The following is a 119716-nucleotide window of genomic DNA, read 5'->3' as shown; positions in this document are numbered from 1 at the left end:
GTGCACTTACCCCAACAATTCTCAAAACTTTAGACCATTGACCCAGCTTGGAGGATCCTCCTGAGCAATGCTAGGGGAGAGAATGACCCTTTGAAGTCTGTCTCCTTGAGGAGCCCTCCCAGATTTAGCCTCCTTTGCCCCCGTGCAGGAGCCCCCAGTCTCTGGGTGGGGGTGCGAAGGAGTGTGCGGCACTTGGCTCTTCTCCCTCCTTCTGCGGGAATTCCCTGGAGGGCGGGGGTGGTGTCTTGGACGTAGCCCCCAGCGGCGCCCTGGAGGCTAGATCCTTGGTGGTGGGTACGGCACCCTCAGGGCTTGGGCAGCCTGGCTCAGAAATACCTTGAAGGGCAAGTTTTCAGGGATGCAGAGAGGGAGTAGGCCCCTGAAATGTCATGGCGCTGTCACTTCTCTGATGGGGGGAGGGAGATAGGGCCCAGATTTAAGGGGAAGGAAGGTGTCTCCTGGGAAGGGGTCACGTAGGTTCTTTGAAACAGTTAGTACAGGTGACCTATGGGTTCCTGCCCTCCGGGGAGCTGGAGCGGAGCCAGGAGGGAGAGCATAGGGAGGGTCGGTGTGTGGCTGGGGAAACGGGAGCCCCCAGCAGTTCTGGGAGCAGAGCGACAGCTGCCGGTGCCCAGGAAATGCTCTCCCAAAGGAAGGCACTCACTCCAGGGACAGTCCCGGTTTCTACCAAGGCAGCTAGATGGGAGGCTCCATCGCTTGGTAGTTCTCCGAAAGGCAGACAGACCCCAGCAGGGGAGGAAGGGAAAGGGACGCTCCTATGAGGTCTCCGGGGCTATTTTAAGAGGAGTTCCTCCTAAGTAGCAGGAGCCTGGCAGGGAGCCTCCCCCCCTCCTGCACCCCCCGCCGCCCCCCCCCCCGCTGGCTCCCCCATGCCCTTGCCCCAAGGCCCCTCTCCCCCTCCTCCCCTACAACCTCCCTGGCCCTGGCCCTGGCCTGGCCTTGCAGAAAACTGAGCCCACTGTCAGACTCAGACCCAGCCCGGCTCTGAGAGATAGAGACCACGGGGCTCTGCGGGGAGCCCCCCTCCCAGCCTGGGATCTACCCCCTCAGAGGTTGCTTCTATCACCACCTTTTCAGAGCCGCTGCCACCCTCCCCCCCTCCCCGGCTTTGCTTATAAACAGAGCCCCAATCTCAGGACAGCAGAACCGCAGGGGCCTGAGATTCTCAGCCTGCATTAATTTAAAGTTAAATGCCCTCAAACCGTTCTGCCTCTCCGGTGGGGGCTGGGTGGATGCCATCCGCACAAACTTTTGGGAGCCTCCTTCCTCGTGCACCTAGATCTGCTCCCTGCCCATCCATCCTCGCCATTCCCTCCCTCCCTCCAGCTCGGAGCGCCCGCTCAGCCACCCCCAGCCACAGTGTCCGCACCCGCTGAAGTTTGGCAGGTGCCGAGAGGGTTAACAGGACAGCATGCACCACACCAGCCCGCAGGCACGTGGTCTCAAAGCCCCACCGGGAGCCGGTACTGGCCACCACCGGGCGCGGGCGCCGTGGCTCCCCAGCCCACCTCGCATTTACGGACGTGGAGTAAAGATCAGCTCTTCCTGAACCCTCCCCAGCCACCTCCACTTTCCACGGGCTCTGGGCACAGGCAGCCTGGCAGCCGGCGCCTCCATCCCACCCATCACCCTCTTTCTGTTTTCTTCCACGTTCTCTCCAAACATCCTTTCGGGCAAAGGGGGTGGGGAGCCCCAGACAGATGAGCTCACTGGGAGGAGGAGGGCAGAGGGAGGAGGGAGCTGAACCGTCCTGACCAGAGAGGTGCTCACCGGGCAGTCCCAAGCTGGAGAGGGGCATGTGTGGCCACTTCCAGGAGCGGGCATCAGCTTCCTGCAGCAGCTCAGACGTGGGGTGAGTCCTGGGCATCTCTTTTTTCTGGGCCACGCGAGGGTGGGGTGTGAAGCCCCAGGGCAGGGTCTCAGAACCCCACCCAGCACCCCAGAGGTTGTTTACTCACTGCTTCCTGGGTTGCCATGACCCCTGCCCTCTGGGCAAGGGAGCGCAGGGACTCAGGAGGGCTGGGGGCTGGAGGTATTGGGAAGGCTCGTCATTCACTGTAGCCTGGCTGCCCGTGGGACTACCTTGTCAGCTGGACGGCCACATGTCCTCCTGGCCCCTAGACCCGGTTCCACCCTGAACGGGGCGCTGAGATAGACTGACCAAAACAGAAGTGTAAAGTGGCGTGGAGCCCCAGGCGGACTCCCTGAGTGTTCTGATGCGGCCCCCTTTGAATACTGTAGTGCTTTCTCAAGGGGAGGGCTTCGCAAGGGGTGGGCCAGGAGCATGTGGGTGGAGGGGAGATACGGGTGGGAGAGATGGAGAGGCGGCTCCTTGGAGTGAAGGGTAACTTGGAGAAGTTGGAGTGTGACACAGGCCCAGGAGGAGGGGTAGGAACCGGGAGCCAGCTGCCTCGAGAGCAAGAGCGAAGAAGAGGTTTTACATGTTTCCAGAAGCCTGGAGAGGAGAAGGCGGCCAGAGACCAGAGGCCAGAGCTGTTGGCACAGAGCTGTGGGGTCAAGGGCCAGGCCACGGCGGGGGTGGGATGTTAGGAGAAGGCTTTGCCTCCGCTTCCAGACATTTTTGCCCTTACCTAGTCCGTGTCATTTTGAGGCTGGCTCCGAGGCTCCCTTCCCCCACTCGCTCCTAGGTCTCTGGGCTACGGGAGGCCAGTCCTCTAACCCCTTTCTGTCCTTCCTTGCAGTGTGATGTGATGCCTTTGGCATCTCTCTACCCTGGGTTTGAGACCTCTGCTATTTTCTAGCCATGTCACCTTGTGTGTAGATGTACTAAGTATAGCAGAACCTTGGCCTCCCCATCTGCAAAAGTGAGAAAAGAATGCATATTTGGGAATTGTCCCTAAGAGTCGTCAGCCGGGATCCATCGAATGCTTAGCTCAGGGCCAGGCACAGGGGAGGTATTCAGGAAATGGGGCTGTTCTTTCTTTTTTTTTTAAATTTTTTTTAATGTTTTTTATTTATTTTTAGGAGAGAGAGAGAGACAGCGTGAGCAGGGGAGGGTCAGAGAGAGAGGGAGTCACAGGCTGAAACAGGCTCCAGGCTCTGAGCTGGCAGTCAGCACAGAGCCCAACGCGGGGCTCGAACCCACGAACCGCGAGATCATGACCTAAGTGAAAGTCGGACGCTTAACCGACTAAGCCACCCAGGCGCCCCGGTGGCTGTTCTTTCTAGTCTAGCCAGCTCTCTCTCATCCACCCCCAGCTCTCTCAGGAGGGACTCAAACCCAGCCCCACGGCCCTTCCCACTGCAGCGGGGAGTCCACGCGGTATGAGTGGACTACAGGGCAGGGATGGGCGGCTGAAGACTTTGGCAAAGCTGGGAGGGCCCTCGGAGGAGAAGGCTGTGAAGACTGGCACCTTCTATCTAACAGTCATGGCTGGAAGGACTGGGGAAGCTTTGCCCTGGCCGGAGGGCCAAGGACACAATTTACACTTGGCCTGATCTTTGGAACGAAGTCCCCGAGGATGCTTGGCTCCAAATTTCCACCTTCTCACAGCCTATTTCTCACTGCGAATAGGCGCTCGCCACCTCCCTGCTCCCCACTGTGGATAAATCAAGTAAAGATGAATAGGGTAAGGAGATATGAGGGTACAGTGGCAGACTGGGGAAGGCTGAGGCTAAGTAAGAGGTAGAGGGACGAGAGCTGGCCCATGCATACATCATATTTATCTTCAGGCAAGCAAGAGTTAATCCCCCTTCTAGTATTTGAATCCAAAAATGAGGGCAGAAGATGGTCCTTGTACTTAGAAGGCATCCAGAAGTATGCCCTGATCTATGAATCTTTGGACAACACCCTCAAGCTATGCTTGAATACCTTCTGGGATGAGGATCTCATTACCTCAGAGAAACTCAACCCTCTGCAGAGCTCTGACTTCCACTGGATCAATATCTGTCTCTGCCCACCAACCCTAATATGTCGCCTTGGGGCACAATGGCACAAGTCTAATCCCTCTCCCAGTGGCCACAGACCTGGCCACTGTATCGGCCAACAGCTGTGACACACGCTTCGCCTCCTGGTGGGACGAACCCTCTTCGTCTGCCCACGTGCCCACAGGAGGGGCCCGCAGTCTGTTGAGGCAAACAGCTCCTAGACCCCATGCCACCTGTTTCACGGGGCAGTTGTCCCCGTTGAGAAGCGGAAGCAGCTGTGGTTGGGATAAAGGTGACTCTCTCAGGGCTGTGAAGGAAACCTCCTCCCGTGGAAACCCAAGTAGCCCAGCTGAGCACCTGGGTGCCCACATGCCCCCTTTCCTAGCACTTCTTGGACTCTCAAAGGTCATTATCGCCAGAGAAAAGAAGTTACTTTCCCAGTTTTTCTCCCTTTTCTAGCCTGAGGCCTCGTCAGCCCTGCAGGGGAGGGGACTCCTGGGCGATGGCAACCAGGCTTAGGATCAAACCTAAGTCATAATGCCAGGATCTAGCTCGCAGATGGGCTTCGCTCCCCAAGGCCCCCTGGAGTGCTCGTCCCCTGGATGGCCAGATCCTGGCCCGAAAGGTGGCCAGCACCCTGGACAACGGCACTGGTAGGGGGCAGCCAGTAATGACCATAACCTGGTGGGCTGCAGGGTGAGAGGTCTGGGGTGGGGCAATGCCACCCGGGCATCCGAGAGGAGTTGCTGCAGTGCTCTGCCAGCGCGGACCCTCTGAGCCCTCCAGACGCCACAGAGGAGGGCCACCTGGTGGGGCTAGTGCCCCTGTGCATCAAGCTGCCCAGCCCCCAGCCCACTGGGCGCTGCCCAGCCCCCTCTCACTCATGGCTTTAAGATACCACCCCACCCCCTGCAACATGAGAAGGAGAAAAGTGACCTAAGAAGGGCCCATCTACAAACCGACGTGGGGCCAGTCACACGATGGGGGTGAGGAACAAGACTCTGGGAACCGAGCCAGGGACATGAGTCTTCATGTCTGGTGATGGGTGTCGGGTCATCCTGGGGGAGGCCTTACCTGCGGAAGAGAGATGGGTTTCCCGCCCAGGTTCTGTCGTTAGCCAGCCGTGTGACTCTGGGCGGAGCGCTTTCCCTCTCTGAATCTCAGCTTTGTAAACAGCCCTTACAGAAAGTGTGGGGGTCTCTTCTAGATCGCCCGGGCCCAGCGGGGAGGGGCAGCAGGCTCCTGGTCCCGTGTGGGCAGCTGTGCCCAGCTGTGCCCAGACTGTGGGAAGAAGGGCCAACCTCGGCCTGGAGCCTGATAGGAGATCCCGTCTTGTCCTTGACTCGTCCGGTGGCCTTCAGCCAATCACCGCCTTGTGGTCCTCAGCTTCCACTTCAGGATAGTTAAGAGGCTTGGCCAGATGGTTCCCAAGGTCCTCCTGCCTCTGATGTGGTAAAGAACTACTCTCTCACCCAGCTTTTGGGCTTCGGGACTTGTCCGAGGGACTCTAAAAGCCCTCCTACCACAGTGTAGACGCCTACTCCAGGGCAGGGCAGGCAGATGGGGTGCCTAGGCCCCGCAGGGGGCACCAGCAGGAAGTGAAGGAGCCGTGGGAATTGAGAGACTCTTATGGGCACCTCTATCTCAGTGGGGGGTTGGGGGGGAGAGCACAGGAAGCTGATGACCAATTCTGAGCACCAGAGCGGGAGCCAGACCTTCCCCCATGAGGCAGCTTATTCTGCAAAATCACAGCTACCTGCCCCCAGGCCCCAAGCCGCCTGGGCTAAAGAACATCAGTTTAAGGGAGAGGCCTGAGCCAAATCCACCCTCCCAGGAAGCAGGCCCAGCTCCAAGGTGCTCTGGGAGAAGAGCCCCCAAAATGAGGAAGATACTGACTCCACCTCAGAACCATCCAGAATGCCTAGTGCCTTCCGCTGCCCAGTCCACATCCCCTGCCTCAGTTTCCCCATTTGTTAACTAGAGAAGCACCCTCTCTAACATCCCATCCCCCTCTCTGATGCCCCATCCTTAGAAGGACCCAGGCACTCTGCAAGACAGACATCCTTTTAGAGCAAAGTGTCTTTGGTTCTGTTGAACATCAGCCACCTCCCTTCTGGCTTCTCTCTCAGGTAGCAGCTGTACTCCTTGCCAGTGTTACAACTACCAATATCAGGAGGCTTCTGGAATATTCTCAAATGCACCTGGCCACTAACCACTGGCAAAGGCCTCGGGGGGGCGGGGGGGAGGGTTACCAGGGAATAGACGGAAATGACAAAGAAACTAGAAGAAAAGTAGAAACCAACCCCCTCAGCATTTCCTGGCCATTTAGAAAGTTGAGGCTTTTCTCATCTGGTAAGACCCTGGGCAAGGGTGTGTGTGGGGGTGTGGGGGTGGGGGTGGGGGTGTGGGTGTCAGAGAAAGATGCAGAGACACAAGAACAGGAAGCCAGAGAGAGAAAGACCAAGTGCATCTGGAAGACGGCTCCCTAGCCAGTGGCTTGTTTTTGGTTCCAAGCTTAGGGGATTCAGCTGCGCGCACATGGGACAGGGCAGTGCTCAAATGGGACACAGACAGCCTGACTCTTCCCCCCAACCCTCCTCATCCGTGAAGGTGCATCAGGGCAGACTCTGACCAGCTGTCATCTATTTTTCCCAAACCCAAGCAGACAAAAGAAATGTCTGCCTATTCAGACACAGCTTAGAAAAAGGGGGCACGAAGGACGGCCCCTCCATCCACGGAAAAAATAACACCAGTGTAACAGTGATGGGGGCTTAAATGGTTCTCATGATCCCAGAAATAACCGGGCGCCCCCCCCCAAGAAGTGGGTGTTCAGCCACCCTGTCCTCAGGGTGCTTCCAAGGATGGAGTCCCCCAGGTTTCTGAGACAAGGCAAACGGGGAAACATGAGGCATTTGTCAACATGGCAGAACAGAAGGACCTCGTCCTCACTGGGGACCCGGCAATGTCAGTGGCGCTATCAGGAAAGGAGCATCTGGGACCCTGTCAGGATCCTGGCAAAGCCTCCACTTACCCCGCTCTGCACCCCTGAAAAAAGCCACACTCGAGGGATGTTTGGGGGAGACGATCTGTTTATTGTAGCCAATAGATCCAAGCAATTAGACGGACTGCAAAAGAAACGCAGCAGCTGGGTCACGAGGACCGGTGACATTTTTCTCCCCACCACCCCTTCCAGCCAGCCTGTAGCACACAAAACCTAGAAAGTGCCTAAGTAGTTGGGTTTTCTCCTCCAAGTGCACAAAAAGCAATAAGAACATTCTGTAGTTTGCCTTTGGTGAATCAACTCAAAGCATTGAGAGATGATTGCTCTCTTCCTCCCCACACACACCCAGTTTAACTTTTGGGGTGGACATAGTGAGATGTTTTATATTTGTATATATAATATATCTATACCTATATATAGACTATGTACAAATGCATCAGCAAGCTTCAATAAAGGAAGACGTCAGCAAGAGACACAGGCTGTCTTTCCTTAAGACAAGCAGCGAGGGAAATCTCTAGCCTCGTCCCTCCATCTAACTGCACTGCGCCATTCCCATGGCCTGGGACTGTCTTTCGGGACCCGGCCAGTATTTTCAATTGTCCATCTGCTTAACCTGACCTTGTAAATACCTACCAGCCCAGCTTCCTTCCCCAAAGGGACTCACAGGGAGAAACCTGGATCCAATCAGCTTTTCCTTTTTTATAAACTGGGAATCACTGTGATTAGTCCATAGCTAAGGGGCGGATAGCTATTTTCAAAGCCAGTTTCAAGGCACCTCAAGGCATTTCAGTCCTGAAAAAAAATTGTACTTTGTTCTTATGAGCAAAATCCCATGGGTCAGCCGGCCCAGCTCTTTACAGTGGCCCTTAATTCGGAGTAAGAGACAGACAGGGAGCTCCGAGACAACGGGAGAGGCAGGGGCGGTTGAGAAAAACAGCAGACTGGACCCAGCCGAGCGCAGGGACGGAAACACGTGCAGCCAGAAGTGGGCTTTGCAGGGAGAGGACCAGCTTGCTGGTAGAAACTAGAGAGCAGGGGAGAGAAATGGCAGCCGTGGACACATGTCACCGGTTCCCCACCTCTACTCGCAGAAGCCCTGTTTTCTTCCCACCCTCATTTCCCTGGGGGAGGCATCTTGAGGAGCCTCTGGAAGAGATTCTGAGCCGCTGCAGGGGAAAGGGAGCCTGGGGGCGGGCACCTGGGGCAGAGATGGCTCCTGGCCCACCCCCATCCGCTCGGGCCTCTGAGGCCCCACTAGGTCCGGGCATTGCATGGAAGGAACCCGGAGGTCTGGGGCTTCTTTATGGAGAGTGAGGACTGCTTAGGGAATGGTGCAAAACTTCCCCTCAACGTTAGGAGTCCTGGGAAAAGAAAGCTGCCCCACTTCTCTGGTCCTCAGCACAGACCTTCACTGGTCCCAGGAGAGGAGAGCGCTTGAGGGGTTGCCCAAGAGTGAACTCCACAAGCTGCAGAAGTATATTGCAACCCTGGTCTCAGCTGGCATGAGGTGCCCACCACCCATCGCTCCCCTCTTAGCTAGTTGGCTCCAAGGACGGGCCATGTCCGCCTGCCCCAGGCATCCTGGTGGCTTAGCCCACCCCCATTGGCAGTGTGTTGATTGGCAGTTAGGTGCTGAGCTGGACTCACCCCACCCAGGGGCTGCCTCCCAGGCCGTCCGTCTCCCACGCTGTGCCCGCCCCCCTTTCCATCCTTCCTTCCCTTCCCAGGGCCCAGATTCAGGACTCTCTTCCTTCTTCTCCAACTTCAGCCCTACAAGCCGCGGCTGCAGAAGTGGAATCAGATGCACTAAAAACAAAACAAAACAAAACAAAAAACAAAAAAAAACCACCACCACCACCACCACCACCTAGTCCTGGTCCCCGCAGAGCTGACCTGCTGTTCCCAGCTCGGCTGTGGCTTTGCGTGCCTCCCTGGCCCCCGGCACAGTGCCCGGCACATGGGAGATGCTCAATAAATGGATGCTGAATTGAAGTGAATTAAACGGAACCTCCTCCCACAGGGTTCTCTCTCCAAACTGGCTATCAGATGGGCAGAGGCAGAGAATGGTCCCCAAACCCGGCACAGTCCTGTCCTCACCCCCTTTCCTCAGACTCATTCCTGCCCTGGGCACGGACTCCTGAGCCTGGGCAGCCTCTGAGCTCCTGGAAAGGCTGGGAAGTGCTGAAGAAAGTCGGCCCAGGGGGCAGAGGTGGGGCCCTACCTGCAGCTCTGCTCTCCCACTCCATCCCTCCTTCTCTCCATCCCTCCACCCTTCCACCTGGCCTAAGTCACAGCCTGGGACAGCCCATCTGCCTCACCTCACCTCCCTTAATGTGCCAGCCCGCAGAGGCTCTTCCCACTGGGAAAACTATGGCTCTATTGTTTCAAATTGGAGACTGAGGGGCCAGAGGAGGAGAGGGCGGGACCTTCGGTCTCTTGTCAGTTTGGACCTCAGCTTCCCCATTTGTAGTGAGTGACTAGCCTAGTTGGTCTCTGAGGGTCTTCCAAGGTAGTGTTCACATCGGCAGCTTCTCTCTGTCTCTTTCCCTCTCTTGAGGCTTAAATAATCAACCCCCTCTTCCTGTGACGATAATGGCAGTGAAAGTTGGCTCTCCGTAAATGCTACTTTCTTCCCCACAGAGGGAGTCCCTGGGACAGGAAGGGTGGGAGTGGCCAGAGGATCTCAGAGGCTCCAGGACTTTCCCTCAGCCATTGCCTTCCCTGCCTGCTCTCTACCAAAAGCCCACCCCCAAACCCTGCTACCTGGGAAAGTCTGAACAGAAGGCCTGAAGGAAGCCCCGGCTCTGCACATCAGCTCCTCCACCGTGGCCCCCGCCCCTCCTGAGCCCCCCACTTTGGCTGCTCCCAGGCCTGAGCTGAGGGAGGGTGGTCAGCCTGTTGGAGGGGGCAGTCTGTGGCGAACTCCATTTAACAATGGAGCCCCCGCCCCTTCAGAGCTTAGCTGGCTTTGAAACGGGCCTCCTGTTAGTGGGTAACTATGGTGGAAAATGACTACCACCTGGGCTGATACAACCCACCCGTGGCCCCAGCTCAGTGACTCTCCGTACAAGTCCCACCAAACTCCCAAGGGGTGAGCAGCCGCCAGAAAACCCCCAAGGCTTCCCTGGCAGCAGCTCTGGATGGAGAGGGGGTAAAAACAGAGTCTCCTGGCCGAGGCTTGTCCCCACCTGCCCCCAGCCCCGGCTTGCCTTCAGTGCCCAGGAAATGCACCGCCCTCCCTTCAACACGGCTTCCACCCAAGTGATGGGCACCCATCAGCACCCCAGCCCGAGCCGACTGGAGCAGCCTGGGGAGCAGGGTGACGCCACGGCCCAGGCTCTCTTGAGGCAGCACAGGAAAGCCCCTCTACCACCCGCAGATCCTCCCCGAGGCCCCGCCGACCAGTCCACAGACTGGGAAGGCTGGACAGCTGGGCCCCCTGTCCGCCACTGCCCACCCTTCCCCCCTGCCCTCCCAGGACCCTCACACAGGCCTCCCGCCTCCTCTCTGGGACCCGCGGTTGGGAGCCCACATCCCCCTCCCCCAGGGCCCAGGCGTCCCACACCCCATGGAAGGTTTCCCCGAATGAAAGAGAGGTGGGTCACTCTTGGTGCGGGGTGGGGGACACAGAGTGAGGAGTTCAGGAGCCCCCAGCTCGGCACCGGGGGCCTGGTTCAAGAGAAGCACACCAAGAGAGGGCAGACAGGGCACACTGTGCGGGGCAGAGGGAGGAAGGCAGGATGCGAGGGAGGGGCGGCCGGGCCGCCATGTTACTTGGTGCCATCGTCCGCATTGCCCTCTCCGTCTGTCTTGCCCTCCTCCTCCGTCTTCAGGTCATCCGTGCTCAGCTTCTGCTCTTTTTTCCTCCTCACGCACTTGACTACCATCAGCACCAAGATGACCACCGCCAGGAAGCCGCCCACGGAGGCGCCCACGATCACCGCCACCGTGGAGTCCCGCTCAGGGGGCTCTGGAGGAGGAGAAGGAACAGACCCACTGAGCCCTAGTGCTGGAAAAGGGGGCCCCCACGGCCACCCCTGCTCCCCAAAGTATGCGCGGGGTGGTCCTGACGGGACGAGCCTTACGGAAAGGACTCTGGTCAAAGCCAAAATCAACCCTGGCGTTGACCTCTACATGCCCCGCTCCCAAATCTCGGGGCACCTAACAGCCCCAGGGGATGACAGCAAGATGCAGAAGTTAAGAGCAAGGACTTTGAGATTGGATAGACCCAAATCTGAGTCCTAACTGCACTTTATGGTGTGACCTTAGGTACTAACTGATCTTCTCTAAGCCTGTTTCCTCACCTGTAAAATGGGGACCATGATACTACTGCCTCCCTCACTGAGGGACCTTTGCGGACGACATGATAGTGCCTACGTAGAGCTTAGCCGTCTAACGGAGACCTGGCACGCGCCCCACAAACGAAAGCCGCTGTCGTGACTTCTTCGAGTGATGACCATGACCGAGGTCATCGTAAGGACTCTCTGAGCCACGGCCCCAGTCCTCAGGGACCGGAGAAGTAAAGCGGAAGCGGCCCGGCCAGCACAGGCCACTGCTCCCACCCTCGGGAGGGCCGGGCTCCCCGCTCCGCCCACTGGCCCCTCACCTTCCATGAGGACCTGCAGGTGGATCTTGCCGTGGCCGCGGTGGCGGTCGGGCGGGTTCATGATGTAGCAGTTGTAGATGCCCTCGTCCTCCAGCTGCACGCTCCTCAGGGTCACCGACACGTCGTACTTGCTGGGGTTCCCCGAGAACTCCACGCGGTCTCGGAACCGCTCCAGCCTCAGGTTGATGATCTTCATGCGGAACTGGAGGAACTAGGGTGGGGGACAGGAAGGGAGCTGGATGCGCAAGGAGGTGCGAGGAGAGCTGGGGGGTGGGGTGGGGGGGAACCCTCCCCCATGCACCTGTCTTCCTGGGAGAGAGGCAGTTACTGCTAGGTCTCTGTCACCCTCCCAGCCCCGCCCCCGGTGGCACATGACTTTTGCCAAAGCCCTCTGGAGCAGATGGGCCCGGGACCCCCAGGATCCCTGTCCCATGCAGGGGGGGTGCAGGTGGTGGGAAGTGAGGGCTCCAGCCTCCGCCTTCAGCCCCGCCCCCTCTCAGGACTCACCATCTCCTCGGAGCAGTTACTGCACTCCTGGTAAGTCCAGTTCAGGGAGAATTGTTTGTGGTTCACCGTGTAGCAGGAGTTGAAGGTGCAGGGCAGGCGGGCGTCCGAGCCATTGAGCACGTTGAGGGTGGTAGGTACTGTGATTTCCATGCTCCGCCCCGGTGGCACTGCAGATGAAGCCGCAAGCTGGTGAGGAGTCTGGCTGAGGGGGCGGGGGTGGGGGGCAGGGGCCAAGCCTTCTGCACCAGGTGGGCGTGGAGCAGAGTTCTGGAAGCGGGCGGGGGCCCTTCTGGCTGAGACTAGGGAGCCAGATTGGGTGGGCCAAGCTCATAAGGGGTACCCGATGTGGCCCGTGGGGTCAAATTGTGGCTCGTAGCCCGTGGGGTAGGGCAAGGCTGGGGTGGAGAGAAACCAAATTGTCTGTTGAGCCAGGGGCAAACAGGTGGTCCTAAGACTTTCCCAGGACCACTGTCATGCAGCCCCAGTCCGACCACTGCCACCTGCTAGCTGAAGACCTTGGACAAGGGGCTCTGCTTGCTGGCCAGGTTTTCCCCTCCTTCCCCGCCACTTCCAGCCATCTCTGAGGAGCCAAAGCCCCTCCAGTGTCCCCACGGGGCGGAAAGCCTTGAGGATGGATGGAGACTCAGAACGCCTTGCTCTCTGTACCCCAAGGTCAGAGGAAAGCAGTGTGCCAGCCCAGGCCAGCCACACCCCACCCCCTTCTCTTCTCCCCAGGTCTCCAAGGACAGGGGTCCCTTTTGGAGATGTCAGGCCCGGAAACGCCACAGCAGGGAGCTGACGCAGGCTGAAGGGGTGGCAGGCTGGGAAAAGCAGGCTGCTGTCACAGCCGATAAGCAGCATCAGACCTGATGGGGGAGCTGGGTGTCGGGGGCCGAGAAAGTTCTGTCCCGCTCAGACATCTTAAGCAGAACAGAGTCTGGGGGGAGGGGAGCAAACCCAGGCCTTTCCAGCTGAAGCCGCAGAGACCCCCTAGAGGGCAGAAAGCCTGGCACACAAAATTTAAGGGGGCACCCGCCCTCAGGGTCAGGTAAAGACCTCTTTAAACCATACAGCGGGGGCACCTCTGTAGCCTCACCCTAGACCTGACCTCAAGGCTTGGGTTTTCTGCCAATATTGTCAAAACGCCATCCCAAAAGATTCATTTCTTTATAGGGGATAAACAGTAACATTCAGCATCAGCCATTCATTTACCCAGTATTTACCAGCCCCCCACCACTCCCGGCCCCTGCACTTAGCCTTGGCCCTGGGGGTGATTGCCGTAAACCAGACAGGCAGAGTGGCTGCTGCAATATGAAGCTATGAAGCTTGTGTTCTGATGGGGGGGAGGGGAGGGGAGGGGAGGGGAGGTAGGGCAGACATTAACAAGGAAAAAAATAATAATGTAACTTTAAGTAGTGCCACACCCAAAGGATTGTAAGAACCAAAGCAAACTGAAGGGGTGTTGTTTAATAAGGGTGGTCCCAGGAAAGTGAGGGAGTGAGCCATCTGAATTTCTGAAGGAATCAAGTTCCAAGCTGCAGAAGAACATCAAGAGCAAACTTCTGGTGGCTGGAATGAGCTTCCTGTGTCTGAATCACAACAAGCAGTGATCAAGGGGCCAATGGCCAGGGCTAGGCAGGGGTGAGGCCCCAGGGGCCTTGGGGGCCAGAACTCAGAGTTAGGATTTTCTTTTCTGAGTGAGATAGAAAGCCACCAGGGGCCTGGGGGCCGGGGGCGGTGGGCAGAGGGGTGGCTAGGGGGCTGCTGACACAGGAGTAGCATAGGCCAGGACACCCTTTGAGGCACGTGTCCCTTTGCTACCTGCAATCAGCTCGCAGAATGTGGACAAGTTCCTTCACCTTCCAAGCCTCGGTGTCCGGCTCTTAAAACTCGCTGCCGACACCCACGTCCTGGGGTGGCCATGATCATTTAAAAACAATAACTAACAGTGCGCAGTCTGGCAGCTCCTGTCATCCATTCTCCTCAAGTCCTGCCCCCTAAGCAGGAAGGCCTTCGGGGGGAGGGGGGGTCTCCCCGCAGAGGGCAGCCCCCTGGAGGTCCCCCAGGCCTGGCACACACCCAGCCCCAGCAGTGGCCGGCCCTGCGGGGCTCTTGTTTTTCAGACCGCTGAGTAGCACAGAGCTGCGGCGGCCGCGCAGCCTGGAAGCTGGGAGGTCGATGTCAGCTCCTCCCAGCGCGCTCACTCTCCTGCCCAGCCCATCCTTTAGGGCGCAGGGGCCAGGGCTAGTGGGCGGGGCTGAAGAACGGGAGATGCAATAAAATGCTGGCTGTAGAGGTCACGACCGAGCCTTTGGCAGAGGGAGGGATCTCGCATGCGGACCCACCTGTGAGGCCAAGGCTTCTGGGTGGGGGCTGAATACTCACTAGGGGAACAGCGCTGGGGATGCTGAGTGGGCCGGCTGAGAAGAACAAAGCCCAGTTCCCAGATCCCCACTTTCATCACCATTATGAAAGCACCTCGCGCGACGCCAGGCAAGGAGGAGGGGTGCAGAAAATGCCTCCGCCGCCCCCGCCTGCAGAGGCAGAGAGATCCGCAGGGAAGCAACCTGGCAGCGCCTTGTCCTGAGCTAACCTCTTAACCGGAGGACGGCCCTGCTTCTCTAGGCCCTTCCAAGTTCTGCCGCCTTCCCACGGCCTCTACGCAAAAGAGCCCCCAGGCGACCTCAGAAAGCAGGTGCTGTGAAAGGGGCTCACCTCTCCCGGGCCTCCTTCCCACCCCAGCCAGCATCACTCCGATTAAAACTTGAACCCCACAGGGCAGCCCCCTCTATGGTGAAGGAGCCAACACCCTGCCAGGTGGATGGGCAGGGCTGTGGGGAGGCCTTTTCTGGCTGGCAGGTGGGGAGCAGAGGTGCAATGCAGGGTCTCTTTCCCGCACCCCTGCAGCAGACACCGGGAGGAACACGTGCGCCCTCTAGTGGTCAGAGAAATCCAGCAAGTCCCATCCGCAGATAGAGGGATGGGATCACCAAATCAGTGTCAGCCAGGGACCAGCTGGGGCCAGACGGTGGTTCCTGACTCCAAGGCGCCCAGCTCAGCCTGAGTCCCCACCGGGGCTTTAGGCCTTTTACGGATCCAGGCCTCCATTAAAGACAGGGAACCATCACGCAGCAAGGTCAGAGCTGTGAGCAAAATCCTGATAAACTCTGCTGCTTCCGGAAAGTAGCCCAGGCCACAGCTAGTGCCGCAGAAAGGATTTCACAAAAACAAAGTGCTTATTTACTGTAGGCCAGAAGATTGTTTACGCATTTCACAAATATGATCTCATTAGATACGTACAATCACCCTATTACCACCCCACTTTCCAGAATATGCAGTTGAGCAGAGAGAAGCTACATGCATAGCCCAAGTTCACAGCTAAGTAAGTGGCAAAGCTCAGTTTGAACCCAGGCTGCCAAGGCTCCAGACAGGGGTGAGGGGTTGCAGCTGGGTGAGGGTGTGACTGTCATTCCAAAGCACGCTAGGGACCAGCGTGTCTCCAAGGCAGATCCAATCCCAAACTACCAGCCCCCAGCTCGGGCCAGGCTGGCTGGAAGGGAACGGTCCTATTTTTTTTTTTTAATGTTTTTTATTTATTTCTGAGAGAGAGACAGCATAAACAGGGGAGGGTCAGAGACAGAGGGAGACACAGAATCCGAAACAGCCTCCAGGCTCTGAGCTAGCTGTCAGCACAGAGCCCGATGTGGGGTTCAAACCCACAAGTCGCGAGATCATGACCTGAACAGAAGTCGGATGCTTAACTGACTGAGCCACCCAGGCCCCCCGGGAATGGTCCTATTTAAAGAAACCTCCATACAAGGAAGTGCAGGCTTCCAAGTTGCTTCACTTGGGACTGGGTCTGGGGCTCCTGATTCCCAACTCCAGAAAGGAAATGGGGATCAACAGTCAGGATGTGGCTTCTGGCCTTAGTTCCAAAATATCACAGCGCCCAGGCCTCCCCGTTTTCTCTTGGGCACCTCTGGGCACCCCAAGCCCCATGTTATCCACTGTTCTAACGGACCCATCTTTCAGAGATCACAAAAATGTGCTCACCTCCGGCTGAGCTCTATCTCTTGCAAAGACAGAAGTGAATTCTCTCCACTCCTCTTCCCAACCCTACAGCAACCTATGAGGTAGGTTTATTTTCTTCTTGTTTAAAAGAGAAAGAATGCATCTAAGTAGAGAAATTGTCCCCCCACCTTCTGAGCACACTGTCCCCTGGGGCAGCCCCTACATCCCAGGGGAGTGTGACACCCAGATCCTGCCTCCTGCATTCAGACCCTCCCCCACGCCAGGTTCTCCCCCTCCAAGCCCAGTCTTCCCCAGCGCAGCATGAAAGCAAGCTGTCCTCACCACCCCTCCACTGGCTCCCTGTTGTTTTCAGGATCAAGTGCAGGCTCCTGGGCTCAGCTTCCGAGCCCTTTGCCATCTGGGGCCAACCCAGGCCTGGCCGCCTCTCCGGCCAGCTCCCAAGTGCATGCTTCCTCCACTCCAGTAATCCCTGATTTGTACTTTTCCCAAAGACTCTACCTTCTTTCACCCCTCCATGCCTCCTGCACACATTTTTAATTCCGTCTGGGAAGCTCGCTCACCCTTCTAAACCTGGGGCTCTTTTATATATCCTACACTTCCCCGCTTATAAGGCATACCTCAGTGACAGCAGCCTCAGAGCCTGGGCCCTCTCCCCAGCCTCGTTCCTGCCCCTTCTCCTGCTACATGACGGGGAGGCAGAACGAAATAGTGGCCAAGTGGTCTGATCTTAGGCGAGGTAGTTAACCTTCCAGACCTCAGTTTTCTCATCTGTAAGATGGGGGGGGGGGGGCAATAATAGAGCCCACTCCTAGGGCTGCTCTGAGGAGTAAATGGCTTGCTAACACGAAAAGCTTGCAGCTGCCTGGGACATAGCTCTTAACAAAGTTTAGCAGCTGTTATCATTATCATCGTTATGACTGTCATTATTATGACAGCTCCTATGATGTTGCATTGTTATTATTTGTGTACGTGCCCGTGTCCCTCAGGAGGCGCCGGGGCTGATTTTTAGTCATCTTGGTATCCCCAGACCCAGAACGGGTATGTGACACACAGATGGGCACTCCATAAAAGGCTTGTCCCCTCTGTGTCTGGAACCCTGCCCCCAGCAGCAGACATGGGCAGTGGGCGTGAGTGAGGGCCAGACTCCACTTTCTAGGCCTCACCTAGCATAACCCAGACTTTGGTAACTAGGCTGGTAACTGCAGTCGTTAAGAAAAACTCTGGGAAGTCTGGTCATTTGGATTGTTTCTAGCTAAAAACTAGTCCCACCTGCAACATTGTGTGTACAGCAGGTTGCCCGGCCGGTCCCCTTCCCCGTGACCAGCTGTGTGTAGTCATTCTCACAAACGCTGCCCCTGATGCAGCCCCTCCCTTGTCATCTGTTACTCCATCTTGGAGACCGACGCCATTACAACTGCCATAATTCCATCTTCCGGCTGAGCCCCTTAACCTTGGAATACCAGAGCATGCCCCATCTTAGCATCAGTCAAGTTCAAGTTCAAGATCCCCATTTCTGCATCCTCTACCACGCAGGTCTGCCGAGGCTCTGGCTTCCTCCCACTACCACCTCACAACCCCCACTCTCTGACTTCTTCACTCCAAGCCCCATCTTCCCCTAAGACACAGCCTGATTCTGGTTACGGAGCCCCCTTCCTTTCTTCACTTAGATCAGACTCTCACAAGACTGTCCCCCTCCTGCAGGAAGCTCTCCTTACCTCCCAAAGGAGTCACCTGTCCTCCATCCCTGGCTCTTTATACACAGGCCATCCACCCAACTCCCCACCTTTTTGCCTGCGCTGGAGTTTCTTTGACCAACTACTGTTAATATAGCAGTACCGTTTCTCGAACATTGGGGGCAGTAGGTCTCAGCTCACCTTATACTAGTTGTGTGACTTCAAGTTACTTAATTTCAGTAACTTAGTTAATTTCTGTGCCTGTTCCTCGTCTGTAACAGGAGGATCAGAACAGTGTCTACCTCATATGATTACTGGTTATCACAAGGGCTAAACAAGATATACAGCGCGCGGGCGCGTGAAAAGTGTTCACAAAGTTCAGCTATTATTGAGTACCAGACCCACAAAACACCGAGGCACTCTCCAGTTTACCCATGAAAGAACCGAAGCTCAGGAGGGTCAAGTAACTTGCCTATAGTCATGAAGTAAATGACAGATTTTTAAACCCAGATCTGATTCCACGCTCACCCTCTGTGTACAGCCTGAGCTTCCATAACATTCCTGCTCTGTTGTTAAAATGTCCAGTAACTCAACAAAGCTAATGGGCCTTATCATACAAGCTGCCACGGGCTCTATGTCATCTCTGTGTAGTACTCCTGCCCAGTATCCAACACAACAAACCAGAAAAAGAGAGAAAGAAAGAGAGAGGAAGGGAGGGAGGAAAGGTAGGAGGCAGAGAGAGAAGAAGAGGGATTTTGTGATCGGGAATATCCGCACTGACAATCCTTGGACTTGACCAACTGCTATACCAGCAATGAGTAAGTTTAGGAGAAAGAATGAAACTACCTGTAAAGCAGGCTTGCAAATAACTTTCTAGCCCCCTCCTCACCAGGAAGTCTTGAGTGGTCAAATATGAAATTAACGTTTGGGTCACTTGACATGGCAGTCTCCGATGCTGGGCTGGTCTTAAAGGGCTACCGCCACACTGGGCCCATGAGTTCCTTTTTTTTTTTTTTCCTGATTCCTTCACCTGACCCCTCCTCCACTCCATCTGGCCCAAGCCAGAGGCTTCCATCAGCTTCAGCAGGTGTCTACCCCAAACCTACTTCCCACCTGCTCCCCCAACACATTTCAACAAATCAGTGGTACAGATTTCCAGGAAACAAGACCCAGACTCAACTTTCTACCCCCGGCTCCCCCAAACATTCTTTCCTAATATCCTAAATCCACCAGCTTCCAAAGATCGAGGTCCACAGAAGAAGCCCCTGTAGGGAGCATTAAGACCCAGGACCCCATATTTGCAGCAGCTGAAAAAAATCCATGAGGAGCCTTGGCAGATCAACCCATCGCCTGCCCCCACCACCACATAAGTCCGTTTTAGGGAAACCCACTGAAAAACCACCTCCTATGATAACTGTCACCCCCGAGGGGCATTCAGATCCCCCGACCCAACATTACTGTGGCCAAACAGTCCCAGCGTTATGCAGTGTTCAGCAATGTCTTCCCCGGTCCCCTGGTCCTCCGGTCCCTCCCTTCCCAAGGACAAGGAGGGAGGCTCAAGCAATGTCTTCTTTCCTGTCCCCAGCCCCCACCCGCTTCCAAGCTGCAGCTACACTTCTGGACCCTCAGGAGCATGCAGATGTACCGTCTAACTTACCCAAAGAGAAAAAGAGACTGAGCCCCGTGAGACTGAAGGCAGGGCGAGGTAGCCAGGCATCTCTGTGCATTTTCAGAGACTGAGATGTTAGTCGGGTGGGGATATGGGAGAGGGTGATTTGAGGGGCCGAGGGCTACAAGGAAGGAATGGTTAGATGCTAAAAAAAAAAAAAATGCACAGATGTACTTCAGAGACACATACAACATTAAGGAGGCTTTATTTCCATCTCTCTAATATGGCCGGCTTATATGTTGCTGCTAAAAAGAGAGAGGGAGTGTGTAAGGGAGAGAGAAAAAGGGGGATGGAGTAAATTTTGTGGTTGGTGGATTTTGAAAAGCAGGTGGGAGGGCATAAAAAAAAGTCTTGCTGAAAGGAACAAAGTTCCCGGGAATTTTCCCCCTCAACAAGAACTAAGGCGAATCCTGCGTTTCTTCCTCTTCTTCTCCTCCTGGATGATTGTTGGGTTTTGGAAAGTGTTAGAGGAGCCCATTCATCTCAAAACTGTCAGAAAGGGGGGGAACTGTTTTTGTCACGTAAAGACACCCATAAAAGGCGATGCTTGTTTTGTGTTATTTGGAAAGGATTCAGGGAAGTGAGATGGGGAGACTTTCAGGAAGTAAGGACTTCCTCGTTTTGCTGCCATCTCCACTGAAAACAGAACATGTCAGAGCAGGCTGGTACAAAACCACCTGAGACTTTACAATCCAGTGTAATAGGAACCTTTGGGGAATCCTGATACCCAATCAAATCAACAGTGAAAAAACAGTTTTTGAGACATTTGGGGAAAAATAAACATGGACTGGGTATTAAGTTATACTAATAATAATTCTTAATTTTGTTGAGTGTGGTAACAATATTGTGGTTTGGTTCTCTCTGACATCTTTATCTATTATACACACTGGAGTGTTCATAGGTGACATGACATGGTGACTGGAATTTGCTTTAAAACACTCCAGGAAAAAAAAGAAAAGAATGGGAGAAGTGACACAAGACAGGACGTCGCTGTTGATCATTGAAACTGGTGACCGACGCAAAAGGCTCATTGTACACATGTCTCCTCTGTTGTGTATGTTTGAAAACTTTTGGAAAAGGAAGGCAAGAATCGGCTACTGTCACAAGGAGGAGAACTGTGGGGTGAAGTCTCAAGGTGGTCCTGAGCCCAGAAGGCGGCCCCAGCTCTTTGGGGGAGATATTTTTTTTTAATGTTTTATTTATTTCTAGGAGAGAGAGAGAGAGAGAGAGAGAGACAGCGTGAGCAGGGGAGGCTCAGAGAGAGAGGGAGTCACAGACTGAAACAGGCTCCAGGCTCTGAGCTGGCAGTCAGCACAGAGCCCGACGCGGGGCTCGAACCCACGAACCGCGAGATCATGACCTAAGCGAAAGTCGGACGCTCAACCGACTAAGCCACCCAGGCGCCCCTGGGGGAGATATTTAAGCAGAACACAGGTTCCTGCATGGCGGTCCCTCGCACTTGTGATGGGCCATTGATGCACCAAAGCGGGGCGCCATTAAAATTCTTACGCAACAATTCTGTGCCGGGAACTTTACATGTGACATCTCAGCTGCACTTAACTCTGGAATAGGTGATTTCTTCTTCTCTTTTTTAAATTGTAAGTGAGAAAACTGATGATGTGGAAAACAAAGGCAGAAGGAAATGGCAGATAAAATGAAATTTCCTTGGAGTGCCTGGGTGGCTCCGTCAGTTGAGCATCCACTCTTGATTTTGGCTCAGGTCATGATCTCACGGTCCATGGGGTCCAGCCCCAGTGTAGGGCTGTGCGCAGCATGGAGCTTGCTTCGGAGTCTCTCTCTGCCCCTTCCCTGCTAGCACTGTCTTCAAAATAAATAAACTTTAAAAAAAGTTAAATTCCCTTATGATCTGCAGCCCATTGGCAAATACTGGAGGCAGGCAGAGTAGAACATTCCTCCAGGAACCCCCTTCCTTCTTAAGGTTAATGCTTTGCTAGAGGGAAACACAACCTTAGCTTGACAGTAGCCAGACCTCCAGTATCCTGTGAGTTATATCTTCTTTAGTAAATACAAATCCCTTTGGAAACTTCCCCTTCTTGTCTTTACCTCTCCCGGTTCCCAATCAGTCTCTCCTCATGGTCGGGGGGCGGGGGGTGGGGGGTGGGGGTTGCAGCTCTTTCTGCCCAGTGTCCTGGCCTGGTGCTTTAATGAAATCACCTTTTCTTGCACCGAAGACATCTCAAGAATTCTTTCTTGGCCCTCAGCTCTGGACGCTCACCACTCCAAAACCCCATCACTGCAGCTGACAGAACTGAACCCAGCTAGGTCCACATAGGGTAGTCAGGGGCAGAGTCAGGGGCAGGGTGCAAGCTGAGGCCTGTGTGAAACACTGGGTTCTCCCAGAATTCCATGCGGCCTACCACCCAGATGCAAGTCCTCCTCTGAGGTTGTTCAGAGATGCGGGGAAGAGGCCGAAGACCAGAACAGAGATAGCAAGGGACCTCTGCACAGGATATAAAAGGAAGGGTCCTAACGTGCAGGGTGCGGAGGAAAAGAACGGGAGCCCAGAGCGGCGCTTGGCTCAGAGCAGGCATCCCATGCACAGGAGCACCCCTGGATGAAAGAACGACTGAATGAATGAATGAAGGGACGAACGAATCAGTGAATGGATTTGAAGAGGCAATAGGGGAAAGCAGACAGCGTGGCGAAAGCAGTAAAATCTAGCTGCTGAAGCTGTGCCAGCTGGAGAGAGGCGAAGTGGGCCAGGGCTTGGTGGCAGTTGCTGAAGGCAGAGGGGTAAGGAGGTGCCTGTCCATTCGCCCGGACCCTCCCACCCTCTGGGACTTCACTACAGTCTGGCTGTGCTTCCCCCACCCAGGGCACAGCGCGGAGGAAGGAAGATCAGGAAAGGAGAGGAGGCGCAGCCTAGGGAAAACTGTCTAGGGAAAACTGTCCTCCGGTGGCAGGCATCCTTATTGCCAGCAGCCAGCGGCCAGGCCCCCAAGTGTGCCTGGAGGGAGACCTCGCACCAGCCCTGGCTTCATCTTGCAGGTTCCCAGTCTGCTGAAAAGCCACCCAGCCACCCGTGCTGCCGCAGGCACATGTCAGCCAGAGAGTTTTGGTTTGACGTAGCCGGCCTCCTCCTTTTCCTTAATGCAGCTGAGGGAGCCCAGTGAGGCTCCGGGAAGCTGCTTACTGGGCTCATCGGGTCTCACACAGGATCCAGAAACTTCTATTTGGGGGGGGGACATCTGAGATAAGAAATGTCTCTCTGCTTCTATCCAAAGTGTGGCTAAGAGAAACCAGGGCCATGATTTATAACAGAGTAGCCTTCGTGCAACTCAGTCCTCAGGGAGTAAGGGTCAAAAGATCAGAGGGGAGGTGGCCTGGCAGGGGGGAGGCAGTGGGGAGAGATCTCTAAGAACCTCCCATGGCTCCCTTGGGCCTCCAAATGCCCATGTGCTGCAAAAGAGTAAATCTTCCCCAGGAGCCAGGAAAAGCCTGGGAAGCTGAAACTCAGAGAGGTGTTTTGCAGAATACACATGCCAATATCAAAGACGGGCTATTTAGGGGAGCAAAGCCCTTTTTTTGGCATTTCTACCCAGTGCCATTTACCCCTGAATTTTTTATTAGACAACACTCAATCACCTACCCTGCTGGGAGAGGCAGTGTTATAAATAATCCAAAGGAAGGTGGTTTGTTTTTGCCATTGGAACGTCTCACTGAGGCCCCGGAGAGCTTCCCGAGGTAGTCTGCCTTAAAGCCTCACTTCTTAAAGTGTGGTCCCTGGACCAGCACCGTCAGCATCACAGCAGTGGGGGGGGGGAAGAAAAGCAGATTCACAGGGCCCACCTCCTGCCCAAGAAACCACAATCAGCATTTGTAGTAAGATCTCCGGGTGATTCTTGAGCACATTCAAGTGTTGACTTCAACTCATATGAAAAGGTTTGCATCCGTGGGCAGGGGGCAAGGAGAAGCCAGGTTCAGGGGCTGGGGAGAAGGGATTGGTGAGCAGGCACAAGCTTAGGACGAAAGGCTGGTGGCGCGATCTGTGGAGCACCCAGCTGCCTGGTGAGGAATAACCAAGGGAGGGACCCATTTTTACTCTCCTCTCTTCTCCGCCCCATGCCCTCCTCCGGCCATGGCGCACCGGGCAGTTTCTCTTACCCAGGGCTGCACAGGTTGCTGTCCTTGCCTTTGCTGGCTCCTCTTCCTGGAATGCCCTTCCTCTAGTCTGTCCAGCAACCTCCTAGTCCTTCTTCAAAAAGCTGCTACAAACGCCCACTCCTGGTCCTGTACGGACCTCTTCTCTCTGTGTGCCTGTGACACGGGGTACATTCACTCTGTTTATCAACTCTCTCATTCAACAAACTCAAATATCTACGTAATGTCCCACATGTGCCGCAGACTCGAGGCTAGAAGCTAGCGACTCAGACATGAATGAGATACAGCTCACCTTCTGAGCGCTCACATTCTACGTAGGGAGACAAAGGTATAAACTCCCCTCTGCAGGGGGCGCAGGAACAAAGGCACACCTGGTATTGCTTGGGTGTCAGAAAGTATTGTCACCATTTGTTTACACATCTTACCTCCCCAACGAAACTACAGCTCTTTAAGGACAGGGACTGGGTCTTATTCAGAGTTTGAGCCAAGCCTTTACTTGTCCCTGAGCACATGAGAATAAATGTAGACATCTGGGGAAAGGGCAGAAACTCCATCAGCCAGAACTTATGCAGCCCAGTAGCTGTTCCACACCTTTTCCAGGAATCCTATTTAACAAAGGAAAGAAGGGAAAGGGAATTCCAGGCAGGAAAACACCAAGAGCAGAGGCTGAGAAGCAGGAAAGACAAAGGTATATGGGGCAGAGGGTTCCCTCATGAAAAGAAAATGAGAGGTATGGATGGGTAGACAAGATGGTACTCAAACTCAGAAGGCCACCAGCACATGATCTGAAAGTCCTGGGAGAGGCAAATCACTGTTGTTCTCACCATCTATAAAATAGAAAAGATCTTCACTTTCCGAGAAGACTCTGAGTTCCCTTATTTTTTGATAAAGAAGGTATGTTTGGGGAGCGGAGTTTTACAGAAGTGGTAACGGATCGCCTGGTCTCCCTTGAGGAAGACAGAGCACATTTGCAAACCAGCTGGCTGGGACAGAGGTCAGTAGTGCTTAGAAACTCTGTTTATTCTTAATAAGAGGATACCTGGTCTGTGTGGGGATAAAACCCGCAGCCCAAGGTTCTTTGGCTCCGAGAAACTGAGCTAAGTCAGCAAGATCCCTTCCAAACGTGAGCACGCGCGCGCACACACACACACACACACACACACACACACACACACACCCCTAGTGTTTTATAAAAAAAAAACTGCCAATGTAGACATGGAAACATACTGACTGGCCAAAAGGAGAAAAAGTGGGGTGGCCATGAAGAACAAAGACAAAGGACTAGCCAAAGTCCAGCCCTTTCTGGGGGGCACATCTCCAGGTCCCCAATGAACAGGCTCAAGTGTTTCCAGTTCTGGTGGCCAAGCGCTGAGGCTGCTAGCTCCTACATTACTCATGGGCAGCCCCACCCCCTCCACCCTTTCCAGACCAATTTCTGTTGGCAATAGCCTGCGTACTTCTGGAAGCCTTTGAACATGGGAGCATCTGGTGTTCTAAGAACTTAAAATAGTACAAATTCAAGTAAGAGAACTGCTTGCTAAAAGGTCTACTACAAGGAGCTCCATCTTGCATGTCTCTGGCAGCTCTTCTGCTGTCTGAACAGGCTCCCCTTGGAGCTGTGCAAAACCCTTCCCTCAGCTCAGCTTCAGAGCTCTCTCTTCCTTTGGATGGGATAGAGGGGTTTGGGTGTGTTGGGTTCAAGGGCTTCCTCCCCACAGAAATAAAAGTTAATGAGCGATGGGGGCCAAATCACTAGAAGAACACGTTGGAAGGGGATGGAGGGCCCACACTAGGCCCTAGCATCTAAACCACCTCATGTAGTCACCACAAAAAACTCTGTGAGTCTCCATTTTACATATAGGGAAACGGCCTCAAAATCCTGAAGTCAACTGTTGCTATATTGAAGAAAGAGCAAAAGGCAGAACCAGGCTTGTTTGAGCTTGAAGTCCATTCCCTCAGCCATATGCCTTCATGCTCCTGGATTTAATGGACAACTGCCCCCAGGAGAATAGCATGAGGGAGTCAGCAGATCTTCTTGTGGTCCCCACGGGGCTGTTTTAGTTTTAGGCAAAATTAGCGTTCGACAGCTGTGGATTTCCACTCTCAACCTTGACTTGAATCCTGGGTATAAATGAGAAGTTTGTGGGGAGGTCGGGCTGGGAGAGAGAAGAAGGCTTCCTCTTCCTCCCCCTCAATTACAGCTGCTCCACCCGGAAAAGAAACCCAACTTTGAATGAATCAAATGCCAGTTCGGGCACGCGGAACTCTGGAGAGGGGGGTGCCCCCACTTCCCTGACTCCAGTGCCCTCCGCAGAAGCACATGGATAACTGCACAGCCCACCCTCCAGCTCCTACTCAAATTTATTCTCTTTGACCCAGAACACCAGGTGTTAAAATCACTATCCATCCACCTACCTCTGGTTCCCAAAGGCCCCGTCCACTGCAGATAATATTTGAGGAAGTAGAAAAGGACCCCTTAGCCCAGGAGAACATGTTACTTAATACCCAGAAACGAAATCACTTCCTCTCCATGAATCCTTAGGATATGAAAGAGTCCTTCTCCTCGTTCTACTCATCATGGCAACATGTGTCACTTCTCTGGTATGTCTTGGACAGGATGCATGTATCACAAACTATTGACATCCTCCTTACTGAGAGCTAACAGGGGAGAAGGAAACATTTAATGACTCTTAGCCACAGCTGCATGAGAAAAGAGGCTATAGGCCTCCAAGTAGACATCCAAGAACAGTTGGTAAAAGAGGCAATCACGGATGTGTTATGAGAGGGTCCTGATGTATGAAGAGTTAGAGGAATCCTTCAAAACTGTAGCTCCACTTGAGATTGGACCAGAAATCCATGCCCTGAAGGGCTCCGTGGGAAGGATGGGGTACAGGGAACGAGGAAGGGCCTCGGCAGTTGAGGAAAGCAGGCCTGAGCAGAGCCCAGGCTAAAAATGGGAGCCCAGAACCAAAGGATCTTGAAAACGAACCTCATTAAATCTTACCACGGCACCAAATGTATAGGAACCTCACCTTTCAGACCAAGAGTTAACTCAGTGGCCATCTACTTTGGGCAACCTCACAAGCTCCACTTTTGAAAACAACAGATGCCCAAACTCCATGAAGCAGGCCTCTGGTGAGGCCCAGGAGAGAGCCGCCAGCCATTCTGGTAGCACCCAGGCCAGCAAGTGCAGGGTTAGATCCTTGAGCTGTATCCACACCCCGCTCCAACCCACTCAGCCCCACGCTGTCCCAGGGCCCGAACTGGCCCACACCGTGTTGAGTCACAGAATGGCTCTCCTGCAGTCACTTCAGTTTGATGGACTCCTGACTATAAATTCCTCACCAAAGACTCCACATCCCCCTCAACCGGAAGGGCGGTGGTGGGGGGGGGGGTACAAACAGGATGATTTCCACAAGCCACGTTTATTTAGGGGTAATTTGTCAAATGAGCCATTTGGGTTGGGTTTTATTTCTGTGATTCTTCCCAGTAACCCATCCACGAAGACCAGCATCCAAGTGGAGGACCCACTGGAATGGGTGAGGCCGTTGCAGACGCCCGGTCGGGGTCCCCAGAGCCAGGGTCCCGCTCCGGAAGGACCGCCTCCATGCTTCTCGCCATCGGGGCCTGTTCCTCCTGAGCTGTCCGGTCTTTCTGCCAGGTTCTGAACCCTCCTTCTTCAGCCTTTTGATCAATGAGGCAGGAAACCAACTGGGTTGGGGACAGGGGTCCGGAAAGACCAGGACAGTGACTCAGGACACACAGAGGGAGAGTCTCTGCCCCTGCGAAGGACAAAAGGAGATCTCCTTTCTTCTCAAAAGGCTGACTTTGGTGTTGGAATTCCCCCAGCGGACTTTTCTCCAGGCGGGCTATTCGGGGCTGACCTCAGAGAAGGCCACACTGGGTGCTGTGGGGGGGGGGGGGGGGGGGGGGGGGGGGGGGGGGGGGGGGGGGGGGGGGGGGGTGGAGAGGCAAGACACAGAGCCCACATGTAAGTATTTTGATCCTAATAGTTACCATTTTTGAACTCCTTCCGTCAATCTGGCCCAGTTCTGAATTTCACAAGCACTGACTCTTTAGATCCTCACCACCTGGGAGGGACGTAGTCTTCTTCTCATTTTAAGGATGAGGAAACGGAGGCTCAGAGAGGCTAAGTTACCTGCCCAGAACCATCTAGCTTCTAAAGCACAGAGCCAGGATTTGGACTCGGGTCTGTCCGGCTTCAAAGCTCGTGATGTCAATCACTGTGCCATACAGCCTCGGAAAGGGGACACAGCATGGTGCTCTCTTCACTGAAATAAATGTGATCGATTCAACAACAACATCAAAAATCACAGGCTTATTGCTATCACATCTATACCTGTGGTCTCAAACAAATGGCCTGCGGGCCAAAATCCATCCAGAGGCTTACTAATTTGGCACACGGTCTTTAAAATAACTTGGGGCACCTGGGTGGCTCAGTCGGTTAAGCATCCAACTTCGGCTGAGGTCATGATCTCACAGTTTGTGGGTTTGAGCCCCGCATCAGGCTCTATACTGACAGCTAAGAGCCTGGAGCCTGCTTTGAATTCTGTGTCTCCCTCTCTCTCTCTGACCCTCCCCTGCTCACACTCTCTCTCTCTCTCTCTCTCAGAAATAAATTTTTAAAAACATTAAAAAAAATAAAAATAATTTTTAAAAAATTATAAAATAACTTGACCAGGGGCGCCTAGGTGGCTCAGTCGATAAAGCGTCCGACTTCAGCTCAGATCATTATCTCATGGTTTGTGGGTTTGAGCCCCGCATCAGGCTCTGTGCTGACAGCTCAGAGCCTGGAGCCTGCTTCAGATTCTGTGTCTCCTCTCTCTCTGCCCCTCCCCTCCTTGCACTCTGTCTCTCTGTCTCTCTCTCAAAAATAAATGAACGTTAAAAAAATTATTTTTGATAAGATAATTTGGCCAGCCCCTAAAGGCCTTTGAGTTCTGTGGCTTTGGCCTCTCAGCCCACTTGCTTGATTTGGTTCTGTTTCAAGAGGATGGAAGTGCATCTTCCAGTTTCAATCCAGGTGCCTACACTGAACACGGGGAAGGTAGACCCGAGTTCCTGCAAATAGTGTCGTCCAGGTGATGACACGCTCAGCAGCAGCGACCACATGGCTGTCATCGGCAGGTCTCTAAGAGGCCGGACAAGGCCTGGCAGGGACGGCAGCATCACACGGCAGTAGCAAGAGAAGGACAGAGGGGTAAACATGGCTACACGCAACTTCAGAGCCGAGCTCCTGTTTCTCTCGGCGGAACCGGGCCAGGGCCCTGATCTCGCACTTCCTTGGCAGGGTCTTTCTCTGCTGCCGTCATCCGGGAGTCATGAGTTCTCAGTGACGGGGACAATCACAGACCATCACTCCCCAAACAGCAGAGGCCGGCTTCTGGGGCCCAGCAAAACACTGCTCCTCTCATGGCTGGTGCGCCTACAGTTAGCCTGCAAATAGCACCGTGCCCGTCGCCGGCTCACCCCGCCTGTCCTTACTCCTACTCACTGCACACCAGGTGCCTTTTCTACGTGCTGTACTTCCTTGGGGAGTGGAGGGAGGGGAAAGAAGGAATCCGACTCCATAGTATTATACGGAATGCAGCACACGGCCTTCCTGGTGATCAGAGGATGTCTGAACATCGTGAGTCATGGAATTTAAAAATGTAAGAGTTTAAAATGTAAGACTCTTGATCTTGGCACAGGTCATGATCTCACGGTTCGTGAGTTCGAGCCCCGAGTCTCCTCTCTGCACTCCTCCCCTACTTGTTCTCTCTCTCTCTCTCTCTACTACACCATCAAAATAAATAAACTTTTAAAGATTTTTTAAAAATAAAAAGTTAAAGGATAAAAATGGAAGAATTGGAAGGGACTCTGGGATAGGAGGGAAGATTGCAACACAACGTTTGTCTGAGGAGCTACAGTACCCACCTTATTAGGGTGTGTTGAACCTCTAAGAGGCAGGGAGGGCATTCGCTCATCTCTGACAAAGGTGCCTCTTCTCGCCACTAAGATCCATCACCGTTGGCCCCAAGGACCCTTACTACTGGAGACTGGCCATGAGGGCAAGACTGGTGTTACTCTTCTGCCCAGCAGGGCTTCAGCATCTGAGACGTCCCTACTACTTAGAAAAATCTCTGCCCTCATCAGATTGACGTCCCCAGGTGACCTAGCCATGCCCACCACCTAGGAGTCTGCCATATGCTCGCCAGCTCCTTCTCCACTGCCCGGACCACTCTCACCATGGTCATGTAGGTGGCCTCTGCTCTTCCACTTGAGTCTTCTTCCTCAATCAGCTCACGTGTGGTTACTGAGGAGTAAACATGTTTCTAGAGGGGGAGGAAATGGTATAAATGTTCCTAAAAATCAGCAAATGTTACATGCCAGAGAAAAAGGCCTTCTACTACTATTCACAGGGCAGCAACACCAGACGGTTATTGAGAGCTAGAAAATTATCATCGATAATGGTAATTCAGTCCCCAGTCTTCCCGAAAATTAAGAAAACTGGCTAGTCAGCAAAGAGCGCTATCTTAAGAACCACATTCTTTGCTTCAAAAGAGAAACATCTTTGGATGGCCATTTAGGGAACAGCAGGAAATTCTTATCTTGCCAGATTATTTGTACTATGTGCTTATTTCCTTCTAACTAGAGGCATGGCAGAATGGCATTGAGCAGCAGCTAACTGGGGTCATCGCTTTGACAGGGCGGATGCGGCAGGGACAGCCCTCCCTGAACCTCACATCTGTGAGGTCTGCCAGCTGTACTTTTCCTGTCACTATCTAGGCAGGCGATCTCATCCAGTGACAAGTTCTTGGGCTTCTGGAGGCTCCTGTTGTGACAAAATCCTACTCTTGGGTCATAAACAGGACAAAAGATGGAAAAGTAAATATTCGAAGAAGAGTTTTTAAAGGGAGGGAGAAGGGAGGGAGGGGGAAGGGAGGAAGGGATGGGAAGGGAGAGAGAGAAGGGAGGGAGGGAGAAGGGAGGGAGGGATGGAGGGAGGGGGAAGGGAGAGAGGGAGGAAGGAAAAAAGGAAAGGAAGGGAAATTCAAGGAAATGAATTCATTTCTCAGTCTCTAATAGCGATTATTTTTAGCTCCATTACAAACTAATATGGAAGAGGGGCGCCTGGGTGGCTTAGTCGGTTAAGCGTCCGACTTTCGCTTAAGTCATGATCTCACGGTTCGTGGGTTCGAGCCCCGCGTCGGGCTCTGTGCTGACTGCCAGCTCTGAGCCTGGAGCCTGTTTCAGTCTGTGACTCCCTCTCTCTCTGACCCTCCCCTGCTCATGCTGTCTCTCTCTCTCTCTCCTAGAAATAAATAAAACATAAAAAAAATTAAAAAAAAAAAAAAAAACTAATATGGAAGAGCTTCTTCTTGATCCTTCTACTGAAGGCCCCCGAATATTTCATCTGAACTGTTGAGTCCTTCACCTAACTCCTGAAAGCACCACAATTCTCCCTCACGGCTGCCATAGATTAAGAAGCTCTTGCAGATCATCAGGTTATCTGAATTTACAACGGGACAGATATGTTTGTCCTCATCCTCATCTCACTGGTGAGAGAAGTGTGGCTTGAATGGGGATTTTCTGGCTCTAAGTCCAGTGCTCCTTTCTCCAGCTCTACCAGGGGGCCCCACAGCCCCACCACACTGCCACCTTGGGGACTCTCACTCGTGTAATGAAGACTTCCTGAGCCCCTGCCCCGTGCCCAGCGCTGGCCGGCGTGCTGAGACACGACACTGAGTGAGACGGTTCACAGAGGAACTGACGACACCCCCTCCAGGCTGGAGCCCAGTTCACCCCACCCCGCACCCCACCCGCAGCAGAACCACAGAGTCCTTCCCTTACCTCTGGATCAGGCTTCTGAATGTTCTCCAGGCTTTTTACCAGGGTTGTGGGTGCTCCTGAGCTGCAAGGCATGAAAGTCAGGGCAGTTACCTGGGCAGCACAGGAGACCCCACAGAGCTTTGTGAAGGGGGCGGGGGGGGGGCCACAGGGGAGGAAGGTCCACCGCCAGCACCACCCAGCTCGCATTGAAACCTGAGGAGAGCGTCTCCCTGATGGAGAGCAGCAAGGGATTCTGGAGACAGTCTGGGCTGAACAACAGCTTTGACTTCGCTGTTGTCTAACATCTTTCTGCCCACACACTTTCAAGTGAACTAACAGTGAGGGCGGCGGGAGGAGAGTGTATCCTAACCGAGGACTAGGGAAACGTAGCTGAACCAGCAGGGGGCGACAGAAGCTCAGCGACACCCAGTTACAAGGGTTCTTGGCCACCCAGGGGAGGAGGCCGAGCAGAATCAGAGCCACGGGCTCCCTGAGCTGCCAGCTCTGGCCCCTTCCCAGCCCTTGGCCTTTGATCTCTTGACCATCTGCCCTCTGCATCTGCCACTGAATACACTTCCTTTTTCTCTGCTCTGGCCTAGGGAAGAGCTAAAAAAAAAAAATCAGGGTTGAAGCTAGAAACCAGGTGTTTTTTGTCTTTATGTGGAGAAGGTATTTCTCTCCTCTTATCCGATCATAAAGCTGTGTGTTCTCATTGTAAAATAAGTCAAATAATAAAGAAACAGAGAGGGGTGCCTGGGTGGCTCAGTCGGCTGAACATCCGTCTCTTGATTTTGGCTCAGGTCATGATCTCAGGGTTCATGAGTTCGAGCCCTGAGTCAGGCTGGGTGCTAACAGCACAAAGCCTGCTTGGGATTCTCTCTCTCTCTCTCTCTCTCTCTCTCTCTCTCTTTCTCGCTCTCTCTCTCTGCTCCTCACCCCCCCCACACACACACACAAGTACGCTCTCTCTCAAAGTAAATAAACAAAACATTTTTAAAAATAAAAGAAACCTAAAAAAACATTAAAAAAAAATTAAAAAAAAATAAATAAATAAAAGAAACCTAAAGAGTTGGAAATTGAAGTTCCAGTAAATCTCCTACCCTTCATGGGACCCAGCTTCTCTTTTCTCCCAAATAGCACTACTAATACTTGGGGATTATTCTTCCAAACTCTCTGAATACAGGCCTAAGCGCACTCTCACAAATATATTTATTGTATATAATTTTCTTTTCTATAAAAATGAGATCATATCATATATTCTGTAATCCTGCTCCCAGGACATTTTTCCATGTTGTTACATTTGGGATTGTGTCATGTGTCACCGAATGGAACACCTATACTGTGAATCATTACCTTTCTGACAGTCACTGAGGATGATTTCCGTGTTCCGTTATCACCGCTGCTATAGCAACTGTGTTTACAAATCTCAGCATAGCAGTCTGATTATGTCCTTAAGGTAAGCTAGTAGACGCGGAAGTACTGATCTCATTTTGTGGGAAACGGAGGCTCAGAGTGGACAGGCGAGTTGATGTGGTTGTCTAACTCTTGGCTCAGTGCCACGTGCATGACCAGAGCAAACACCCTCGGAGCGGCCGACCAAGTTCAAACCGAGTCAGAGAGGCCCTGGGGAGCGGAGGTGTAAACCCAGAAGGCACAAGCACTTTGTGTGGAAGGTGTGTTTTATGGGGAGAGGAGACCCGGAAGCCAGCACTCCTTAGTCTGAATGGGGGCTTTTGCCCACTGGCAGCATTTCAACAAGAGAGCCAACTTGCCCTAGCGACAGATTTCGTCATCAACACTTGGCTAAATGGAGGGCCACGGGCCTGCCAGTGGCCACTGAAACACGGCTGCCACGTCAGAGCACCAAGAACTGAGCTTCTGTGTGAAGTGTATGTTGCGGATAATCCAAACACCATTCCTCTCAGGCACCGAATGGCACAATTACAGCTCTTGCAAAAGATTTATACTCAATAATGCTCTCCTTAGGCCGCCATTTATGAAAGAGCTGATAATCTTTGTGAAATGCCAAAGTGAGTGAAGAGGGCGTAGGGATGTGTGAGGCCTTTCTGGAGCGCAGTGAACAGGGGGGTGGGGTCCCCATCTAGACGAGATCTAATTTGACAACCACAGATGATTCTGATTTAAAGTAACCCCCTTGTGTGAAAATGGCCCTATCATGCTTCCACTCCAGGTTAGAGGCACCATCAGCGTCCCAGCCCAGCCCTTTACCTCTTATTCCTGTGGGTTTTCTTCATGATCAATATCAGGACAGGAAGCAGGAGGATCGTGCCGCAGACAATCCCCACGATGATCACCAGCTGATTCCCACCCAGGAGCTCAGGTCTGAGGGCTGCTGGGGTCACCAGTGCTTGGGAAAGGAGAAGAGCAACGAGAGCGTCTCAATATTTCAGGAAAAGAGCTGAGGGTCCCACAAGTTCTCTACCAAGTAGCAACAGCCAAGTTAGGGAGCTGGAGGAGAAAGCCAGACTCCACCCCATGTTGAAACCCTAGGATTCCAGCTGTCCCCATTAGGTGGAAAACCAAGCCTGGCTCCCTTGCTCACCCCTACAGTATAGATCAAGGCGGGTGGGAGAAGAGACTAGCACCTTACCTACAGCAGAGTTTCCTTTTACATTAAAAATCTATCTTAAAATAAAATAACAGATGTTTTAGAGGCTGTAGATCTTTCTATGAGAAAGTGGTTGGTTTCGGAAGGATAGATGCTATAATACCCAGCCTCACAGTCAGAATCTCGAGTAAGTCCCTCCACTTCTAACCATATGGTACCCTTCATCCATTTCCTCATTTCCCTCTGAATACATACAGAAACACCTCCTGGGGGCCGGATATCACCAGGCACAGAAGCCACAAAGACAACGCGTGGTCCCTAATCTCAGGGAGAGAGACAAACACATCAACAGAGAACCACCGACTGCCCTAGGTGCCATGATGGAAGGTGCCACATGGGGCACGGAAGGGCACAGAGGAAACAGGGTACCCAGTTCTACGGGAGGCAGATAAGGATTTCTCAGCAAAAGTTTTCAAGTTTAAAACTTTTAAGGAAACACCAAGTTTGTTGGGCAGACAATATGGGAAAGGATGGTGGTGCACATTACGCACAGAGTCTGGAGGGCCGACAGAATGGTACGCTCAGAAACTAGAAATAGTTCCGTGGGTCTGGTTCAAGGCTGCATTTGTGGGCACAGTAGAGAATTCGGCCGGATAGATAACAGAGTCTCAGTCATGAAGGGCCTTGATGAGCCCAGCCAAGAGTCTGGCTTTTTTTTGGTAGACAATGGAGAAACCACTGGAAGATTATTAGCACCAGACAGAATGTGGAGCTCTGTGGCTTACAGGATGGTGCCGAGAGCCGCAGGAAGAATGAGAGCTGGGCCCGAGGATGAGAGCAGACACTCACTAGAGGCTCACAGGCCAAGCCAGAGAGGAAGACAGCCAGAGCAGGTGCAGCGCTGGGAAGAAGGCAGACTCAAAATCAGTAGCAGACACGACAGAACTTGTTGACCTGTTAGATTGGAGGTCACGGGAAAGGGAAGGGTCAGGTACAAGCCCAGGCATCCGGCTAGGTAACTGCAGGTGGCAACGGCGTTAACTGAGGCAGAAGAGAGGGGCTGGGGAGATGTGAGCAGGGGCAGGTTTGGATATGTTGCATTTGAAGAACTTGTGGACCATCTGGCTAGAATTTGGATGTGAAGGAAGGAAGGAGAGAAGGAAGGGAGGAAGGAAGGAAGGAAGAAGGAGGAGGGAGGAAGGGAAGAAGGGGGGACAAAGGAGGGAAGGAGGGAGGAAGGGCAGAAGGGAACCCAACATAAACTATACTGAACAGAGAGAGGACACAGCGTCCACTCCTACTCGGGTAAAGGCTGCTGAGGATGGGCGGCTAGATCACCACTGGGGTGCGAGCCAGAGCAGAGGCAGAAGCCGAAGCCGGGATGTGTTGTGCTAAGGAATTAATGGAGCTGAGACCAGAGACCCCACATTCGGCCACTGAGCAAGCTACCAGGCTAAGTCAAGAAGGAAATACATGACTGATTGCAGTGACGGTTGCACAACTCTGAATATTCTAAGAACCACCGAGTCGTATGCTTTCAATGGGTGAGTTGTATGGTATGTGTACTGTATCTGTTTTAAGGAGAAAAAAAAAAAAAAAAAGACAGGATGATTGCTAAAGTAGATGAGGGCAGAAGGTGGGAGGAAGAGCTGAGTGTATTTATAGGCTGGGGAGCAGAAGCCGGTAGAAAGTACGAGGTTCCTGAGCGGGAGAAGATGCCACCTGAGCACAGAGGTTCAGTTAAGCTCGGGATGCGGGGGCGGGGAGCCAGGGGAGGGGGAGGGGCGGACAGAGGTAAGGGGGAAGGCAGATGGAGGCAAGCCCGTGGCTGGGGAAGGGCTTGGAGGTTGAGTGAGCTCCCGCTACTGGCGTGTATTTTCTCTGGGAAGCGGAAAATAAGACTTCATATTTGCGAGGAGGTGAAGAAACCCACGTATCCTGCTTCGCTCTCCGGCTGGGACCCTTTGCTGTTACAAGGAGGTGCTTCTGTCGACTCAAATCTCTGGTCAGAGGCACTGAGGTGCATTCCAACCTCACCCATGTCCCCGCCCCAACAAACCACAGCCAACCCCCAGCGAAGGCTCTAGCAAAAAGGCAATGTCCACAGGCCACATCCTGACTGCTAACCATGTGCCGGTTTAACATTAACCCCTCACTGATCGACCTCTGTCGGTCCACACAAAAGAGTCTTTATTCTCCTGCATACCACTGGCTTTAATGTACAGGGCTGGCCAGAATTCAGAAAACACCTCTATTTTGGGCTCCAGTCTCTTCCTGTTTTCTCTCTGTTCCGTGCTGTCTCTCACCCCCTCACCGGGTCATTTTCCCGTCCACTACGGAGCCCACAGCATCCAAGGAAAAACTGACTTGGGACATCAACTACAATCCGTCTCGGAGCTCCTGTCCCTCTAAATCAGTGTATCACACTGGCAGTGAGTGAGTTCAGGCAGAAGGCTGGTGTCCACCAAACACCAGCTCCTTAGACCTTAGGTACCCGCAAGGCCAGAACTCGAGCGCTCGAGGCAAGCAAGGGGCCTAGGGCTCCAAATGTCACTCTCAAGGCTACTGAAGTCTAGGGTGCAAGTATTTGTGAGAGACAGATGCCCCCCTGAAATTCTGCCCCCTAAATGCCTCTCCGGCCTCACTCTAGTCCCGGCCATGCCTACCCGCTATGAGGCCCCCTCCGCCCTCCCCGGCCAAACGTCAGATACTTCGGGGCTCTTTCAGGATCACGTGCAGCACAGTGGTTTTCTTGAAGGTCAGGTCCCCCAGGTGTATGCTGCAGGTGTAACTTCCTCTGTCAGACTCCCTCACTCCGTGGAGCACGATAGACGCATCGTTGCGGGCAACGTCCCCCACCAGGGTGACGCGGCTCCGGGGGGAGCGCACAGGTACGCTGAGTTTGGAGGAATAATGCAACAGAACCTCCTCCTGGAAGGGAAAGGCAAACTATGAGTTTGCAAGGAGCAAGGAAGGCGGGGCATGGGCAAGGTGGAGTGGGGGGCTCCCAGGACTCCCAGGGCCCTGTCTGTGTGGGCAGTGAAGTATGAACCGAACCATGAACTAGCTCCCATGAGCAGAGAGGGATGAGGAAAGTGGAAGGAGAGACCTTCCCTTCCTCTACTTCTCCAGGAAAAGGAAGTGAAGGCGCACCTTTACTTCCTATGGCATTTTGGTTGCGTTTCCAGTAGGCACTGAAACACATCTAAAACGAAACTCCGAAGTCTTCCCCCAAAGCAGTTCCTTCCGGTCCATCCCATTTCGGTAAAGGCAATGTCTTCTTCCAGATGCTCAGGCGAAAAAGCTTGAGGTCCTCCTATTAAACCCCTCGCTTTCTTAAACCCACATTGAAAATCCCTCAGCAACCTCTGTCACCTCTACCTTTAAGATACGTCTCAAATCTAGCCACTTTTCACCTCCTCCATGCTTACCATTCTGGTCCAAGCTACCCCTTCCCTCACCTGAATTCCCGCAAGGAGCTTCCTTACTCGTCTCCCTGCTTTCTCCCAACTAGTCTATTCTCAGCAGATGAGCCCTTAGAAATAGAAGGTAAATCACGTTACTCCTCTGCTCAACATCCAATGCCCAACCCCCCATTTCTGCTAAAAGTACAAGGCCCTCCATGATCTGCCCCACTCCATTTTCCTCTCCGATGTCATCTTCTACTTTTTCTTCCCTCGCTTCCCTGGGTCACTTCATCACTTCACTCCAGTCACACTGGCCTCTTTGCTCTCCTTGAGTACTGGCCTCAGGGCCTTTGCACTTTCTGCTCTCTATGCCTGGGACATCCTTCCCTCCCAAAATATACATGGTTTGCTCCCTCACTTCAAAACTCTGCTCAAATGTCATCTTTTCAGTGAGGCCTCTTCTGACCACCTCTATAAAATAAGAACCACAAATGCCTGCTTTCTTGTTCTTCATCTCTCTTACTAATACCTGACATAGTATGTATTAGTTTCCTCAATATTTTACTGTGCATCTCCCTCAATCTTGATCGTAAGTATCCCATCAGGGCAGGAGCTCTGAGTGTTAGCCACATAGGTGCTTAAAACACCTGTTCAATGAGTAAGTGTTGGAATTTTTTATAAAGGCAAGTAAGTATTACCATTTTTTAAAGCTTTTGGGCACCTGGGTGGCTCAGTCAGTTGAGCGTCTGACTCTCGGTTTTGGCTCAGGTCATGATCTCATGGTTTCGTGGGTTTGAGCCCCACATCGGGCACTGTGCTGAGCCTGCTTAGGATTCTCTCTCTCTCTTCTCTCTCTACCCCTCCTCTACTCACCCTCTCTCTGTCTCTCACAAATAAACAAATAAGCCCCCCTCCAAATGTTTAAACCTTTAAGAAAAGGAAATGGGTATACAGATACACACGTGAATGCAAAACCTGGTCTCTAAACTCTTATCTCTCGTGTTTTGAATTCACAGCTCAAGAGGTTCACTCTTAACCTGTTTTGTTGTGACTCCCTTAGCAGTTGACATCTAGACGCGTGACAAGTTCTCAGAGGTAAACCTGGGACTGCGTGTTATTCCCCCTAGGCCACCGTGATGCCACACTTCCAGGCCCACTCACATGGCATACAGAAACCAAGTGAGTGAGTACTAACGGCTTCTTAATAGAGATGACTGGGAATATGTCCTAATTTAGAAAAGATAAACCTTTTCTAAACTTTGCACCCTAATTTTTATTAACACCCCACCTGGGATGTCCCAAAAGCACACCTCGCCCCACGTGCGCAGCAGCAGGCACGAACGACATCTCCAGTCTCGTGAACTAACCTGCTGCTTGCCGGCAAGTTCCCATGAACCACTGCACATGTTGGCCCCCGGGACCTACTAATGCCAACACCTGAAGAACCCATAAAGGCAAAGAAAATTCCCTCCATCCTGTAAGTGGGGCACAGAAGAAAACTTACAAAAGTAACCGAAATAAAAATAATGTGATGATTCTTATGCCCCTCCCAGAGCTTAGAGACAAGGACACAAAAGTCACTCCCCCCCCTTATTCTCCCATGGACTCTACAAAGAGAAGGGAAAGGAGGAAGGAAATCAAAATGCAGTGGCCAAGTCACGTACAAATGCTTTGCACGGATGACCTAATACATGTGCTTTGACAGCCCTAAGAGCTAAGCCGCAGGAATATCATACTCCTCCTCTTCCTCATCTGCATTAGAGGATGGTTCCCAGCAGGAAGCTAAAGTTGCCCACAGCCCTGTGGCTGAGCTGGAGGCTCAGCTCTAACAAGCTCCGAAGCCCACCCCTTGCCACACGGCACCTGTTGCCCCAATTCCCCCCCTTGCCACACTGTCCTGACACCATCAGGCAGGGGCTTTGACTACCACACAGCAGTTCCTCCCCTTTTACCTTGGCGTGCTCCCTTGAGAACGTCCAGTCCACCTTGGTCATGCGTTTCTCTCCTGTGCTCTGGAGAACACACCCCAGCTGAGTCGAGTCACCCACGTGGGCCATGAGCTCTGGAGATAAAATGGTAACTCAAGTCAAACCCAAGGTATAATCTACAGAAGTCAAAGAGCTTCTAGAAAGAGGTCATGGTGAGCCAAAAGATCGTCAGCCCCATAATATCAATGTCACCCCCAAATACCGCACACATTCGCTCCGCAGATGGGCCAGATGGTCCCATGTGGACGGAGTACTCATAAGCCCCTTACTCACAGCACAGCCCACGGCTGAGAGAATACCCACGGCCACCCACACACGGCAACTCTGAGGGGGTCTTCACACCACAGTAAACGTGTTCAGATTCCCTTTCATTCCCAGCTCCTTCCCCTTTTCCAGAATTTCTCTCGAGTCCCAACTCCACTTCAAGTTTATACTACAGAAAGCACAGAAAATCTTGAAGCCCTCTCTTTCTTTCTTTCTTTTTTTTTTTTGAAGCCCCCTTCTTTCCGTTCACCAACTTAGAAGCCCACATCTGCTGAACATAAACAGGAAGTGGAGAGTCACAGAATTCTCCTGCCTCTGTGTAACCCACTGGCTCTTTGAGCTGAAAAGCTGAATCACGGGTGACTTTCTTCAATTTATTTTACAAGATGTCTTAGGACTTGCTTAGGACAGTTCTGGCTACGGGACAGGTCACAGGACTGCTTGCTAATTAGGCCAAACAATAGACAGCTTTTCTCTTGGCTCATCTTTCTGTTTTGTTCCCTGCCCTCACTCCCCAGAGAGATTCCCCCCTTCCCCTGCTTCTGGCTTCCCAACTCCTAGACTTCTCCTTCTGCTTTTTTTGTAGAAGCAACTGACCCCATCATATGTTTAGTGCATAAATCATTTCAAGGGCCTCTGACAATAAAAAGAAAAATTAGCAAAATGTTTCTGGTGTTTCAATAATGTGCTACACAAATCAACCACAAAGCCAGTCAAGAAATGAAAGGCAGGAAGGTGTTTAGGAAGACACAAGCCTAGGTCTTAACTGGACAGAATTTCTTCCAAAGAGCAATAAGCAATGCTCATGAAGGAGCAAGCACAGTGCATAAGCCGACCTTTTCATCCAAATTGTTTCTGAGAGAACATGAACTTCCTACTCAGCAGGAGAGATGCACAATAGGAGGAAAGCAAAAGAAAATATTATGAACTTGAAGGGCGCCTGGGTGGCTCAGTCGGTTAAGGGTCTGAGTTCGTCTCAGGTCAAGATCTCACGGTTCATGGGTTCGAGCCTTGTGTCAGGCTCTGTGCTGACAGTTAGCTCAGACCCTGGAGCCTGCTTCGGATTCTTTGTTTCCCTCTATCTCTGACCCTCCCCTGCTCACACTGCCTCTCTCTCTCTCTCTCTCTCTCTCTCTCTCTCTCTCCCCCCCTCCCTCTCTCTCAGAAATAAATAAAACATTTAAAAAAATTTTTTTAAAGAAAGAAAATATTATGAACTTGAAACTCCACGGCAGGCATCATTTTGAAAGTAATAAAAATTCACTCCAAAGAATACGGGTAGGGAAAGTCCCCCTAAGTCCAACAGCACATTAAGAGCTGAACTCTATTTTTTTAAGCTTGTTTATTTATTCTGAGAGAGAGAGAGAAAGAGATCACAAGCAGGCTCCGTACTGTCGCGAGGAATCTGATGTGGAGCTCAAACTCACACCATGAGATCATGACCTGAGCTGAAGTCTGACACTCAACCGACTGAGCCACCCAGGCGCCCCTTCTCTATGATATTTAAAATAAGAACTATGAGGAAAGGGGCGCCTGGGTGGCTTAGTCGGTTAAGCGTCCGACTTTCGCTTAGGTCATGATCTCGCAGTTCGTGGGTTCAAGCCCCGTGTCAGGCTCTGTGCTGACTGCCAGCTCAGAGCCTGGAGCCTGTTTCAGTCTGTGACTCCCTCTCTCTCTGGCCCTCCCCTGCTCATGCTGTCTCTCTCTCTCTCTTCTAGAAATAAATAAAACATTAAAAAAATTAAAAAAAAAAAGAACTATGAGGAAAAAGGAAATGAAGGAGTCGGATCATAGAAAAATTATAAACCAAGGAGTAAACATAGAGAAAAGTATAGATGGCTTCATGAGGGGAAGACAACCTCTATCAAGCAAGTTGGACAACTTTCCAGTGGCCACCAGGCAAATTTTTAGGACTTGGCTCTACTCCCTTTCCGGCCACAAGGGAAAAATAAATACAGGTGGCTCCCCTGGCTAGAGGGGAAATATCTGACAAACCCTAAAATTGTTCTAGCCTGTTTCCATGGATTGTCCAATTCTGAAACTGGCTCCTTTTGGGTCATGCCCTCTGAGTCTCTTCAAAGAGGGAAAAGGCTCCTATTTCGTAGATCGTATTTGTATGGACAAGCATTTGGGGCTGGCATCAGAGGACAAAGCAGCAAGGAGTAGCCCAATGACGATCCTTGGGGAAATAGCTGGTTTATTTCCTTTCTGGAGAACTACAGTTTTGAAATCAAAAGGCAAATGTCGGCTGGAAGAAAGTAGGGGGGGTGCACCTGGGTGGCTCAGTCAGTTAAGCGTCTGACTCTTGCTTTCAGCTCAGGTCATGGTCTCATTGTTTGTGAGATCGAGCCCCACATCTAACAGGCTCTGCGCTGTTCGCTTGGGATTTTCTCTCCCCCTCCTCTCTCTCAGAATAAGTAAATTAACTTTAAAACAAAAAAGAAAAAGGAAAAAAGGAGGGAAATTTAGGAGAGAGGCCAGAGGCTACCTTCTACAATTCCTTCCACAACTCCACTTTTTAGAAACCGGATTCCAAGTGAGGGATGCCAATTCAAGAATTTTATCCACTTGGCAAATGTTTATCCAGAGCTTACTCTGCCAGGCACGGTGTCCAGGGCTGGTCAGAGGACCAAGAATACAGACCTGGGCGAACAGGGAAGATTTCACTGGGCAGGTGTGATGGACACCACCACAGAGGCACACAGTGGACCTGACCACCATAGAGGCGAGGAGGTCCAGATTCCAGCAAGCTTTCCTGAGACCATAGACTGTTCCTTCAACATACACTTTGAAAGAATATATCTAATTCTAGGGTTTTTAAGATTTGTTTTTTTCTAAGGCAGCAGGATTCTTCCTTCAAACAAAATCTTATCTGGCAGCCCAATGAACAAAACAGGAGAAAGATCAAGGACTTTGGTTGCACTTGAAGGGAAGCCCGAGGTCCTACCTGACCGGACCCTCTATTAACCCCCTGCCCTGCTCGCACCCTTTGTACAGGCTCCCAGGTTCCTTGGACTTTTCAGGTTCTACACAGCACAGTGTGAAAACCACCAATCTACTGAAGCCATGCCCTCCATTTACAAATGGAAAGACAAAGTCCAAAGAAGATAGACAGACCCTCTCATTTCTTTTCCGTCCCCCAGAACACTTACCAGAGCAACCCACAAAATAGGGACATGGCGTCACGGAGGATTACTGATGGGAAGTACCAGGACAGAGTAAAAGGAATAGGGACTTTGATGTCAGAGGCTCCAGGGTTCAAGTACTAGATACACCATTTAATAAACATGCGCCCTTAGGCAAGTCGCACCTAAGCCTCTCTGAGCCTCAAGTTACTTCATCTGTAAAATGAAAAGACCAATACTGCCTACACAGCATTTTCATCATGGTGGAACACATTTAAGGTAATAATAAAATATTCACTCTCATGATTTTTCTTTAAAGAACACCAGTTATTGCGGATTCACTGTGTGGTAAGTACCTAGACCAAAGGTGGGCACTTGTTCAGCAAAGTCAGTCTCTTCCCTCTTTGCACATCAAATCTCTTGCCCCTTCGCCCTTCTCTAAGTAAGCACTCATGTACCTTTGGTTTCCTCTGGTAGAACATGCAGCACCACCTCTTTCTTGAACACCAGGCTCTCCATTTCAAACCGGATCTCACAAGTATAGGTTCCCTGGTCAGCTTCTTCCACATTTTGGAGCAGGAGAGAGCCGTCATTGCACGAGAGGTCTCCCACCAAGCGCACACGGTTCTGGAAGCGCCCCACAGGCACGCTGAGGTTGGCGTAATAGTACAGCACGTAATCATCCTGGAGAGCAACACAACGTTGGGGAAAAAGCTAAAGTCTCCGGCACCAGACCTAGGAGTCTGGATCCAAAAGACCCTGCTCTGTGGAGACAGCGGCATCACCACCACCACCACCGTCATCATCACCATCACCATCATCATCGTCATTGTCGTCATCCTTGTGATTCAAAGGTGCTTGGTATCCAGTTTATAATAATAATGTGCCGGGTAACACTCTAACATGAACAAGGCCCTGTGCCTTATTTCACACAAGGACCAACGGTGAACTATGGTCCACACATACTCGTTTCTTACAGTCTGAGATAAAATGTAACATCCACTCTGAGGGTCACTCTGGGGACTCAAACTCACAACTTTTAAAAACCTTCTCTTGGGGCGCCTGGGTGGCTTAGTCGGTTAAGCGTCCGACTTTCGCTTAGGTCATGATCTCGCGGTTCGTGGGTTCGAGCCCCGCGCTCTCTCTGACCCTCCCCTGCTCACGCTGTCTCTCTCTCTCTCTCTCCTAGAAATAAATAAAAATTTTTTAAAAAAAAAACACCTTCTCTCATCTCCATGCTGTTTTCTGCTACGGCCCCTGGATCCAATGGCATTCAACACCTTGAGGCAATCCCCCAGACTGGTGGTGGCGACAGTCCCTAGTGGGCTGGCCATCACCCCCTACTTCCCACCCACCTCCAGGCAGCATATCATACAGCTTGCAAAGGAGTCATCATCACGGACTGGGAAGGGACTTGGGACATTCTTACTTCTCCTTACACCATTGGCCTATCCCTCTCATAATAAAAAATTCTAATAAAAATCTGAGCGAGAAAAGTATCATAGAAATAACACCCTATGAGCTACGTAAAGAGTATTTCATTTATGGGGTGCCTGGGTGGCTTAGTCGGTTAAGCGTCCGACTTTCGCTTAGGTCATGATCTCATGGTTCATGAGTTCGAGCCCCTCGTCGGGCTCTGTGCTGACTGCCAGCTCAGGGCCTGGAGCCTGTTTCAGAGACTGTGTCTCCCTCTCTCTCTGACCCTTCCCTGCTCACGCTGTCTCTCTCTCTTGCCTGGAAATAAATAAAACATTAAAAAAATTTAAAAAAAAAAGAGTACTTCATTTGTACGCTTCGGGACCTTACTGTTAGTAACGCATTACTTAGGATATATTTCACAAATGATCCTGAGATATGAGCATCTCTACAGAGTCTCTGATAAGGTGTATGCACCATTTCCCACTCCAAAGAGCTCCCATGAAAGCCTCCCCTCCCCACCACCCCCTCCCCCCGCCCCAGCCATGCTTCATCTGCTAATCCCAACACTTGAAGTAGCCATGAAGGAGAGAGAGATGATTCCCTGGCATATCAATGGGGCATGGAGTGCTGAAAGAATCTGGTCCTCTTCCCCCCGAAAAAAGATTACTGTGACATCATTCTTATGCCTCTTCTGTCTAGCCCAATGCTCTCACTCTTCTCAGCCCTCCCAGCTGCCTAAACTACTCTACAAAGGACAAATATCAAGAAACAAAAAGAGCTTTGTGTGCATGTCTTCCATTACTTCTCAATGACCCAAAAGGTAAGCATTACCATTATGACAATGACCTTCTTCTTCACAGATGAGGAAGCTGAAGTTCAGCAAGGTTGCGTAACTTGCCCAGCTGATTACACAGCCAAGGGGCCAGGCTAGGAAGGGGCCCAGTCTGACCAGCTTCAGACCCAAACTCTTACAACACTACCTCATGGCCCCTGCTGACCCAGTTCTCCCTCTCCCCATGCTGTTCCGGCACCACTGGCCAAGGGCTTCTACTACACAGTTGTATGTACCCCTTGTTACCTTGGCGTGCTCTCCTGGTGAGAACATCCAGTCTACCTTGGCCACACGTTTCTCTTCTGGGCTCTGGAAAACACACCCCAGCAGGGCTGAATCACCCACATGGACTGTCAGCTCAAGGGAGGGAACAATCAGGTCATTCAGGCCCAGGGAATAATCTATAGAAGTCAAAGGTAAGAGGAGACATCATTTAGACAAATACCCTCAACCACAAAAATCAGCATTAATCATCAAGTACTATAAGTCATCCCTCCCCAGATGACCCAACACAGACAAAGTACTCAGAGGCCCCTCATTCAAACCAGTCAGGCACTCCCAAGGGTAAGAGAAATACCCTCTAGGTATACACACGCCTCAAGCTGGAAGGGTTCCAGAATCTTCATATTGCAAAAATGCTAATTGGTCCTTTTCTCCTAACTGGTCCCTTCCCTGTTTCTGGAATTCCTTTCTCCCAGCTCCTTTCCTTCCTTTTGCTTTTTAAGTTTATTTCTTTATTTTGAGAGGGAGAGAAGGGAAGGAGCAGAGAGAGAGGGAGAGAGAAACCCAAGTGGGCTCCATGCCCAGTGCAGAGCCCAGTGCAGGGCTCGATCTCATGAACCATGAGATCATGACCTCAGCAGAAATCAAAAGTCGGATGCTTTAACTGACTGAGCCCCCCAGGCGCCCCTGAGTTCCCTTTCAGAGAGACCCTGACGTTCTCCTTCCAGGTCATGAATTCTGACACCCAAAACAGGAAATGACTTGTCTCTTGCTCCTAGATTCCCATGGGTTCTCTCTCTAAAAAGCCAACTCACAGGTATTTTTGCTTCCTTTTCTCCTTCTCTTTAGCTCCCTTACAAAAGCTTCTCTCTCACTTCGCTGGCTGATCCTGGCTGTCGTGCAGGTCCTTGTAATTAGACCAGTACGAGCACTGTTCTCCCCTTGGATTTTCTTTGTGTTTGTCTTCTCCCCCACTTCCCACCCCTGCTTTGCCGTCAAGCCCCGGCCTTTCAGCTTCTAGGTGTTTATGCTGTCACCACCCCGCTATCTGTATCTTGCTCAAGACATCTCTCTTTTCATTAAAAAAGGAAACCATTACACGGATATGTCCCTTTTCACAAGATGTGCTCTGTGCAGAGAGAACATTGAGAAAGACCCCTTTAGGTGCTGGCCAGTGTCTATCGAGGAAGAGCCAAGAGAACGCATATGGGAATAAACAGAAAATGTGCCAGTCTTTTCATGCAAGCTGTTGCCCTGAGAGAGGACAGCTAACTTCCTGCCCAACAGCAGGCACGCACAGCAGGGAAGACGGAAGAGAAAACATGAACTCTAAACCCTTGCGAGGGAAATTGTTTGGAAAGAAATCAAAATCAGTTCCAAAACCGATTTGGAATTTTCCCATAAGGAAGAACTGAGCAACTTCCCACGTGCTTAAAGGTGCTCTTACGCCTTTAATGTCATTTAATATTAAGCTAAGGTCTTTTAATATTAAGAGTGTAGAATTAAGTGAAGGTTAGCTAGAAAGCAGAGGCAGCCACCAAAGCGAAGAGAAACGGAGACCTGGCGGGTAACCTTTGTAGAGAAATGGCTGGAGAAAATGAGACTTTCTACAGAGAAAACACCTCTCTGCAAAGAAATACAAAACGCCCTGATGCCACCAAGCCACCGCTTACAGGGCTGACCTGTTAAGTCTCCAGCTGGAAGCGCCGAAATCTTCACGCTGCCTCCTCTGCCTCTGAGGATATGTCTAAATACCCTCAGAACACGACAACCCTGCTTCTGTGAGAAAAGATTCTCTTAAATACATACCATTTTCAGGTGTGTGTGTGTGTCTGTCTGTCTGTCTGCATAGTGGTACACATTCTCTGTTTCCTGGAATTAGAGCAAAGGCAGTACTTTCGTGCACATTGCTGCCAGTGTTTAGGTTACCATGCACAATTAAAAGCTAATCATAAAGAGCAAAACTAAGAGACTATGAGAGCAAAGCACCAAAGTCTCTTTGCTGCTTCCATGGGATAAAGAGAAATGGCAGGGAGTAGGGACGCCTGCGTGGCTCAGTCGATTAAGCGTCCGACCCCTGGTTTTGGCCCAGGTGGTGATCTCACGGTTTATGAGTTCGAGTCCTGTATCGGGCTCTGTGTGGACAGTGCAGAGCCTGCTTGGGATTCTGTCTCCCTCTCTCTCCCTACCCCTACCCATCCCCCCCCCAAAAAAAATAATTAAAAGTAAGCTTAAAAAGAAAAGAAAAGGTTGGGAGAAAGGACGGCCAACTTAGAAAGAAGAGCTGAACCACATAAGCAGCTGCCCAGAGCACAGAGGTTACTGGAGATTCCAAGCTGGCCTGATGGCAGGTGTGGGGGGGCGCGGAGGGAGGGGGGGTTGGAGGGGGTAGGGAAGGTTCAGAGGAGGTTTCCAGAAGGAAGTGGAGCTCAAAGAGAAACCCGAAGGATAAGGAAGCCTTAGGCACGGTAAGGTCCGGGGAGAGAAAAGTGTTCTGGGCAAAAGAAACTACCCCAGTCTGTGAAAGAGCTCAGTGCATTTGAGGAACCGCAAGAAGCCTGGGTAGCCAGAGCAGCAGCACACGACAGGGACTCTGCAACTCTCGCTGGTAATTTCATTTCCTGATCGAGACGAGCTGTGTTTTTTAGGCCACAAGTTAACGTGCAGGAATGCCAGAGAGAAATTTTCTTCGTATCGCAGAGGAAAGTCCTAAAGCACGCAATCAAGGACCCGAAGGCCTTCTGTTTCTAATAGAAACCAGAGGAAAATTCAGCTTTCCACGAAAGAGTTTGCTACCTAGCTTCTAAAGCAGCTGTTTCAGCAAAACTATGAAGTTCCAGGTTAGGGTTTCTGTTTTCCAGCAAACCAAAGGGAAATGAAAATGTATCAGGTTGGCTTTCATAAAAGCACGAGACTTAACAAGAACTCAGACCCCCTCCTCGGTCCCTTGGTTTCTACTTACCCAGGAACACTGGCATCAGGAGGAGTTTCAGGGGGCAAAACATGCCTGCTCTCTGACTTCCCAATCTTAAAAGAAAAAAAAAAAATAGCGTCAGGAGAAGTTTGTTAATTTAACAAACCCACCGTGAGTGGCTCTGTGGGCCAATCTCTGCCCGCGACACCAGGCTACAGACCTGAACAAGGACAAGGTGCCCACTCACGTGCAGTCTGCAAGTTGTGGGGAGGGGGGAGATGGAGAGGGGGAAAAAAGAAACAAATGAATGAACAAGAAAATAGCAGATGCTGGAAAGTGCCGTCGTGAAACAAAACAGAGCAGTGTTTGGAGAGTCGCCTGGGGGCCGCTTTAGATTGGCTGGAAGGGAAGGTTCTGTGAAAGTTGCTTTTCTAGAGGAAAAAAGCAATTTCAGGATGTCCTTGAAATGACAACCTTCGCCATCCTACAACCTAAGGATTTCACATAAACAAAGGATTACAGGTGACTCGGCGTGAGGTGTTTGCCTCTCTCTCCAACTAAATTAAAATGATCACTTTTAGGGGCGCCTGGGGGTCTCAATTGGTTAAGCATCTATCTCACAACTCATGAGTTCGAGTCCCGCGTCGGGCTCTGTGCTGACAGCTTGGAGGCTGGTGCCTGTTTCAGATTCTGTGTCTCCCTCTCTCTCTGCCCCTCCCCTGCTAGCGCTCTGTCTCTCTCCTCTTAAAAATAAAATAAACAATAAAAATGTTTTTTAATTATTACTTTTAAACATATAGAGAATGTTCAGGGTGTGTAGGAAAGGAGCTACACAAATAAAGAGAAAACTTTCAACCCAGTTAAGGCACTTACATGCTCTGTGGCACAAAGGAGATGCCTGAAATGTACATGGTGAGCTTTTTTTTGCCTTCCCTTCCCTCACCCCGCCCCGCCCCCCACGTTTTTAGGCAAGGCAGATGGCGTAGAATGAGACTCTCGGACTGTGCATGGGCAAGAAAGTATTTTTTAAGCATCTATATTATCTCTGTGGTATTAATTCCACTGTGTCTACCGGCTCCTGGGAAATGATTCATTTTTTCACTGTGCCCCACAATTTTCTTAATAAAACAGAACACCGACTCCAGGGAGTTACAATCCAACCAGTTCTGGGTTCCTACCAACCACTGTGTCTGGTCTCAGCCATGATCCCTGTCCCCCGAGCATCCTCTCGCTAGAAGAACGCTACCTAGAACCTTCTAGAAGGAAAGGTCTCTTGGTGTAACACCATCACAGTACCCCACCCAGCGCTGGTGGGAAGTCCACATACTGTGGCCATTTTAACTTGTAAAAAACGGTTACCTACGAGATTCCTTACCCGCATTCTACACAACAAAACCCTCCATCTGGAAAATCGGGGTCAGACTGTTCAAGGAGGTCTTACCCTACGTCCCACTTAGGCAGAGAAGTCAGTTGACCTTGCTGAACCTCAGTCTCCTTGCCTATAACACCAGGACAACAATGCGAAAATAGGATGACATAGGTAACGGTGCTTCGAAAAGTAGAAATCATTACCACAAAAGATCCTATTTTTCATAACCTAAAAATCAGATAGGAAATAGAATTTGAAGGGGTTTGGGTTCTGAGCACCTTCCTTTATAAGAATGGCAAATGATGAATCAGAATGAACTGGAAACTTTTTTAAGTTTCAATTTTTGAATCCCATCACAATGTAGATAATAATTACACTGACTCAGATATACCAAAAGTCATATTAAGTTTCTCCCAGACACCTCTGGTAAAAACACAGATCTCTCTCAAGATAGCCACTGTCGTCTTCTGGCTCTAAGACTCCCGTCCCACCCCACACATCCATGGGTAAGCATGATAAAGGGCTTCCTTCAGAGCGTGCATCATTGTAATTCATCATATCTGGGACATCTGAGATCCCTGAACATTCTGGATGAATCCCTCTTCGGGGAGTTGGTTGTGTTCCCTCTCTGTCCAGCTAACAGTCCTTGTACATTCCCCCGGGGCAGAGCACCCTCTGCTTGGAAGAGGATCAGCTGATTCGCAGGTCTAACACCAAACCCCGGTAAGTCCATCTTCTCAAGAAGGACCACATGTTCTTGTTTACAAGTGTTCCAGGCCTGTGCCGCAGTGCCAGTAAAGTATCCGGCATAAGCTGGGCAAGTGCCAATAGTTGCCAAAATGACTATCACATTGAAACCAACTTAGATATCCTACAACTCTTGGACCATTCAATCCCGAGGACACCGGTGATCCCGAAAGAGACTCTGAACCTCGTCACCAAACTCTAGCCACTCAGAGCCACACCCAACCAGTTTCAAACAAATTTGAAGAAATGTGCAAATAATCTAATGAATATAAGATATCAATATGTTTTCACTCATATGTGGATCTTGAGAAACGTAACAGAAGACCACTAGGGAAGGGAAGGAGGAAAAAATAGTTACCAACAGAGAGGGAGGCAAACCATAAGTGACTCCTAAATACAGAGAACAAACTGAGGGTGGATGTGGGGGGTGGCAGAGAGGGGGAAATGGGTGATGGGCACTGAGGAGAGCACTTGCTGGGATGAGCACTGGGTGTTGTATGGAAGCGATGAATCATGGGAATCTACCTCCAAAACCAAGAGCACACTTTACAAACTGTATGTCAGCCAATTCGACAACAAATTATATGTTTTTTTAAAAAGGATACAAGATATCATTTTGGTTCTAAGTACCCATATGCCCCTTTAGAACTCCCTGTGAATGAAGAGAGAAGCAATGAATTCATGGAAAAAGCACGGATTTGAATTCCTAAACAATTCTCTTCCTGGGTCCGACCTTCCATTAACGAATCCTTTGATCTCTGGGAAATCACTCACTCTCCTGGGCCTCATCCTTACCACTAAAGGATCGAACCTTCTCTCCCCCGTAGTTAATATAGGACCACACCAGAAATCAGTAGTTATATATGCAATAGTTCTGAGAGGGTTATGTGCCAGGTACTGCCCGAGTGCTCTTCACATTGACCCATGTAATCTCCGCAACAACCCTCTGAGGTCCCACAGACTGGGACGCTAAGGCACAGACTGGTGAAGTGACTTGCCTAATACTGCAGAGCCAGGATTCAAACCCAGGCATTCCAGATCAGGACCTGTCCCCTCACTGCCCCGTACTGCCCCTTGTGTTTGTGAAAGTATTCCATGTTTTAGAGCAAAACTTCTCCAAACTTCATTTATCCAAACAAGACGAATCTGCTCCCTGGACTAAGTGCTCTTCCCGCCTACTTCACCCAGTGAGCTCCTGCTCTGCTTTTAGATGTCAAGTTAACATGACTTCCCCAGGGAAATTTCTCCTGAGCCATGCTTACCAGCCACGTGTTTTGTGTTTTGTTTTGTTGCTGCTGTTGTTATTGTTTTAAAGTTTATTTACTTATTTATTTATTTAGAGAGAGAGAAAGCAGGGGAGGGGCAGAGAGAGAGGGAAGCAGAATTCCAAGCAGAGCCCAATGTGGGGCTTGAACCCACAAACCGTGAGATCATGACCTGAGCCGAAACCAAGAGTCAGACACTCAACCAACAGAGCCACCCAGGCGTCCTCCACCAAGTGACACGTTTTAAGAGCACTATTTCTCTCTCCTTTGGGGCACTTGTCACAATTTCTAATTATCTATTTATTTGTGGGCTTGTCTGATTAAAGTCTTGCTCTCCACCCTCACCTCCCAAGACTGTAAGCTCTACTATCTGAATAATGAAAATCAGAATCTTATATATACAAACATATAATAAATACATAAAATGAATCTTGGTCTTTAGAAACCCAGCCAAAGCATCAGATGCCCCTTCAGCACCTTGATAGTAAGACTCTATTTAAATTCTCAACTTCTGCCCCGCCTCTTCAGATCCTGACATCTCTTCACCAGATGCTCTTGAGATAATTCTGCACAGTGGGAAATCTCATGGGTTCGCCAAATATTTGGACCCGAGCTCACGGCGCTTTCACAATGTAACTCCTGGCAGATACCTTCCATCACTGCCGGGGCTGGGGAGGAGGGCAGGTTTTAACCATCAGACTGCCTCTCACATTATGAACAGTGCAGGGGAAGTGTTCCCCTCGGCTCAATTATGACAGAAAAACCTCTTCAGAATAGGGACTCAAGACAATGAGACAACCACACAGGATGTGAGAATGACCCGCTGATATTTCAATTTCACAAAGCAAAATAAGGGAGAGGTGCTGTCTCTGAGCACAAGCATTTGCCCCTCTAAAGGACAACCAACCACTGAGCAGACACCCGCACAGGCTTCCCTTCCCTCGCCCGCTCCCCCTGTGACGCTAAGTCCCCTCAATGCACCGCTGGCTGCACACCTGGGGGCTCTAGGGCTCTCGTTGTGTTTCAGCATCGTTATCCATGCATGAACTTCTGGAAACGCATCCTCACTTTGCCTTCCAAGACCGTTTCTCTTCCATCGGACTGGGAGGCTACGTGGCTCCCCATAAAACAGTCTTGATCATGTTGGCCAGCCCTTTACCCGAAGGGGACGTTGGAGGTCATCGCTCCCGCTGCCTCCTCAGGCCAGGTTACCTAACCCACCCTACATCAGGCTTTCAGGAGATCAGTGCCTTGCAAAGGACGTGACCAGTAAAGACAGTAGCCTAGCGCTCTTGAGAGCATTAAGTTTCTGACTTCTTAAGGTTAAACCCTGGTCTGTCTAGGATTGGGAGAAGAGAAACAGTGAGGGACAAGTCCTACCATGAGTTCAAGGGCAGCTAGGCACTGCTCTACCTAAAACCACAGGCAACTTATAAACAAAAGTCTTATTTATCATCAGCATCCTCATCATCTACTCTTTTCAGTAACAGCAAACCTGACCCCTCTTCTCTCTGAGGATCTTAACAGAGGCGACTATACCACAAAGAGGAAAAGTGTACCCACCAGGCTACCGTATACCCCCGTCTCTTCCTATAGGGGTAGAGAGCCCCTGCAAATGTGGCCATCAGATTAAAACCTTCAGAAGCAGCCTTCTTCTGCTTAAGAAATACGAAGCAATTGCTTACCCAAGCTGAGGCGCACGGAGGGGGAAGCCAAGCACTGAACTCCGCTACATGTGCAGTACCCAAGTCCGACTGAAGAGACTTCTACCAGCACAGAAGGTCAGACTCAGAGCAAACCAAATGCGTGCGTTCTGAAGTGGCTGCACAGATGCAAACAGGAACCTCTAAATCAGGGTTCTCCTTTCAGCTATCTGGCCCACGACCCAATTTTTATTTATATTTTCAATCTAAAAAGAAGAGATATATTCAACTTACCGAGAACAGCCTCATCCTCCAGACCTGAGCAGGCACCGGCTGCCGTTCTAGATTGCAAGCTCCCTGAGGGTGGGGTCCTGAATAGCACCAGGCAAACATTCCCCAAGAGAGAAGTCAGCTCCATGCAAACACAGTACAACAGATTTAAGATTAACATAGAACATTTTGCTCCGCTTAAAATACAGCAACCTCAAAAATAAAGATAAAAATAAAATAAAATAAAATAAAAAAGGGCGCCTGGGTGGCTCAGTTGGTTAAGTGTCTGACTCCTGATTCCAGCTCAGGTCATGATCCCAGGGTCATGGGATCAAGCCCCACAATGGGCTCTGAGCTGAGCATGGAGCCCACTTGAGATTCTCTCTCTCTCTCTCTCTCTCTCTCTCTCTTTCTCTCTCCCCCTCTCCTATGCTTGCTCTACCTACAATTTAAAAATAAAATAATAAAATAAAACTAAAATTACAGCAACTTCTCTTATTTTTTCTCTCAACACACAGGTATAATATAGCCAGACAGTTATCCAATCTCTGCTTCCAAAGAGAAGCCTGTTCAGTCCTCCAACTCACCATGTTGATTTCCTCTGACTATGTGATAGCATTTCCAGAACGCAAGTAGCATTTTACTCCCCTGGAACACCCCTTGAGTGATTTGGACACCTCAGATAAGAACTCAAAGCTTCTTCACTTCAAACTATCTTTTGCTTTTAAGTTGCCACTTCAGGGGGCACCTGGGTGACTCAGTCAGTGAAGCGTCCAACTTCGGCTCAGGTCATGATCTCATGGTTCGTGGGTTGAACCCCACATCAGACTCTGTGCTGACAGCTCAGAGCCTGGAGCCTGCTTGGGATTCTGTCTCCCTCTCTCCCTGCCCTTCCCCTGTTTGTGCTCTGTCTCTCAAAAATAAATAAATGTTTAAAAAATTTAAAAAAAATAAGTTGCCACTTCAAAATAAATGTTCTCAGTTGTGCACACCTTCAACCTTGCTTGGGCTGGCTTGACCTGCCTACACATGGCTATCGTGTTTTTTAGAATTTGTCCCATATCATGTAAAAGGTTGTTGAATACTTGCTCCTCTCAAGGACTGTGCTACATGGTTCTATTTTTATTTTTATTTTTTTACTGTTAAGAGAGAGAGAGTGTGAGTGTGAGTGGGGGTGGGGCAGAGAGAGGAGACACAGAATCTGAAGCAGGTTCCAGGCTCTGAGCTGTCAGCACAGAGCCCGACGCAGGGCTCGAACCCACAAACCAGATCATGACCTGAGCCGAAGTCAGACTCTTAACCAACTGAGCGGCACCCAGGCCCCTCCCTGTGCCACCTGATTCTTGAGAAACAGCCAGTACTGGTAAGCCAGCGACTTACACAAACACTCCCGCCTATCTCAAACCACCAATAGTTTAACAATCGGCTTGCAAAATTCCCAAGAACGTAACAATCGGCGCTTGCTGGCTGCAGCCCACCCCCGAACCCGTGCAGGCTCCTGCAGGGCTAACGCTTAGAGACGAATGGCTCCTTCATGCTGAAAACCACAGCCTCCTCCCGTTTCACATGCCAGCTCTCATTGCATATGTAGGCACACACCAAAAAGTAGCCAGAAAGTGCAAAGCAGTTTATTAACCGTGATGTGGTAAAGATATCAAGAGTTACAACATCTGTGCACATGGCCCAACAGTGCACACCCTCCTGCAGAAGAACAGACAACAACAAAACAAACAAACAACATCAACAAATCGCTGTGAAAAGCATCGGTTACGGTCCAGCAGTCCAACACGGGAGTCAAACGCATGGCGCTGCCTCTTCTGGCAGCGAAGTTTCCAGTTGTGCCATTAAATGACAGTCTTGGTCTGCTCTCTACAGGTCTTCCACGCCTCCCTTTTAGAACCCTAACTGAGTGACGCAGCAGAACGTTCAGATGAGGGTTTGGCCTCCACAATTTTTTCTGGAACAGGGACACTCGGCATTCCCTCTTGAAGCACCCGCGCCCAGTCTGGGAGTCGCAGGGACCTAGTACGTCCCCCCGGAAGCCTGGGGCCACAGGCCGCGTGGGAAACACAAAGCATTTCAGAAATTCACATTCAGTAATTGAGGGCTCAAGGCACAGAATTTGTAAGGTAGCGTAGCCATGAGTAAAGCCTTCAGCAGCCAAAGAAGAAATTCTGAAAGGTGTTTATCCCTTCTGAAGCTTTCGGAATTAAATTCCCTTTCTAGACAAGGCTGGTCTTCATGGGGTGTGCTGGGCATACAAAGCAGCGAAAAGAAAGTGAGAGGGAGACTAGCACCTTAGAAATATTAAAAGAGTAAGTTTTAAAAACCAAAAAAGTTATCTTCCCTCCCTCTTTAAAAAAAAAAAAAAGACACTGCTTTTTGCTCCTTTTGGGGAAAAAAAAAAAAGCTGTAACCCAGACCTCAATATAAGAGATAAAGACTGGAGCCTTATGACTGATGCGTCCATAAACCCACAGAGCAGACTAAATCCTCAGCCTGTTCAGTCACTTAAAAAGAAAGGGACTTGTTCAAATCATGATTGAGGCTACAAAACAACGTGACCAAGGAGTCACACAGCACCATTTACCTAAAGCGACAAACATACTACAAACTGGATTAATCCTCATAACATGCCTGCATGGAAATTACAAGAAACCCCAGACAAAACCGGTTCCTCAATTCATGAAATGTGGTTTTAACTGGGTTCCTGTCACATCATCTCTTTCTCAAAGAAATGAGGACTCACAAAAAGTCTACCCCACAAGTAGGTCTCTATCTTCCAATCTCCTAGAACCCAAATTATTTACCCTTGTTGCTCACATGTTTTCCACTCTCTGCTTGTGGTGTCAGACTGTCTCTCACCAGGCTGGCCCCAGACAGCCATATACTTGACAAATAGCCCAAGACTCTGAGGCTTAACCACTGGAAATAAACAGTCAATGTGTCGTTGCCTCTTCCACTTCCTTACGCGACCAGAGGTAAATCGCAATATCTATTAATGAGCCAGACTCTCTTATGTATGGGCTAGATTAACAAAAGAAGCCAGGCCAAACCTATATCGTAGTTCTTCAAGTCTTTACTGATTACTTCCGGAACTAATAACCCCAAATTTTAAGCATAAATCTTGGCAAAGTGATTTTTTGTGTGTAACACATGTGGCGTATTATGCTATAACATGGAAACCTCCCTAGCCACCTCCCTAGCCACCTCGTGAAGAAACATGGGGGGAAGATAAACAAAGATGGGAGGAGGGGATAATTCTTGTCTCTCATAATTGAGAAGTGAACTCTATTGCTCTTTTACAGAGGACTACGCTGTCAATCCTTCTAGACATGTCATACATATTTCTTAATAGCTTCTAGAAAATCCCATGTAAGTTAAAATTTGAAATCGGTCCTGTGGGAAAACGGAGGAAGCTGATGTAAGGTATTGAGAGACTAGAAATGAGAAGTATAGATTGCGTACCACCTCACTTCCTTATGTTATGTACCACCTCACTTCCTTATGTCAACTCTGATGCAAAAAACAGTTTGCAAGTACCTTGGTTCACTCACATTTGGCGTATTTTAGAACTCAAAGAAGTTCTGGAGAATAACACAGGTGAAGAGATGACTTCTGATAAACATAAGCCTTGTTAAAGTAAATCTGACATTTGAACTCTGGCGTGGCATTTGTTATAAAAAGATTATTTCCTTGCAAATAAATGATAAACTATTCTATACATTCCCCACAAAAAAAAACGTTTCAAAACATAAAAGAAAGGGATCCTTCCTTAATTGTTCCTTCCCTTAATTGTACACTGATGATACTTTAATACTTTAAAAACCCGTCAAAGCAAACCATGGGTTCCAGGCCTTACCAACTCTATGGAAATTAGAGTTCCAAGTCACCCAAACACAATCGATAACGTCATTAAACCAATGAGTATACGCTGTATGCTGATCTGCGGCTGAAAACAGTCACGGAGAAAATGCAAAGAATACTTATTCCAAACAAACATTTCGTCTGGTAGGACATCTGGGCGTTACAAGCTCCATTTCATTTTTTAAAAATATTTTGGCCTCAGCCATGTGGCCCACACTTAGGATTTTCCCTCAAATAACTGGAAGGAAGCATGTAACATGTCCAAGAGCAAAGGCAAAACAGAAAGTTTTTTTCTATTCAGGAAGAGGATTCCTTCATTCAATTAGAGCATATGTTATCAAAAGGGGTAGTTAGGAGTTTCTTCTGAGAGTTCTTGGACAGTTCATAAATATAAAAAGAACAGTTCTTCAATAAATAAATGGGTCCTAACGTCTATACGGATGGCTTCCAGAATCTTCCAGCACAGCAACCCAAGCCAGCTTTGTTTCTGAGAGGCTTTAGCTGCCAATGGAATGGGATATTTTCCATTAGGTGACTCTTCTTATATCGTGAAGCCTTTCATCAATATGTCTCTTCATAGTCTGAATCCTGGAGAGAAAGAAAAGCAGTGGTTGTGTTTATATGAAGCATAGTGCCACTAACATCATACCAGGTATAGTAGTACAGAGTTTAGATGAAGACCACATTCAAGGACCCCTCAGATGGAAGTCAACGTGGGGTGACATTAACGGGGAAATGGCTTGGACTCAACACACCTACATTCCAATGAAGCATCAGAGGACTTCAATATATTTGGTGTCTTTTGGGCTAATTTCTGTTTTGAAACCCTAATGATTCCCTTTTCCATGGTGGATATTCGTTAAAAACCTCAATGCACATGAAAAGGCGTCTGTCGGCACCAGAACATGCCGGGCTATAGTTAGGAGTTTCGGCTTCACAGTTTCTCTGAGCTCTAATATCAGCTCCGCCCCTTGCTGGCTGTGTGAACTTGAGTAAAGTTATTGAACATCCCTAAGCCTCAGTTTCCTTATTTGCAAAGTGGGGGTAATAAAAATACTGACAACTCAAAGAAAGGCTTTGAGAATTGAATGAGACAATGTATGGAAATCACTTAGCACTGAGCCTAACAGTTTGTGAGTGCTCATTCAAGATTAGCTACTGGTACCATTATTCTCATTCTTACTCTTATTATTTATTTTTTTTAAATATATGGGTTTTTTTTTAATGTTTATTTATTTATGAGAGAGAGAGAGAGAGAGAGAGTGTGTGTGTGTGTGTGTGTGTGTGTGTGTGAACAGGGAAGGGGCAGAGAGAGGGAGACACAGAATCCGAAGCAAGCTCCAGGCTCTGAGCCATCAGCACAGAGCTCAAAGCAGGGCTGAAACTCACTGACCATGAGATCATGACCTGAGCCTAAGTCATATGCTTAGCCGCTTAGACAACTAACTCACCCAGGTGCCCCTCACTCTTATTATTTAAATTAGTATTCACGGGGCACCTGGATGGCTCAGTCGGTTAAGCGTCCATCTGTGGGTTCGAGCCCCGCGTCAGGCTCTGTGCTGACAGCTCAGAGCCTGGAGCCTGTTTCAGATTCTGTGTCTCCCTCTCTCTCTGCCCCTCCCCTGCTCATGCTGTCTCTTTCTCTCTCACAGAAATAAAACATTAAAAAGTTTTTATAAATAAATTAGCATTCATTACCTCTAACCTCAAGCGGCCCATTGGAACTACGTGGCAGAGCACACTTCTCCAGGGTATTCATTCTCCTCTTCTCCGGGATTACTGTTGCACACCTTTCCCTCTTTCTCCAAACCCCCAGCACCTCCTCCTCACTTGATTCTCAGCTGACGACCTTGCTTTCTCCCCACACTGGGAATAGAGTCGTCAGCAGGGAAGCTTTGCAAGCCCATCCGGGTGGTCTTCCTTACTATTCTTATGGGCCCGCTCTCCCTGCCTTTATTGAAGGCCAACATCCCCAGCTTGTACACTGCATCCTGGAGCTACCCCAGCAAAACGTTCTCTCTTTCTCCGGCAGCGTCAGTCCTTCTTTTCCACTGAACCGTTCCCATCAGCATACAAATGTGCTGTAACTTCTCATCTTAAACAGAGCAGTAACCCTTGACGCACATGTTCCTCCCACCTATTGCCCTAGTTCTCTGCATCTCGTCACAGCTAAACTCCTCGCAAGAGCTGTTTACACCCACTGTCGCCAATGTCTCTCGTCATGTTCTTTCTTGACCTTAGCCCCGTCGGGCTTTCTTCCCCACTAACCCCACGGAAGCTGCTTTTGCTCAGGTCACGATGACCTCCGCACCACCAGATCGGCCAGTAATCAATCCTCAGCTCTCATTGCACTTGACCTGACTCAACAGCAACTGACACAGCTAATCGCTTTCTTTTCCTTGAAACACAATCTTCACTTGGCTCCCAGGACAGCAAACCCTCCTGGGTTCTCTCCTAGCTCACTGGACATTCCTTCTCAGCCTCCTTTACCGATTCTTCTTCCTTTCCCCGGTCTATCAACCTTGGAGGGACCCAGGGCTCTAGTCTACATCTAATCTTCCTTTTCTATCTACTCCACCAACTGCTAAAGTCAAAAACCATGGAATTTCCCTGACTCTTCATTCTTTCACATACACATGAAACCCATCCGTAAATCCTTCTGGCTTCACCTTCAAAGTATAATCAGAATACAACCACTTCTTACCACCCTGGTTCAAACCAGTACTATGTTCTCTCGCCTGCGTTATTGCTAAGGTGTCTTAATTGGGCTCTCGGACTGTCAGGTCCCCTGACTATGGTACTACCTCTTCTCGATACGGAAGCCAGGAGTAAACAGACATCAGTTCTCAGTATTTCCCTTCTTAAAACGCTCCAGCGCATTCCATTTCATTAAGAATAAATGCCCAGATCATTCCAATCACCTACAATGCTCTATAAGATTTAGCATCATCTCTCTGTATCAGTAAATGTGATCTGAGGTAAGAGATTTTTGTCAGTGGTGTTCACTCGTGTTTCCTAGGTACCCAGAATCATATCTGGCATGTATCAGATGCTCAGTAAATAACCGCTGAATGAATTAATATCTCAAAGGTGGATATTCTGTGTTACTGAAGTACTCAAATCCCAAAGGGTTATTATTAGATTCTCTTCACCAGCATTATCAACCTTCCCCTCATCTTACCTATTGCACTCAAGTTTGAGAACGAGAGAACAAAAGAAAAATTGGGCTGCGGTCATCTGGCCAAGTGCTGAGCCTGGCGATGAGTACAAAGAGAACTCAAGTTTAAAGTCGGCAATGACAGGTATGTTTCATATTAGATCATAGGTTGCTTTTGACCTGTTTCCAATTGCACCACATCAGAGTCTTTCCTCCTAGGTCCCTGCGACAGCCACACGAGCCCACCAATCACAGCAAGAGCTTCAAAGGGGAGAGATGACGGCCTTTTGAAATTTAAATCAAAACTCGGGCCCTCCAACATGAGTATATCTTATTGATGAAGCCATAAGTCACCCAAAAGGTTAGATCGTGCTGATTTCCCTGGGGAAAAACTGATGCACAGCATTAAAGTTCAGTTCAGGACTCTGAGTCCAGCTGGCCAAAATCTGCTAGTATGACCTTGGTGGCTTAGGGCACACCTCTTTCAGGGTGTTCGCTGTCAGTGGGCAGATACTGTTCTACAAGGTCCCTTACCTAACCTAAGGACACCACTCTGTGCCCATGATACAGAAAACAAAATAATGGTTAGAATTGGTAGGGGTGGGGGTGCCTAGGTGGCTTAGTAGGTTAAGTGTCCAACTCTTGATCTCAGTTCAGGTATTGATCTCAGGGTGGTGAGTTTATGCCCCATGTTGGACTCTGCACTGGGCATGGAGCCTACTTAAAAAAAAAAAAAAAAAAAGAATCAGTAGGAGTCCCCTGAGACCAAAATGCTTTGGGGGAAGACCTTGCTTTGGATCTACCTGAATATCCTCTGCTGCCTCTGGGGACAAGGAATCCCCCAGTAGGAAAGCAGAGCGTGAACAGCAAACACAGAAATGGCATGGGCTTACCAGGCACTCCGCACAACGAACACAAAGTCTTGCCATGCAGTCATCTGCTTCCTCTTGGTCAGTGCTGGAGAAAAAGGACAAACCAAATCTGAACAATGACTGTCCCCGGCACAGAAGAGCAGTGAAGCGTGCAGCTGTTGAAGTCGGACAGGTCTCGTTTTAAATTCCAGTTCTGCCACTCACTAGCAGGGTGACTGGGCAGGTTACTTAAGCTCGGGGATAAAAAATAACCACACGGAAAACACCTACCACAGTGCCTGACACACAGGAAGTGCCCTGTAAATAGGAGGTGGTCCTGATCATTCATTTAGAAACGTCCTGAGCACCCACCATGTCTGAGCCATTGGGCTGAGCTGAGGACGCAGACATAAATAAAACACTGCCCCTTGAATTGCTCACAAGCTCATGGGTGTGAGAAACCTGTTGAAACTTAGTAAGTCCTTTATGAAACAATGTAATAAAATGTTTTAATAACCTTAAGGTCAAACTACTGTGGCAGAAAAGTGGAGGGAGTGCCCTGTTGTCCGGGGAGGACTGGGGGAGACTCAGAGAAGGAGACACTTCACCTGGGTCTTGGAGGACAAGGAAAGGTTATCCGGGCCGGCAAGGGAGGGAAGGAGAGGATTCCAAGGGAGAGAAGCGCATGTGGGGGAGAAAAAGACTTGAGGGTACACAGCGTTATTTAGAGAAGAAAATCAGCTCCATGCAGTGTGAAGTGAAGGAGAAGAAATGTCAGGAAACAAGATGACTTAAGGGGCAGTCTTAGTACATTGTGCTTTGAAATAGACATTTTAGTATTTCTACCAAGAGCTCATCACCTCTCCGGGGGGAGGGGGCACCGATTCCTTGGAAAGACCACTCTCTCTCCCGTGAAATAAATGCACACACACGAACATGCCCGCACACACACTGAAACGGAGAGAGAACATTTTAGACCCTGCCCAGGGAAGCCTTCCCCTCCCAAGGTGAGGAACCCCTGATATAGACAATGGAGAATCAACAGGGTTTTTATGCAGGCTTTGTCACCTTTGTTTCGGTGAGATGTAGTCTTAGCAAAAATAGTGGATCAGGCCTGCTCACTGCCAACACGGTGTTTCATAAATGTGCTTGGATAATCACTATCCAATCAGCCCCCCAGAGCATCTGCTGACCAGGAATAGATCTTGCTTATTTAAATTGGGTTTTGCCGTCGAAGGCTATTCTTAAGGCCTTCCTGATTGCCTCGGCATGTTCTGTCAGGAGACATCAGCTTGGTGCCAAATCAAGAAGGGGAAAAGAACTGACTTGGAATTTCCTGTTAACTTTGAAGGAATGTGATCGCCTTCAGAATTTATGCGCAGAACCATAGCACAGTATAATCTGATTTCCAAAGCAGAAAGGAGGGCCCTGCTGTTCACCCCTCCACCTCTCTCTCCAAATTAATATCTACTTGTTTCGCTTCCAACCTTCCCTCTAGTAAGTACTTCTAGGCAGAACTGAATGTGGCCTATTGGGAAAAGGAAAGGCATGGGCTCAGAGCTCTGGGGAGTACCCACAAAGCGAGGCTCCGAAGAAGAAAGGGGCTGACCGCTCAGGGATCCAGCTGGACTTACTCATCTGAAACTTCAATAGATGACTTCTTGTAGCCAGACTTGTTCCTCTTCTTCAGCCCAGCTGACTTCCTCCCCATCCTCACCAGCAACAGAACAACCACCACAGCTGAGGGGATGAAGACAAGGATGGAGAGGAGGGCCACGGAGGAGAGCATGGTGCCGAATCCTAGAGAGGGGGAAAGGGAAAGTGAGAGGGTGGGATGTGCAAAGGGCCTCCTTTGACATGAGAAAATTTTTACTTTTGCTCTTGTGTTTCTTTTTTTTAATGTTTACTTATTTTTGAGAGAGAGAGACAGACAAAGTGTGAGCAGGGGAGGGGCAGAGAGAGAGGGAGACACAGAATCCAAAGCAGACTTTAGGCTCTAAGTTGTCAGCACAGAGCCCAGCGCGGGGTGCAAACCCCGCATGATCAAGTCAAGATCATGACTTGAGCTGAAGTTGGGCACTTAATCAACTGAACCACCCAGGTGTTCCTGTTCTTGTATTTCTTCTGATTACAACAGGAATAAATTCATGGTAGAAGGGGTAGAAAGTACTCAGAGGTACAAAAAGAGCAAAAACGTATCCAAATTCCACTCCCTAGGATTAACACATTGGTATCTACCCGTTCAGTGTTCTTTCTTGTAGTATGTAGGTGTGGGTCTACAGATAGGGAGAATGGTACATATTTTTAGAAGTGTGGATCATGTTTTACAGACTTTCTAGTCCCCTCTTTTATGTAATATATAATAAATATTTCTCATGTCATTAAAAATTGCATCCAGGTATTATTTTTTTAAGGGCTGCACAGTATTCCAGCACACTGAGTGATCTGTTGAACCAGTATTGTGATGGTAGACATTCAAATTGTTTCCAACTCCTTGAATCTACAAGTTACTTTATGATGATCGTCTTTGTACATAAATCTTCATATTTACCTCTATTTCTTTAAGATAAAATTGTAAATGGCATTACTGGATCAAGGGGCACACAGACTCATACTACCAAACTGTCTTACAAAAACACTATACTACTTTCTACTCCAGCCAGCAGCATGAGCGTGCCCGGATCTTTGAAACCTTGAGTTACCATCTTTAAAAAAAGGAAGAAGAGGTGCGCCTGGGTGGCTCAGTCCCTCAGCCAGACTTTGGCTCAGGGCATGATCTCACAGTTCGTGGGTTTGATTCCCATGCAAGGTTCTGTGCTGACAGCTCAGAGCCTGGAGCCTGCTTCGGATTCTGTCTCCCTCTCTCTCTCTCTGCCCATTCCCAGCTCATGCTCTGTCTCTCTCGGACTCTCAAAAAATGTTAAAAAAAATTTTTTAAAGGAAGAGAGGGAGAAGGGAAAGGAAGGGAGAAAGAAAGGAGGAGGAAAAGACAGACAGACTAGAGAAAGACCTATGAAATGATAGGCCATCAAACAAAATGCAGTTCCATATCTCTAGATCTTTGGTTCCAATCCAACTGAGGATTAGAATGACCACTCAGGAGTCACCAGGGAATAATGTCAAAAAAAAGGTCAGTCCTTAACCTACTTTCCTTGGCTTTCATGCTAAAAGGAAACTGCTGCCCTTTGCAACATAAAAGAATTGTGGCTGCCCCCACCATTAAAAGGGGCACCCTTTCAAGACACGGGCAAGAACACAGCCTCACAGCTGAGGATATCAAGAGGCTAGGGAAATTCAAATGGCTTCTCTCTCACGCAGGTAACAAGCCTCCCTTTACGGAGGGGTTTGCTGTGCATTCCACACAACCTCTGGTCTCCTGAAGTTAAAATAAAATAAGAGATTCTCGGGGAAACTAGAACACCATTTGAATGACAACTTGAGTTTGCAAAGTAAAGATTAAGAAATTCGTCCTAATAGGCAATTCAAGATGGCAGAATGTCCCACTGACCGACTGGCTCACAAAGACAGGTAGCCTTGCTTGTCCCTGACCATCCCTACAGGTGCCACAGGAGGCACAGAGCCCCGCAGGAGGTCGGTGGCAGTTAGCTTACCCCTCACTGTGACCGTTAGCTCTGTCACAGGAATGTTATGGTGCACATCTGGGGGATTCTTCACAGCACAGCTGAATGTCCCGTTGTCTTTGAGGGTAGGGTTGCTGATGCTTATAGAGGCATCCCCTCTGTACACATCTCCAACCCAGGAAATTCGATCCCGAAATGTGCCTGCTGTCGTTGGGTACTGGAAGGACTGGTAATGAAAAATCTAGGAAAGCAAACACCATAAGGAAAGAAAGTTAATTTGCAAAATACAGTGAAAATGTAAAGCTGAGTAGATCCAAAATAAAATACAAATGCATAATGGGCTTTCTAGGTTGGACATTTTTTTTTAATGTTTTGTCCACCTCCATCCTATCAGCTAAAGACAAGTTAATATAACTTATCAGGAAAAGGCCAGACCAAAGAGTCCTAGAATGCTAACTCTTAAAGCCCTTCCAGAGTCTCCCTGAAGTCCTAAGGCAGTAGTTCGCAGCTGAGGGGGCAATTTAGGCCTCCAGGAGGCAGCTGGCAATATCTGGAGACAGTTTTGGTTGTCACAGGTGGGGAGACTGCCGCTAGCATCTAATGGCTAGAGGTCAGGGATACTGATAAAAACCCTAAAGTACACCGGGTAGGCCCCCAAACCAAAGAATTATCCAGCTCAAAAGGTCAGTAGTGCCAAAGCTGAGAAACCCTATTCTAAAGTTGCATCTAATTATTTGTATTGTACCTTATGGTTTGCAAATGATTCCCACAGATTTACCCACTTGAGTGTCATAACAACAGTGAAATATACACAGGGCAGGTATAATGATTCCAGATTTATAGAAACAGAAACAAGGCCAAAAACTAAGTGAGTTACTCAAAGGCACACTGTTAGTAAGTGGGCAAGGGAAGATTTTTGTTTATTTGCAAATATTCTCTTATAACACAGACAAGCCACTCTCGAGCCATCCTGGCAATTAATACAAACCAACCCCAAGTCATATACATGATCAGTACTCAATGAATGTATATTGAATCAAAACGATGCTGCTTCAGATCAATGATCAGACCCTTGGTCACCAAAAGCGCCTCATTATATGCAGGCAGGTACTACAACAATGTGATCTTTCTCTCTGATGCAAGGTTCAAGGCTTTCCTCTTTCTTTGTTTACTCAGCACTTTCCCATTTACAACCACTAAAGTGCCCAATTTGGAAGAGCAGCTTCCCAGAGAAGATGCTAAATAACTTCTCAGTTCATATGTTCATACGTTCATTCAACAAATATTTACAGCACACCTACTATGGGCTAAGCACTGGGTTAAGCAAAGGGATAGAGTGAGAGCCAGATAGGCATAGTCCCTGCTCTCATGAATGTTACAGTCTAATGGGAAATACAGATAGGAAGAAGTAAAAATGTGGGGGTGGGCGTTATGAGAATTAGGAGATACGAGGGAGGTAGGGAGCACCAGCCTGGCTCAGTTGGTGGATCACCAACTCTTGATCTCAAGCCCCACTTTGGGTGTAGAGTAGAGATTATTTAAAAATAAAATCTTAAAACCAACCAACAAACGAGGAGGGAGGTAAAGAATGCCTACCACTGATTATCAGCATCTCTGTAAAAGGGTTTGAACCTCCTGACAGAACAAAGCCTCCTGTGTATTCTTTAAGACTCACCCAACCTCTAAGTTCCAAGTTAAATTGGTAATACTCTAATCCTTGCTAACCGATTAGTCAGATAGACAGAATCCTGACTGACTTGGCCTGAACTGCGACATCACGTAATGTGACTTTAAAAGTCCACTGATTCCAGGTTGGGGGGGGGGGAGGGGCGGGGCACCTGGGTGGCCCAGTCGGTTGAGCGTCTGACTTTGGCTCATGTCATGATCTCACAGTTCATGAGTTCAAGCCCCGCATAGGGCTCTGTGCTATCAGCTCAGAGCCTGGAGCCTGCTTCAGATTCTGTGTCTCCCTCTCTCTCTCTGACCCTCCCCCACTAGTACTTTGTCTCTCTCAGATAAATAAACGTTTAAAAAAATTCTTTTTAATAAATAAATAAAGGTCCACCAATTCTGATTCAGGTGAGGTGGCTGACTTTCTAATCAGCCTCAGAGAAAACAGTACCATATTAGAGCCACTGTTTGCATTTAAGGTTTCTGACCCAGAAGAGCCCCACTGCTTGCTCTGTCCTACTTTTGGCCAAGGAGACAGAGCCAAATGAGGTCAGCTATAGTTTTCCGATGACTCAAGATAAAGTGAACTATGCCGGTCAGATGGGCTAAAATGAACAAATCAGGAGACTTTAGATGCTGGCGAGGATGTGGAGAAACGGGCACCCTCCTACACTGTTGGTGGGAATGTAAACTGGTACAGCCCCTCTGGAAAACAGTGTGGAGGTTCCTCAAAAAATTAACAATAGAACTCCCCTATGACCCAGCAATATCACTGCTAGGAATCTACCCAAGGATACAGGAGTGCTGATGCATAGGGGCACATGTACCCCAATGTTCACAGCAGCACTCTCCACAATAGCCAAAACATGGAAAGAGCCTAAGTGTCCATCAACGGACGAATGGATCAAGAAGATGTGGTTTATCTATACGATGGAATACTACATGGCAATGAGAAACAATGAAATCTGGCCATTTGTAGCAACATGGATGGACCTCAAGGGTGTTATGCTGAGCGAAATAAGTCAGGCAGAGAAGGACAAATACCATATTTGCACATATAGGTGGACTAGGAGGAACTTAACGGAGGACCGTGGGGGAGAAGAAGGGGGGAAATAGTGGGGGAGAGGGAGGGAGGCAAACCATGAGAGACTCTTGAATGCTGAGAACAAACTGAGGACTGATGGGTATGGGGGGAAGGGGGGAGATGGGCATGTAGGAGGGCACTTGTGGGGATGAGCACTGGGTGTTATATGGAAACCAACTTGACGATAAACTATTTAAGGAAAAAAAAAAAGATAAAGTGAACTATGTTAAGTATAAAGGAAGAGGGACTAAGTATACAGCCTAGCTTCCTTCACTGCCCCATTCCCCCGGCTCCGAGCTCTGTGGCACTCAATAATGGGTCCTAAAACAAAACCCAAAGCTCATATATTAAAACCAAAGAGAAAGTTTCCCAGGGAAGGAAACAGGATAAATGAACTAAGGAAACTTTCAAAAATACAGTATGACATTCGCATTCTTAATAGCATCTCTCCTGAACAGAGGATGCTGGCCCGGAAGCGTAAAGAGAAAGCGTTTTTTATAGCATTGCAATCTTCAATTAGACATCAACAATGGGGTCTGGACCATAAATATGTTTTATATGTGTGTATAAAGTATATTGCTTCCAATATTGCCAGGCCATCTGTCACCAACAGCATCTGTCATCATCGCGAGGTGCCACCATCTCCTTTGAAGGGGACTATATAAATCAATGCAGATGTTTATATGCTAGGAGATGGTGCCGAGATAAATCCACAGGGTACAGATATGCAAACAGATACACCCATTGAGACAACGTCATGCCGCAGGAAACGAGTAGCTTTACGAGACAGGATGTCTGTGACGGGGACCTACAGAATTTTTTCTAGCCAGCGGCCTTGGAGGTAATCGTTTTAGTACTTGGAATCGAAAAAGAAGCTAGGAAAACATGCAAAAGGAAACAACAAAGGGGAAATGAAAGCAAACCACATTTCTTCTGAGGTTCTGGCAATTTCTTTTCCGTATATAGCGTATTTACAAAATTCTCCCGTAGAAGACCAAAAAGCCCTCCAGGACCACATGAATCCACGCAGGACAGAACCTCGTCTTTGATTCTAAGATGAGAAGGGCTGAGGTGTGCTGGGACTTGGAGTAAAAGCCTCCAGGGCTGCTGGCCACAGAGGGCTGGAAGAAGTTTCCCGAAGAGGAAACACTCACGGATTCCGTACGACTGCTGCTGGGGGGTCGGTACGTCCAGTCTATGGTGAGTTTGTCAGTGACAGATGAGGTCGACCTGAAGGTGCATTTCAACTTGATCTTCTCTCCAACATAACCCCGGACATGTGCATCCGCTTTAATCTCCAAGCTGTAAACACCTAATCAGAGCAAAGCCCACACGTGTAAAAGGTGTGCCGCCGGGCGGGGGATACAGATGTGAGTGAACAATGCAGAGACACTACCATGTTTAGGGCTCCCAGAGTATTAAGTATCTTCTCGGGCAGGCCCAAAAGGACAACGAGCAGCTATCTGCATTAATCAAGGACAGTGTTTATGTCAGTTTATAGTATTCAGTCACTGCATGAATGCTTGGGTAAAAATCTAAAACCTGATCACACCAGCGTTCTTCCAAAGACAGACTTGTGGTCAAATGAAGTACAAACAAGCGCGTCTGCCCATAGCAGCTGAAAGGTGATGCCACCACCCCCCCCACCTCTGGCAACATACACACACCCGCCCCACCCCCACCCCCTGCCAGGAATTATGGCAGCTGTTGTGGCGGAAGGGACTTATCCCCAAGTACAGCACGGTTGTAACCCGAAGCTACCACTGTATCGACCACCAGCAAAACGAGAACAGGAAACAGGAATAGGACATTTTCTCAAAGAATTTTAGAAAGCTGCCCCAAGTTTCTATCTGTCTGTATTTTATTCTTCCCTCTGGTTAATGAATCCCACATCCATTAAATGTAAATCATGGGGAAGAACACAGAACAAAGCAATGCATCCTGAAATGTAAAAATAGAGGGGCGCCTGGCTGGCTTGGTCAGGTAACCATCCGACTTCAGCTCAGGCTATGATCTCTTGCTCTGTGAGTTTGAGCCCTGCGTCAGGCTCTGTGCTGACAGCTTACAGCCTAGAGCCTGCTTTGGATTCTGTGTGTGTGTCTCTCTCTGCCCTTCCCCTGCTCATGCTCCGTCTCTGTCTCTCAAAAATGAGTAAACGTTTAAAAAAAAGATTTTAAAATGTAAAAATAAGATATCCTTTCTTTTTCTTTTGGTTTTTTATTATTAATTATTTTTGAGAGACAGAGAGACAGAGTGTGGACAGAGAAAGGAGGAGACACAGAATCTGAAGCAGGCTCCAGGCTCTGAGCTGTCAGCACAGAGCCCAACACGGGGCTCGAACTCACGAACTGTGAGATCACGACCTGAGCCGAAGTTGGCTGCTTAACCGACTGAGCCACCCAGGTGCCCCTAAGATATCCTTTCTAAACTCTCTAGAGATTGAACTCTTTTCAAAACTGGCTCAGATATCCAACTTTGGCATCCCAGGTCCCCCAGAAAGAGCTCCCGCTTTCTTCTGACCAATCCCCTCTGCGTTCAGAGAACATGGAGGAGAAATTTCTCTTCCATCAGGGAGCCCCTTTGTAGGAAAGTCACCCGCACTTTGTTTTCACTGCTTCCTCCTGCACTGCGACAAGCCACGTTTTTTCTGGCAGGCCAAAGGTGAACGGCGCCGGAAGGTTTCAGAAGAGCACAAGCCCACACGCCATCCTGAAAGCCAGCAGTCCCTCTGGCCGAGGCAGGATGTGAGCCCCAATGCTGGCTCTGTGGTCTTAGCAAGTCACTTTACTCTTCAGTTTCTCACCCTGATGATGATAACAGCACTTACCTTAGAAGGTCACTGTGAGAAATAAATGAGTTAAAAGAGGTATAACGCTGGAGAGCCTGCCTAGCCTGAATAAGCGCACAGTGCATGTTAGATGGTTTCACCCTTATTCAGGCCACCTCTTCAGGTCTGCCTACACTCTCTCAACGTGCCTGCCACAGACGCAGCTATGAGTCATCAACGCCTTCACCTCTGTCTGCTTCGAGTCCTTCTTTATTGCTCCTCTCAAGATAATCTAGTCTGTTCGCATTCCTCTTTAAAGGAGGAGACCAAGACTGAGCTCACAACTCGAATAAGATCTGACGCATCCCAAAGATGAGGATTACTGCTGTTTCCTCCGTAGCATCCTTCTGGCTTTGCCAGGCTAAATCTGTCGCTCCTTCCATGACTTTGCAAACGCTGTTCATCTGTGTGGAAAGGCTTCATCCCTCAGCCCCTACTCTCTCCTTGGCCCTCACTCCCAATCCACCTTACTCATTACTCAAGAACCAGCTCTAAAAACTGGGAGCTGGGAGTGCCTGGGTGGCTCAGTTGGTTAAGCGTCTGACTTCAGCCCAGGTCATGATCTCATAGTTCGTGAGTTTGAGCCCTGCATCGGGCTCTGTGCTGACAGCTCAGAGGCTGGAGCCTGCTTCAGATTCTCTGTCTCTCATTCCTTCTCTGCCCCACCCCACTTGTGCCCTGTCTCTCTCTCAAAGATAAATAAACATTAAAAAAAAAAAAAACTGGTAGCTGGTGAGGGGCGCACCTGGGTGTCTCAGTCAGTTGAGCATCCAACTTCGGCTTAAGTCATAATCTCACGGTTCGTGGGTTTGAGCCCTGCACTGGGCTCTGTGCTGAGAACTCAGAGCCCAGAGCCTGCTTCAGATTCTGTGTCTCCTTCTCTCTCTGTCCCTCCCCCACTTGTGCTCTGTCTCTCAAAAATAAATAAATGTAAAAAAAACTTTTTTTAACTGGGAGCTAGAAATGGATGGATAGTCTACACTGCCCCCATACTACTCCTTTGTACTAAAATGCAAGTACAGTCGAGAGTTTTAAAAGCATGGATTTAGAATTAGATAGACCTGCCTGACTTCAGTTCTAGCCCAACTACTTTCTAGCTGTAAGATTTTGATCAGTTACCTAACCTGTTCAAGCTTCAACTTCCTCACTTGGGAAATGGGGAGAATGACATGATCTACTGCCTTGGATCACTGCAAGGATCTAATAAGATTAAATAAGGTAACACAAAAAGTGCTTAGCATGGCGTCTGAAATAGAACCTTTCAATAAATATTAGCTATTATTATTAAAGTGAACACCAGAGACCTTCAAAAACCTTCAATAATTCCTTCTTGAGCCGTAGAATAAAATCCAAATAGTGGACAATCTGGCCCTGAACTTCTGCTGCTTCACACACTTACCCCTCCCATCCACCCCCTTCACCATGCCCAGAATGTCCACCGTTTCCCAAATTTACTATGTCCTTTCACACCACGGTGCCTCTCTTTGAACATGGCTTTGTCCGGAAGGCTCACCTCATTCCTACCAATCCTACCTGTTCCTACCACGCCACACCCCACAGGCTCACACACCTTCAAAGCCCTGTTCAAACAGCAGCCCTGTGTGATCCCTTCCCAAATTCGCTGGTGCAGCTGACTGCTCTTTCTTCACTGTTTTCACAACATACAGTACATAATGCTACTCGGGTACATATACTGTTGACTGCCCTCAACTTTTAAAGACTATTTCCCATGTTAAATATAAGCAACTTGAAGGCAAAAATTCAGAGGGAAGGGAGCAGACACAGACTGAGAGAAGAGGTGGACAGGTCACCAGAAATTCTATATAGGAACAATGTGTGCTCACCACTCACCCATTCTCTTTCTCTCCCCCTTTTTACAGTATTTCCAACATTCTTCAGTCCTTCCCACTCCTCTCTGTCCAGTGCACCCATTCAGGAAAAGCTCAGCCCTACGTGACTTCCTAGGCTGTCGCTGGTGTACAGTAAAGGAGAAAAATCATACAACTGCACAGATAGTTACCATAAGAAGTTCATGGAGTCCGCCCATAGCCGAGCCCTTAATGAAGCATGGTGACCCTCTAACCGGCCTTGGCCAGCTCCTCTTTTGGATCCTTCAAACCTCTGCCATTCTCACCATCCCCTATGCAATCTCTGAATCCCTCATTCTCAGAAGAAAATGTTTCCTCTTATTTCTTCAAGAAATGTGAGGCTATACAAACTGCCTGAGTCTACACCCATCCACACTATCCCTTTTCCTAGGCAAGGCCATCCTCTGGTTCTGCCCTGGATCTCTTCCCTCCAAGCCCTGCTTTTCCTGGAGGGAAAAACCCTCTCTACTATCTTCAACCTCTTCCCTTCCAGAGAGGCTCCTCCCCACTCAGCCTCTAAACACAAGTCTCTCCCATCCTTAAGAACAGATAAACAAATAACAATAAAACAAAATAATAACGGTCTTTCCTTAATCCCATAATACTATCTGTTACCAACGACTGCCCTCTTTTTCTTTCCTAAGCGAAGTTTGTGAAAGAGCAGTGAGCACCTGGCATCTCCATTTCCTCGCTTCCCGTTCACTTCTGGACCCCTATAGAACCACTCCCATTTCTGGTAAAGAGCATCATGTCCTAGAACTGGAAAATCCCAGGGATAAAAACTCCAGTAGGTATCTTTCTACCCTGATTTTATCGGATCTCTCTGAAGCAGCGACTGCTTGCTTCTAAAGCTTCTCTAACCCAAGACTTTTTGGACAATACTCTTATTCATTCACTCATTCTTCAAGCATATAATTATTGAGCATCTGTTTTGTGCCACCCTCTGAGCCTGGAATTTAATGTGAGCAGAATAAATACACTCCCTATTTTGGAGCTTAAAATACAGCAAAAGTTCAACATATCAATCAAATTAATCATAGAAACAAGTGTATAATTACAAAGCCTGGTAAGTGCTATGAAGCAAAGACCAAGAGAGTGCAGAAATGCACCTATTATAGTAGGGGAGCAGGGAGTGGTTAATGAAAGCTTCCCTGAAAAAGTTGCTTTTTTGAGTTGAGCTCTGAAGGAAGGATGACAAAGTGAGGAGAAGGAGAGCATTCCAGGTAGAGAATACAGCATATGCAAAGGTCCTGTGCCAAGTAGGAACACAGCCAGCCAAGGAACTGAAAGGAAAACAGTATGGCTCCAACACAAACAGCATGAGAGAAAGAAAGATGAGGCTAGGTGATAAGCAGGTCATGCAGAACCTTCAGGATTTGGGTCCTTATTCTTAGATTAGTGGGAAGCTGGGGAAAATACTTAAATGTAGGACTGAGTGAGAAAAGACATGATAAACTTTTTTTATTTTTTTTTTTGAGAGAGAGAGAGAGAACCCGACAGAGACAGAGAGAAAGGGAGACAGAATCTGAAGCAGGCTCCAGGCTCTGAGCTGTCAGCCCAGAGCCTGACGTGGGGCTCGAACACACAAACTGTGAGATTGTGACCTGAGCCAAAGTTGGATGCTTAACCGACTGAGCCACCCAGGTGCCCCCGGAACTTTTCATTTTTAAAAGATCACTCTAGGGAAGACACTTAGGAAGGAGTCAAGTGTAAAAATAGTCAAGTGAGAAGTAAAGAAAGCTTGAACTAAGTTGGGGGTAGTGGACATGGAAAGACCTAGAAAGACAATTCTTAACAAAGTAAAATCAGTAAGAATTGGTGGTAGACTGGAGGTGGAATGTTAGGGAAACAGAGGTGTCAAGGATGATTCCCAGGTGTCTGACTTGGTGATACCATTCACTGACACAGGAAAGACCAGAGAAGGGGAGAGAAGAACATGAGCTTGATTCTGGATAAGTTTAATGTAACTTTGAGCTAGCCAAGAGATAACGTCAACGGACAGTTGGTTTAGGGCAAGGGTCAGCAAACTGTGGCCCACTGGCCAAATCTAACGTACAATGACTCTTTGTAAATAAAGTTTTATTAGAACACAGCCACATTTATTCATTTATATATTGTCTAGGTCTGCTTTTGTGCTATTCAAGCTGAGTTGAGCAGTTGCAACAGAGACCTATGGCCTACAAAGCCTAAAATATTTATTCTCTAGCCTTTTACAAAAGTTTGCCAACCCTGGTTTAGAGGAAAGAAGAAATATATGAGTTACAGTTATAAGTCAGAATCTCCTTAATGTCCCTCCAGCCAACTCTCCTCACTGATTGTGTATGTCACACACACACACACACTCTACATGTGATTTAAGTTAACTCAATCAGAGTATAAGTCTCAAAAAATTTGCTGGAAAGTTATTTAATGCCTCTATGCCTTATTCATGTTCCTCTCTCCATCTGGAATTTTACTCACTTCCTATCTCTACTACATCTCCTTCTCATCCTTCTCCTGTTCCTCCTCCTCCTCCTTCTTTAAGTGTATTTATTTATTTTGGGGGGGGGGGTGGAGACAGAGAGAGAATCAGCACAGGAGGGGCAGAGAAAGGGAAGAACAAAAGATCCGAAGCAGGCTCCATGCTGACAGCAGAGAGCCCAAAGCAGGGCTCAGACTTATGAACCATCAGATCATGACCTGAGCCAAAGTTGGATGCTTAACCCACTGAGCCCCCCCGGCACCCCCTAACTTCTTCTTTCAAGATATAACTTTGGTGGCACATCCAGGAAGCCCTCCCTGTATCCTCATGTCTGATTAAGAACATCTCCTCTGTGCTCCCCCCGTTTCTTGCACCTTTCTCTCTTAATAGCAGATTCTAAAATTATCTCTTGACTTCTCTGTCTTCTCCAATAGACCTTGAGCTCCTCAGAACAGAACCTAGCACATTGTGGATGCTCAGGAATATTCAACTGAACTAAACCAACACAGTTTCATTTTTATGAAACAAAAATTCTAGCAAAACAACATAAAAACTACAAGTTCTAGGCAGGTTTTGGTTACTGAATTAAAGAAAGTACACCAATAATAAATCTACCTACCAACTGATTTCTTGTTACTACATATTAACTCCATATTCATTAGCATGATTTTACCACAAAGTTATCAATATGTAAAGTCACTTTACTGAAATCTAAAAATTGGATAAGTGGGTCTTAAATGTATAGAGAAAAGTAAGATCCATGGATGAACTAAACTAATGTACATGTCTCTCCCTTGGCGGGAGAAGGGATAATCCCTGGAAGAAAGTATAAGGAAGGCTTCTGGAGTACCAGTAACATTTTAAATCCTGATCTAGGTGCTGGTTATCCAGGTATGTTTAGTTTCTAAAAATTCATTAAGCTATACAATTATGTTATGTGTGTATTGCTCTATATATATTACACCAAAATTGAAAGTATGTTACAATCAATAGATGTAAAATAATTTGTCTACTTCACTCAAAAAATAAAATAAAATAAAATAAAATAAAATAAAATAAAATAAAATAGAATTATTAATCCACTGTTACATTCATTCAGAAACTTTCATCCTAAGCCTAATATGTTTTGGGATATTTATATTTTCTCCAAGTAAAAAAGCATTCTTGCCAAGTCAAAGTAGCCAACAATAGAAATACTCATAACAATTAACAAATTTTTTTAGTCTGGGAGGAAAACAAGAATATCACATTTAAACATATGTAATTTTATGCAAGGAAGGAAAGAAAAGAATATGACAAAACAAAACTCCAAGTTTTGCACACTCAATTTCCCAGAATACAAAGCTGTCAACATTTGTTTCATAAAAGGACACACTTAAGGGGTGCCTGGGTGGCTCAGTCAATAAACCGTCCAACTTTGGCTCAGGTTGTGATCTCATGGTTCATGGGTTCAAGCCCCGCATCAGGCTCTGTGCTGACAGCTAGCTCAGAGCCTGGAGCCTGCTTTGGATTCTGTATCTCCCTCTGTCTCACCCTCCCCTGCTCACGCTGTCTCTCTCTCTCTCTCTCACTCAGAAATAAAGAAAACATTTTTTTAAAAAAGGACACACTTAAATGGAGAAAAGTGGAAGAACCCTAGGCTGCCTAAAACTATTGTTTCCATGTACTTGACAACTGATATAATGGGACCATGTTTATACCCTGGAGAATTCAAACAAGCTAATCATTTAATGGCTTCTATGCCTTTTCTTTTTTTATTTTTTTTAATGTTTTTTTATTTCTGAGAGAGAGACAGCATGAGCAGGGGAGGGTCAGAGAAAGCGGGAGATACAGAATCTGAAACAGGCTGCAGGCTCTGAGCTGGCTGTCAGCACAGAGCCTGACGGGGGGCTCGAAACCACGGACTGTGAGATCATGACCTGAGCCGAAGTAGTCAGACGCTTAATCAACTGAGCCACCCAGGCGCCCCTAATGGCTCCTATTTCTGAAGAGGAAAAGCATAAACACTCGTGTGAAACCGAAGTCTGTTGCTTAACAGATTCAAAAAATGGGTGAACTTTGAAAACATGCTAAGTGAAAGAAACTAGCCACAAAGGAACACATATTGTACGATTCCATTTATGTGAAATGTCCAGAAATCATAGCAATAGAACGTAGATTGATGTCTGCACCAGGGCAGGGGGTTGGGGAGGAATGGGGAGTGATTTAATGCATATGGAGTTTCTCTTTGGGGTGATGAAAATATTCTAAAATTGGTGGTGATTACAAGTTTGTGAACATACTAAAAAACACTCAGTTGAACCTTTTAAATCGGTAAATTGTATGGCATGTGAATTCTATCTCAATAAAGCTATTTTTTAACATATTTATTTGAGAGAGAGCATGAGAGAGAGCGTGGAAGGGGCAGAGAGAAGGAGAGAAGAAGAATCCCAAGCGGGCTCCATGGGGATCCCCCACATGGGGGCTCAAACCTACTAACCAACAGTTCATGGCCTGAGCCCAAGTTGGCTATTTAACCAACTGAGCCTCCCAGGTGTCCCTAAAAACATAAGACAGGGGCACCTGGGTGGCTCGGTTGGTTAAGCATCTGACTCTTGGTTTTGGCTCAGGTCATGGTCCCAGGGCTCATGGGTTCCAGAGGCTCTGGGTTGACAGGGTGGAGCCTGCTTGGGATTCTCTCTCTCTGTCTCTCTTTCCATCCCCTGCTTACACCCCCTCTCTCATTCTCTCTCTCAAAAATAAATGAATAAACATTTTTTTGAAAGAATAAAATAAAATAGGGATGCCTGGGTGGCTCAGTCAGTTAAGCATCCGACTTCAGGTCCAACTTCAGCTTGGGTCATGATCTCATAGTTCGTGGGCTGGAGCCCCGCATCAGGCTCTGTGCTGACAGCTCAGAGCCTGGAGCCTGCTTCAGATTCTGTGTCTCCCTCTCTCTCTGTCCCTCCCCCACTCACTTCCTGTCTCTGTCTCTCAAAACCAAAAGTTAAAAAATTTTTAATAAAATAAAAGACAAGGATAAATCAATTCATGTGCATATGGGTCATAAACTTTTAAGTTTGAAATATTTGGTCTGCTATATTTGATGGATGCTTCTCTATGTGAAATGACATCAAGTTTATTAAACCACCCATCATTTCTAGATTTTTTTTCCTCAATAGGACAAGTTTTGAATACTGGAGGGGGGGGCGAGAGGAAACTGGGATTGTTTGGAATGACAGTAGGCTCATCTAAATATTATATTGCAAAATAATTTAGCTGAAAAACTTGGCACTCGTGATGACAGAGAGCTGGGAGGGATCAGGGAGTGTGCTGGCAACTTGGATATTAGTCATCAAATAAATAAAAACTTCCTGGCCTTACATGCTAAGATTTAGAACTGATGTATTTATGTTAAAGCCTCCCCTTCAGAAATTCCCTCTTAACCACAGGGAAATTTTATGAAATTAACAATTCACTCTGATCTATTAACATATGATTTCCTGAGAAGGCACACACGCACAAATGGAGGTAATAATGGCACCCTAAAATGATGGTAATTAGGTTGGACTGACATTTATGCAGTTCGAAAATTGCACACAAGCAAAATTTATCCAAATCCTCAGCATATGCCACAGTGTGAATACTGTACTGCTCATACTGGTTGATTAACATTAAAAAAAAATTTTTTTTTACATTTTATTTATTTTTGAGAGACAGAGCATAAGTGAGGGAGACGCAGAGAGAGAGGAGGAGACACAGAATCCGAAGCAGGCTCCAGGCTCTGAGCTGTCAGCACAGCGCTCAATGCGGGGCTTGGACCCACAAACCGCGAGATCATGACCTGAGCAGAAGTCGGAGGCCTAATCAACTGAGCCACCCAGGGGCCCTAGATAGATTAAAATGTTTACAGAAATGATATGCCCTTTCTTGTATTTTAAAAATGTTACTAAAATGCTACAGCAGTTGGCTCCCCTCAACAAAATGCGACTCTATTGTAACGAAATCACGGCACACTCCTGTGACTAATAAACATTGGACTTCCTAGTCCCTGACAATCACCTACAAAAGTAAACGTGCCGACAGTCATGATTTCCTTTCCCCAAATTGCTGAGACAAACTGCTGAGCGCTAGGACTGCCCCATCCCAGTCAGGACACATAGCCCACAAAACCACAAGAGGGTCAACCGCTGGTAACTCATCACAAGATAACACGGGTGGCCCCAAAGCCAGAGCCCTCCGCGGTTCTAACAAGTGCCAACACCACAATACAAAGCAACAGTCATGCACGGCGGTCGTCGCCCCCAGAGCTCAGGAAAGCACTGGCCGGCTGCCCGGTGGGTGGCGGAAAGCAGAAGAGAACAGCCTCCCCACACCCTCACTCTGCCGGCATCGCTAGAAGCAGCGTGGGGGCTTTCCTGAGACGCCCCCCCCCACCGGAACCGGAAAACCGACCATCTTCCCTAACCCCCCCGGCCGGAAGTTGGGGGGACCAGCCGGCGCACTCACCCTGGAAGAGCAGGACTCCCAGCAGTGGGAACAGAGCGCAGCCACGGCCTCCAGCCGCTCCGCTCTGCTGCATCCCGACAGCTCTCTGGATGCTTGCACACCTTGTTTACAGCTCCCGGTAACCACACAGGTGATACCGGAAGTGACGTCAGGGAGGGAGGCCGCGAGAACGCTTAAGACGGCGATTCGAGGTTGCCATAGGAACGTGGCATCTCTCCAGGGCCACACCTGAAGCTTGCTCCGACAGGTGATTCTTTTGAGTTTCGAGTAAGAATTAATTACTCCCTGTTGCTTGACAATTAAGTAACCCACAGACTTCGGAAAACTTAGAATTTATTTGTATGGAATTCTGCAGTACTAAATAGCCTTGATGCTCCGAGTCTCTTCCAGAAGTGATTTTTTTTTTACTTCCTACAGATTATTGGTACTCTCAATAGTACCTCTCAAAAGAGAGAAACCTCTCAAAAGAGGTTTCTATATTTTTAACTAGAAGAGATCTAGGAGATTATACAGCATCAGTAAATAAATATGTATTAGGCCTTCATGATGAATGTGTATCTCAAGTGTCTTTGGTTCGTGGTGTTTTGTGTGTTACTGTACAGCAGCCAGCTCAGTACCTACGTAATTTGGGTGTTTATTATACTGCCCTTCAGTGGCAATGATGAAATCAGTGTAACATGTAATAGAGGGGGAAAGGAACTGGATTTGTGTATCTCTTGGAGAGAAAAGTGAGAAAGTAATGTTTTCGCAGCGCTGGAAGTGATGAGATGGTGTCCCATTCTTCCAACAGAGGTGGAATGATGGTACCCTGCGTCGATTGTCGGCCAGCCTATTCTCCTGGAATCTGCGTGTATTTAATGAAATCAAGAGGAGAACAAAAGTCCATGCCTCAGCTTTTGGGAAAGTTTAGTAACTTCACTTTTCAGGGGCGCCTGGGTGGCTCAGTCAGTTAAGCGTCTGACTTCGACTCAGGTCATGATCTCATGGTTGGTGGGCTCGAGCCCCACCATCCGGCTCTGTGCTGACTGCCAGCTCACAGCCTGGAGCCTGTTTCAGATTCTGTATCTCCCTCTCTCTCTGACCCTCCCCTGCTCGCGCTGTCTCTCTCTCTCTCTCTCAGAAATAAATAAAACATTAAAAAAATTTAATAACTTTTCATTTTTCAGTTCACACTCTGTCACTAGATGTGAAAGTTAGTGGTTTTCTCTATTAAGAACCTGATGTAAGAGTACCAAACAGGATATGATACTCTTCCTAAGAAAGAGTACCCAAACCAAGTAGTTTGTTGTGCCCAATTCCCAGTTATCCAAAACAATGTATCCAGTTCTTTATCCAGTATAAACTAATATTCTTTATTAAGTATAAACATATTTATCCATTATTGACTTCCAGGCTCTTTCTAAGAAAATTTCTCAGTAAAGATAAAATACATAACCATGTGTTTTTGAGTACTTGCTATGTAAAACTTTTAGACTTGTATGTAAGCAAAGTATACAATTGATAATTCTTTATTACTAAAGGTTATTTACAAATGTGTTTAGGGCGCCATAAAAAATAAATTACAGTACAGAAGTTCTCCTTAGGAAAAAGACACTGACCAATGGGGTCATAATAACCCCTGAATATTTAGCCAAGACATGAGCTACAAATTTTGCTGGAAAGACTTTCCATGAGGTTACTTCTTCATTACACTTATGGAACATCATTCAGGCCATCTGTTTGAAAAAATATTGTTATTTTCAAAGGTAGAATTATGGAGAAAAATAAAAAATGTGTTTTAAAAGTAATAGACCTTAAATCTAACTTTTAGTTTTGGGGCGCCTGGGTGGCTCAGTCAGTTAAGCAACTGACTCCAGCTCAAGTCACGATCTCATGGTTCATGAGTTCAGGCCCCACATCAGGCTCTGCACTGAAAGCACAGAGCCTGCTTGAGATCCTCTGTGTCCCCTCTCTCTCTGCCCCTCCTCTGCTAGCTCACACTGTCTCTCTCAAAAAAAAATAATAATAATAATAACAACAAATATATTTAATGTAACTTTTAGTTTCCAAATTGGGTGTTAAAATTTTACTTTTTTAGTGTAAAAGGCAAAATGAGATAGGTATGGAATGAATTCAGAATCAAGGTTCACATGTAAATTGCACCAATTTTTCTAAAAACACGAGAAAAAATATCCAAAGTTCATCGTTAAATACAGATAACCTATTTGAACATTCCAGTTTGCTAAAAGAAAGACAATCTTGGGCTCAGCCAGTGAAAACTAAAATTATTAGCCTATAAAGATGGGGCGGGAGTAGGGGCAACTAAACTTTCAGATGTTTCCTACTTTCGAATAAATGCTGCTCTAACTTAAGTTTGGAAAGACACTGGGCGGCTAAACACTTTTGAAAAAGCGCTTTTCTTTCCACAGCCTACTTGTAAACTTTGCTGTCTGTTCTAGTGTAAGGAGAGACAGGAAAAGTCAGAAATTTCTTATTATTAGTTTTGGTGTTTCTTTGCCCATACCAGATTCTCCCTCCCACAAAATAAACAAATTAAAGCAAAAATAAAACAAGATAAAGAAAAGGAAAGGAAAGGAAAGGAAAGGAAAAAAAAATAAATAATCTCATCCAGTTCTCAGAGCTTTATATAACACTGTACAAAATTATCATCATTTAGGGTTGATATTTTCACCAGCCCTAAAGCTTTACAGTCATAATATACTATTTCGGCATCCTCTGTGTAACTGCTTAATGATTCCAGTCCCCAAACGAAGCATAGATTTTGCTCTGTTGTTATAACTGACCACTAAGCCAAACGGCAGTAACTGCTCAGGGAAGACTTGCTTCGTCGGTTGTTTTTTCAGACCACAAGGAAAAAAGGTGACAAGCGATTCCTCCTGAGGTGGCATTTGTCAATCCATAAGCATTTATGCAAACTCTTCTAGCTACTTTGTGATTCAGATTGGTGCTAATTATAAATGTTGGATCAACAAAAACAAACAATCATCTAGGATACCGAAAGCAGTTCAATAAAACCAAGATGGGTCCCATACTTAAGGAGAGCCATAAAAATCAGGCTGTTCTTCAACAGTTTGGATTGAGGATTTCCTGTTAATCAATCAAAAACAGCTGGGAGAATTAGATCACCTTTTAATTGGGAGTGAGAAGGAAACAGTAAACACATTAACTTCCGTAGGAAGAGTACCGCCCAAGGGCGCCTGGGTGGCTCTGTCAGTTAAGCGTCCGACATCAGCTCAGGTCATGATCTTACGGTTCATGGGTTCGAGCCCCATGTCGGGCTCTGTGCTGACAGGTAGCTCAGAGCCTGGAGCCTGCTTTGGATTCTTGGTCTCCCTCTCTCTCTGACCCTCCTCTGCTCATGCTGCCTTTCTCTCTCTCTCAGAAATAAATAAAACATTTAAAAAAATGCTTTTTTAAAAAGAGTGCTGTCCTAAAGAAACGAATACAGTAAAGAAAATGGCACAACAGACAAGATGGCTTTCATCTCACCTGATACCAATGGGTGTGCATACAATTAGTAATCCACAAGGAATGTTTAAGGGCAAAAATGTAGCTTCTCGGTATAAAAAGCTCATGAGCATTTGAAAAATATTTGCGCTCTGAAATTAAATAAAACCTTAGGAACGGACTGTGTGGGAGTCTCCCGGTGTCTGCTCAAGACAGCCCTGGGCCTAGGCTGGCTCCAGAGAGGTGCTGCTTCTGGGTGATTAAGTACTGCAGGGCTGGTCAGAAGGCAGGTCACAACTGGTAAAGCCAAAGAAAAGCTCCCATTAACTTCAGCGTATCCTAGGGTTCTCGTTCCTGGGGATCTTCAGCTTCCTGAAATACAAAAGTTTAAATGGATAATTTAGGTGGGAAGAGCGCAGAGAGAGACTTGGAATTCTGAATTACATAGATATCATCGGATGTGCTCTCCACTGTGAAAGAAAATATTCTTAAACGTACTTGTTCTCCTTCTAATTCAACTTTATAGAAGATGTTTCTCGATCCTTTCTACATAGTTCTCAGTGTCCTTAATTCATAGGCTCTGCCTTGCATGGATGATCCACAGCTCACTCACACACATGCATGTCTTCCTCTCTCTCTCTCTCTCTCTCTTTCTCTCCCCCTACCCCCAACTCTTTTATTATAAAAAAAAATCAACCATACAGAAAAGTAGAAAAGACAGTGTATAGAATTCACCCATTGCCCAATTTTAAAGCATTTTTTGCTTTATTTTCCATATATTTATTTGGTCTTTTATTATATATAAATAAATACATATATAAATTTGTATATAATAAATGTATATTATATATAAATATATATTTAAAATAGGAACATTTTCCTCTATTACCACAATACCTTTATTATACCTAATGAAAACTAACATTAATTCCCTAATATTATCCATATTCAAATTTTCATATTCAAGACTCCCAATTGTCCCCCTCCAAATCTTTTTACAACTACTTTGTTCAATCCAGTCAGGATACCCTGTCACATTGCACTGACTGTGTGAGCTTCTTAAAATTTCTTTTCATCTCAGGTTGCCTGGGTGGCTCTGTTGGTTAAGCATCTGTCTTTGGGTCAGGTCATGATCTCACAGCTCATGGGTTTGAGCCTCATATTGGGCTCTGTGCTGTTAGTGCAGAGCCTGCTTGGGATTTTCTCTCTCTTCCTCTCTCTCTCTCTGTCCCTCTCTCACTTGTTCTCTCTCTCAAAATAAATAAACTTTTTAAAAAGTTTCTTTTCATCTCTATCTTCATTTTCCATGACTCTGACTTGTTAGAGAATCTGCTTGGTTTGGGGGGGGGGGGGCGGTTAAATGTTTATTTTTGAGAGAGAAACAGAGTGGAAATGGGGAAGAGGCAGAGAGAAGGGGAGACACAGAATCCGAAGCAGGCTCCAGGCTCTGAGCTGTCTGCACAGAGCCCAATGTGGGGCTCAAACTCATGAACTGTGAGATCATGACCTGAGCCAAAGTCAGACTTTTTAACTGACTGAGCCACCCAGCGCCCCACGAATCAATCCTCTTGGTTTTTAAAAGAAAATAGCCCTTGGTAAAATCTTCCTTTCATACCAAATTTGTTCTTCTGCATTTACAATAGAATCATTTTTCTCCAAACTCTATTTTATAAGTCCTCAAGCTCTTTCACTGAAGCTTTAGGCTACAAAAATATGACTCTTTTTGCAAATAATAATAGTGGGCCTACTTCAGAGAATAGAAAAAAATTCTAATATGAAAAATAAGTCATCCTACTTTTTAAGCATAAGCCTGAAAACTGGTAAAATAAAATTACACACTACTACGATTGGATTCATCCTCCTAATAATGGGATGAAAGCAGCTGAAATCAATTCCAAATAGTATAAAGGTTCTCCTGTTAAAATGTCAGGCATATCAAGGCTCTTGGGTGGTTCAGTGGGTCAAGCACCCGACTTTGGCTCAGGTCATAATCTCACGGTTCATAAGTTCAAGCCGACCTAACAGCTTGCAGCCTGGAGCCTGAAGCCTGCTTCAGATGCTGTGTCTCCCTCTCTCTCTCTCTGCCCCTTCCCCGCTCATGCTCTGTCTCTTTCTGTCTCTCAAAAATAAATACATGTTAAATTTTTAATAGATAAAAAATAAATATGTATTTACATGTTGAAAGATAATTTATTATTCTTGGTCATGGTAAATATAACCACAAAGCCTAAGATAATCTTAGAATTTTCCATCTTCAACAACAGGAGGGTCACACTGAAGGGAAAAGCCATCCATAACACTAATAGAAGACTTTCATCTCCCTGACCCAGCTCCTCTAATTTCATACAGAAAACACCTACCAGTCCAAAAATCTGGGAGGTTCCCATTAGAGATGGGCCAGACAAGAAAGCTAAGGAAAGAAACCAACTCATTTATGCAACTTACCATCTAAGAATGTCAGTCTGTGTCTTCTAAATAAACAGAGACCTTTTTCTCTTGGTTGAGCCCTTCCTCTTCTTTTCTGTAACAAAGAAGCAGAAACCAATGTCAAGAAGCAAAAGAGGCAAAAAAAAAAAAAAAAGCAACTGAAGGCAAATCTTACAAAGCTTCCGTTGATGTACTTTCTCCCATATTTTGGGTAGAATTACATGCCTCTGGGACTAGAGCCAAGCTTACAGAGAGCTAAACCACTAAGGCCAAATATCTAATAATACACATGATTCCCCATGACCCTGGATATCTGAACCTCTAAAGGTTTCAGAATATTTTTGGAGGGGAATATAATTTGGGAACTCAAATAAACCTTAGTTTATCGTGGGCATCCTGCCTCTAATTCCATTCCTTATCCAGAAAAGACAAAGTTTTATGTTGACCTAGAAGTCATCTTTACTGCTTATATTCTATTCAAACCCTAACCTCAGAGTGGAGCTCACTGGGCTTCTTAAAATCATTTCTATTTAATCCAGTAAATATTTCTCGAGGAAAAGAAACAAATGGTTTTGGGACAACTGAAATACCGCAACTTCAAAAGAATGAATTTGGACTCCCACTTCACCCCACGTACAAAAATTAACTCAACATGTAGCAAAGACCTATACTGTAAGAGTTAAAACTGTAAAGCTCTTAGAAGAAAACACAAGTATAAACCTTCACGACCTTGGACTAGGCAATGGATTCTTTTCTTTTTTAATGTTTATTTTTATTTTTTGAGAGAGAGAGAGAGACACAGAGTGCGAGTGGGGGAGGGACAGAGAGAGAACGAGACACAGAATCCGAAGCAGGCTCCAGGCTCTGAGCTGTCAGCACAGAGCCCGACATGGGGCTGGAACTCATAAGCAGTGAGATCATGACCTGAGCCTAAGTCATACACTTAACGCTTAATCCAGGCGTCCCTGTAATGGATTCTTAGACATGACACCAATAGCAGAAGCAACACAAGAAAAAAATAGATAAATTATACTTCATCAAAACTAAAAAGTCCTCTGCTTCAAAGGACATGAAGCAGAAAGTGAAAGGGCAACCCACAAAAGACAAATAACTCAATTTTTAAATGGGTAAGATATTTGAATAGAGAGATCGCCAATTAAGATATACAAATGGCCAATAAACACATGGCAAGATGCTCAACATCATTAGTCATTAGGAAAATGCAAATCCAAACCTCAGTGGGATAACCCTCCAACACCCACTAGGTTTGGCTATCATCAAAAGGTCAAACAATAACAAGGGTTGTCAAGGATATGGACAAATTGGACCATGGCTGGTGGGAGTATACAATGGTATAACTGTGTTGTAAAAAACAATCTGGCAATTCTTCAAAAAGGTAAACAGAGTAACTGTTCCAACAATTCCACTCCTAGGTATATACCCAAGAAAACTGAAAACAGATACCTACACAACCATTTATAAATAAATGTTCATAACAGCATTAGTCGTGTTGGCCAAAGAGTGGTGAAAATCTAAATGTCCATCAAATGACTGGATAGCAAAATGTGGTATATACATGCAATGGAATATTACACAGCCATAAAAAGGAATGAAGTGCTATACGTGGATGAACTTTGAAAATATTATACTAAGTCATAAAAGGCCGCATTGTAGGATTATCCAGTTATATGAAATGCCCAGAATAGATATAGGAATGCTGGCCATATTGACTCCATCTTTGACCTCCCATCTTGATGTCTGCTTGATGACCTCTTCGGGGATACATGTTCTAGAATAATGTATAAGATGTAAAAGATTAATGTATAAACTCTAGGCTCACATTACAAAACCAGAATGCCCAGGGAATCTGTTCTGGATTTCAATGGGCCCATTAAGATACCCGTGCAGATAACATAGTTTTCTGCAAATGCACAGAGGATGCCATCTGGTCTATTAAACGTTAGCCATCGATCACTGTATGGAAACACTCCCCTGTGCGTCCAGCTCCTTTAAAACCAGTAAGATACTAACATGCAGGGTTTCTGAGGAGACTGGCTGTGCAGCCGTTCTGATGGTGGCCCTCCTGATCCTCCCTGGCAGTGAGTCACTCAACATAAAACTCTGTATTCTGTAGCTTTTTCCATTTCAAAGTGCCTTCTCAGTTTGGGGGGCACTTCGCGTTCTCCTTGCCTTTGAACAAGAGGCAAATCCACAGAGACAGAAAGCAGATCAGTAGTTATCAGGGGCAGGGGGAGTGGAAAACAGTGATGGCTGAAAGACATGGAGTTTCTTCGGGGGTGACTAAAATTCTGCAATTAGGTGATGACGGTTAAACAGCTTTGTGAACAGTAAAGAGATGAATTTTTATGATAGATCAATTTCATCTCAAAAAATACCTATTTTTTGAGCACCTTATCTCAGCATAGCTGACTTTCATAGGCACTGATCATGCTGCCTGCCCAGCAGTTTTTACAAATGTGCACTTTACATTAAAAAGTAAGGAATATCCTAGGGGCGCCTGGGTGGCTCAGTCGGTTAAGCATCCAACTTTGGCTCAGGTCACGATCTCATGGTTCATGAGTTTGAGCCCAGTGCCAGGCTCTGTGCTGACAGCTCAGAGCCTGGAGTCTGCTTCGGACTCTGTGTCTCCCTCTCTCTCTGCCCCTCCCTTGCTTGTGCTCTGTCTCTCAAAAATGAATAAATGTTAGAAGAATTTTTTTTAAAAAGTGCAGAATATCCTAGAAAAGCTTTACATAAGCAGATTTTGAGACAATCAATCCTCCATAATAAGGAAAGCCTGTCATGAAATCCTCTATAAAATTAAGAAAGCTTTTGTAATGGTTCCAGATCACACCCTAATTTATCCATCCTGTGAATGAGAATTCTTTTATAAGATTTACTCGGAGGGAAGAACATCTGTTCAACAATCATTTCGCCGCAGTGTTAAATGCGTGACATTTAACAGTGTTAAATGCGTGACATTAAAAAGTGACAAAGAGTCACGATAGAAGAGTGTCAGGAGACTGCCCGGAACTGCCCGGCCTTACGATTTTATCTCCACCACTTTATGCGCTCTTTCAGCCCATCGCTTTTTCCGGAAGTGCTGGACCAGGACAACCACGATCACTATTATGACCATCAGCGCACAGGCAGAGCCAATGGCCAGAGCCAGGAAGTAGATCTCAGAGAAGCGCACTGGAAAGACAAAAAGAGTGTGTCATGATTCTAAAAAGTTAGACTACGATGAAATCTAAAGATATAAGAAGGATGTATTTTCATCATTAAATGGAATTTTTCTTTCTCCTACCGTATGCCCTTGTGAACTCTAGTGGCAATAAGCTATGCAGGCTACTTTAATGGTTCTCAGACTAGGGTCCCGGGAGTAACAGCAGCACTCGGCACAACTTTGAAACGCAGATCATCAGGCGCCACCTCAAACCTCCAGAATCGTAGGTGGGGCCCAGCAATCTGTTTGAACACGTCCTCCAGGTGATTCTGATGCTAAAATTCTGAGAACGACTGAGCCAGCGGAACCACCTAGTGGGGTAAGGTTATTGCTGACCCAACCAAACCCAGCGCCCAAACTGTTTCTCCTAGATTCCCTCTCACCTCTGGCATTCATCCAGTCATTTATTCAGATTTATTAAGGCTCTACTATGTTCAGACATCACGCTGGAAATACAGAGCCAAAAAAGATGTTACCTTCAAGGAACTCAAGCCCACTGGGAAGATAGGCAAGTAAATCAGTAACTATAGTCCAGTAGATAAAATGATGCAAGAGGGAAAGGTCCCTAGCCCAGGCAGAATCTGTGAAGCCTGGGTCTCCTGCCTTTTAGTTTGATTTCTTTCTCTTTTTTTTTAATGTTTATTTAGTTTTAAGAGAGAGAGAGAGACAGAGTGCAAGGAGAGGAGGGGCAGAGAGAAAGGGAGACAAAGAACCCAAAGCAGGTTGCAGGCGGTGAGCTGTCAGCACAGAGCCCGACCTGGGGCTCAAACTCATGACTTGAGCTGACGTCAGACACTTAACCGACTGAGCCACCCAGGTACCCCTGATTTCTGATTAAAACTTCAATAAACTCCCAGAGCCAGAGAACACTTTAGAAAATGTCTAGCCCAGAGGTTCCCAGCGTGGAGTCTGTGAAAGAGGATGGGGGAGAGCACAGGGCCACATGCCCACAAATTCCGTGTCATATTGTGTGTACGCGTACATTTTTGTGGTGGGCAGAGCCACGGCTTTCGTTAGAAGTCTCAGGGTAGTGACCACAATACATTCAAGAGCCTGTGTTTCTATCTAACCTGTTCCTTCAGGTTAGACACAGATGAATTCAGAAAACTGAGGTCCAAAGACATTCCATTACTTCTTTTGGTATCCAAATGACTTCTCCAAGGTCACACAGCTCCATTGATGGAGCCCTGAAGGATGATACTAGGAATGAAAGGAGGAAATTCTACTACTTCGCAGGTAGTAATATCATGTGTTCATTAAGAACACCCACCTGAGACAGCTGAGTTAAAATACCAGCTCTACCATTTACTAGATGTGTGATTTAGGGTAATTAACTTCTCTGAGCCTCAGTTTCCTCAATGTATCAAACAGAGACAACAATATCCATTTCTTGAGTTCTTATTTAAAAAAAAAATTTTGTATAAATTGTCCCACGCTGAGCTCGCACGTAATAAACACTCACTGTATGGTAGCTATTACAATTTTCAGTGCAAAAAAGAATTTTTTTGATGCAATTCACAGTTTGGGGAATTTTTACATTTATTGTCTCATTTTGTCTTCACCACAAGCCTCGCTATATTATTCTCACTAAGGAAAGGGAAAAAAAAGATTTATTGCCAACTGGTAAATGATAGCAGTGATTCAAGCCCAGATTTACAGCTCTTGAGTTTTATAGTCTTATCTGCATAGCTTCCGGGTTTTCCTTCATAGGATTGCAAGCACTACAATGCATTAGTTTAGAGTACAATTTTGGAGTCAAAGATGCTTGGGTTTGAGTTCCAAATGATTCCATTTGGATTCCATTGGAATGATTCCATTCCATCAGTTCCATGGATTTGGACAAGGGACTTAACTTCTAGGAGCCTCAACTTCCTCATTAGGAAAATGGGGGTGGGGGGCACGAAAAGCACAAGAAACTGATGTGATAGATGAAGATTAAATAATATATGCGAGGCCCCTGATGCATGGGAGGTACTCAATATATGATGGCCACCACTACGGGCATCTGCAGCCTAGGGTGGAGGAATTAAGTGAGATAGTACGGGTCAAGCACAGGACAGTGCCTGACGCAGAGGAGGTACTCAGTAAGTATCCCGTGAATAAATGAGTGAATGAACAGATCCATTGTTAGCCTTTTATCAGAGACTTGCTTCCTCTCCCTTTTACAATCTCAGTGCCACTTCTGTAACAGATTCCGCGGTCTGTTTGCTTAACTCTGTTTCTTTCCACAGCCAAACAAAGCCTTTCTCTTTTCACTCCAGGACTCTTCAGTCTCCCTGTGTAGATTCCAGACCCGAAGGGCTAGCCCTTCTCCCTACTCTTTCAGCCGTCACAAAAGACTACCCCTCTCTTTTCTATAAACTCTCAAGCTTCCCAGAACCCTTTCCCCCTTACCAGTGTGCACGACGCTCAGCCGAATCTCCCCGATCAGCCCATCAACGTCAGGTGGGTTCTTCACCTGACAGGTGTATGTCCCGTTGTCGTCAAACTGCAGCTTCCAGAGGATGATGGAGGCATCGTACCGCTCAGGGTTTCCGTCCCAGACCACCCGATCCTTGAAACGTCCACTCATGGGTTTGAAGGGGTCCACATGGTAGTAGAATACCTACAAGGGAGAAGCGGCCAAAAGTCTTATTATTCAATGCCCGGGCACGGAGGCTGAGAAAGGGGAGGCAGCCTCACTGCCCCGACCGCAGCTCTCTTCCAAGAACCTCTTGCTTTCCCCTTGACGGACCTCTCAGCTCTGCCTGTCTCTGTCCCAAGAATTGCTTCTCACTTTTACCCTGTGCTTGCTGCTGAGAAACACACAGGAAGGGCAAGGAGAAATGGATCGGCTGATCTTCCCAACCAGGGGTCCCCGGGCCAATGACAATAATCTACTTACAAACTGCTCAGGGCCCCCATCTCGAGGACGGAAGTTCCAGGTCACTGTTAGAGCATCACCCACGGGGGCAAAGCTGGAGAAAGTGCATTTTAGCCGGACGTCTGTCCCGTTGACAGCCTCCAGCACTTGCGAGGTGTAAATTTCCACAGCCGCTATAGGCCAAAGGGCTACCACGGAGAAGAGGAGAAAGGAAGATGCATAGTAAGAGAATTTCTGTCGACACCGCCAAAATAAATGTCTGAACGAGACATGTCACCAAGGTCAATGCCCCAGCTCTCAGACTTCATCCTGGGTCTGCATGCTCCCACTTACATGCAACCGTGACTCAAAATACCACACGGCGAGCCTTCTCTCGGTGCTCTTCACTTTCTCCACAGCGCCATGCCCTAGCCTCACGGGAGTACCCGCTTCCACACCGTTCTAACCAACTACACGTCGGCAAATGCAATTGAAAGCAGAAACAAACAAAAACCAAAGCTAACCGTAGCATGAATTAGACATGCATTCAGATATATTGTGTACTGTGTATATAATGGTCCCCTGGAAGGTAAGTTGTCCAGAAAGGGGCCCTTGATGTCATACTGTCCCTAATCTTTGGCAGAACTTGAAATTAATCAAGCCCAGACAGCTTCTGCTTGTCCCACCGCTGGAAACTTTACACCACGTGGCACTTTTTTAACCATGAGATTTACATTCAGAATGTGCCTGTTGGGGCTGTTTCGAAATCACGGTGGGTCTCTCTCCAGAAGTGTCTCAGCTTTCCCAGGGCTGCTGAGAGTCCCAGACAAGACACACAGAAATCCCAGCGCCGGCTCCCACCTGCAGTGGGAGGTTGAGAGTAGCCACACACAAAAAAAAGGGGGAGGGGGGAATGGTTTGTAACCTGAGATTAGAAAGCCCTCTCTGTGCCCGGATCACTCGTGGCTGAAACACACCTAAACCTGTTTGTCCAAAATCAGTTCTCCAAAAACAACCCACAACCTCGGTTTTGGCAAAGTCAAAAATGAAAAGTGAATGGCAATTGTGGCTCAGGCTCCCAGACGACACTCTTGCGACTTCTCAGGCAAGGAGCTAACTGTGGTGCGTGGTGCGCCGTGAAGGAGGAAATCGAGAGGGAAACCCCCTCCCCACCCCCTTCTCCCTGCCCCGCAGCCCTTACCTGTGAGCTGCACACCAAGGAGAAGCAGCCCAGCGCACGAAGTGCTCTTGCCACACATGAGGGAACCCAGCCCTGGCCCCGGAGACCAGACCGGGCAGACCGAGGGCTCCGACACCCTGCCAAGGCTGCTCCAGTAAGAACAGGCACCGCGCTTTCCCAGACAGAAGAGCCAGTCCCTCACCTATGGGAACCTGAGCGCCGGGGCCTGTGACTCATCCCCGCTGCCCTGTGCACTTTGCTGGAATGAAAGGTGGGGCCTCCGCTCCCTACGCCCTCCTCCCTTTCCTCCCTCCCGCCCTCTGCGCTGCAAGCGGTCTGCACACGGTTCCAAACTTGACTTTGCAGTCAATCTGCCCGGGCGCTGGCCTCTGCATGGCCTCAGAAGCAGCTGGAGGGAGTGGTGCCAGCCTGAAACGTCCCAGGCTGCTTTGGGCTTGGCCCATACACATGGGGATTTTTTCTAAGCAGGCTTCCCAGTCGCCTGGGAAGTGAACTGTTGGAAGCACCTTGCAGTGATTGCACTTCCCAAAGCACCTCCCTGGGGCGACATTAGCCTCGACTAGATTTCACTGAACTCCAGTCAGAATTCCTTGAGACCTTCTCCAAACAAAAAGTCCCACAACGAATACATTTTAGCCAAACGTTGCCACAGGATCTCTGCACCTTTTCTTTTTTTTTTAATTTTTTTTTAATGTTTTATTTATTTCTAGGAGAGAGAGAGACAGCGTGAGCAGGGGAGGGTCAGAGAGAGAGGGAGACACAGACTCTGAAACAGGCTCCAGGCTCTGAGCTGGCAGTCAGCACAGAGCCCGACGCTGGGCTCAAACCCACGAACCGTGAGATCATGACCTAAGCGAAAGTCGGACGCTTAACCGACTAAGCCACCCAGGCGCCCCTCTCTGCGCCTTTTCTAGCTTGTAGCTTTCCTGATACCCACCAAAAAGAAACTGACCAGAACAAATGTCAGTGTTGAAGATTTAAAGAAGCAGAACATCATTCCTGCTCATAATACCATCTCCATCCAGTTTTCCAGGGTTTCCCTGCTTCCTTCTTCATCTCCACAATACTCCCATGAAGTGTTCTCATTTTTCCAGAGAGCCCAGGGAAGGTAAGTGATGTGCCCAAATTGGCACAGCCAATAGGTAGCAAAACTGGAACTTTTCTGACTCTTAAGTCTAATGCTCTTTCTGCAAAATTATACCTAAAGTGAACCATCAGACCCAGAGGACTCTCAAAGCAAAGGTTTTCATAGTAACCTGTTTGGCGGGACCTGGGTGGCTCAGTCAGTTAAGCATCTGACTGGATCTCAGCTCAGGTTGTGATCTTGTGGTCGTGAGATCGAGCCCTGCATGGGGCTCAGTGCTGGGCATGGAGCCTGCTTGGGATTCTGTCTCTCCTTGTGCCTCTCTCAAAATAGATAAATAATCTTTGAAAAAAATAACATTTTTGTGTCTCAAATTTCACCTGCCCTTTTTAGGGCAGCCATCTATCTGAAAATTTTTTGAGGAGTTGAGGAAGTTAAATGAGAAAAGTTGCCTCCTTGTCTGGAAAGAGGGTAGATAATTGTTACAGATTAATGAAGCAGCAAGGCAAAACAGCCATAGAAGAGAAAGGAAGATTAAGCATGAAGTTTAAGAAGCAGGCTTGACAGGAATCTAACACTGAACAGACACAAATTGCCGGGATCCCTGGATTAGCAACCTAGAAACTGGAGTGATTCATAGCTTCTAGTTAAACCCTTCAACAGGGAAGTTGCCAGAAAAGAAAGGAAGGGGCAGGCTGACTAGAAAAGAGAAAAAAGAAATCTTCATAAAGAGGGAAGAAAAGAGAAAATTCCACCGAGGGAGAGGCAGATTGCAGAAGTGAAAAAGAGAAGGCAACAAGAAAAGAAACGCAGCAGGAGAAAGACATCACGATCTTGGGGCAAAAAAAAAAAAAAAAGGTAAACAACAAAAAACAGTTGTTGGGGGCGCGTGGGTGGCTCAGTCAGTTAAGCGGCCATCTCTTGATTTCTTGATGATCTCTTGAGATCAAGCCCCACAGTGGGCTCTACACTGAACGTGGAGCCTTCTTTGGATTCTGTCTTCCTCTCTGCCCTTCCCCCATGCCCATGCCCTCTCTCTCTCAATAAATAATAATTTTAAAAAACGTTTTTTATTTGTTTTAACCTTTATTTATTTTTGAGAGACAGAGAGAGAGACAAAGCACAAACAGAGGAGGGGCAGAGAGAGAGTGGGGGAGACACAGAATCTGAAACAGGCTCCAGGCTCCAAGCCGCCAGCACACAGCCCGACGCGGGGCTTGAACCCACGAACCATGAGATTGTGACCTGAGCCGAAGCCGAATGTTCAACCAACTGAGCCATGTAAGCGCCCCTGAATAAACATTTAAAAAAAACAAAAACTGAGAAACCAGGGGCTACCACAGACGAAGTATTGATTAAAGTGTGTCCTAACATGAGTGTTTTATTATGATGAGTGTTCCCGAAAATCGAGTGGCTCCTTTGTCGGCTTCTAGGTCCGAGATGGACCTAAAATCAGAATGCTGGGGGAAGCTTCAAAATGGTGATAAGATAACACAGAGACTCTGTGGCACACAGGTCTGCGGAAGTGAGCTCTAGGAGCCCGAAAGAAAAGGAGTTTACGGAACTCGATCCGCCCGGTTGGCCTTCAGCTTGCAGAAAAATGCAGCTGTAAAGGAAGGGGAGGGAGAGCCTGAGGTTTCAAAGTCTAAAGCAAATTGCAAAGTTTGGGGAGAGGTAGAGTTACCAGAGAGCTCAAGGACACAGAAAAAAGCAGCAGGAGAGGAATCAGGGCAGGCAGCACTGAACAAGCCGCCTGTTGTCAGGAGACGAAGAATCTCTCCCCCAGGTAGCCAGATGCCCTGGGAGCTGGCCGCCCACGTGCTCTGAAAGACAGCCGCTGCCCAGATCCCATTCCTCAGCAGGGTTCAAGTCCCTGGCATCGTGCCCACAACGCCCAATTCCTTCCAGTTAGCAGGAGTGGCTCGGGACTCATCCAGGCCCCCCCCCCCCCCCGAGAGGAGATCAAGGGCTGGACTCCTTCGTAGAGAAAACACTGAATAAAAAGGACATTTGCCTCCAAGGGTCCCCAGGGTGGCCGTCGTCAGGACTTTGACCAAAACCAGAGGCATCTCTCTAGATAAGATAGGCTTAAGGTGCACTGAGTGTCTCAGCAAACAGGAGAAAAGGAAGAAGCCTGTTGGAGATTAAAAGGAAAAAATGAAGTTTTTGGAGATAACCACTTTTTTCCCTAAACTTTTTCCAGAGAAAAATTCTGATCATTATTAAAACTGATGGCATTCCCTAGTTTTCAAAGCACTTCATCTGTCCCCACCCCCTACACGTGTCCCTAAAATATTCCTTTTTTTCAAAAAGTTTATTTATTTTGAGAGAGAATGAGAGTGGGGAAGGGGCAGAGAGAGGGAGAGATTGGGGACCTCAAGCAGGCTCCACACTGTCAGCGCAGAGCCCGAAGTGGGGTTCACACTCACGAACCGGGAGATCATGACCTGAGCCAAAGTACCAACTGAGCCACCCAGACACCCCTCAAAAATATTTTTTAATTTTTTTAAGTTTATTTATTTATTTGGAGAGAGACAAAGACAGCACAAGTGGAAGATGGTAGAGACAGAAGCAGAGGGAGAGAGAGGCAGAGGGAGAGGGAGAGAGAGAATCCCAAGTGCGCTCCACGCTGTCAGCACAGAGCCAGATGCAGGGCTTGAACCCACAAACTGTGAGATCATGACCTGAGGCAAAACCAAGGCATTAATGATTAAACAAACTGACCCACCCAGGCACTCCTTTAATGGATACCTAGAAACCCACTGGCCAGTTGGAAATTCACGGTGGGGGTGGGGGGGGTCAAAAGGTCAAAAGATATAAAGGACAACTGGCCGGTATCAAAATTTGTAAAAATTGTCATCTTAACATCTAAGGCAAAATGTTTTTTTCACCACAAGATGAAATCACCATTCTACAAAGCAAGGGAAACAAATTAGTTCACTCTTGGGCTGGTTCAAATAAAGTGTTTACTCAAAAGTTTCTGCCCGGCTCAGGTCATGTTTTCTTATTAGGAAAGATTTTATTTAATTTTTGTTATATGCTAGGCAAGACATATAAAGTAGAATAAGACATTTCTGCCCGGGGGAAAAGAATCAGAGTCCAAAGAAGATTGAGAGGTGGAGTCTTATCTGAAATAATTACCATTGTTGTGGCTTTTTTTTTTTTTATTTCTAGGAGAGAGAGAGAGACAGCGTGAGCAGGGGAGGGTCAGAGAGAGAGGGAGTCACAGACTCTGAAACAGGCTCCAGGCTCTGAGCTGGCAGTCAGCACAGAGCCCGATTCGGGGCTCTAACCCACGAACCGCGAGATCATGACCTAAGCGAAAGTCGGACGCTTAACCGACTAAGCTACCCAGGCGCCCCACCATTGTTGTGGCTTTTAAAATGGGTCCTTAAAAGACAAATAGGAATCCTGGAGAGAAAGGAAAAACAAAGCCACTCCTTTTGAAACAAACAGGATGGGGGTGGGTGGGAAATGCGGTCCTCACAGGGACCTATGAATGATTTCTCAACCCAGTGCATGGGGAGGAGTGTCTAGACAGGAGGCTGGACAGAGAGGCTGGGCCCAGATGTTGAGGGTCCTCATTCTCCATCTTAACAGAATATGGACTTGATCCTGACGGATACACCATTTGGAAGCAGCTGATACGTGATCCGGAAAGAGTGGAATGATTTTGGTATTTACCAGCCCCCCAAAAAATAATGAGGGAGGGGCACCGGGGTAGTTCAGTTAGTTAAGTGTCTGACTTGATTTTGGCTCAGGTCATGATCTCACAGGTCATGGGATCGAGACCCATGTTGGGCTCTGCGCTGACAGTATGGGATTTTCTCTCTCGCCCTCTCCACCACCCCCCCCGCATGCTCGCCCCCCCAATAAACATTAAAAAATAATAATGAGGAGGAGGGAATGCCTTGGAATCTCAACCACCACATACTCAAATAGCTCTCTCAGAGGCCCCTGGGCCAGAATTTGAAAAGTACAAACTTCATACCCATTTTCAGAAGACTCAGGGACACTCAGTCATCCCTGCCAACCACAGTGCCAATCTATAGCTTCTTTCTTTCTTTCTTTCTTTCTTTCTTTCTTTCTTTCTTTCTTTCTTTCTTTCTTTCTTTTTTTGAACTTCTGGTGAGCTTTTCACAGATGAGAGAGGGAGGTCAGGATGTCAGAGTCCTAGATGAGAGTTGAGCTCTTAGTCTGAAAGAGGAGGTGTGTTCCCTGAGGTCCTCCTCGCCTTGCGCGCCCTAGAGATATTCCAAAGCACGTCTGGATCTGAGACAGAGCTCATAATAGCTTAGAAAAACCATAGGAGGGAACACTCTCACCCTCGTATCTCCCGCCTCACTGCTACTTGTATACCTCCCCAGGAAAGCTCCGGGCTCCTTTCTTAATTATAGAGGAGGGGCATCATGCTCTTATTAACTGGCCCAGAGAAGAGATCTAAAGTTTAACCCTTCCCTTACTCTAAAGAGCAGCTAGATGGATTTGCACAGGGCTGGAGAGATGGGTGTCTTTGAAGATAACTGAAGAACCTCCCTGTTCACCAAAGGTACTACATCAAAATAATGGGTGAGAATTTTCATTTATATCCTGTTTACTGATGAAGATAGTATCTTCTGGTTACCATGACCAGTTTTCATTCTTAGGAAATTAATTCATTTCCTGAGAGAAAACACAGCAACTTTTTTTTTTCTTTTCTCTTCTTTTCTTTTCTTTTGCTACTATATACTAGGAGGTAGAAGGCAGGGGCTGGAATCCTACCTGCTTTGCATTGGTCCAAATCCATACTTGGCCACTCACTAGCTAAGAGACCTAGGTGGTTACCGAATTCTCTGTGCCTCAATAGTTCCTTACGTAAAATGAGAATGGTAATATCTGCCCCACAGGCTTGGTGTAAGAATCAGATGAAACACTGTATTTAAACACAGCTCTATGCTTGGCGCCTATAGGAAACATTCAGTAAGTTTAGTTGTTTGTGATTACACTTAGTTAAGATATTGAAAATTGCTCCCGTGACCACTTTGGGGAAAAGGTTGAAGAGTTTCTCATAAAGTCATGTTTCAGGGCGCCTGGGTGGCTCATTCGGTTAAGTGTCCGACTTTGGCTCAGGTCATGATCTCACAGTTCGTGAGTTTGAGTCCCACATCGGGCTCTGAGTTTGAGTCCCACATCGGGCTCTGTGCTGACAGTACGGAGCCTGGAGCCTGCTTCGTGTTCTATGCCTCTTCCACTCTCTGTGCCCCTCCCCCGCCCCTGCTCATACTCCGTTTCTCTCTCTCAAAAATAAATAAACATCAAAAAAATCTTTTAATAATAAAGTCATGTTTCATATAAAGCTAACCACATCAGCATTTCCACTCGTAGGTACTTATCCAAGAGAAATGAAGTTCTATAACCACAAAAAGGCTTTTATGAGAATATTTGTAGAAGTTTTATTCATAAGACTCCCAAAATGGAAACAGCCCGGTGGTCCATCAACAGAAAAATGGGTTCTCTGTAGAATACTCATACAATGGAATACTACTCAGCAAAAAAAGGGAACAAACTTCTGATATGTTCAGCCACATGAATGCATCCCAAAAATACTATATTGAACAAAATTAGGCAGAGGTAAAGTAGTATGTACTCTTTGGTCCCATTTATATGAAGTTCTAGAACAGACAAAACTAATCTTTGGTGGAAAAAATCATAACAGTGTTTGCCCTTGGGAAAGTGGGGACAGGAGTAGACAGGAGGGACATGAGGGAAATTTCTAGAGTGATATTCATGCTCTCCATCTTGATAGGAATTTGGGTTACACAAACTTGTGCATTTAAAACAAAATTCTTTGATTTTTTTAAATTTTTTAAAAATTTTATTTATTTAAGTAATCTCCACACCCAACATGGAGCTTGAGGTTACAACCCTGAGATCAAGAGTCACATGTTCTAACGGCTGAGCCAGCCAGGCACCCCTGAAAAACTTCTTTGAATGGTATATATTTAACATTTTGTGTATTTCAATGTATGAAATTTTTATTTCAATATTTTTTAAAAGGAATGATGAACAAATATTGAACTCTCATCAATGCTGAAGTATGTAGAGGGATGTATGTATCCTTTTTTTAATGTTTATTTATTATTGAGATAGAAACAGCATGAGTGGGGGAGGGGCAGAGGGCGAGGGAGACACAGAATCCAAAGCAGGCTCCAGGCTCCAAGCTGTCAGCACAGAGCCTGATGCGGGGCTCGAACCCGTGAACCGTGAGATCATGACCTGAGGTGAAGTTGGACGCTTAACCGACTGAGCCACCCAGGCGCCCCAGGGGAGATGCATCCTGGTATTTGCAATTTCATTTTAAAATGCATCAGGGGCACCTGGCTAGCTCAGTCGGTTGAACGTCTGTGCCTTGGTTTTAGCTCAGGTCATGATCCCAGGGTCCTGATATTGAGCTCTGTGTCAGGCTCGACGCTGAGCGTGGAGCCTGCTTGAGATTTTCTCTTTGCCTCTGCCTCTCCCCCCATTTGCATGCTTGCTTGCTTTCTCTCTAATAAGAAAATAATAAAAATAAAATAAAATGCACCAGAAAAATAAGATGTATTGCTGGATGGGTGGGTAAAGGGTGGATGAGGGATGAGCAGAAGAGTGAAAAAATATATAATAAAATGTTACTCGAAGAACCCAGGTGGGGCATACAGATGTTCACTGTAAAATTCTTCCAACTTCTCTGCATGTTTGAAAATTTTCATACTAAGATGTTGGCAAAATTTATTCCCTCTTCTCACCAAGTTTCCTTAACATTAAATACATGTTTATAAAGTGTTGGAGATTCGTTATTTTATAGTATTCTAGTATAGACATCACTCCTCAGAATACTGGTAGGTTTTAACAAATAAAAATTACCATTAACAAAAAATATTTCCATTTATCAAGTGCCTACTTGAGGCCCAGGGCTGGCTTGGTCAGTGGAGCATGTCACTCTTGATCTCAGGGTTGTGAGTTTGAGCCCCACGTTAGGTGTAGAGATTACTTAAAAATAAAGTCTTTTGGGGGCGCCTGGGTGGCTCCATCGGTTGGGCATCCGACTTTGGCTCAGGTCATGATCTCACGTTTTGTGGGTTCGAGCCCTATATCCAGCTCTGTGCAGACTTCTAGCTCGGTGCCTAGAGCCTGCTTCAGATTCTGTGTCTCCCTCTCTCTCTCTGACCCTCCCCTGCTCACACTGTCTCTCTCTCTCAGAAATAAATAAAACATTTTTTTTAATTTTTTAATGTTTTATTTATTTCTGAGAGAGAGAAAAGAGAGAGAGAGAGATAGGCAACGTGAGCAGGGGAGGGTCAGAGAGAGAGGGAGACACAGAATCCGAAGCAGTCTCCAGGCTCTGAGCTAACTGTCAGCACAGCGCAACGCGGGGCTTGAACCCACAAACCATGAGATTATGACCTGAGCTGAAGTTGGCTGCTTAACCAACTGAGCCACCTGGGCGACCCATAAATAAAACATTTTTTAAAAAGTCTTTTGGGGCACCTGGGTGGCTCAGTCTGTTGGGTGTCCAACTTTGGCTCAAGTTATGGTCTCACAGCTTGTGGGTTTGAGCCCCACGGTGGGCTCTGTGCTGACAGCTCACAGCCTGGAACCTGCTTTGGATTCTGTGTCTTCCTCTCTCTCTACCCCTCCCCCACTCACACTGTGTCCCTCTCTCTCTCTCAAAAATAAACAGTAAAAAAATTTTTAATAAAATAAAATAAAATCTTTTTTAAAAAAGTGCCTACTGCGCACCCAGCACTGTGGTAGGCATTTAACCTGTATTATTTCTCATCTCTGTAATTGTAAGATAAGCAGATGGCTCCATTTTATAGATGAAGAATTGACACTCAAAGAAATCTATTCATTCTAGTACCTATTGAGCCCTATTGTAGGTAGAGAGAAAGGGTAAAAAAGAATGATTAACCAGGAGTGAGGCTGAAAATCTTATCAGAGGCCAGACCCTAACAGCTCTTGATAAGGGTTAACGTGTTTGGACTTTAGTAGAGAGATATTGAAAACTTCTAAGCAAAAAGTGACCTCATCGGATTTCTGTGTTAAAAAGATCACTCAAGGGGCACCTGGGTGGCTCAGCTGGTTAAGTGTCCGACTTTGGCTCAGGTCATGATCTCACAGTTTGTGGGTTCGAGCCCCGCGTGAGGCTATGTGCTGACAGCTCAGAGCCTGGAGCCTGCTTCAAATTCTGTGTCTCCCTCTCTCTCTGACCCTCCTCTGCTCATGCGGTCTCTCTCTCTCTCTCTCAGAAATAAATAAAACATGGAAAAAAAATTTTTAAAAAAAGATAACTCAAGGGGCACCTGGGTGGCTCGGTCGGTTGAACCTCTGACTTTGTCTCAGGTCATGATCTTGCAGTGAGTTCGAGCCCCATCCCAGGCTCTGTGCTGACAGCTCAGAGACTGGAGCCTGCTTCAGATTCTGTGTGTGTGTCTCTCTCTGCCCCTCCCCTACTCACACTCTCCCTCTTTCTCTCTCTCAAAAATAAATAAAACATTTTTAAAAAAGAATGTTCTGAATGCTAAGGAGGATTCTAATTTACAGCTCTTATCCTGCCATAATGGTTAATAGTACCTCTCTCACACTCTGATGTCAGTGTTACAGTTTGGAAGATAATTTGTATGGTCAACCTAGAGAAGGGGAAGCCCAGGTTGGGCACAGATCAGGCTGACTTTGAATGGAAAAGGGTTGGGAACAAAAGCTGAAGAAGATTTCCTCTGTGTGTGTGTGTGTGTGTGTGTGTGTGTGTGTGTGTGTGTGTGTTTATAAAGTTCTCTCCCCTCCTGAGGGAGTTCTCCCCTAATAGCTTCTCCTTCATGTGCTTCATAGGAAAGAAAGCTCACTGTCCCAGAATGAGACAGGAGATGGGGGAGCAGACGTCTGAAAGAAAGAGGAAGAGGTCTGCCACAGCTGGTGACAGCAATGAGAGAGGAAATTCACCCAAGTCTGAGACTCAGAGTCAGGTACACACCCAAGGTTTCCTATCCAGTGATGTGACCAGAATCCAGAACCAGCCCTGCCTAACTCCCAGGCCACCCCCAGAGCCAACTAGAAGTCTCTCTATGATACTAATCTCCCTTTCTCATTAGAATTTACCAAACATATCTGCCGTCAACCTCAGTTGTACGTACAGGACGCTCTTTGACATATAGTGGCCTCCCTTCCCTCCACACCACTACCACCTCCACCACCCTGGAGGGCTTTTTTTTTAATGTTTATTTATTGTGAGAGAGAGAACATGAGCAGGGGAAGGGCAAAGAGAGAGACTCCCAATCAGGCTCTGTACTGTCAACACTGAGCCCAACGCAGGGCTCGAACTCATGAACTGTGAGATCATGACCTGAGCCCAAACCAGGAGTCAAACGCTTAACTGACCGAGCTACTCAGATGCCCCTGGAAGACTGTTGAAGCAAAAGTAAATGAAACAAACATTAGACATCCTCTTCTCAGTATCTCTCCTAAAAGACAAGATTTGATTGGAAATTACTTAGAAATTGTATCTATAATGAGGTTTAGATTATACCAGAATATCATCATTTTTTTCCTTCTGTATCCTATTACTCATTTGTATGGTTTTTTTAAAATAGTTTTGAAAAATAGTTTCTTTTTAATTTTTTTAATGTTTTTTTTTTTTTAATTTATTTCTAGGAGAGAGAGAGAGAGAGACAGTGTGAGCAGGGGACGGTCAGAGAGAGAGGGAGTCACAGACTGAAACAGGTTCCAGGCTCTGAGCTGGCAGTCAGCACAGAGCCCGACACGGGGCTCGAACCCACGAACCGCGAGATCGTGACCTAAGCGAAAGTCAGACGCTTAACCGACTAAGCCACCCAGGTGCCCCTTCTTTTTAATTTTTTTAATGTTTATTTACTTTTGAGAGAGAGAGAGAGACAGAGCATCAGCATGAGAGGGGCAGAGAGAGAGGGAGACACAGAATCTGAAGCAGGCTCCAGGCTCTGAGCTGTCAGCACAGAGCCCGTCACGGGGCTTGAACTCATGAACCATGAGCTCATGACCTGAGCCGCTGAAGTCAGAAGCTTAGCCTACTGAGACACCCAGGTACCCCGAAAAATAAATAGTTTTGAGCCCAATGCTGTCCTCAGGAATTCAAAGGTTAAAGAAAAGATAATATCTTAGCTCTCATGGAATGATCAGGCTTTTAACAAGTAGTCACTCTGTGGGGTGATAGGCAGTGATCAAGTACATGTCAGCTACAAGCATTAGCACAGCAATAGGGATGAACTCTACTGGGAGCACCCAGGAAGCCAGCTCTGAAAAGGCTGAACAGTCCGGGCATCCACCTGACAAAAGGGCAGGCTCCTCTGGGCCAAGGTCTTGACATTAGGTTTAAAACACCAAGGCCTGTGTAGGAACTTCAAGTTCAAGTTCAGCGCCAAGTAGGATGCTGGTCCATGGTAATAATAATAGCCATCATTTGTTACATAACTTTTCAGATCTTTACATCTCACCACAACCTTAGAAAGTACTTTATTAATACCCCCATTTTACAGATGAGGAAATGAGTCTGGAAGAGTTAGTAACTTGCCCAAGATTGCATAGCTGGGAGACGGGGTAGCTGGGCTTTAGTTTCAAACCCCGTGGTCCCTCTTCTACAAAGCAAGCTTAAGATGTAAGAGCAGAACAGCAGGAAAGGCCTTTGGAAGGTGGGATTCTTTGGTCTCCATTGTATTACAAGTGTTCTCAGTTAAATTCAGATAATGTAAGGGGACATTCTAATAAGTATTGGAAATTTTGTTTTATTTCATTTTATTTTCTAGCAATCTCTACCCCCAGCGTGGGGCTCGAACTCACAACCCCGAGATCAAGCGTGGCATGCTCCACCGACTGAGCCAGCCAGGTGCCCCCGTAATGGAAATTTTAAATACGAGTAAAAGAGAAAGGCAATAAGCATTTACTTGTCAGTAGTGCTAAGGAGGCTTTACGTTTTCTAAAGGTAATAGACATCTTACATCCACTTAAGGATTTAAGCACAGGTCATCAAAAGTGTTTGCATGAAGTACCCACTGAATTCTAACATTAAAAGGGTGGAGAATAATCTGCTGGTTAATTAAAAGACGGAGTCTCCACATTAGCCACGCGGTGCCGGGCAGAGTGGGAAAAAGCCTCACCTTTTCCAACACCTGCAACTATTTTGCTCCATAAATATCACCGAGACAACACACTTATCTTTGAGAACAGACCTAACCTTCTTGGAAGAAAGCTGAACTTGCAATTAGCCTGTTTACAGCATGACTGCAAGCAGAGGCTTCCCAGAGAAACAGGCAGCAAGTCCTGACTTGACATCTCAATCTGCAGGTCTGTTCTCCCGCAGCCTCAGCCTCCCCACAGCTCTGCCCCGGGTCCTTGATTTGCTGTAACCCCACCTCTCATTCTTTACTATGGTTAGCAACCGTCTGCCGTGGGGGGAGGGGAAGGGGAGTTGCAGCCACACTAGGTTTAAGATGACATCAGGCCGGAGAAGCAAGGGAAAGAGGTGTCTGTTCCACAGACACAGGAGTCAGGAAGAGAGCACAGGATCAGGAGTCCAACTCTTAGAAATGTGAGAAATCATGGAGATAGGTCACTCCTACCAACATGCCCTCAGTGATCATTCAGACAAACCCCGCTCCTCCAGGTGGCAGTAGGGACTGAATGAAAAGAAAATTCTATACTCAAGGGGAAACGCCAGGTGAAGCAAAATTAAACGGTTTTGTTTGTATTTTGTTTATAGCCACAGTACTTCTCGGGGTTTTTAATATGTTAACATAGAATTTTTTAAAATGTATCCATCACCAATTATTCTTTCCAGAACCTTCTGTTCACTGAGAAAAAAAAATTTTTATGTTTATTTATTTTTAGGAGAGATAGAGCAGAAGTAGAGAGAGAAGGAGACAAAGAATCCTAAGCAGGCTCCAAGTTCTGAGCTGTCAGCACAGAGCCCGACACGGGGCTCGAACCTACAAACTCCAAGATCATGACCTGAGCTGAAGTCAGACGCTCAACCAACTGAGCCACCCAGGCACCCCTCTGTTTATTGAAAAAATTAATGGACAGTGCTTCTCTAAGTAGTCTCTGCAGACTACCTGGAAACTATCACTGGTCCTCAAAGAGATAAATATAAAGCTGAGACTGAGTGTTTACAGTCTTATAAGTAATTTGACATTGCCACAGCATCCAAGGCCATGATCAGAGGCCTCATTGTATAGCGCATAGAACAGTGTGGGTGCTGCAAATTGCACAGCAAGAGACATAGGGCATGAGCCTTGTGTTAATCACACACAGTAGAACCACGTATTGGTCATACACCCAGTTTGCTGAGCACTGGTTTAGGAAACACTGATGGGCCTAATCTCTATTGTACACATAGCAAATGTTCACACCCAGAAAGATAGAGTGACATGTTCAAGGTCACGAAGGTCAGTAGCAAAGCAGGGAGCCTGCGGGTTGTCAACTGGGGGAGTCGAGTGGAAGAAGAGCCAGCTAAGGAAGGAGAAAAATTAAAAATAGGAAAAGCATGTCACCGAAAAGGATTACATGATGTGACTCTGATTTTAAATGGCATCCAGCCAGCAGATCGTCAGGCAGCCCCTCCCAGCAACAGTACAATAATGGGCGGCGGAAAGTCAGGCAAATAGACCACACTAAGGCCAAAATCTGGGAAGAATGTCCGTAATGAATTGGATTGAGGAAATGCAAACTTGAACCACCACACACATGAAAAAAGTGAGAAAATCACGGGTAGCTCTTCTGTGTGTCCAGCAGTGACCCAGGCCCGGGAGTTGGCAGGTAAAAAAAAGAGTGAAGCTGGCCAAGGATGAGACAATAAGGAGTGACTGGGGACTGTGGCAAACGAGAATGAACACGTGCCCATTCACGGAAACGTCTGCCCCCCACCTCCAGCCACCTGTTGCCCTGAGAAAGACAGGCCTAATGCTGTCACATCATTTTGTTTAATTATTCTTAGTCTGTTGTTGTTTGTTTGAAGTAGGCTCCATGCTCGACATGGAGCCCAATGTGGGGCTTGAACTCACAACTCTTGAGATCAAGAGGAGCAGACACTTAACCAACTGAGCCACTCAGGTGCCCCTCTTAATATATTTTTTAATTAAACTTTTTGTGCTGAGGGGCTCCTGGGTGGCTCAGTTGGTTAAGTATCCGACTTCAGCTCAGGTCATGATCTCACAGTTCATGGGTTCAAGCCCCACGTCGGGCTCTGTGCTGACAGCTCAGAGCCTGGAGCCTGCTTCACCTTCTGTGTCTCCTTCTCTGTCTCTCCCCTGCTTGTGCTCTCTCTCTCTCTATCACTCTCTCTCATAAATAAATAAATAAATATAAAAAATAATAAACCCCTATGGATATTCTCTATATGCTTTCATTTATATCGAGTTTCACAACTGGCAAAACTAATCTATGGTGGTAAAAGGTAGGATGGGGGTTACCCTTGGTATGAGGACAGTGGCCAGAAGGGAGCATGAGTGTGGCTTCTGGAATTCTTGAAATGCTGTTTCTCTAGCCTAGTACTTGCTCCATGTAGATGTTCACTCTGAAAATCCCTCAGGCTGCACACTTCTGATTGTATACTTTTCTACAGTTATGTAAATAAAAATCTGACTTAAAAAAAGTCTCAGGGCATCTGGGTGGCTTAGTTAAGCATCTGACTCTTTTGTTTTTTATTTGTTTAACATTTATTCATTTTCGAGAGTGAGACAGACAGAGTGTGAGTGGAGAAGGGGCAGAGAGGGAAGGAAACACAGAATCAGAAGAAGGCTCCCAGCTCTGAGCTGTCAGCACAGAGCCTGACGCGAGGCTTGAACTCTCACACAGAGAGATTGGGACCTGAGCTGATGAATGCTTACCCAGTTGAGCCACCCAGGCACTCCTGCAACTGACTCTTGATCTCAGCTCAGGTCAAGCTCCAGATTGACGGCAAAGAGCCTGCTTGGGATTCTCTCTCTCCCTCTCTCTCTCTCTCTCTCTCTCTCCCTCCCTCTCTCTCTCTCTCTGCCTCTCCACCCACTCTTTCTCTCTCTCTCTCTCTCTCAAACATTTTTTTAAAAAATGTTCTCTACACCAATGACCTTACATTTTAATGAAGGTATACTGGAACAAAGAGAATTCCAACCTATAAGCCAGATGTGACTTTCTTATAAAATATTTGTAATTCTTCACTGAAACACAGTCATTCAAAGTTTACCAGCCTCTGGAAAAGAGGTGCCTCAGTTTACTGATCAAACACAGTGCTTTAACACAGAGCAGGTGTTCTGAAAACATTAGTGAGCGGGTAAACTGATCCCGGCTGAGCAGAAGTGAGTTCTTTTAAGAATAATGTTGGAAGCATAAGTTTTAAGTAAAAAGGCCTTCTTCCTGGCAAAATGAAAGTCAGGTTGCTCTTTCACCAGAAAGGCACTACCGGGGCGCTTGGGTGGCTCAGTCAATTAAGCATCCGACTCTTGATTTTGGCTCCAGTCATGATCTCAGGGTTTCATGAGTTCGAGCTTCGTATCAGGCTCCATGCTAACAGTGCAGAGCCTGCTTAGAATTCTCTCTCTGTCCTTCCCCTGCTCTCTCTGCCCGTCTCTCAAAAATAAATAAATAGAAACTTTTTTAAAAAATTAAGAAAATGGGGCGCCTGGGTGGCTTAGTCGGTTAAGCGTCCGACTTTCGCTTGGATCATGATCTCGCGGTTCGCGGGTTCGAGCCCCGCGTCGGGCTCTGTGCTGACTGCCAGCTCAGAGCCTGGAGCCTGTTTCAGTCTGTGACTCCCTCTCTCTCTGACCCTCCCCTGCTCACGCTATCTCTCTCTCCCTCTCCTAGAAATAAATAAAAATATTTAAAAAAACTTAAAAAAAAAAAAAAGGAAAGAAACAAAGAATCACAGGCTCCACGAACTGAGCCAGCCAGCACTACCTTTATCCCTTTTTCATACTGTCTCCTCCCTCTAACCTTCCTTCTCCGCCGCTCCCCACCTATTCATCACCTCGCTTTTCTTTTAAGTCAGGGTGTGGGTGGCCATACAATTTATTGTCCAAGCCAGGACACCTCAGAGAGTACAAGCAGCGTTCTTAAAACTCACACCCGAAACACAGGCAGGCACCAGGACTGCCCCAAGGACACCGGGACGTACGGTCACCCTATTTTAAACTCTCGGGTCCTCGCTTTCCACTTTTATAAAATGAAGGGCGTTGGGGCGCCTGGGTGGCTTAGTCGGTTAAGCGTCCGACTTTTGCTTTGGTCATGATCTCGCGGTTCGCGGGTTCGTTCCCCGCGTCTGGCTCTGTGCTGACTGCCAGCTCGGAGCCTGGAGCCTGTTTCAGTCTGTGACTCCCTCTCTCTCTGACCCTCCCCTGCTCACGCTGTCTCTCTCTCTCTCTCCTAGAAATAAATAAAAATATTAAAAAAATAAATAAATAGGGGCGCCTGGGTGGCTTAGTCGGTTAAGCGTCTGACTTTCGCTTGGGTCATGATCTCGCGGTTCGTGGGTTCGAGCCCTGTGTCGGGCTCTGCGCTGACTGCCAGCTCAGAGCCTGGAGCCTGTTTCAGAGTCTGTGACTCACTCTCTCTCTGACCCTCCCCTGCTCACGCTGTCTCTCTCTCTCTCTTTCCTAGAAATAAATAAAACATTTAAAAAAATAAATAAAATAATAAATAAATAAAATAAAATAAAATGAAGGGCGTGGACCAGGTGACTTCCAAGAACCTTTCCATCCAGCCCTTTACATTCTAAACGTCCACCCTCCCGATTTAAAGTGTGTCATCCTTCGAACTCGGTCTTCCTCAGAAGCAAAACTCAAGTCAAGCTGTTCTTTCACCAGTAAGGCGCTCCAGGCCTCAGGCCCGCTGGTGTCCGTCAGGGGTCTGTGGCGTGCTGAGCCCTGCAAAGGTGCTGAGTTAGCTAAGGCGCCTTCGCCTCTCTGGCCTCCCCTCCACTCCCACTGAGGCCTGAGGCCCTGAAGGGAACCAGCTGGTTCGACTCGTCTGCTCAGTGTCTCTGGGTGGAAAGGGCAGCCAGCCGCCTGCCCCGGGCAAACAGGATGTGAGTCTTCTCGGGTGAGTCAGAGCAAGAGAAGGTCCATCTTGTGTCCCTCTCTGTGGGGGTCCACCCCCAGCTTCAGTGCTGGGAACACTCAGGGACAGTTCTGCACCCTTGCTGTTTTCTCTCAGTCTCTTTTAGGGTCGTAGGCCCACGTGTCCATGTCTATCAGGCCACACTAGTAAGTTACCCGAGGAAATGTCTTTTCTTTTGAAAACAGAGCAAAAATTATCATTAAAAGCTGTCACCTTGGCATTCGGTATCAACTGCACTTCAATAAAAAAATAAAATAAAGGTAATAAAACACTTGAATGTAACGCTGTGTGTCAGCTGTACTTCGTTTTTAAAATAAAATCAATTAATTAATGAAAACGCTCACCTTCAGTGCAAGCTTTTATTCTAATGCTGCTGACATCCTCCCAAACATTTCTAGAATGACTCTCAGAATTGCCTTAGAAGGCTGAACCACGATTATTTTTTTTGAGATCCTTAATCCTGGCAAATCTTTCTGCTTTTGAGAGTGAGTTTTTGGTTCTTGGACACATTTAAGTCGCCTCAATCAAATTGTAAGCACGCGAAAGAAAGTGAGCACCAAAGTGGGCACTGATTATGAAATCATGAGAATGATGATCTTGTGAGGCGTGTAAATGGTCCCCGAGGGCCCCTAGAAAGCAAAACACTAGGGACACCTGGCTGGCTCAGTCGGAGGAGCATGTGACTCTTGATCTCGGGGTTGTAAGTTCGAGCCCCACGTTGGGTATAGAGATTACTTAAAATAAAATCTTTTAAAAATCACCACGACAAAGACCCACAAAAAAACTAAACAACTATTTTGTGCATAAGTATGATAAGGGTATAATCTCGTAGAGCTTAAGATCTCCCATATAGTTATCGAGTTGATACACACACTAAGTGGCTCTTCCCGTTTCATAGACAGAGGCCTTTGATGATCTGGCCCCTGCCAACTATTCAGCCCCTTTTCCCCTTTCTCCAGTCTCCCTGAACCTTAATTCTTTTTTTTTTTAATTTTTTTAATGTTTTATTTATTTCTAGGAGAGAGAGAGACAGCGTGAGCAGGGGAGGGTCAGAGAGAGAGGGAGTGACAGACTCTGAAACAGGCTCCAGGCTCTGAGCTGGCAGTCAGCACAGAGCCCGATGCGGGGCTCGAACCCACGAACCGCGAGATCATGACCCAAGCGAAAGTCGGACGCTTAACCGACTAAGCCACCCAGGCGCCCCTCCCTGAACTTTAATTCTTAGCCATTCGGATCTAATCACATGCTTGTTCTCACTTCCCCCCTGTATCTGTATATGCCGTGTCCCCCTGATAGACCACTGTCTATTGTCCACCCGATAAACTCTTATTTGCCTTTCAAACTTCAGCTCACGTTCTGTGAAGACTTCCCTGCCCCCTGCAGCCAGAGTTAATAGTTCCCTAAACACCTTGTGACACACTTTTATAACAGCCTTTGCTACACTATGCCATCATTACTTGTTTACATGCCTGCCACCGCTTTAGACTTGAGTCCCTTGGGGGCAGAGTCCTCCGCAGGGAAAACTGCTAGGTGCATAATAGATACTCAGTAACATTCGCTAAATGGGTGAATGCACGCTTATGGAAGAGTCTCAGTAAAGCTGAGTAGTATGGAGCTCCCTCTGGTGGGACCCAAGGAAGCTCCAGGAGTGAACACCTAAAATCAGACTCCGCTTTAACTTTGCCTATTTTCACGAAGATCATCTCTAAGACTGAAAAATCAACACTGTACAAGAGCTTCTCGCTGTTTTGAGCCAAGGAGTCATCATGAAATAAGAGGGGCAAATAGTAACATATATATAATAGATTCTACTTGAACGTGTATAATGTAACATATTAAATAATTGTCAGAAGGTTTCTCCTACTTTCATTCATTCATTAAAAGTCTTAATTATGGAATGAATGACCAAAAATCATTAAATGAATGCTCTGGGGGGTCTGAAACCTAGAATTTAGAATGTACCTATTTATTCATTTAATAAAGAGTGATTTGATTAAATAAGTATACTGAAGCTAAACACTTACAGAACACCTGTTATATGATCAACACTGCTGAAAAAAAAAATATTAGAAGATGCCAGGGGCGCCTGGATGGCTCAGTCGGTTGAGCGTCCGACTTCAGCCCAGGTCATATCATAGTCCGTGAGTTCAAGCACTGAGTCAGGTTCTGTGCTGACAGCTCAGAGCCTGGAGCCTGCTTCGGATTCTGTGTCTCCCTCTCTCTCTGCCCCTTCCTCCATTCGTACTTTGTCTCTCTCTCAAAATAAAATAAAGACATAAAACAATAAAAAAAAATAAAAAAGAGATACCATATCTGACTTCATAGAACTCATTGAGTACTAGAACCTTTGCAAAGCATTTGAACACATCATGTAATTCTCACTACTCTATTTTACAGATAAAGACAACGAGGATAACAGATATGAAGCAATTTACCCAGCTATCCAGCTTACTCCTGCTACAAAATAAATGATAGAACGAGGGCTCATTCTGGGGATCTGTATCTAAATCCACAATCTTCCCATGAGTTCCCACAAAGACCCACAAAGGCAAAAGCAACTCTTTCCTTAAGGTTTTACAACGACAATTTTCAAACATATGCACAATTAGACAAAACAGTAGAATGAATCCTAGGTATCTATCACCTGAGCTCACTTATCAACCATGGTCAACCTCTTTCCATTCATACCTTCACCCACCCATCCAATATCATTTTGAACAAATTGAAGACATCATTTCACCCATAAATATAACTTCAAAACCATCATCGTTCCTAAAAAGAATGAACATTTCCTAGATATCAAATTTCCAATGTTAAAGTTTCTCATTATCTCATAAATGTTATTTGAAAATTTAGTTTCTTTGTTTGAATCATCCAAACAAAGACCCAAAATTTGCCATTGATCCGTGTATTCCCCAAGTCTCTTTTTTTTTAACACTTTTTTAATGTTTATTTATTTATTTTTAATATTTACTTTTGAGAGAGACAGAGAGAGAGAGACAGTTTGAGTGGAGGAGGGGCAGAGAGAGAGGGAGACACAGAATGTGAAACAGGCTTCAGGCTCTGAGCTGTCAGCAGAGCTCGACTCAGGGCTCAAACCCATAGACCGCAAGATCATGACCTCAGCCGAAGCTGGAAGCTTAACTGACTGGGCCACCCAGGCGCCCTGTTTATTTATTTTTGAGAGAGAGAGAGTTTAAGTGACGGGGGCGGGGAAGAGGCTACAGCAGACAGCCTAATGCAGGGCTAGAACTCATGACCTGAACCAACTGAGCCACCCAGGTACCCCCCCCCACCCGAGTCTCTTTTAAAACATAGATTCCCTTTCATCTCTTTTTTATTTCCTTCCAACTTAAATGTAAAGAAACTGAGCCATTCATCTGATAGCATCTTCCACAGTCCAGATTTTTTTGCCAGCAATCACCGCGATGTTGCATAGGTTCCTTGGTATTTCCTATAAACTGGTATTGTTTTAAAGCAATGAGTCTCAGTCCTTCCCAAAGGTATCAGAGTCCTCTGAAAGGCTTGTTAAAACAGATCGCTGGGCCCCAGCTTCAGAGTTTCAGACTCTGGTCTGAGGCAGTCCTAAAAATTTGCATTTCTAACAAGTTGTCAGGTGATGCTGGCCACACCCTACAACCAAGGACATTAACTACATGGGGCTCATTATGATTCTGAGCTGACTTTTTGTATCCAAGACTCCCTCAGCTGTGGTGTGTTCTTCCTTCAAAATGGAGGTACATAATGTGTGGTTGTCTTTTTTGTGTGATATTAACAGTCTTTGATGCTCAGTGCTTAGATCTATTCATTCATTTGGTCTTGCAAAATGGTGCTACTCTAATGCCATCATCCCTGCCTCATTTATTAGCTAGACTACTTCTAGGAAGAGAAACCGCATCTACTAAATAGTTACCCAGTGGGATAGTTCATGTAGGAAACACCCATTTTGAACATAATGAGTTAGTTCACTAGCATCATCCAATGGCTGCCAGTTAAAGATTTATATTTGTGTTTGCTTATCTGTAAACTTATAAACTCATGTCATTAAACATGTTTGATGCAGTTCACACATTATAATTATTATCCTTATTGATTCTCAAACGGTCCGATCTTTGAGCAGTGGGACCCTCTTCAAATTGGCTCCTGCATCCTCGGAATATGTATTTTTTTTTTAATTTTTAAATGTTTTTTTAAAATTTATTTCTGAGAAAGAGAGACAGAGACAGGGTGAGCAGGGGAGGGACAGAGAGAGAGAGGGAGACACAGAATCTGAAGCAGGCTCCAGGCTCTGAGCTAGCCATCAGCACAGAGCCTGACATGAGGCTCGAACCCACGAACCGTGTGATCATGACCCGAGCCGAAGTCAGACGCCCAACCGACTGAGCCACCCAAGCATCCCTGTATTATTTAAGAATATTAAGAATATTCAAGTCTGGAGTATCTGGGTGGCTCAGTCAGTTGAGCATCACACTCTTGATTTCATCTCAGGTCATGATCTCACAGTTCATGAGTTTGAGCACCATGCAGGGCTCTGCACTGACAGCACAGAGCCTGATTGGGATTATCTCTCTCTCCCTCTTTCTCTGCCACCCCCTGCCTCTCTACCTCTCACTCTCTCTGTCTCTCTCTCTCTCTCAAAATAAATAAATAAACTTAAAAAAAAAGAGTATTAGGGGCATCTGGGTGGCTCAGTCAATTAAGCATCTGACTTCAGCTCAAGTCATGATCTCATGGTTCATGGGTTCGAGCCCCACCATGGGCTCTCTGCTGTCAGCACAGGGCCTACTTCAGATCCTCTGTCTTCCTCTCTCTCTGCCTCTCCCCTGCTCACTCACTCTCTCTCTCTCTCAAAAACAAATAAACATTAAAAAAACCCAGAATATTCAAGTCTGCTATAGAAAATAAGAGAAGGAAACAAATAAAGAGGATAGATGAAATTAAGTGTAGAAGCAAGTAGCTTGTGAAACAAGTTAGACTTTGATGAGTAAAACAGATGGCTGTTGATACGGGAAAAGATAGTCAAGGTAACGCCGCACTGAATACTCACTAGACACACAAAAGTCCAAATATTTATGAAACACTCAATATTTATAAGATCTTAAATCAGCTATCTCTTTGTGACATCACTCTGGCACTGTGTCCTCTGCCTAAGGTTTACAGATAAAACCCATAGTGACCCATCATGGTACTTTGCAAGCTCCATCTATAGCTTGGAATTCTTGCCCTTGCATGCCTACAATAGAGTGTAGGCGAGGAAAAGCTTTCTTCTACCCAAACTGACAAAGACAGAATAACAAGAGAAGATCATACAAATGTATTTCCTATAAGTTTCATGGGACACAGGAACCTTCACAAGGAAGTGAAAACTCGAAGAAACAGACCTGAGTATCTTGCGCAACGTTTGATGAAGAGTGGACAATTGTCGAGGAAAGGTCAGTAGAGAAGTATGCGGTAACTGTAGTCCATCGGGGAGAATCTTAGCCAGGACTGTTTGTTCACATTCTTCTTGGGGCCGAGATAAGGATGCTCCTGCTTCCCTGCAGGCATAGGGAAGGCAACCATTATATGAGGATTTATGATCTGTTTCAGGGGAGGGGGGGCTGCGAAGATCACTGATCTTGCTTTTGCCATTTTCTCAGATTCCTTCAGCTTAAAGCGTTCACCATGCCAAGGTGTCTTAGTGGGGGGAGCGTGTCCTGAACCCCATCAAGAGCAAGAGCGTTTGGGACCCAGCCACCATCAATCTGCTGAATCCCATTGCTCACCCGCAACCCCAGTCCTCATAACAGGCTGGTGCAGCAGAGAGTAAGGTAGGATGCATGAAAATCACGTAACACAGGATTCACACTGAGTCCTTCTTCCACCGACGCGCACCCTATCCTAAGGGCGTGAACCTTCCCCACCTCTTTTCCACTGCTTTCCACTAAATACTTTTCATGGATTTAATGAATCAAATGATTCAAAGATCTTAATTTTGCCTGTGAGCCAGCCACACTGTTCTGTGACCTCTGGAATTGCGTGTTATATAGGATGTTAAAAGGCTGTCATAGCATCAAGGTAATTCCTCACATGATAATCCTTTTGACCCATGACAAGATGTTCTAGGTTGGGGGGTGCCTGGGTGGCTCAGTCGGTTAAGTGTCCGACTTCAGCTTAGGTCATGATCTCATGGTTCGTGGGTTCAAGCCCCGCATCAGGCTCTGTGCTGACAGCTAGCTCAGAGCCTGGAGCCTGTCTTCAGATTCTGTATCTCCCTCCCCTGCTCATGCTGTCTCTATCTCTCTCTCTCAAAAATAAATAAAACATTAAAAAACATTAAAAAAAAAAAAAAAAGATGTTCCAGGTTGATCCTGTACATGTCTTGTCCTAGATCTGAAATCATAATTCCTCAAGGATTCCAGATAACTTTTAGTGGGAAATAGTATTTGAGGCTACAGTCTGCGTACTGAGTGTGTATATTGCTCCTGGGTTGGAAATTATCTTTTGAATTATATGCCTTTTATGTTATAGAAAGACTTCGTAGGTCTTCTATCAAAATGAAAAATTTGAAGTTAAATATGCAGGCTCAGACCTGAACCTACTCTGTAATATAACCCACCCTCAATTAGTCAAACTATACAGATAAATGCATAAATAAGAAAGGAACTAGAGACACCAGATTTGGGGTTAAACATGAAAAACTGAACAAACGTTGATATATGCTACTAAAATGGCATATACCCATAGAAGACAAGGAGAATAAGAAGATAGCAGCAGAGAGAAAACAGAACAAAATGGGACAAAACTTTAGAAGTTGAAAAATAAGTGAACGAGTGCTAAACAAATTAACATGCCAGAAAAAGCTAACTTCTTCTCAAATATTGAAGAAATAAAATACTGTTTAACTCATTCATTGAGGGAAACGTAACCTGATGCGTCAGATAAAGACCTAACAAAGAAATATCAAGCTTATTTCACTCATGAAAACAGAAACAAAAATCCTACACAAAATATTAGCAAATTGAATCCAACCAGGTGAAGAAAGGAAGAAAGAAAAAAACACTACTACTAAATAGTTATACAAAAATGTTTAGTATTAGAAAATCTATAAATGTAATTGAGCACATAAATAGATTAAGAGGTCACAGTTACATAACAATGTTTAAATATTAGGAAACCTATAAATGTAATTGAGCACAAAAACAGATTAACAGGAAAGACCATAAGAACATCTATGGTCTCTAGATGTTCTCTAAAGAGAAGCAGAGAAAGCATTGGATAAAGTTCCTTGCCTATTCAGGATAAAAACTCTTTGTAAACTGGAACTAGAGGGTGTTCCTTAACCTGATAAAGAGCATCTATTAAAATCTTACAGCAAATATTATCCTAAGTGGGGAAATAGCGGATTCATTCCTAAATTAAGAATTGAGAATGCCTGATGTCTTCACTTTTATTTAGTGTTATGTCAGAGGCCCTACCCAAGAGCTGTACGATAAGAATAATAAATTAGAGGCTAACAGAACAAAAAAGAGGAAATAAAGCTGTAATTGTTTGCCGATGACATGATTTTTTTTTACTTTACTAAACAAAAGAATGTAAATAATTAAGAACAATAGAATTTAACAATGAAACTGGATATAAGAGTAATATACATAATATTAATAAACATTTCTATACCTAACAATGACCAACTAAAAACATAGCTAAAACAAAAAATATATATATATATGCCACCTACTATACTACTACAGTGTGAAGGTATATCCAACAAAAATCTAACAAAAAATGTATATGACCTAGAAAGAGGTATATGATATATGATATATGCATACAACCTAGATAGAGATATAACATTTGTAAGAGCCATTTTTATTTACCTAAATAAATGGAGAGTTATACTATGTTTATGTAGTCAAAGACTTAACATCATAAAGGTAATCAATTCTCCCCAAATTAAGTTTATTCCATTTTCTAACAAAATCTCAGCAGAGGTTGTTTTTTTTTAAAGTTTATTTATTTTTGAGAGAGATTGTGGTGGAGGGGGCAGAATCAGAGAGAGAGAGAGAGAGAGAGAAAATCCCAAGCAGTCTCTGCACTGTCATCACAGAGCCCAGTGCTGGGCTTGCACCCATGAACCACGAGATCATGACCTGAGCTGAAGTCAAGACACTCAACCAACTGAGCCACCCAGGCGCCCCTGAGCAGAATTTTTAGTAAAATTGTTAAGATGATTCTAAAATTTATATGGAAAAGTAAAAAGCCGAGAATAGCCAAGTCACTCCCAAAAAGAAAGACAAGGGTACAAAACTTACTCTATCAGATACCAGAATTTACTATAAAGCTCTAAAAATTAAGATGGTGTGATGCTGATTTAGAGGTAGAACAATATGGAGCCTGCTTTGGATTCTGTCTCCCTCTCTCTTTCTGCCCCTCCCTTGCTTGTGCCCTTTCTCTCTCTCTCTCTCTCTCTCAAAATAAATAAATAAACATTAAAAAAAATCAACTCCAATGGTTTAAGGGGTGGAAGAGGGAGGCAGGAGATTATTGGTTTTCGTTATAAGCCTTGCAGTGCTAATCTGACAGTTGTGTGATTTAGATGAAAATATGGATTCATTTTAAAATATAAATAAAAGTTTTAAGAGAGAAAAACTTCCAGCATTAACAAAGATATGATGAAAAACCACATTCATACACTTACTGAGTGTAAATTCGTACCACTTTTTGGGAGGGCAATTTGAAAATATCTGTCAAAATTTAGCTGCACATATCCTTTGGTCCAGCAATCTCTCTTCTTGGAGTTTATCCTACGGACATACTTGCTGAAAGAGATAAGTGTCTGTGAATTATGTTGCAGCATTATTTGAAGTAACAACAAAAGGTATGTAAAACCAAAGCTAGGGGCGCCTGGGTGGCTTAGTCGGTTGAGCGTCCGACTCTCGCTTGGGTCATGATCTCGCGGATCGTGGGTTCGAGCCCCGCGTCGGGCTCTGTGCTGACTGCCAGCTCGGAGCCTGGAGCCTGTTTCAGTCTGTGACTCCCTCTCTCTCTGACCCTCCCCTGCTCACGCTGTCTCTCTCTCTCTCTCCTAGAAATAAATTAAAAAAAAAAAAAAAAGCCTAGAGGATCAGTCAAATAAATAACAGTACCTCTAACCAATGGAATATTTTGCAGACAGTACAAGGAAAAATAAAAAGCTAGAAAGTTTGAGATTTCAGATATGGAGAGATCTCTGGTGATGACAAAGTCAAAAGTGTGTCTTAGGGATTACCTGAGGTGGAGTAGAGATAAAGACCATAGAAACTAAGGAAGTCAAGGACGTGTGAAGCCAGACAGAATGATGGCTCATTGGACGTTACTCAAATGTTGAGGGTAGAGAGCAAAAGTGCGAACCAGGAATGTTAAGTGACTAATGAACGTGAAGGAGTGTGAGAGCGGTAGGTTGGGAAACCCTCAAAAGAAGAGGGGGAGAAAGCGAATGGCAGGACGTAGAAACTGGTGGTTTATTAGAGAATTGATCCTATCAAGCCAAAATGAGGTTGCAGGGACAGTAAGACAAGAAAGGAGAGATCAGGGGCTCCCGGCTGGCTCAGTCGGTTAAGCGTCCTACTTCAGTTCAGGTCATGATCTCACAGTCCGTGGGTTTGAGCCCCGCGTCGGATTCTGTGTCTCCCTCTCTCTCTGCCTCTCCCCACTCCCCCAACCAAAAAAAAAAAAAAAAAAACTAAACATCAAAAACTTAAAAAAAGAAAAAGAGCAGATGAAGAGTGCTTTAGTAAGCTAGTTACTGCTCCGGTCACCTGCAACTCGAGTCTCTAAGGAGACCCTCTGAGGAACCATGTAGAATGGTTTCAGAAATGAATGTAGAATGCATTTCAGAAATGAATCAATCTTCTGACTGATAGGAGGCTGGGGACATGATCCACTATCTCCTCTCCCATTAGATCAGGGCTGCCCCTGGGGGCAGTAAGTCCCTACTCTCTCCTGCCGATTCAGGATCCTGCCTACCTGCACAGGCTTTTGAGGTGAGACAACAGAAGTGACCGCTGGCTCACTCCAGACCCCAGAGCTGCCGCTGAGGTCATAGATGGGCTGAGGGGATGGGGCATAAGACACTAACAGCATCTCCACAAGGGTTTTGTGCGGGAGAGTGGAAATATGACGGGCTGAAGGCATCATGAAGAACAAAGAG

The 119716-nt window shown here is 47.2% G+C and overlaps 4 protein-coding genes across 5 annotated transcripts; all 4 read right to left on the bottom strand.

Annotated features, from left to right (window-relative positions):
• Positions 1–10481: 10481 nt before the first annotated feature.
• SCN2B (sodium voltage-gated channel beta subunit 2) lies at positions 10482–19492 on the bottom strand. The gene is made up of 4 exons (XM_039229393.1): positions 19386–19492; positions 12024–12190; positions 11517–11727; positions 10482–10880 (listed from the first exon to the last, which is right to left on the bottom strand). Exons 1-4 carry the CDS (start codon positions 19453–19455, stop codon positions 10681–10683), a joined length of 648 nt encoding a protein of 215 aa, XP_039085324.1. The 5' UTR covers positions 19456–19492; the 3' UTR covers positions 10482–10680.
• A 7433-nt stretch (positions 19493–26925) lies between these two features.
• On the bottom strand, positions 26926–53254 carry JAML (junction adhesion molecule like). Of its 2 annotated transcripts, none has more exons than XM_039229390.1 (10): positions 53159–53252; positions 48141–48205; positions 45203–45357; positions 43164–43389; positions 39281–39390; positions 36633–36852; positions 33582–33720; positions 31374–31434; positions 29768–29854; positions 26926–27426 (listed from the first exon to the last, which is right to left on the bottom strand). In XM_039229390.1, exons 2-10 carry the CDS (start codon positions 48181–48183, stop codon positions 27334–27336), a joined length of 1134 nt encoding a protein of 377 aa, XP_039085321.1. In that variant the 5' UTR covers positions 48184–48205; positions 53159–53252; the 3' UTR covers positions 26926–27333. The 2 variants fall into 2 exon arrangements, with proteins under 2 accessions (XP_039085321.1, XP_039085322.1); XM_039229391.1 differs by lacking the exon at positions 26926–27426 and adding an exon at positions 27500–27811 and having other exon boundaries at positions 53159–53254.
• A 2478-nt stretch (positions 53255–55732) lies between these two features.
• MPZL3 (myelin protein zero like 3) lies at positions 55733–79330 on the bottom strand. The gene is made up of 6 exons (XM_039229417.1): positions 79242–79330; positions 68752–68909; positions 64873–65083; positions 62896–63061; positions 61304–61367; positions 55733–57841 (listed from the first exon to the last, which is right to left on the bottom strand). Exons 1-6 carry the CDS (start codon positions 79312–79314, stop codon positions 57815–57817), a joined length of 699 nt encoding a protein of 232 aa, XP_039085348.1. The 5' UTR covers positions 79315–79330; the 3' UTR covers positions 55733–57814.
• Positions 79331–82702: 3372 nt separating this feature from the next.
• On the bottom strand, positions 82703–92610 carry MPZL2 (myelin protein zero like 2). The gene is made up of 6 exons (XM_039229361.1): positions 92385–92610; positions 91226–91392; positions 90736–90946; positions 88163–88310; positions 85134–85209; positions 82703–83060 (listed from the first exon to the last, which is right to left on the bottom strand). The coding sequence occupies exons 1-5, from the start codon at positions 92440–92442 to the stop codon at positions 85146–85148; spliced, it is 648 nt and encodes a 215-aa protein (XP_039085292.1). The 5' UTR covers positions 92443–92610; the 3' UTR covers positions 82703–83060; positions 85134–85145.
• Between the last annotated feature and the right edge of the window lie 27106 nt (positions 92611–119716).

The sequence above is a fragment of the Hyaena hyaena genome, unplaced genomic scaffold (genome assembly GCF_003009895.1).
Source record: "Hyaena hyaena isolate Hyena2069 unplaced genomic scaffold, ASM300989v1 scaffold_37, whole genome shotgun sequence".
NCBI classification, from domain to species: Eukaryota; Metazoa; Chordata; class Mammalia; order Carnivora; family Hyaenidae; genus Hyaena; species Hyaena hyaena.
The sequence above is the reverse complement of the archived record's forward strand: the minus strand, read 5'-3'. Positions and strand labels throughout refer to the sequence as shown.

Bases quoted from the DNA above. Each gene is read 5' to 3' on its own strand.
- SCN2B (XM_039229393.1), bottom strand. From the start codon at position 19,455: ATGCACAGAGATGCCTGGCTACCTCGCCCTGCCTTCAGTCTCACGGGG. The intron at 12,191-19,385 runs GTAAGTTAGACG...CTTCATCTGCAG, and splicing joins CAGTCTCTTTTTCTCTTTGG to TGCCACCGGGGCGGAGCATG. The intron at 11,728-12,023 runs GTGAGTCCTGAG...CCCCCACCCTAG, and splicing joins GTAACTGCTCCGAGGAGATG to TTCCTCCAGTTCCGCATGAA.
- MPZL3 (XM_039229417.1), bottom strand. From the start codon at position 79,314: ATGCAGCAGAGCGGAGCGGCTGGAGGCCGTGGCTGCGCTCTGTTCCCA. The intron at 68,910-79,241 runs GTGAGTGCGCCG...TGCTCTGATTAG, and splicing joins GGGAGTCCTGCTCTTCCAGG to GTGTTTACAGCTTGGAGATT. The intron at 63,062-64,872 runs GTAAGCTAACTG...CCCCCTCTCTAG, and splicing joins GCTAACGGTCACAGTGAGGG to GATTCGGCACCATGCTCTCC.
- MPZL2 (XM_039229361.1), bottom strand. From the start codon at position 92,442: ATGTGTGGCAAGAGCACTTCGTGCGCTGGGCTGCTTCTCCTTGGTGTG. The intron at 88,311-90,735 runs GTAAGGGGGAAA...TTGTCTTTCCAG, and splicing joins GCTGAGCGTCGTGCACACTG to TGCGCTTCTCTGAGATCTAC. The intron at 85,210-88,162 runs GTAAGGCCGGGC...TCTTTGTTACAG, and splicing joins AAAGTGGTGGAGATAAAATC to AAAAGAAGAGGAAGGGCTCA.
- JAML (XM_039229390.1), bottom strand. From the start codon at position 48,183: ATGTTTTGCCCCCTGAAACTCCTCCTGATGCCAGTGTTCCTGG. The intron at 45,358-48,140 runs GTAAGTAGAAAC...TGACTTCTATAG, and splicing joins CCTGATGCCAGTGTTCCTGG to ATTATTCCCTGGGCCTGAAT. The intron at 31,435-33,581 runs GTAAAGGGCTGG...CATGCCTTGCAG, and splicing joins AAAACCCACAGGAATAAGAG to CTCAGGAGCACCCACAACCC.